Source organism: Oryctolagus cuniculus, chromosome 10 (genome assembly GCF_964237555.1).
Source record: "Oryctolagus cuniculus chromosome 10, mOryCun1.1, whole genome shotgun sequence".
NCBI lineage: Eukaryota > Metazoa > Chordata > Mammalia > Lagomorpha > Leporidae > Oryctolagus > Oryctolagus cuniculus.
The window spans coordinates 15,980,983-16,125,161 of NC_091441.1; the positions used below are offsets into that span (position 1 = coordinate 15,980,983).

The 144,179-nt window shown below is 46.0% G+C and overlaps 1 protein-coding gene and 1 long non-coding RNA gene across 3 annotated transcripts; one reads left to right on the plus strand and one right to left on the minus strand.

Annotated features, from left to right (window-relative positions):
• Window positions 1-11,096: 11,096 nt before the first annotated feature.
• Window positions 11,097-72,605, minus strand: ZCCHC2 (zinc finger CCHC-type containing 2). 2 transcript variants are annotated; one of them, XM_070050074.1, is made up of 14 exons: window positions 71,512-72,604; window positions 51,875-51,986; window positions 49,085-49,161; window positions 46,882-46,953; window positions 43,009-43,121; window positions 34,407-34,501; window positions 30,201-30,284; window positions 28,941-28,998; window positions 26,601-26,736; window positions 25,220-25,284; window positions 24,749-24,843; window positions 19,016-19,144; window positions 14,023-15,516; window positions 11,097-13,110 (listed from the first exon to the last, which is right to left on the minus strand). In XM_070050074.1, the coding sequence occupies exons 1-14, from the start codon at window positions 72,481-72,483 to the stop codon at window positions 13,043-13,045; spliced, it is 3,570 nt and encodes a 1,189-aa protein (XP_069906175.1). In that variant the 5' UTR covers window positions 72,484-72,604; the 3' UTR covers window positions 11,097-13,042. The 2 variants fall into 2 exon arrangements, with proteins under 2 accessions (XP_069906175.1, XP_069906176.1); XM_070050075.1 differs by lacking the exons at window positions 46,882-46,953; window positions 49,085-49,161; window positions 51,875-51,986 and having other exon boundaries at window positions 71,512-72,605.
• A 30,972-nt stretch (window positions 72,606-103,577) lies between these two features.
• Window positions 103,578-111,625, plus strand: LOC103349394 (uncharacterized). The gene is made up of 2 exons (XR_007921780.2): window positions 103,578-103,716; window positions 111,542-111,625. It is a non-coding gene; the product is annotated as an uncharacterized lncRNA (long non-coding RNA).
• Window positions 111,626-144,179: the final 32,554 nt, after the last annotated feature.

Here is a 144,179-nt window from a genome sequence, read left to right on the forward strand (position 1 = left end):
TTTACTTAGACATTTGTATAATTTCTTTGGTGAAGTGTTTAGATCTTTTGACTTTTTTTTTTTATTGTAGTTTTCTTCCTGGTTTTTGAGGGTTCTTCCCACATTCTAGATAGAGATCCCTTATCAAATATGTTTGTAAACATTTTCTCCAAGTCTGTGACTTGTGCTTTTTTTAATCCATTTTCTTGAAAGTGTGACAGAGGGAGAGACAGATCTTTCATCCACTGTTTCACTCCCAGATGACCACAACTGCTGGGGCTAGACCAGGCTGGAGCCAGGAACTCCACCTACATCTCCCACATGGGTGGCAGGGACCAAACACCTGCGCTATGATCTGCTGCCTTCGCAGGTGCATCAGTAGGGAGCTGGATCAGAAGCAGAGTATCTGGGGCTGAAATCAGTGCTTGGTTACAGGATACCGGTGTCCCGGACCAGCAAACTAGCCCGCCATGTCATAAGGCCAGCTCCTCTTATTTCCTTAACACTATTTTTTAAAGAGTAAGCTTTAATTCTGATGGCCTCTTACAGATCACTCTTTCAGTGCAGCATCTAAGTAGTCTGCCCAGCTCAAGGTCACAGAAGGTTTTCCTAAATTTTCTTCTATAAAGTTTATAATTTTTCATATTTAGATCCATCAGTCATTTTGCTTTAACTTTGCAGGCAGGAACTTGGGAAAGTTTGTGGAGAAATGGAATTACAAGGTAAGTTTATTTTGGTGCAAAAACTTCTGAATTCCATGTGCATGAAAGGTCTTCAAAGGCGTCGCAGAAAAATGCATGTTATGAAGAAAAAACGATGCACGGAATTCAATTTTATTGCACCAAAATAAACTTCCAGTTCCATTTTTCCACGAACATTTTGAAGTACCCTTGTGTCCGGTGCAAGGTATGGACTGCTGTTTGCGTTCCTGCACAGCCCTGCTATAGCTTCCACTCTGCAGAGTGAAAGTATTTTCGTACTTTCCCAAAGGTGGCAAAATAAAAATCTCAACCCGGGTTTCTGGGCGGCAGTCGTCTATGATTGTGACCCCGTGATCTCCGAGTGGCCTGGGCAATCTGGGTGATGGAGATGGCTCTGCGGGGCTGTATCTAACTTCCTGGGTTGGGGAGGGGGTCCAGGGAAGCTCGGGGAAGTTTTCGGAGGCTGTGCCCCACCACTTCTCTCTGGACTCTAAAGGGCTCTTCCGGGGCTGGCACTGTGGCTTAGTGGGTAAAGCCTCCGCCTGCAGTGCAGGCATCCCATATGGGCGCAGGTTCATGTCTCGGCTGCTCCACTTCCGATCCAGCTCTCTGCTATGGCCTGGGAAAGCGGTAGAAGATGACCTAGGTCCTTGGGCTCCTGCACCCACATGGGAGACCTAGAAGAAGCCCTTGCAGCCATGTGGGGAGTGAGCCAGCAGATAGAAGACCTCTCTCTGCCTCTGCTTCTCTATAACTCTGCCTTTCAAATAAATAAATCTTAAAGACTTGGAAGAGGCTTTTTTTTTTTTTTTAACCAAGCAAATCGCCACTGCCACATTGCCAGAGTTGACCACCCCCACCTTCCCTCCGCATCAAGGTCTGACCAGAGGAAACAGGATTCGGAACCGGCTCGGCACAGTGAAGCATTCTCCCTGGGGTCATGCCCCCCTCCCCCTCCGCAGCCTGGTCCTGAACTCCTGACCTTGAGTGCTGGGGTGGGAGGAGTGCACTTCCTTCCAATGCCCCCATCCTCTGGGAAGCGGGCAGCGTTGACAGTCCACGACTGTTGTCCGCTACTCTGCCCTGGGCGCCGGGTCTGTGCTGCCACGTCACGTGCTCCTCTCTGAACACAGCCAGGAGGCCTCCATGTTGTGTCACTTGTTAAACTGGTAGGCAGTCACACGAGAGTCACACGAGGGAAGTCCCTTCGGTGAGCCCTGGCCCAGCCCCCAGAGAGCACCTGGCCCTCCCGGGATGCGGCAGCCTCTGATGACCCAGCCACGCAGCTCTGGCTGCAGACTCGGCCTCCAGGGGGTACCCCACTTCCTGTGCATTGCTGAATGCATGAGTACCCCTGGAGACGGGTTAAGAAAAAAGGACACCCTCTTGGCTGGCTTCTGTCCCTTGGTAGCCCCATGTTTCTGTCTCAATGCCATATGAGAACAAAGCTTGAGAGAATGAGGAGGCAAACCACAGACTGGGAGAAAATTTGTGAAATACACATCCGACAAAGGACTGGTATCCAAAATGGGCTAAGAATTCTTAAAACTCAACAGTAAGAAAACAGCCCGAGAACTGGAGCCCTCATCGGAGAAGATGGCTGACACACATGAGAAGAGGTGAGTTCAACGTCACAGCTCATCAGGGAGTCCCAAATGAAGACACAGCGCAATGGCACCACGCACCTAACAGGTGCCGAAACCCCCAAAGGCTGCCGAGGACGGGCGGCAGCAGGAACTCAGCCACTGCTGGTGGGAATGTGTGCAGCACTCGGCCACTTCAGAGGACAGATTTTTTTTTCACATTTTTATTTATTTGAAAGGCAGAGTAAGAGTGACAGATCTTCCCATCCACTGGTTCACTCCCCAAATGGCTCCAATGCCTGGAACCATGAGCCTGGAACTCCATCCGGGTCTCCCACGTGGGAGTCAGAGACCCAGGCACTTGGGCCATCATTGCTGCTCTCTCGGTGCGGGAGCAGAGTTGGATCAGAAGTGGAGCAGCTGGGACTCAAACAAGGGTCCAAAATGGGATGCTGGCATCACAGGTGAGCGCTTAACCCAGTGGCCCCCCTTAGCTAGTTTCTTACAAAACGACACAGACTCTTGCTGGTCAGTCCAGCAATTGCACTGCTTGCTATTTACCCAAAGGAGTTAAACTTCTGTCTACTCCAAAACCTACCTATGAATATTCATAACTGCTTCATTCATAGTTCGTTGCTTTGAAGTTTTGTCAAGATGCTCTTCAGTAGGTGAATGGATACAGCAATGGGTACACCCATGTAATGGAATAGTATTCGGCCAGAAGAAATAAACGATCAAGCTATGAAAAGACATGGGGGAGTCTTAAAAGCATACTGTTGAGAGAAACTGGAGGAGGCTACACATTGTATGATTCCAACTACACCTGGTCCCCAGCTTGGGGTTGCTTGAGTTACTGGTTTTCCTGCCTCATGGCGGCAGGAAAGGGATGTACCTTAAGCAGAACCCATACTTGGAATTTAGAACGTGGCTCTTGATGGGCTAGCAATGTGCAGTTCGGTCCTCTCCGCCCAGTGCTGGGTTGGCCAGGGATCGCTGTGACGTTCAGTGGGCTGTGTGTATGGAGTGCATTTTAAGATGTTCTTGGCTTGCAGTGGGTTTACCATAGATGGAACCATCCTAAGTTGAGGGGAATCTGTACATGACATGCTGGAAAAGGTAACACCATGGAGACAAAAAAAAGTGTTTGCCATGGAGGTGGGAGGGAGGAACAGGTGGGTTTTTAGGCAATGAAACTCTTCTGTAGGACACTGATCTGGGCCGTGTCATTACACATTTCAGCTGTACAGCAGGGTGAACCCTAATGTAACCATGGATTTTCCTACTGAAGTATCAAGGTTGGCACATCAGTTGGGAGGCCTTGCTAATGCTGACCGGTTCTAAAGTAGGGCAGTAGATGACGTTCTTAATGGAAGTACAACACGTCGGTGCTCCCTGCATGCGGGTGCAACATGTAAATGTCATGTTAACCTTCACCCATCTGTGGGTGCCGCCACTGCCTTCACCTGCATGGGAGAGGGAGTGCAGACTCTGGGCAGCTCTTCCGAGGCAACCTTGGCATTCAAACCCAGCCCACACCGAACTTGCCTCACCCCAAGCTGCCAGTGGTTTGGTATTTGAGTCAATGAAATCAACTGAAAATGGACAGGTTAACCGGAGAAAAGGCAGACACGTTTATTGTACGCAAGCACGCGGGAGCCACGCAATCTGAAGGCTTTATTATTCAGAAATGGGTGCTTGGGCTGCTGGAGGGTGTTGGCGACACTCGTGGGAAGAGACGGGACGGCCGTGCACTGTGCACCAAGGCCGTTATTACACAGGTGCGTCTCCTGGGGGAAGGGCTCACACAGGAAGACGGAGCGTGACGTCCTACACAGGTGGTCTCTGGAAGCAGGGGGCGCCAGGTCTTCCCTCACCCCAGCTCAGGCCCTCTGAGAAGCCGTGTTGGCTTCCCATTTACTTCACTATTGTAATTTCCTTTAGATGTAAAATTAACTTACAGAAGAACAGTTTCCTGAGCTATTCCCGTGTCCACAAGGTTCCCTGAATACTCCTCTCCAAATTGCCACTGGACGGATATGCTGGGGTGCACGGTTCAGTCTCCCACAGACGGATATGCTGGGGTGCACGGTTCAGTCTCCCACAGACGGATATGCTGGCGTGCACGGTTGAGTCTCCCACAGACGGATATGCTGGGGTGCACGGTTCAGTCTCCCACAGACGGATATGCTGGGGTGCACGGTTCAGTCTCCCACAGACGGATATGCTGGGGTGCACGGTTCAGTCTCCCACAGCACCCACCTGCATACTGCATTGCTATCCCAACATCCAACTACTGGACTGAGGCTACTGTAGAACTGTAATATCTCCTGTTAATGGATGACTTTCTAACAGCTGACTCGGGAGGCAGAGTTAGATCTTCCATTCACTGGTCCAGTCACCCAAATGACCGCCACAGCTAGGGCTGGGCCAGGCCAAAGCCAGGAGCCTGGACCTTCATCCAGGCCTCCCACGTGGGGCCCAGGCGCTTGCGTCATCTGCCACTGCATTTGCAGGCTCATTAGAGTGGATCTGGACCAGACAGGGAGCAGCCAGGACTTGAACCAGCAATCTGGTAGGGGATGCCAGTGTTGCAGGCAGAGGCTCAACTCGCTGTGCCACAAGCTGAGGCCCGGTGTCGTGGCCGGGAGCGGGCGTACAGGATGCAGCTTCTGACTGTGGGCAGCATGGTGGGGACCCTTTGCCGAGACACACGGCCTGGCAGGAGGACCAGAAGTGGGCTTGTTGGGAGAGGGGCAGAAAAGAAAGTCCCCAAGAGGAAGCTGAACCAGTGAGGGCGGCAAAGTCGGCACAGCGTCTCGGCAAGCAATGCATGGGGCCCTCTTTCTCTGCTCTGCCTCCTCCATCGAATGGAAATGAAGCAACCCCTAAACCAGGCTGTGCGGCTGGCCACACCTCACACGTGGTTCCACCCTCTGTTGACCTCGGGTGCTGGGAGTTGTGCTCGCGGCCCTTTCTGATCCACGCAGCAGTTCCACACCTTGGCCCCCAGTCCTCCGGCCCTGCATCCCACTGAGAGAAAGAGGAAGCCATCGGTCCCCTCCTCCGCCTTCCCACTGACCGCTGCGATGCCACTCTCTCTCGCCAGCCTTAGGCCCGTCTGTCTGGCATCTCCTGCCCGCCCTTTCTCCCCTGTGACTGTCTTCCTGGTCGCCGGTCATGACCTCATGTGACGATTCTTTCTCTCCACTGCACGTGTTGGCAGCAGCACTTCACTGGCGAGGTCTCTGCTCTTCAGGGCAGGTTCTCTCTTTTTTAATAGATTTGAGAGGCAGAGACAAAGGTCTTCCATCTGCTGGTTCCCTCCCCAAATGGCCATAAAGGCTGGAGTTGAGCCGATCCAAAGCCAAGAGTCAGGAGCTTCTTCCGGGCCTCCCACGTGGGTGCAGGGGCTCTAGCACTTGGGCCATCTTCTGCCGCTTTCCTGGGCCATAGCAGAGCTGATTTGGAAAAGGAGCAGCCGGGACAAGAACGGGTGTCCACGTGGGATGCCAGCGCCGCAGGGCAGGCGGAGGCTTAGCTGCACCGCAGCGCCGCCCCGGGGCGCATTCCCGTGATCTTTTCCGACATCTCTGAATTTTCATTCCCAATCTGATGGACCGCTCGGCTCTCTCTGCAAACTCCATCCTAGGTGAATGTGTCTGGCAGGAGGAATGGTTGAGGAGTCTGTTCTACTTACACCCTTCAGGTGGCCCAGCGGCCAGACTGAGAAAGACTGGCTTTGCCAGATGTCACTCTAACTGCCAAGTCCGCCCCTGCAGCAGCTTGTGTTCCCTTCCCACCTGCTGCTCCTCCTGGCTCCCTGCCTCAACTAAGGACCCCTTCATCGCCCTCCTCCCAAACCCGCTGGTGGCCTTTCTGAAATGCAGCTTTGGTGATGTTTCCTTTGCCATCTCCCTTCGTGGCCTGACCAAGATGTGTCTGTCCTCGGACCGTCTTTCCCCACTTCTGCACAGGCGGAATTCGGCTCCCCGCTCTGCGATCCCAAGACCTGCTGCTTTGTGGGAGTTGCGTGTGCCCCAGACTGAGCCGAGTGACTGAATGTAGGCAAGTACCACTGCCAGGTGCGAAGAAAAGGGCATGGCCAGGAGGTGGCAAATTCCTACTCGTGGGGCAGCAGGACAGAGCTTAGGGCCTTGACGGTAACTGCAAGAGCAGGTGCGGTATACACAGGGAGGCCACGCGCTCCTTGGAGTCTGTACAGTAGGAGTTGAGGGCCACGTCTGTTGTGACCATTGACCATTCCACTGTGCTACAGATGATATGTAAATGATAAGTAGGTTCCCCAAACTTTACTTGTAGACACCGAAATTTGAATCTTGCGCTTTCCCTGCCTGTGTCATTAGGGCATTAGGGCTGTTTTTTTTTTTTTTTTTTTTTTTTTTTTATTTGTCTCAGTCCCAGAAAACGAAAACTTCATGGATCCCACTGGGGAAAAGCCTAGGAACTTTGCGGGAGGGGCGTGGCCCCGCTCAGCGCTGGCCATGTTTATGCTGCCACCTAGTGGCCGGATGGCCTGAGAGCCGAGCCTTTTCTCTGCTCTTCCTCCAGCACCTGGAGACGCCCCCATCCCACAGCCAGGGTGTGTGACAGGTGGGGTGTAGGTTCCCGACCGCACCAAAGAAGGACTTGAGATCAAACCAAAATGAAGCGTAAGGGTAAGGAGTAGCCACCTTGAGAAACTGCACAAAGCGACAAAGCAAGCTTCGAGCCGCAGGATTGTGGAACTGGGCGGAACTTGGGAGACGGCATTCGCCAGCCCTCGGGTGAGAGAAAGGGTCTGAAGAGGGCAGTGAGACGGTGGGGTTGAAGGCACACAGCGCTGGCGGCTGGTGCCGGACGCGAAGGAGCCGTGCAGCAGCGCCCCTGCGGCCACCCCGCCAGGCTCGCCGCCGCTCGGTCGCTCTTGGCTCGTGGACACGAATTCAGTCCCTGTGCCTCGATTTCCCTGCCTGCAAAATGGCGCCCAGCCCCTCCCCTGCCTCACCGGGCTGTGGTGAGGCCGACGCTTGAGCTGCGTCTGGTCTCCAGTGGGCACACAACCCCCCCAGTCAGAGTCCACTGCGCGCCACGTTACAGCGCTGTGTGCACGAGGCCACATGGAAGCCCTGCAGCCAGTCTACACCGCCCGTCAGCCCGAGGCGCCGGCGCGTACGTGGGCAGGTGCTGGGGCCTGTGCCTGGGGCTGCACTCCAGCGACCGCCGGGCAACCTGCTGGCGTCCTTGGCGCTCAGCAGGGCCCTGGGGGTGGGCGGCCGCGGTTTCCCTGCGGGGGCTGCTTGGCTGCCCTCGTCTTTACTCGCGTGCTCTGCGGCTGTGTCTGGGCGACGGGGCGGCCTGGGGCAGCGTCTGGGTCCACGTCGCAGCTCCCGTCCTCTCCTCGTGCTTCTCACACAGGGAGCAAGCCCAGCCATCTGTGTTTCAGCCTCCGGCCAGGCCCGCACCGAGGCCCGTGTCTACAACCGGGCTAGACGGCGCTTTCCTACTGCGGCGGCTTTGCCATCCCGTGGCCACCAACCGCAAGGAGGCACACGACAGAGGCCGCCCGCCGCCGGCGCGTGGCCGGGCCCGGCCTCCCGTGGAAATCCAGAGGCCGCGTGGTCGGGACATCCGTGGGTTCCCTTCGCTTTATTTGGACAGTTTTCCAAAGCCGCTGCGTTTAGCTCAGCGTGGAGATGCTGACTGGGGACAGGAAGGGGGTGTCCGCAGCACGTCACGGCTCCAAACCCCCGTTCCTGACCTGGGGAGCGGGGAGGAAGATCCCAGCCCGTTCGTGGACAGGAGCCCGTGAGGGCCGTCGGGGCGCGCACAGATCCCGGTGCTGGAGGCGGCGGCGGCCTGCAGCCTTTGAAAGCACCGGGCACAGGCTTCCGGTCAGTGTCCCTACACTAGGCCAGCCGGAAGTTACATCTGCTTGCTTGCACTGCCCTCGTCCCCCACCAGGTGGCACTGCTTCCCAAGGAGCGATTTCTTCTGGGGCAAGGCTGGCTCTGCCCTCTACAGAGAGCAGGTGAGAGCGGCAAGAGGAAAAAGAGTGAAGAACCCCCACCCCGCTCAACGCCCGCCCCCACCAACCCCGCCACGCCCCAGGTTCCAGGAGCTAAACAGGATCTTGGGATTCAGGGTCCCTGGTGATTGTGGGACGGGTCTGAGGCCCCCACGCGTGTCACATGCTCAGCTCTAGGATGGGAAAGAGCAGGCCTAAAGGCTCCCAGGCGTGACACAGGTCTGCGTGCACCACGTTCCGACAGAGGGCATCTGTCTGTCCAACGAGCACAGCGCTTAAGAATCCGGAAGTTCATTTGCCGGCGCCGTGGCTCAATAGGCTAATCCTCTGCCTAGCGGCGCCGGCACACCGGGTTCTAGTCCCGGTCGGGGCGCCGGATTCTGTCCCCGTTGCCCCTCTTCCAGGCCAGCTCTCTGCTATGGCCAGGGAGTGCAGTGGAGGATGGCCCAGGTGCTTGGGCCCTGCACCCACATGGGAGACCAGGAAAAGCACCTGGATCCTGGCTCCTCCACATCGGAGGAGGTGCGCCGGCTGCAGCGGCGGCCATTGGAGGGTGAACCAACGGCAAAGGAAGACCTTTCTGTCTCTCTCTCTCACTGTCCACTCTGCCTGTCAAAAAAAAAAAAAAAAGAATCCGGAAGTTCTGAGCTGCGGCCAAGGGAAGCTATTTGTGCGTGCACAGGTGCGGCACTGCGCCCTAGGCAGTGACGAGGACGTCAGACTTTAACATTAGGATGACCATCAGGAATCCAAAGTGAGCACGCGCATGCTCCCGGCAAACGACACGCCCTTTCTGCAAGGGCCCCGGCGACACCCGCAGAGGACGACCCAGTCGGCAGTGACCCGTGTGCCTCACTCCGTGCCCCCATACCTCCAAACTCCTGTCTGAAAACAGCCAAGCCCTCCAGGGAGGGAGGCTGGGCGGGCAGGGGCAGCACTGCCCTCTACCTCGAGATGGAGCGGCGGAAGGGTTCTCGGGGAACTGTGCCACAGCGTGGCTCCCTCCACGCGGCTCCTGCCTCAGCCGCAGCAAGCTCTGGGACCAGTGTGCCACTGGAAAAAAGGCTCCTAACAAACTTATCAACCCTATACCTCTTACTATCCTCCTTTCTTTCCCCTTCCCATCCATTATCTCCTCCATCGCATGGTGCAGCCATCTCTGCGCACTGCTAGCACCTCTTTCAAGCGGCTCTGCTATATCACCCTTCTTCCCCATACTCCCCTCTTTCTCTCTAACCATTTCCCCTATCCTATCCTCCCTCTTCTCTTCCCTTCACCATAACCCCCCCTCCTCCCACTTCTTTCCCCTTTTACACAGCGCTCAACCCCCCACAGGGCTTCCTGTCACCAAAGCCGAACTCCGCGGGCACCAGGGCGTCCTCTGCCTCAGCCCTTCCCACACTCCTCCCGCCGCACCCCAAGTACCCTTCCCTTCATCAACCCCTCCAGGTCCGCCTGCGTCTGCCTCCCCCCATACCCTATACACCCAATAGCCAAGCCAGTGCTGCCAGCACCTTGGTCCAGGCCCGCTGCCTCCTAACCCGCCTCTGAAACCCCCAGGCGCTCTCCTCAACTCTCCCATGTCCCCACGTGTCATCCAATCTGTCCTCCTCTCTACAGCTCGCACCCCCTCTCATACGTACCATCCCCACCACTTCCTCCGCCTGACACTTTACCTGCCTTACCTACACCGAGTGAATGTGCCCGCCACCTTCACTCCCGAGTGGGGGCGTGCGTGTCTCCCCTCCCCGCCAGCAACCCCACACCTCTGCTGTCGCTCCCCTGCCCCACATACCAGAGACCATCACCCTGCCCGTATCCATGACCCAGGGCTTTCTTCCCCCCCCTCCCCCCTCACCCCCCCAGTGTCGGTACCCAGGCAGACATCTTGCAACCAACAGTGAATCCTTGCTACATACGACATGGCAAATCTTGCAAATGATTTGCACATCCCCAATCCGGGATTATACCCTGAGAACTCGGATCCACAACCAGAAGACCAGCACAAAACTGTTCTTAGTAGCCCTGACAAGATGAGGAAGCAGTCAACTGCTCGTTGACAGAGTACAGAAAACTACTGTCCATTACGGGGGCCGCAAGAAGTTCATGAAAACGCGCATTGAAAACTGCGTAGATCGACAACTTCTTCATGAGAATGGCGTGCCAGATGCAGAGCCGCAGGGAAACCCCCGGCGGGGAACCTCGGGACCGCAACGCCAGAGGGCAGGGCCAGCCCTGCACGGTCGGCTGCAGGCCGCCTGGCCCAGGAGACGCAGACACAGGCTGTGCGCTGTGGCGGCTGTGAGATGTGTGAAGACAGAACAGCGGCGACCTTGATGCGCTGGGAGACCGAGAAGGGGCAGGCAAGACGCAAGGTTACCCCGGAGGCGGGCTCCCGACCAACACGCACTGTGGGGGCGTGTCTTGTCAGTTACCGTTTCACAGCATCGCTCAGGACACAACAGAAGAGAGAAGCAATGGAATCGGAACACCAGGATCGCCGGCTGGCTGACGCTGACGGCCTAGTATCAAGGTTAAGGCCATCCGTCCGGCCCTCCGCACCTGCAGCAGCGGCTGCCGAGGCCTCTACTGCTCACCGCCCTAAGTCTTGGGGCCTGGTACGTGCTCGGTACACGCAGAAGTGCAGGCCCCTCCTCCCGGCAGTCCCCCAGACAACCTACCCAGCGAGGTCATTTTGGGGAACACTGAGGAACCCCGAGTGGGTAACTGGGATTCACCGCTGACCTTAACCACCATATAGCACACCCTATCTTTCACAAGATTTGCAATAAGGCACGATTCTTAAGCTGTTTTTCATTTTTTTTATTGCTGTTAATTCAAGGAAAAAAGGTTGCATAAAATCCAATCTGTTCTAGAAATATAAGTGGCCTTTCCAGTACATAACATTTCAAATATCAAAGTATATGGTAAACATACAAATAAGGAGGAGGTGACACACCTCCTGTGTACAGTACAGTATTTTAAATCATAAAATAAGCTCCATAAAGTACAACCGGCAGGTGATTCACAACGCGCCCCATACGTGGCTTATCAGCACTCTCACTAACAACTCAACTGCAGCTTAACAATTAATTTAATGTGGTCCAAAAATACCCAGATCAAATAAAATATATTTACTCAAAATAATTTCCTTTACTCAAACTTTTTCTTTCTAAATTAAAGCTTTCATCTACCCCGTCACACCCCCCCCTTCCCCATGATCCCCACCCCTGAAAGTTTCAAACTGTACATTGGTGCTATAAATATAAATGCTACTTAGGAAGCATTCAATTAAGCTTCTTTTTCAAGTTTTTGCTTTTGTCTAGCGATCTGTTAGGCTTCTGAACCCAGACCAGATACTTGAGTTCCTCTGCTGCATACCAAGGTTACTCCACACAACAAGGGTCTAGCATTTCTGCTCTCTACTGAACGGGAAAACAAAACCCCTAACCCCTAAGCTAGGACTCTACCGCGTGCTTGTTCATCGCTGTGGAATGCAGCAGTCACCAAAAATACACCCCATCTTCCAGATAACCTCAGTGCACTTCAGGAAATCAAAAATTACCTGGAAGCAATTTAGTACATAGATTGGCTTTTAAAAAAAGTTTGTTTTTAAACAGCAGCATTAAACTTAGTGACATGACACTGACATGATTAATACCATCTTCACACACTCAGAATTCAGTCTTTCACATTATGATCAAGCAGAGTGGTAAACTGTTATAAAAGTGACTTTGCTACAAGAGACAGGTTAGGGAACAAATCCCTGACTTTTTGTAGAGACCCACAGCGCTGTTCGGATTGCGATAAACCACACACATTTGGAACACAACGTTAACACTGTAACAGTTGGTGTAGGAAAAGAAGAAATCTTTACTTGAGTAGTGTCTGCGAGCATGACTTGGTGGTAGGCGACAAGTACGATTGGCTGCCGACTTCACTACACACACAAGCACACGGAGACCAGACTCGCGCCAGTGTTCACTTGGCTCTCTCTGAAGCAACAGGCTAGGGAGGGACGATGGAAGTAAAAAGGGTTGCTTTTTTTATTCCTTTTTTTTTTTTTAAGAAAAAGCTTTTTGTCTATTTCATATGTCCTATCTTTTCGCTTCATATGGTTTTTCTTCCTCTTCCACTTATTTTCATTTGTGTTGCTGCATGTATGCATTTACGGGATGCTGTTCGTTGCATATATACACACGGTTTGGGGAATTTGATTTGTCCCATCGATGAAGGTGGAACCTTTGCCCTTGTTTGTAGCAGAGCGTTTATAAAGTGGGAGCCGGGGACACTGCCGGGGACTCCTGGGCAGCAGGCAGCGTGAGGGGAGGGGAGGGGAGAAACGTGTAGTTCAGGGTCAAAGTGAAAAAGCTGGGGAAGAAGCAAAGTTTCTTTTTTTTCGAAACCATATGACTGTCACCAGTGTTGTAAAAAAAAAGTCAAATACACAGTTTTAAAGATTCAGTAAACATTGCACACAGCAAGTATTCAGTGTAATAAAAGAGCCCGCGTCCACGTCCTCCCTCTGACCGCGTGGCTGCATGTCTGGAGGCTGCCCGCCGTGAGCCACGAAACCACAGGCTCAGGGCACGGCGTCCGCTCGTTTTGGACATTGGTACAAGAGAAAGGAAAATCCCCAACTGCATAGAAATCTAGGAAATGTATAGACAAAGAAACAAATACCTTTCCTTTCCTCCCCTCCACACCCCTGACTTCCCACACTCGAGGGTATTAAGTAGGAAGCTTTACTCGGTTCAGTCTGCAGAATCCAACGTATCATTAGGAGGGGGGAGGGGAGGTGCGTATCTCAGTCTGTAAGTGCCTAAAACGGGAAAGACAGAACTGCTAAGTGACCGCTCACAAGACTCGCGTCGCAAACCACAAGACAGCAAACAGGCATGCTCCTCGGAAGGCACCCGCCGCACTCGTGCCGCTCCGGAAGGGCAAGTTCAATTCCTTGCACAGAGTCGTCAAGTTTGTGCTTGGACTTCAACCTAAAGCTATCAAACCAGCTCTTCCTTCAAAAATGCCGAGTGTATGCACTCCCAACTCGAGACTTTTCTTCCTAAGCAAGGTCTGACAAAATTTCCAAGGCCAATGCGAGTGAAAGCTGACAGTTTGAGGTCAGTGCTGAACTGAGCCTTTTACTCATACTTTTTTCAGAGCACTTTTTTCTGGTGGGAATATTAGACTGGAGATTCCCTGACTCCCAACCAGCGCCTAGCTACTTTACGCAGGTAAAATGCAATAGCATCTGGATTTCTTTAACATTTGCAAGGAGGAGAGAACGCCAGCTGCGGACGCACAGGGACTAAACCCTTCGGAGTCGGATGGCCGGGTGACTTCCTAGTTGTTCAGTATTTTAAAATTTTGCTTATTCTGTGAAACAAATAGGAGTGTAACTTTAAAAAGTGCTGCAAGCAAGAGATTTAACACTCTACATGCAAATTTCCATTACACTCCTTGAAAAGTGCCATCTGCTCCTTAACTAGAAACAATTCCTCTAAACTTCCTTGTGCTCTGTGTGACCTGGGTCTACGTTAGGTTTTTCTCATTGCATTTTATGATTTGTCATTGAAGATACAACATCCATAAACACACACATGCGCGTGCACACACACACACACACACGCACGCACAATCTCTCAGTGACAACGGAATCACATGATCAATAAGGAAAGGAGAAGAACCGGGTGAACTCAAAAACAAGTCCTCTGCGAGTTACTGGGATTACCTTGCTGGCTGGCCTCCATGGACGACTGCTTACAGTCCTGCGCATAGTGGCCACTTACGCCGCAATTGTAACATGACACGCTGCCGTTCTTCTTGGGCCCCGAACCACTGGCGTTGGCAACGACATTAGGTGCTGCGTACACGGGATAGAACCTCCCGAATCCTGCCATCTGCTGCATGCCATAGTTGGCTTGGCTCCCCATGACTGGGTCATGCACCAGTCCATTTGCATATGGAGTCTGAGGCAGAAAAAAAGGAAGTTGGTTTCCATTGCTCTGATGTGCTTGGTTGAGGTAGCTGCCATTGCAGAGGGATGGCAGGGTGAAGAACGACGGGACTCGGTACATGGGGCCGGGCACTGGGTTAGGGTAGTAGTAACTGTTTAGCTGAAGGTTTCCATTGGTCCCACAGCTGCACCTTCGCCCGCAAGAACCACAAGGACCCGAGCCCATCTGCTGTGGTGGCACCACTGTCCCGTTAGCGCTCGTGCTGCCCACGGCACTGATGTAAGATGTGCTGTCACTCTGCGCGGTGCTGTGTGTCAGAGCTGGACTGGGGCTCGGGGCAGGGCCCGGGGTGTGGGTGGGAACAGCGGGAGGCCCCGTCGACGGGGCCTGACTGATGCCGGCACTCACTGGCTGGGCAGCGGTGGCTGCCGTGTTGAGCACACTGGAACTTGGGGTGGGTAACACGCTGGCAGCGAGGGGAGAGCCTGGTAAGGTGTAGGGAGCTGGTGGCTGAGCAGCTGAGAGGCCAGCTGCTGGAAGAACTACCTTCACATTGGTAGGCTGAGGGACTGTCCCTGTGTTTCCCTCAATTTGAGGCACCATTTGAGTTAGTCCTCCCACTTGGGATGCAGACTTTGTGATGGGGTCTGCGGTAGCAACAGGAGATCCTGGGAAACCACCCGGGCTGTGGACAGGAATAAAGGCAGTGTTTGGTGATCCGATGCTCAGGCTTGCAGTGGGCTGCTGCGGGAGATTCACTGTGCAACTCTCGGCAGAGCCCGGTGGCGGTGGCGATTTCAGCCCCTGAAATGTTGCATGCAACGTGGGAGTGCTCCCGTGTGGAAGGAAGGCGGACGGGGTGGGTAGAGGGGGAGCCAGTAATTCGCGGTGCTTCTCTGCTTCTCCAGTGGGGGCTGTGGGCCCTAGGATTCCCACAGGGGCTGAGCTTGTGGGCTCCCTGATTGCAGAAATAGCAACAGGACTAGGAACGAGCATCCCAATTGTCTTGCCATCAGCAGATTTGGAGGGAGGAATGACAACATCGGCCTTCTGGGCACCATTGTGCAGGACACAGTGTAGAGTTGGCATAAAAGGAATTGGTGGATACTTGGGTGAGTTTAAGGGATCCTCTAGAAGACTTCCATTCTCGTTTCCTAGTGAAGCAATCGTAACAGGTGGCTTGACTGTGACAGTCTGGTTGACAGAACCGTAACCTGTAAACCTGGTTGTTGATGGATTCCCAGAATCCTCAGAATTGCTGTCCGTGTCTGAAGGCAACAAATACAAACAAGTATTATTAGCACCAGCATAACTCCCATCTTCCCTGCCAGGTAAGAATTTCAAGTTAGTCCAAAATTCACTAGTGCTTGCAGTGTGCTCCTCTATCGCATTTCCTGATGTTCAAATGAATTTCTTTTAATTTGTGGCTTCCTACGGGTCACCATTACATACACGATTTAGGTAATATAGGTGAGGGCGTGCAGTGTTTAGTGTGTAGCCTGGCAATTAAGACACTGGCCCCAGCTTCCTGCAAACGCAGATCCTGGGAGGCAGAGGCGATGCCTCGAGGACTTGGGTCCCTGCCATCCAGGCAGGAGACCTGGGCTGAGCTCCTGGCTCCCAGCTTTAGCCTGGCTTCGCCTGAGGTGCTTGCAGGCACATGGACAGTGAAGCAATGCGTGGGTGCTTTCCCTCTCTTCCTCTCGGATTCTATCCTTTCACATTTAAACAGTAACAACAACAAACCGAGTTAGCTGGAGATCGAACAAAGTGCAGGATAAATGTGTTTAACAACCTTATTAGTGAGGAAAGTGTTAGATTCTTCTAACAATCAATTTTAGCCAATCCACCTTAGATTCAAATTCTGCACTGCCAAAGCCAGGTATTCTATTTTTAAAAGCAGCTCAATCAAGATAATACTTAACTCAAACTATAAAGATAGTGACTAGAAGTGTCTTTCTTAAGAATCGAATATTCTTACTACTTTAGTATTTCAATAGAGGAAAGAAAATTTAAAGCCATCGAGTATAAATCCAAACAGTACAATGGCAGATATAAAATCGCATTGTATTTATTTTTACTACTGTCTCTCACTTAACACTTCTACAGCAGTGACTCAGCCAAGACTTCCTAGGTTTTTAGGCCGTGGTGTAAAGGGGGCGATGGAGAAACCTGGATTCACAGTGTTTAACCACAAACTGATGCTGCACGTATGTGGACGCAGACGATAATTCAATGTAGTCAAAAAAAACAAACACAATGTAGTGACTCTTCTAAAATCGTTCTCCTCATACATGTAAGTTGATCACACTAGGTATTTTATATATATGAACTATATTCAATCCATTAAAAGTAATTAAAAATTTTAAGGTTTACATTTAGTAAGGTAAGAACTGGCTATACTCAACTTAAGATGTTTAGGCCAGTTTTGAAACAATAATAACAAAGACTAGGCTTCCTGGAGAAAGGATAAATGGAAAGTATTTACTGTCACCAAACGTTTCAGGTGTTATCAACTGAAGGGCTGTGTAGCGGAGGTTCTATGAGTGGCTCCAGCATAATAACTCGGCTGTTTCTTACAAAACTTTGCAAAACAAAATCAACGGCTTATTTAAGGCACCGCATCACACCAACACGCCATGCTGAGTTAAAGGATGTACGGCCAAAAGAAGCTGGAACATTTTCCTATGGTCAGTTAAATTCCTCCAGGAACCAGACCTAAAGCCTTAAGTTGTAGCAATGGCCCCATGATTTTGAATGCTCCCACAAGGCTTTCTGAGCACCATGCCGCCTCTGGGTATTTCGAGGGAGGTCCTGTCCCTTTTTAATACTGATTTCAGAAAGCAGAGTCTCAACACACCACTATGACTCACAACAAGCCGCGCGCCTCTCAAAGCGACCTTTTTAAATTCTAAACAACCAAAGCTCTCTCCCATGATGTATGTCCTCTGCGGATTTCGGGAGCCCTACGTGAGTCTTTCATGTAGGGAAGTCATTTTCTCACATTTAACCATAGCCAACTTGAAAATGGGCAAATTCCCCGCCTAAGCCCACCTGATGACAGGTATGGGGTGCTGCAGAGTTACCCAACTGACAAGGATGTCAAACTACAGTGTAAGATGAGGAGCCACTGAATGATTTGTGTTTCTTACAGAATCTTGTATATCCTACAGAAAGCTAGCCTGACTGCCTAAGGCATAACGACTCTCTCATTTAAGCTTCTTACTAGCTCTGTGAGAGGTGGTTGTCACTTTCTTTCATGAGCCAGCTGCAGGCCAGAAGGGTAGTATAACATCAGATCGGTAGAACTAGGGGTAGAGCCACCACATGCTACAGGCTACGTCTGATGTGACGAGAAATAACCACAAAGAAAAGGTGGACTTCAATCGTGGTGATGGAACAACACACACACAGCTCCCTGAAACACAACCTGGTGCCCCTGAGCTCCTGGACAGCTGCAGGCTGCCCATGCTTGGCTCAAACAGTGTGGCAGGCAGATCCCTGGGTGACCTGAGACAGATCACTTGGTATTGTCTGCTACGGTGGGGAACACCTTATGACCACCAGGTGGTGCCATGACATCTAAAGGAGGATCTTCAGAGCGATTGCACTTCCAGCCCAGAATGGCACAGTAAGGACCGCCAAAGAGCGACTTCTCCCAGAAGCACAATGGGAACACTGGGGAAATTAGCTAAAGGCTTGCGGCAGTCTGAAAAGTGTGTGTTCAGGCAAACAGAGCCTCGAGGAATTTGCCTGATGCCATCCTCCCTTTCTCCAGCTCTGCAGCAGCCTGTAAACTAACAGTCTCTCACCTGCAGCAGCTATGACAACAAACAGCCAGAAGGTCCCCCAAAGCCCATCACCAGTGGCCTGGCACTGTGTGACCTGTCTGGAAGCCTGAGCTCACTCTTCCTTCACAGCTGTTACTCACAGGACATCTGTCGAAACAACACAGACGCCTGACGCAGCACTGCCACTGGGGCTCAAGGAGCTCATCAGAAAACTAAAAAAAAAAAAAAAAAAAAAAAAAAAACTGGGAGATAAGAAGCCCGCAGAAGGTTTTGAAATATTTCTGGCAATCTAGAAGGCTACGCTCCTGCCTACACCTAGCCTCGCACTGCTGGCTGACACCAAGGAGGAACTGAAGGATTAATACATACAAAAAACAAATTCATGAGGGCAGATGTAAATCCTACCTTACCAATAATTACATTTAAGTGTAAATGAACCAAACACTCAGGAAAAAAATGGCAGACTGGCAAAATAGGTTTTTAAAAAAGCATGATCTAGCAATATGCTGTCTATAAGACATACACTTTAAAGACACAAATAGGGTTTAAAGTAAAAGGAAAGAATGCAAGTACGCACAGGAAGGACCCAGAAGAGAGCTGGAGTGGCTTTACTATCGGGTAAGGTAGACTTTAAGACAAGAACTGTTAGCAGAGACAAAGAAGGACGTCTTCCGATGACAAAGAGCCAGCCAGGAAAACAAAGTACAAACATGTGCACCTTTCAGCACACCTGGTTTTGATCTTTTGCTTTGTTATGATTCTTTCCTATTTAACTTCACATACAGTGAAATGCGCTTAGAGGACCAACCTAGGTAATCCAACAGTCTCTGAGATACCCTCTGTAACAGTTAGATTTAAACCCAGCAACAGCACTTAAAGAAACAGAAAATTCTTTGACTTTGAGAGAGAACCCATCTTTCCCTTCACCCCAGCCCTACCTCTCCCTACCCTGCCCCCTTCCTTGGCCAAAGCAAACCTCTGTCTTTTTCTTCTTCACTTTCAAAACTTTCTCTTCCATCACGTCGTGGACTAGACGGAGAACTGTAACTCTCTGAAGATGTCTCTCCACATGTGTCGTGTCCAGATCCAATATCCAAATTCACATCTAAAAATAACAACTCTAGTTTAAAGACCCATGCTAAGTAGTCGAATTAATTTGCAAATTTAACCATTAGGAAATTAACTGTAGAAATTTTTTCTGTTTTCCTACAATCCACCTAAAAAGTTTGTCTTCATACAGGTGAAAATTCATTAAGTTAATAATTTTAATTGAAAATAACTGATATTCCTTTTTAAAAAAATTATTTATTGAAAGGCAGTTACAGAGAGGCAGAGGCAGAGAGAAGCCTTCCATCCATTCGTTCACTCCCCAAATGGCCGGAGCTGCACCCATCCAGAGCCAGGAGCTCCTTCTAGATCTCCCAGATCTTCTAGATCATCTTCTAGATCTTGGGTGCAGGGACCCAAGGACTTGGGCCACCTTCCACTGCTTTCCCAGGCCATAGCAGAGAGCTGGATTGGAAGTGGGGCAGCCAGGACTCAAACCAGCGCTCACATGGGATGCCAGCACCGCAGGCTGCGGTGGCATCTACACACCACAGCACTAGCTCCTAAATAATTCTTAAAGGCACAGAACAGGCCAGTCTTTCTGACTTCAAAAAATACAACTAGAGTTAAGACTCTTTGCAGGGTCTGTCTGATAATATCACTTGAGCCGCTTTCTAAGTTTAGATATTTTAACTTCAGAGATTGTTGGAAAATCCATTCTTCAAGAAAAACTCAACAGAAGAACTGTCCAAATGCCTACTCAGTTAAAACTACTAGGTCAGAGTACTTAAACTAAAAGTGAAATCTAGCTTTCTGTCTTGTAGACTAAGAAGCCCTCTGAGTTCTGCCCAAAGCCAAGCCCACACTGAGGTGGGAAGGGGGTGGAGTGCAATACCTGCTGTGACCAGCCAGGAGGAAATTCCTGGCGTACCTAGTACTGGACGTCCCTACAGCGGCCCAGACTTGGGGAGCTGTCCTGCCCTTTCTGTAAGCCCCAGCAGCCAGCCTAACTTCTACCATGCAGCGAACATCTAACACATGTTTAGTGTAGACAGCCCCATCTAAGGCATTCTAGAGGGTTCTTAAGAACGATAGTTAAGTGGATTGTTTCCATGGCAACCTGGCAGAACCAACAAAAGGTTTACCTGGGTAAAATATTATGCCAGAGAAAAGACATGATTTGTATAATGAGCAATTTAGTTGACTACACTTTATTTTATGAAGTGGATAAATTTGTAGGTATTAAGATTGTTAAAAACCTACCCTAGTCCAACCAAACACTGGATCAAGTTGAAGAAAAAGTTCATTAAGAATGATTCCTTTTGGCAATCAATCAGATGCCCAGCTGCCCAGGGAAAACACACAATCTAATGTGGTTAGAAGGAAAGCAGTAGCAGAGTATGTGGGCAAGTATTTTCACAGAGAAGTAACCTGGTGTGTACTTATACACAGTAATAGGCTTGTGATTGCCAGCATCGTGGGACGAAGGAAAAGGATTCAAGTCAACACCAAGGGCTTTTTGAAGACAATCTAATGTGCCCTGGTAGCTAAATAACCTGGCACTGAATTGGAATAATAAAAATGAAACAAATTATACACACTAATAATACTGATATTTCAACCAACATATGACAAAATGAAAAGCCAGGGATTAAGATAATCAGATATTTCCAAACTAGAAATGATGGACTAAAAGGGGACTGTATCAGAGTAGCATTTACATAAAATCAAGATAGTAAAACTATAGCGGAGTCTTTGAAACATTAAAGAACAAGTGTCAGGTTTGTTTGTTTGTTTGTTTTTCCCTTAAAAGCAGCTCTGGGGCACAGCAGGTTGGGCCACATCCATGTTAGAATGCTGGTCTGAGTCCTGGATGTTTCATTTCTGATCCAGCTCCCTGCTAATGCGCCTGGAAAATCAGAAGAGGGTCCCAGTGCCTGGGCCCCTGCTACTCACATGGGAGAACTGGATGGAGTTCTGGGATCCTGGCTTTGGCCTGGGCTGGCCTAGCCCTTTGCCATTGTTGCCACTGGGGAATGAACCAGTGGATGGAAGACCTCTTTTGGTCTCCGGCTCTCCCTCTCTGTCACTCTGCCTTTCAAATAAATAAATCTTAAAAACAAAAAACAAAAGCTCTTTTTCCAAATGTTATGAACTACAGGACAATTTTTACATTGTGCTATTGGGTATTCTAATCAAATTAACATACTAAATTGCATTTTAAAGAACTATATATAAGTCTACACTAAATGTAATTTTCTCTTTAATAATTCAAAAGTGTTTCAGAATTATGTAGAGCCTTGTAACAAATTATGTGATCATCTAGACATTTTAAAAGGTGTGAAAGAAACAATTATGGCAAAAAAGACACCATAAATTCCCCTTATTTTAAACAGATATAAGCTTTTTAAATTTTTTTTAAGATTTTATTTATTTGAGAGGTAGAGCTATGGCGGGGGGTTGAGGAGGGGAGTCTTCCATCTGCTGGTTCACTCCCCAAAAGTCCACCACAGCTGGACCTGGGCTGATCCGAAGCCAGGAGCTTCCTCCAGGTCTCCCACCTGGGTACAGGGGCCCAAGGACTTGCGCCATCTTGTACTGCTTTCCCAGGCCATAGCAGAGAGCTGGATCGGAAGTGGGGCAGCCGGCACTGGAACTGGCAACCATATGGGATGCCAGCAACATAGGTGGAAGCTTAGCCTACTACGCCACAGCACCGGCCCCAGCTTTCTATAAATTTTTGTCATGTCCCAAATAACATCTTACACATGATTAAGCTGACAAAAAGTGAAAACCTTACAGCATAAGTCACTATTCTAACAGTAAGCATTTTGGTTACTGGTAATTATGAACAGCAGAAGTTGGTTAGAGTGAAGAACTAGCAGACAAATCACAAGTGACAGAACTACACTTCATATCTGGGTTAGACTTCTGGATGATTTGCCACTCTTTAAACATAATGGAGAAGTCAACCACCTCACCTTCCCCAGTCTTTCTGAGGTCTCAACCAGCAACAGAAGAGAGGGGTGGGAGAAAGACCGTGGAGAGGGCCAGAGCAGGGGGGTTTCTGGTGGTCTCCATGAGGCTGGGGAGAGACACGAGGTCTGGACTTCGCGGAACAGTGCCAAGAGTGTGGACTGCATTCTTGGACGAGGAAAGTGAGGGGTCTTTATTTTACTCCCTTTTGTACTTCTGAGCCAAATGAACGTACTATTTCTTGAAACAGAAATTTTAAAATGTTCAGATCTTAAGCTAGATTACAGTGTTTGAATATCTTAACAAGCTACTAATCAGAGGGACCTAATATTTTCAGCTTCAGTACAGTATCTACATTTTACACGCTACTGTTCTACCTTAAAATGTATCTTGAGTTTACTGAATGCTTAAAGGCAGTGCCTCCTTAGTGCCTTAATATTTCAAAGGGAAACTAACAGAGGCATTTTTAAAGTTGGAGTTAGCATACAGCTGACCCTCACTTGGCATCAATGATACAAGCTATCTAGAGTATGCCTTATTCATTGTTATAATCCATAAATGTAAATGTAAACAAAGAATAAGCTAAATCTTACTCTATTTTAATCAAAAATTCCTGAGATTCCTTTTTGTATAATACTTGAAAATTTAAGACATCAAGGGGGAAAAAAGAATTAGAGCTTGGGATATTGTTGTGAAGTTTGCTTTCTGTCTAACTTTTTAGAACAGGGAAAAGGAACTAAATAATTGAACAGCAGGTGCATGGTACTAGCTAAATGCTTTTCACATGTTATTACATTTAATTCTCTGGTGGGGCAGATGGGTAGATACACACCGTGAAGAAAGATGCAGGCCCACAGTGTGTCTGACCACAGTCCCTGTGCTTCTGCTGTGGAGCGTGGAACGGAAGGGAAGGGAACTCCGCCTTCTCTGGCACACAGTGGTTCTCAAATGCTGTGAAACCAGACAGTGACCTTGCGGAGGGTGGTACACACCTGCGGGGGGTTCATCAGGAGAACACCCCAACTAAGAATGTACCTTAGGAGCAGCAGTAGGCAGCCCTCGGGGAAAATGAACCAGGAGGACCCGGCACAGGCCACCTGTGACCTTCCACCAACATAGACCTTTGGTTTTCCTCGCTGGCCTTTCCCTTATCTTTTCAGCTGCCATCACCATGGGAAATCTCAGTGGTGTCACAGTGCTCACCTAGAACGAAGTCTCCATACAAACAAGACGGGGTTTTCCCAGGTCATCCTCCTGCTCCTCAAACCCCTCTTCAGGTGACTCAATCAGCTGGCCAGACCACCTTAAATTTAAGGAGACTACTGGACTAGCGCTGAGGCACAGTGGTCTAAGCCTCTGCCTGGGGCGCCCGCATCCCATGTGGATGCTGGTTTGTGTCCTGGCTGCTGCTCTTCCAATCCAGCTCTCTGCGGATGGCCTGAGTAGGCAGTGGAGGATGCCGTAGGAGACCCAGAGGAAACTCCTGGCTTTGGATCTGCTCAGCTCTGGCCATTGTGGCCTTTTGGGGAGTGAACCAGCAGATGCGGGACCTTTGTCTCTGTCTCTCAAATCTTAAAAAAAAAAAAAACAAAACACAATTTCTCTCCCATTGCTATTCTGCTTCTCCACACACACTAGTTAAAAATATACTCCATTTAAGAAGGATACATGGTTATTTACATTACATTACAATGCACTAATGGTAATACAATTTAAATAAAAAACCTTATTTGTGGGATGTCAGTAATGACAGGTTCACATGAGGACAAAACACTCTCCTAGAGACCTGTGAGCAATTCTGTATTTATTAAAACAACCTTTACTACTGATGCTAAATGTAAAAACCAAAAAGTCGGAGCTTAAGAGGCCCTTCTCAATGAAAGGAACCTGGCAGTTAAAAGTAAAAGGACTGGGGCCGGCACTGTGGCACAGCAGGTTAAAGCCCCAGTCTGAGTGCCAGTATTCCATATGGGCGCCGGTTCTAGTCCCAATTGCTCTTCTTCCGATCCAGCTCTCTGCTATGGCCTGGGAAAGCAGTAGAAAATGGCCCAAATCCTTGGGCCCCTACACCCACATGGGAGACCCAGAAGAAGCTCCTGGCTCTTGACTTCAGATCAGCTCAGCTCCAGCCATTGTGGCCATCTGGGGAGTGAACCAGCAGATGGAAGACCTCTATCTCTCTAATTCTGTATTTCAAATAAATCTTTTTTTTTTTTTTTTTAAAGTAAAAGGACTTTAAAATAATGGTGGTTAGATGAAAGCCACACTAATCTAGTATAACAAAAATTTCAGGCTTGGAATCCTCCTAAAGCCCCATAAAGGCATTTATTAAATCATGAAAAGGTCAACAACATTCTAGAAACTAACTTTACATAAGAACATGTCCAGACTTCGATGACAGTGACTGCGAAGCCATGACCTGACGTGAGCCATCCCTCTGCCCTGGAGCAGGGACTCACTTGAGAAGGAAAGCTGGGAGCTGCAGGAGGGAGGGTGGGTAGAGCTGAGGCAATGCAACGCTGACCCCCTGTGGCAGACGCACACTCCCTCAGCTGACTTAACAATTGCTTACTTTGCAAACTGCCATATGCGTCAATATCCGGATCTGACGTGATAACGTAACACTTAGATAGTAAGCATCATGCTGAGTATATGCAGGTGATGAGTATTCCAAAGAGAAACTTACCTTTCACAGTCCCACCATGGGCATTCTGAGGAGTGGAGAGTCTAATCCCATTTATCCTGCTATTCAATCTGCTGTCACTTTTCTTCATTTTCTCCCTAAACCAAACACAGGCATTACCATTCTCTATAAAGCTTTCTACCAAACATCTTCAGTACAGTATTACTGAAAATCTCCCTCAAGCTTTTTTTAAACTATAACTTGTAGAAAGGAAAAAACTAAATACAACTAAGATTTCCCCTTTGGTGCACAGCTTTGAGAGTTTTGCCTCTCCACACCAAATAAAGTATTTGGCTACAGCTTTATTTTTATCACCTACCTATGTTGATATTTTGAACTAAAAAAATTAAGCCCAAAACTAAAATTTTTAAGAAAAGGAAAACCCTCTGTGTTCTATCAACATGCTCACAATCACATGCTGCATGCTGTCCTTCCTAACCAACTCTATGACTGGAAGCATTAACTGGAACCTACTTGTCTGCTTGTGGCTTTCCTTTCTTCTTATTTATTGAAGATAAGCTCCGTTTTTCAGCAGAATGCTAGTAGAAAGAATTAAAAACACAAAAGATAAAAGGTAAATCATACTGATGCAGGTACCGTTTATTCTGCTATCAAACGTTAAAATGACTATTTCCAGTTGTACGTCCTTTTTAAAAAACAATTATTTGGGAGCAAGACAGAGACACGCAGGACAGAGCTCCCATCTGCTGGTCCACTCCCCAGACGTCTGCAATGGTTGGGACTGGGCTAAGCCAAAGCTGGGGGGGGGCCAGAAACTCCATCCGGGTCCCTCACATGAGTGGGTGAGACCCAGCTGTTTGAGCTGTCACCGCTGCCTCCCCGGGTCTGCAAGTGGAAGGACTCAGACACCGTGATATGGAATGCGCGTGTCCCAACCAGCGTCTTCACTGCTAGATCAAATTACTCCTGCCCAACTGCATATTCTAACACATTTTCATTCCTATTTTTAAAGTCACTTACCTGAACCACTAAGATTTATATATTCTGTGACAAATTTAATCATGAGAAAGATTAAGTTAAAAATAGTACCTCTTATCAAACTGTAAGATAAAACACTGTAACTGGTGTTTATTAATATTCTTATTAGAATTTTTATTATAATTATTTTAGTATTCTCTTAAGTTCAGTTTGATAAAATTGAACAACACAATTTTGTCAACTCTGAGAAGGTGTAGGTATTGCAGTGGAGGGATTATAATCAACTGACAGTTTCTCAAAACAGGTGTTAGTGCTTCAGCTGATGAAAACACTATCCAAAAGAGTTAATATTTGGATCTAAGTGTTGGCTGGGACTAAAACCAGGTGAAGGAATCACATTTCTGGAGAGAAGGTTATGCCACACTTGTGCCACGAGTCCTTCCCCGCCCTGCAGGCCTGTATCACATGCTGAGAGTGCTCCACGCTCTCATCACTCCCAGTCCCTAAGAAAGCATGTGCTCCTTAACCACATTCCTCGGGGCCATCAGAAACTGGCCCCACTACGCACAACAGTCAGTCTGAAACTGTGTATTACCAATAGCAAGACAGTGATTGAGATGTGAAGACTTCTTTTAAGGCCAGAAAGTCTTAGCAGAACAATATACTCCTAGTTGGAATAAGCATTTTAGGCATCATATTTAAAGTGTAGCAATTTTACATGAGCAACAGAAATTATTCAAGTGTTTTTTCGGGTCTCACAAGAGCTTAGATTACATGAAGTACAGTTAAGCATGAAGTGTAACACGTCAACATTCTCTCTCTTTTTGCCAGACTGACTATCTGACTCCATGTTTACAGAACCCTACAGGGTAGCAATGCTTTAACTACATGGCACCAACACCAGAGCCTCACATACTTGGTCAGCTAAGGTCCCACAGTGCTCTGGGTGCTGAATGGTGGTGCAGCTTTGCTTCCTCCAGTCCACGATTCCATTCTGTTCAGAATATTGCATGGTAAGCCCATCCAATGGAGAACAATTCGTACCAATGTTGCTGTCAAGAGAAAAGTTTATGAAAGTGTGAAAATGTCCTCAGTAAACTACCCTGCTCTATAACATTTCAGTGAAGATGCTACAGTGACCCCTTCCTCAGTATATTAATATTTTAAACAGTGCCTAGTGAGAACTCTAAGGGAAAAATTATACAATGAGAAATATTATAGTACACATCTATTTTATCATTAATACTGGCCACTAAATATAGCAGTAACACATGCATAGCCTGCCATTGAGACTCCAAGCAATGGTGGCTATCTTGCAGCACTCACAGCTGGGAAGAGAGAGGCTCATGTAACCACATATCTCAACATAAGTACCACGTATAGCTGGAATTATGAAAGGGCAGGCAACAGAAACAGGTGCAAAGAGAATCCAGGTAAAGAAGTTGTTGCCTGTGGGCTTTAAGAATTTTGGAAGATTACTGGGAAATATAAAAAAAAAAAAAAAGAAATTTAAGATTTAGAACTATAAAACACAGTTATATTAAGAACTCAAAGTTGGGAAATAGATGAAAAAAAACAGTAAAGAGGAAACTTGGTGTGAGAAAAATACACTGAAATGCTGAAAGGAAAAAATTATGAAAACCAACAAAAATGTTTAAAAGGGTAAAAAGTCCAATACAAGAACTCAAAGAGTTTTACAAGGTGGAGCAAGAGAACAGGGCAGAAGCAGCATTTGGAGAATAAGAGCTAGAAGTTTTCTAAACTCAAGGGTTTGAACTATAGATTAAAGAAGCAGAAACCATGCAAAGAATGCTACAAAATGCCATGGTAGGAAAACTGAAGCCAGATTGTGAGAACTTCAAAGCAATCAGAAGAAAACAGCACATTACCTTCCAGAGAGCAACACCAACGTTGACAGAAATGATGGATGCCAGATATCTAAACTGCGAGCTCTCTCAAAAGCAGAATTTGGAGTGATGCAGTTTATTACAGAGGTGATCCCAGAGAGCAGAAGTAAGGGAAGAGAGAGAGAAACAGCCAAAGACCCAATGAAGGATCCATTACTGAGTGTGCCATGAGACACAATCAGGGATTCAAAGCTGCTGGGACCTCCCCAAACTGCCTGCCTCCAAACAGAAGCAGGCAGCCACAGACTCGGCAAAGGCTCTGGACACAAAGTGCCCAGTCTGAAACCCGACACGTGATTCCATGAGTTCAGGAGAAATCTGAAGTGGGCAGACAAGATGTGACACAAGGGAGCAAGGGCCCGAGGCGAGAAGACAGTGAGGCTATGCTTTCCAAGAGCCAGCAGAGAAGACCTGCCGGCCCACAGTTCCAGGTCCAGCAACAGATCTTTCAAAAATGAAGGCAAAATAAAACTTTTTCAGATTAAAAGCCACATGCATTCACCATTGACATATGTGACCATAGGAAACATTCACAGAGTTCTTCAGTTAGAAGGAAAATGATCATAGGTGGATGATTAGACACAGGACACAAAGAGCAACAGAAGGGTGAAATCTAAATGAATACTGAAAAGAACTTTCAGGTGTTTAAAACCTGAGAGAATTAAAATATATGTTCTAAGGAAAAGATAAAGGAGGTACAGTGATCTGAAGCCCTCAGATTATTAGGGAACAAGGACAAGCACAATTGACACCAAACTTCAGTAAGTCAAAGATGTACAGTATCATCCACAGGAAGAATTTAAAAACACCACCACCACCACCAAATACTGCATAACTATCAAGGCCACAGAAGAGAAAAACAGAACAAAAACACACAAAAGAAGGCAAGAAAGGAGAAAAGGAAACACAGAAAAGTTGGGACAAATAAAAAGCAAATTGCATAATGGCAAAATTATAGTCAAGTGCATCAGTAATTAAATGTTATTCCCATTTATTTTATTTATTTGAAAGAGTTAGAAAATGTGTGTTAGAGAGAAGAGAGACTTCCATCCACTGGTTCACTCCCCAAATGGTCGCAATGGCCAGAGCTGGGCCGATCCAAAGCCAGGAACCAGGAGCCTCCTCTGAGTCTCCCAGGCAGGTGCAGGAGCTCAAGCACTTGGGCCATCCTCCACCGCTCTCACAGGCAGCTAGATCAGGAGTGGAGCCTCTGAGACTAGAACCAGCATTCATATGGGATGCCAGTGCTGTAGAATGGGGCTTTAACCCGCTGTGCCACAGTGCCAGCCCCTGCTATACCCACTTAGAGAGGTACAAAACCATCTATGTTTTAGAAGTGAGATACCTACTTCACAATGGGACTTTTCCCGGTATGTTTCTTGTGGATTAGGGTGTGCTGTAACACATCTAGAGTAGAGGAAAACATATTTTACTAAATGCTGCAGCAAAAAATCAAAAGGATAATGTTACCAATTTATGAGATCCTATCCATGTTGACAGACTGCTGGAGCAAGCTCTAAGCATTTCTCAGCACAGAAAATATCTTAAACACATAACAAGCTACCAAATTACCTTAAATCTCCTCTCCAACGTGTTCCACCTGAAAGCAAGTCAGTCTTGGCCAAAACCATGAGTGTCTAATATGAGCAAGCCACTGCAAAATTACAATGTTGAATTTCAGGTAGAACTCCTTTTTAACCATTAAAAAATAAAGCATCCATCAGTATAATAAACAGCCATGTACATCCACCTCCCAGACTTCTCTATATTTGCCTCATTTTTGTTGAGAAACCATATATGACAGGACCTGAAAGTCTCTCTCCATTCCATTCACCTGCCATCCTTAGAGAAGCTAACTACTTCTAACTTGCTGAAACACTCAAGTGCAAGTTTTTATTTTAACTCCAACTATATGGGCTCATAAACAAAGTGGTGTTGCATGTTTGAACATATTACAAATATCCCTTATTTTAACTGCTACCTGGTTCAATTATACCACAATTTATAACTTTGGTTACCTCTGAAACACTCAGACAATTTACTGGTATTTGTTATACAATGATGCTGTGAGTACCTGTCTACATGCCCTTGGGCACATGTGTAACTTTCACAGGTACAGAATCACTGAACAGCAGCATAAAATCATCTCTAACTCTACAACACAGTGCCAAATTTTTGCCCAACACGGCTGTGTCAGTTCCTACTGCTTCATATCCTTAATAATGTCTGACTTGAAAATATTCTGCCAATCTGATTAATGTGAGATGATTATCTCACTGTTTCCCAGACTACCAGTGAGGCCACACACTGCTGGATGGCTGCTCAAGTCTCTTCCCTCATGGATCTCCTATTCATGGATTTTGCCCATATTTCTGTTGAGCTAACATTCTTGGTATTTTCCCAGATGGACATTTAGAAGTTTCAATGTTGCATGAAGTTGTTATTCACTTGCAACTCCTAAGTGCAGGTCTAATTAGACATTTTTATATGGAAAGCCACTTAACTCTGTCACATTCCAGTTCCTATACGTCTGCTTCCCAACTCCCCAGTCTGTTCTACCCCCGGGCAGCATCGGGCGGAATGACTTACTCTACAGAATCAACATTTACCTTCTTCTTGACTTGAAGCTTCTGAGCTGTCTTCCTTCAAGTGTTCTAGTATCTTAGAAGTCTTCAGAGAGGACTGTAAATTATCTGCAGGAAGTATTCAATACTGTTAGCTCTCCAGCAAAATTAAAGAAAGAAAGAAAACAGTGATTACTTTACTCCCAGGAAGAGGAGAGTGGCGGGCTAGCGGTGCAGAGAACAAGGCACTGCACTGTGAGGGGCCCTGAATCATGGAGTCAGGTTCCCCTGGGCAAGCTGCTCCACCTCGTCAGCCTCAGTGTGCTGATGAGCAACACGGGAAATACACCAGGGGCGCTCCTGAAACATCCACGGTGTGGTAAGGAATTTTAAAAACTTTTTAAGTTACTTCCTTATTTGAAAGGTAGTGAGAGCAAGCAAGCTAGCTCCTATCAACTGGTTTACTCTCCAGATGTCTGCAACAGCCAGACTGGGACAGGCTGAAGCCAGGAGGCAGAAACTTATTCCAAGCCTCCCAGGTGGGTGGCAGGAACGCAAATACTTGCATACTGCCTCCCAGGGTGCACATTTATTTATCTGAGGGGCCGGCGCTGTGGCATGGTGGGTGAAGCTGACATTTGCAGTGCCGGCAGCCCATATGGGCACCAGTTCGAATCCCAGTTGCCCCACTTCCAATCCAGCTCTCTGCTATGGCCTGGGAAGGCAGTGGAAGATGGCCCAAGTCCTTGGGCCCCTGCACCCACATGAAATTGCCAAAGAATCTCCTGGCTCCTGGCTTCGGATCGGCCCAGCTCTGGCTGTTGTGGCCAACTGGGGAGTGGACGAGTGGATAGAAGACCTCCCTCCCTCTCTCTCTCTCTCCCTCCCTCTCTCTCTCTGCCTTTCCTTCTCTTTCAGACTTTCAAATTAAATAAATAACCTTTAAAAAAAGAAATGAAAGGCAGAGTTACAGAGAGAAGGAGAGGAAGGGGTGGGGGGAGCTGCTGGTTCACTCCCACAAATGACCACAAGAGCCAGGGCTGGGCCAGGTCAAAGCCAGGATCCAGGAGCTTCACCAGGTGCAGGGACCCAAGCACTTGGGCTATCCTCTCCTGCTTTCCCAGGCATGCTAGCAGGGAGCTGGATGGGAAGTGGAACAGCCGGGACTAGAACTGGTGTCCATATGGGATGCGGGCGTCTCAGGCAGCAGCACACAATGCTGGCCCCTCTCACAAAATTTTAAAAACCTTAATTTTTAGTTATAATTAATTTTAAAATATTTGAGGCATAAATGAATGAACATTTAGAGATACTTCATAAGTTAGCCTGAGTGTTATAACACCCAATCACATTACTTTTTTCTCCTCCTTTCCTCTCACCTCAAATTGAGGAATTATATATTTCCCTTCTCCTTTAGGTACAGGAAACATTTTAAGAAAACAAACAAACAAAAAACCCTGTTCCTTGTTATAGTGGCTTTGCTTGAAGTTAGCAGAAGTTTTTCAAAGCACACATAAATGCTACTGGCAAATACGCTGAAAAGGCAGGCTGAGGTCAGAGTGTAAATTAAGCAGTGATTTCATGAAGACAGTGGGGCAGGAAATGGCAGGAGGGACTGAGAAACACGGAGCCTGGGAGCAGCTGGAGCTCAAGAGACCGGAGAGCACACGCACGGAGGGGCCTGAACCTCACATCAAAGTTGTGAAACTTTAGTAGGGGATTAATACTCAAATTTATCCTTCGGAGGTGAGCAAGCATTTGGCTCAGCGGTTAAGACACTGCTTCGGCTGGGACCGGAACTGTGGCGTAGTGGGTTAAACCTCTGCATGCAGTGACGGCATCCCAGGCATCCCATACGGCTGCTGGTTTGAGTCCTGGCTGCTCTGCTTCTGATCCAGCTCCCTGCTATTGCAGCAGGAAAGCAGGGGAAGACAGCCCAAGATGGCTCCTGGCTTCAGCCTGGCCCAGCCCCAGTTGTTGTGGCTGCCTGGGAAAGTAAACCAGTGGATGGAAGACCTCTGTCTCTGTTTCTCCTTCCCTCTCTCTCTGTAACTCTGCCTTTCAAATAAATAAAATAAATCTTAAAAAAGACACCACTTTGGATACCCAGGTCCTATATCAGAGAGCCGGATTTTAGTCCGTGCTCCATGTGTAACCCAGCGTCTCGCTAATGTCCATCCTGAGAGCCCTGCGACTGCATGGCGTGGGAGAGCTGCACTAAGTTGTGAGCTCCCGGCTTTGACCTGATCCAGTCTCAGCTGCTGCAGGCATTTGGAGAATGAACCGATGGCTGGAATCAATCTCTCAACCCCTGCCTTTCAAGCAAAGTGGGAAAAAAAAAAAAAAAGTGTCCTTGTGAAAATCCTGGAATATATTACTGTAAGAACCAGATAGTGAGAGAGGAGCAAGGCTTTCCTGGTAAATTCCCTATGTGTGAAAGACAGACCTGATTGAAGAAAACAATGGGATAGTTACCAGGGCCAAACAGGAAGACATCCCTGTCTACATGGGCTGGCCTTTAAGTGACTGAAGCACAGGAGGGAAAGTGAGAAGACCCAAGCTCGTGCTTTCTATGAGCAAGCTGGGAAGGTCACTATGGAAACAGGGGACAAGGAGGAAGGACAACTACACGCTGAACGTCACGCACCAGCATCATCACAGCTCTGAAGACTGCAGGCCAGCTCTGCCAAGGGCCTGGGGGACTGACCATGTCCCAGAGCCTTAAAGATCTTCCACCTTCACTTGGACTCAGTCTGTTTTGTTACAGTAGCAACAAATATTTAAATATATCTTTCCATTCCATATTCTACACATCTTTTTTTCCCTTTTTAATTTTCATTTTATTTGAAAGGCAAAGAGAGGCAAAGAACTTCCTTTGGCTAATTCACTCCCCAAATGCCCAGAACAGCCTGGGCTAGGCCAGGCCACAATCAGGAGCTGGAAATCATTTGGGCCTTCCTTGTGGGTGGCACAAGTACTTGCGCCATCACCTGCTGCCTCCCCCGGTGTACATTAGTAGGAAGCAGGATTTGAAGCAGAGTTGGGACTTGAATCCAGGCACTCTGATACAGATGTAGGTGCCTCCACGCAGTGCGTTAATTGCTATGCCAAACACCTGCCCCTACAAACTTTAAAAAAATTTTATTTCACTTATTTGAGGCAGAGGGAGAGCAAGTAAGAGTGCACGTGCACAAACATACCCTTAATGCACTGGTTCATTCCCCAAAAGTCCACTACAGCCAGGGCTGGGCCAGGTCAGAGCCAGGAGCTAGAACCACAAACTGGATCTCCCCTGTGGTTGTCAGAGACCCAACTACTTGCGTGATCATTGCTGCCTCCGAAGGCCCCCAGTAGCAGAAAGCTGGAAGGATGAGTGGAGCTGGAACAGAACCCAGACACTCTAATTGCCATCTTAACCACCAGGCCAAGTGCCCACCCCACAGCAGCTTTTCAATACATTACGTTCTTTTAAATTGCAGTGCAAAATTTATTTAAAAATACCAAATGGTTGTTTGGTAGCAGTGAGACAGTGTTTGGGACACCTGCATCCCATACTGGAGTGCCTGGGTTTGGGTTCCAGCTGTGCTTCCGATTCCAGATTCCTGCTCATGAATACACTGGGAGGCAGCAAGTGACAGCTCAAGTACTTGAACCTCTGCCACCCACGCAGGAGACCCAGACTGAGTTCTAGGCTCCTGGCTTTGGCCCAACACTGGCTATGTAGATACTTGGTGAATGAACCAGTGGATGGGAGATCTCTCTCTGTCCTGTCTCTCTGCCTTTCAAATAAATACGCCCAAACGCCTTTTAATAAGAGACAACTGGGGCCTGCGCTGTGGCGCAGTGGGTTAACGCCCTGGCCTGAAGCGCTGGCATCCCATACGGGTGCTGGTTCTAGTCCTGGCTGCTCCTCTTCTGATCCAGCTCTCTGCTATGGCCTGGGAAAAGCAGCAGAAGATGGCCTAAGTCCTCGGGCCCCTGCACCCACGTGGGAGACCCGGAAGAAGCTCCTCGCTCCTGGCTTCAGACAAGCGCAGCTCTGGCCATTGCAGCCATCTGAGGAGTGAGCCAGCGGATGGAAGACCTCTCTCTCCGTAACTCTTTCAAATGAGTTTAAAAAGAGAATTATTTCTTAATTTTACATCACTATTCCTTAACTTTGACTACAGTGACAAACTCATACAAGGTGACATAGCAAAACCAGAAACCAAGCAGCAAACACAGTCGGTTTGGAGGAGACAAGCTGCTTACTGAGGCTGGGCCGGGAGTCTGGCGACAGGGACTGGAAAAAGCTGCGCACTTTCTGACTCTGCAGAAAAGCTTGTGACGAAGTCGACAACAGCTGCCTGCACGTGCAAAGAAGAGATCGTTAGCTTCAGGGGTACACGCCCACAAGAATCTGCTTAGATCATGACACGCACTTCCGTGGCTGTTTAGTTCAGGCATAGAAAGGTATTTTTTTTCTTTTTTAGGAGTATTTGTAATGTGTTTCCTGTAGGAGAAAGTGAAGTAAAATTCAACAAGATTTAAGAATCTACAAAGCAGAATTTTAATTTTTAGACGTAAAATTTTACACTCTCTAGTGGTTAGGTTTAAATTTTGGCAAACAAACGTATTATTTCGGCCTTTTGCCTAAGTGGCACCACTGCCTTTCTGCTTTATTCCTCCTCAAAGGTGTGTAGCTTTTAATCGTCTGATACACAACTGCAGGGGCTTCCCCCACTCAGGACACACGAGGCAGGAAGGGTGGGATGCCAAGACTGCTGGAGAGCATCACAGCGAGCCCCGCGGCAAACCGCACACGCTGCTGCCACATTCTGAGGCTTGGCTAAGTGCTGACGCACGTGCGTGCCACACCAGGATTCTAAGCTACCTGAAAGCCAGCTTTCCTCTTCCCTTACTAATGTGATAAAAGATCCCAACCGGTAGTCTTTGGTAAGTGGCACCTGTGAAAAGAGTGTTGCGCATTTGCTCAGTGTTAACTCTGGAGCTAAACACCAGTTCCACCACTCACAAGCTCTGTCACCCCAAGCAAGTTACTGAGCCTTTCAGCTTGCACTTCCTCCCAGGGAATTCTACCAGGTCCCTATGGCCATGAGACCTCGTCAGCACAAAGAAACTGTCGCCCTACTTACCACATAGGAGCTCATGGCACACATCCCTTCTCTCTCTCCTGAACATTTTAATACCCATTTTAAGTGTTTGTTCCTAATTTCCCCAAAAGGTTCTCACCTATCAGATTAATCACATGATAATTAAGTACCACACCAACAAGAGATGCCTCTGATGGACCAAAGCTGCCTTGTCTACAGGTGCAGCTGCTTCATGATACACTAACGTGAAGTAAGTGGGCAACAAGGGGGAACTGAAGTTGAGAGTAGAAAAACCACGATCTTGAAATATGGGTGAATCTAAGTTTCCAGGTTGAACATATTACGGCTGGGATTAAAATCCAAAGGCAGGGGCCAGCAGGTAAAGGCTTAGCAGGTAAAGCCATTGCCTGCGGTGCCAGCATCCCATATGGGAGCCAGTTCAATTCCTGGCTGCTCCACTCTCTGCCATGGCCTGGGAAAGCAGAAGTTGGCCCAAGTCCTTGGGCTCCTGCACCTGCGTGGAAGACCCAGAAGAAGCCCCTGGCTTTGGATTGGCCCAGCTCTGGCCATTGCAGCCATTTGTGGAGTGAACCAGCAGCTGGAAGACCTCTCTTTCTCTCTCTAACTCTGCCTTTAAATAAGTCTTTTTTAAAACTACACTGGTCTAAATTTAAAAAAAAAATCCAAGGCAGAGATGATTGCTGAGACGCAGCGGGTTAAGCTGCCACTGTGATGCTGGCATCTCATCACAAGGCTGCTCCACCTCCAATCCAGCTCCTTGCTAATGCACCTGGGAAAAGCCAGGAAGATGGCCCAAGTGCCTGAAGTCCTGCCACCCATGTGGGAGACCCAGTTGGATTTCCAGCTTTGGGCTGGCCCAGACATGGTTATTGCAGGCATTTGGGAAGTGAACTAGAGGATGGAAGCTCTCTTTCCCTCTGTCACTCTGCCTTTTCAAATCAACACATCTTGATAATAAATAAAATCCAAAGGCAGTGGTGGAATCCCTCCCCAGTTACATACACAAAACAGCTGGTCAAAAGCACAGGCATACCTTCAACTTGGGGCCCTAGCCTACCTACAGCCCAGACATGACTCAAACACCAAGAGAATACCCACTTACAGGAGCACTGAGATACACATTTAGAGCATCCAAGAGATCAAGGCATGGAACTGAGTCTGTACAGACCACAGTCAAATAAAAATAAGCATAAAACTGTATAAATTTATCTAATGTACTCAAATATATTACCATATACCTAGACACTATAGTATTGTGGTTTGAAAATATTTACAAACAACTACAGTGGCAATAATGTCAATTAATTGAATTATGGTTCAGCTAAAAATGGAACACTACATAGCAAACCAAAAACATAGCAACAATCTCTTCACAGGTACTGATGAGTTCCCAAGTTCTCAGACACATAATGAAAGAGCAAATGACCAGGAGGTATATATACGATATTTTCATTTGGGAAAAATATATACAAGGGGTCGTATAAAAGCTTGTGGACCACATGTGTTATAAAAAAAACTTTCCTTGGAGCCGGGGCGGTGGTGTAGCAGGTAAAGCCGCCACCTGCAGTGCTGGCATTCCATATGGGTGCCAGTCAAGTCCTGGCTGCTCCACTTCCAATTCGGCTCTCTGCTGTGGCCTGGGAAAGCAGCAGAAGATGGCCCAAGTCCTTGGGCCTCTGCACCCACGTGGGAGACCCAGCAGAAGCTCCTGACTCCTGGCTCTTTGGATCAGCACAGCTCCAGCCATTGCGGCCAATTGGGGAGTGAACCAGCAGATGGAAGACCTCTCTCTCTCTTTCTTTCTCTCTGCCTCTCCTTCTCTCTCTGTATAACTCTTTCAAATAAATAAATCTTTAAAAGAAAAAGAAAAAACTATGCAGTGTGCAGAGGTCTGGCTCCAGTGCTGGGCTGCACGGGATCTGCACGAGTCTGCCCTCCTGCCCCAAGCTGGGCTCTGACATGCGTCAAGCCTTCCCCAAAGGAGAGAAGGGCTTCCTCACTCCACCTAGGTGCTTTCTCCAGCCTGTGAGCTCCCCCGCCCCAAGCTGATGCTGGTGTCTACCTTACTCTGTCCCATGGACTGACTTTAGGACATAATTATCAGCAGGGAGAGGGGTTAAAGAAGATAGGAATCAACAACGACTTTTTACAAATTGCAAGTATGGGGCCAGTGTTGTGGTACAGAGGATTAAGCCAACATTTGTGATGCCTCGCATCCCATATCAGAGCACCGGTTTGAATCTTGGCTGCTTTGCTTCCGATCCAGCTCCCTGCTAATGTGCCTGGGAAGCACCAGATGACAGCCTAGGTACTTGGTGGAGACCCTACTGCCCACATAGGAGACCTGGATGGAGTTTTTGGCTCTTGGCTTTGGCCTGACCCAGCCTTGGCCACTGGAGAGTGACCCCATGGATAGGTGTCAGTCTCTCTCTGTCTCTCTCATTCTGCCTTCAAGTGAATAAATCAATTTTAACATAATAAATACAAATGATAAGTATTACTAAGACTTGAACCTCATGGTTCAACTCATCTCCTAGAACATGCATACATCAAGTTTTAAAATAGCTAAGCTACAGATTAAACATCTAAGAATGAGTATTTTAAGGGGCAGGAAAAACCAGATCTACCAGCTGTTAATAAAGTACAAATCATGGAAATGTGATCCAAGAACAAAAATAAGAGGTGATGTTAACGTATCTAGGAACCTATAACCAGGAGCCCTGTGAAGGGGCTTTAAAGCATTCGTGAAAAAATGGAATGAAAAGGTAAATTTTAGTGTGAAACACTGAAATCCATACATTTGGTTTTTTATAACATGTTTTCCATGGACTTTCTGAAGCCCTCTCGTGTAAGGTAGCACTAATAAAGAATTCATTCAGTGTTTGGAAAGAGAAGTCAGTTTACATATGGCTTTATTTGGTGTTAACACAATGAATTCCAAAATTATTAAAGAAAACAGTAAATTATCACACAGAAAGTAAACTGAGTTTCTAAAGAGAGACAGCTTTAAAAGCTTTCTTAATAATACAGGGGAGGGCGTTAAGCTCAGCAGTTAAGACGCCTGGATTCCTGGGGCCGGTCCTGTGGTGCAGTAGCTTAAGCAGCTTTAGCACGGGCATCCTATAGGTATGCAGGTTGGAATCCTGGCTGCTCCACTTCTGATCCAGCTCCCTGCTAATGCACCTGAGAAAGCAGCAGAGATTGGCCCAAGACCTTGGTCCCCTGTACCCACATAGGAGACCCGGAAGAAGCTCCTAGCTTTGGCCTGGTGCACCCTTGGCCATTGCAGCCATTTGGGAAGTGAACCAGTGGATGGAGGATCTCTCTCTCTTTCTCTCTCATTCTGTGTAACTCTTTCACCTAATCAATCTTAAAAAATAAAAATTAAAAAAGCCTAGAGTCCATACAGGAAGGCTGGGGTCGAATCCCAGCCCCGCTCCCCATTCTAGCTTCCTGCTAAAGTGCACTCTGGGAAGCAGCAGTGATGGCCCAAGAGTCAAGTCCCTGACACGCACATGGCAGCCCTGGACTCAGCGCCCAGCCTTCGCTGTTACAGGCATCTTGGGAGCCAACCAAAAGATGAGAACTCTCTGTGTCTCCGCATTCTCAAATAAATAAGAAACAACTTTTCAACTACATGGTGTGCAAATATATATGGCCAAAAGTCAGTCTTACTCCTATTCTCAGGCCATTCTTTTCCCCTACATACAACCCCTTTTAGTATATTACCGTATAAAATAAACGCTTTTATTTTCCTGAAACAAGCTCTCCCTACTTTATGGTAACCAAGTCAACATCGTAATTTATTTTGTCTTTTTTAGTCAAAAACACTACAATAAACATCCCTGCACATTCATCTTTGCATGTAAGAGGGAATGAATCCGTGAGATTAATAACTAGAAATGTTTAGTATTCAAAGGTCATTCTTTTCTTAAAAAGGATTTATTTATTCATTTCAAAGTCAGAGTTAGGGAAAGAGAGAGAGAGAGAGAATCAATCTTCCATCCGCTGGCTCACTCCCCAGAGGGCTACAAGGGCCATGGCTGGGCCAGGCTGAAGCCAGGAGCCAAGAGCTTCTTCCAGGTCTCCCATGTGGGTGGCAGGGGCCCTATCATTTGGGCCATCTTTTGCTGCTTTCCCAGGTGCAGTCCCAGGGAGCTGGATCAGAAATGGAGCAGCCAGGACAGGAAAGGATGCCAATATGAGATGCTGGTGTCTGGTATAGGTGCAGGCAGCCACTTCACCTGCTGCCCTGGTTATTCATATTTAAATTTTCTATTGTCAAATAACAGCAATTTATGTTCCTCATCACCAAAAAGCACTTGCAAACTTCCTGATCTTTGCATATTCCATAGGTTAAACAAAAACTCAGGGTTCTCTTTTAGTTTCAGATTATGAGCATCTTTTCATGTTTAAATGCCACTTACAATTTCAGCTGCTCTATGCTGTCTGTTCATAACTCTCCCATTCCCCCGCCCACTGCTTCATTCAGACTATTAGTTTCTAATATCTTACCGATTCTTACGAGTTCATTTTTATATGAGAGGAATTGCTGCAAAAGAAACATTGCACTAAATTTTAGATGTCTTCACTTTGTTTTAGAGTGCAGAAATCTGATTTTTCAGAATTTGAATCTGATTCTCTTTAACAGTTTCTAGTGTTGTGTGTGACACTTAGAAAAATCTACCACACACATATCTAAGTTTCATGTTTTCTTTCTTGGTTTACCTGAGTCGTCATAATTTTTATGTGAAGAATGACACATGGCTGTAACTTAAATTTTTTCTACCTGGCTACTCAGATGTACCTAATATTTCACAACAACCTGGGAATGACTTTCTAATCTTGAGAAAGATTAACGTGAACACCAAAACAAAGCCTGAGAAATCATGCATTTCAAATTTTAACAATCATAGCTGACTGAAGAATACTGTAACATGAAAGACCTATTAATACACATTGCAAAAGAACTCTACCAAAACCATAAAGATCCAAAAAGATAAACTGATAAAGGACAGTTGATCCCACAAAATACACTACCGGCTAAACTTACAAAAAGATCTTGAGTTTCACTGATTAAGCCAATGGGATAACCATTCACCCATCAAACTAACAAATGTTCTTAATGATGATACTCGGAGCTAGCCAAGCTGTGGTGAGCAGCTAAATTCAAACCCGAGTGTGTGCCGCTCCTTCCGTGACTTCTCATGAGAACAACCTGTCAGGATCCTCACAGGATCTTTTTTTTCCAACAGACTGATTTCAAAGAACCTCTCCTCAGTAGGTAATCATAAATCTAGAAAATGTTTTGGGGCACAAAATTGATCAGATTTATTTTTAATCAAAGCAAAACAAACAGAAAATTATGAATATTCCCAACAACAGGGAGATAGTCAAAGGACTACAGAGCCAGGTGGGATATAGTTTGTGGCTATTCAAAATGCTTCTGAAGAATTAAATAGAAAATGCTTATCATTTGAGGGGAAAAGCAGAATATAAAACTACAAAATCAAGTGCTAGAGGCAAAAAAAATAATAAAAGGAAAAAAAAATAAAAGTGTCAATAATAGTTATTTGGATAATTGTCAAAAGTACTTTTCTGTTTTCCCCCAATATTCTTTATTGAGCTTCTGTTAGATTTACCAAGAAAGCCCCCAAGCTATTCAAAATAAACTGAATGGTTCTGTACCAAGCCCTGTGTACAAACACATAGTAAATAAAGTGTGTTATATCTTATCACTCTCAATTGGAACAATCAGTAGAGCCATGTGACCTCAGTCAAGTTCATGATGTTCATCTGACCCTGAAGCCTAGTAGTACACAGGACCCAGCTGGGATCAAAGCACACACTGAAGCCAGCATGGACAGGGTGACAATGAGCATCAACAGGCTGGCCCCAAGAGTCACATTCTGCTGCTGGACACACACCAGAGGCTGCCACTTGGAGCCCTCATTACTTCCCGCCCAGTGTGGTGCACGGCGTCCCGCTGCTGGACTCCCAGCCGGCACTGCAGCAGCAGCACTTCCTCCTGAGCTGCTTCTCTGTATGACGACCTGAGTGCTTGCCAGCTGCTGGCCTTACTACGCAACATGGCCTCTGTGGCCTCCCAGCATGTGCTCTGCTACCGCCATTTCTCTTCCTCCTTCTCTGAACCCTCGCACTATGTCCCCTGAGATTCCCCACATATTTAGACCTTCAGAAAACGTAGCTTGTACTTCCTTATACCAACCAGAAAACAAGCTCTAGCTCTCCCAGCAGCCGTGCAGGTGGAAGGCGCAAGTCCCCACACCCTCCCAGCATGCATCTGCGCGCACTGCCTGAACCCGAATCCAGCCACTCTCTTCCAGTTTCACCGAGTACATGACATGTGCCAACCTAGGTCAATCTCCCACATTCCTATTCAACGTTGGCATCGGTCTGTCTCCTCCACTCCAAATCCTCTATCCCACTGCTGGCCTTCATGACCATGTGGGTGATCCATCCGACACTGCAGGCTCTTTGCTTCCCCAATGACCTTCTCTGGCTGTCTTATCCTAGTCATTTACTCCCACAGTCGTGCCCTGGATCTCGCCATACAACAAGAATACCCTCCCCTCAGATTTCTACTCATCTGCACTAAGAGGCAGATTTTCACCCTCCTTCGTGGCTCCAGCCATCCTGAGAATACTCACTGGGCCCAGTTCCCTTCCGGGGTAGAGGGCACTAGTACAGCGAAAGACACACACCTCTGCACTCTCTCATTCGGGGCGTCTGCTTCCAAAACTGGGGCCCCTTCGGTCACAGGGCAAGAGCAAGTCTCATTTAAAGTCTCACTGAAGCCTCGCTAAACCACACAGGGCCCAGCACTGCTTCTACTTAACTCACTAAGAGGCAGACAGTGAGTTGCCACCTGCTGCTTCATCCCCATGGTGTGCTCAGCAGGCACAGCTGCACCAGGGAGCAGGCAACTCAATCCAGGTCTCCCACATGGTAGCAGTGACCCAACTACTTGAGTCATCACCTGCTCCCTCCCAGGGCAACTGGTGGGCAGCTGGAGCTGAGAATTGAACCCAGGTACTCCCATGTTGGGTGCTGGTATCTTACAAGCACCAGGCTAAAGCCTGCTCCCACCTCCTTCCTAAGTAAAACTCTTCTTTAGAGAGAACCTAAGCCATTACATGCAAAAGATCCTTCAACTTCTCATCACAAAACATGTAAATTTACCTATAATTCACATAAATCCTGCCTTTGCAGGGACCTCATGCCACCAGCTACCCTCTCCCCTGTATCTTCAATTTCTTCCTCTCTCTGCAGACACAAAGGAGGCTCTGGGAGTTAACCTGAGATATAGTATCTGTGTCTCTGACAGTATACTTAATGCTCTTCTCATCTATACCTGTTTTTCCAAAGGCCCAACAACCTGACAGTGACAAAGGCCTTGATGATAGCACTGGGCTCCAGAAGAACCGGGGTCTTAAAAGAGAACCTATCTCAAAGTCACACTCTTGGACAAAGGCCTCTTTCAATTAACATTTTAAGGAGAAAACAAGCAGTTTTACCAGTAATTACCAACTTTAGAAACAACTGAATTTTATGAAACGAAAGAACTGTAAGAGTACAATAATAAAATTAGTTGAGTATCGTTCATCATGAGCGTAGGCCTGAATAGCTTATGATAAAATGTGCATTTTAGGAAGCATCTCTGTGGTGTCTCTAACAAGTCACTCCAAGCAGCTGGTTACCTCATCAGTAACGCTCACCTTAGGATGGGCTCCAGGTCAGGGTGTCGCCGCTCTTCCCTTTTCAAGGAACCCTGATTCAGGGCTCTTAAGATGGTCTTATCAAAAGTCTCTGAAGATAATTCCTTTGGAAGCTAGAAAAGAAAATCATGTCCAGTGTTAAGTTTCTCATTTCTGGCAAATATATTACAGATCAGATACACAAAACCAGGAACCTTTTCCAAATCTTCAGGACACAGGAGCCCACCCTGAAGCACCACAGAGCTTCCCACTCAACTCTCCTGTGCACACCTTGGGGCTCGCCACGGCACACCATGAGCCACGGCATCAATGTGCATCCAGACACACTCAGGCCACCCTGGAGTGACACCCACACTGGGCTTCTCTAGTGAAAATCGACACTTTGCACAGCACAATTAATGTTATTTTTATCCTGGAACAGTATTCTGAAAGCGTTACCTTTGTCGTTAGAGTTACCACTTTTTACGCCTTCTGCTTTACATTTTAATCTCAGGTAGTGTCAGACTACCAACGAATGCTATGTACTAAATAAAGAACTGAGCACAAACGCAAGGAGAAAGCTCTCAATTTTCCCGCACTAGAAACACAAGTTAGAGGTTTGTAACCTTTTCCTCAGTGCAACAGAAGTGTTTGCAGCACAACGGGCTGGAGACCATGAGAAATCATTTCATTTTAGTTAGCTACCTTAACTTTAAAAGATCCGCAGTAAACTTATTCTTTGTAAAATAAATGTTCCATGTCTTTCTTTCAAGAATTCAATCTTAAATCTGACTTTTGATAACTAATCTTTCCTACTAACTCCTGAATTATTGGCACTTTCACTAAAATTAAGGAAGCAACGCAGTGTCTAAGGAGCCACAGAAATGTAAAAACAAATATAGATTGTTGTTTTACATATTGAGCTCCAATTTGAGAAATCCAAAGTAATTTTTTCTTTTGAAAAAATAAGCATTCTGAGTCTGTGCTTCAGAAATGGAAAAGTTAACAAAGGCATAGTGGACTCCCTGATGTCAGGCACAGCAGACTGTGCCATGTGTCGGAACAGGGCTCCTGCTGGGACTCTGCTCAGCCTGGTTAGGACGGACAGCTCTGCTGGCATTCCACACAGGGATCATGTCCTCTGACCACTAACAGGAAGAACATTCTCCAAACAAAGAAATCCCATTCTTTCCAATATTTATGCTTTGATATTAACATTTCAATAGATTCCTGACAGTAGACATGTGTGATATTACCAATTTATTAAAACATGACTTCTACTAAATATCTGTACACAGCCAAAGAAAACCAGCTTCAGTGGAGAAGTTACTTTCAACTACTCAATCACCAACGGTTCCTGTCAACATTGACAGAGTCTGGCTCAGCCTTAGCACAAGCTCAGAGTAAGGAAATGCTTCTGCACCTGGCTACCACAAACCTGTCTGTAGGAACTACGCCCAGTGGACAGCAACCCATAAAACTCACTACTGCTGAATTTTCCAAGCACTGCTCACTTACTCAATCTCTCAGTACGTAAGCATTCCAACATCTACCTTGTCCTGGGCACCAGTTTAGGCTCTAGGACACGGCAGCAAGGGAAGCAGCTCCAACCCACTGCGAGGAGCTGACACTTTAAGACGACAAAGCAGGTAGGGGGGCCAGGTTCTTAAACAGAAAAGGGACCCTGCCTGGAACTCGTTTTGCACAGCACAGCCCGCAAGAACACAGCTCCACACGCAGCACCAGTGCTGTCAAGGGTAGGTACAGGCAGCTCTTGAGTGTGTAAATGGCTTTAGGAGGACAGTACACTTCAAAGGGTGTCTTACCACAGGTAGTTCACTGCTCCAAGAACACAATGTCGCCCACTGGTTCATGTAACTAACATTTTAGAAAAATACTATAATCTATCACTGGCCAAACAGGGAGGTCAATAAATACCACGATTCTGAAGTGTGAACTTATTTGGGGAATTTTTTTGGGGGGGCACTTAAGCTTTTGGAAAATTGTGACTGAAAAAATGAACTCTGTCAAGACACACAACGGCTTCAGCTTAATGCAAGAAATCCAGGGTAAGAAGGAGATGCTGTTATCAGTGCTCCTAGGGTGAGGGACAGGCAACTGGCACACACCCTGCCCCACAAATCAGCATCCAGCAACTTGGCCTGGGAAGGCAGCTGCACTAGATCCCCCTGCGAGACTCCTCAGCTTCAGATCTGCACCCCTGCAATGTCTCCAGGAGTCTTGTCACAGAAAGGACAGCAGAGGGAGGAAGCGACATGAATGCAGGCTGCTCCCAAACCCAAGTTAAGCCCAGTCATGCTGACTTGCCGCACCTTTTGATAAAGTATTCTTTCAAGAGACAGGAACAGTGTTTGTGGAGGGGCGAGTGAGTGTGAGCGTGTGAGTATTGAGTGTGTGTGTGTGTGTGTGTGAGAAGGGGGGGCAGTCTTGCCTAATCCCCCCAACATGCCAGCCAGGAGTTCACTTTCATCAGCAGGGATGCTGCCACTCTGGCATTTCTGACTGGGGCCATGACTGAGCAGAGCAGAGGGGAGCTGGTGTGCACAAACTCACTGTCCACCATTTCCTCCTCACCCACCGTCCAGAGCTGACAGGGCAAAGGGACGTGGCCTGCAGTGACCGAAAATGAACACCACCAACAGCCAACCTACTCCCATATTCAAAAGCATGCATGTTACCAACTTGATTAAGTGAAGGAATACCAGCCCTTTACAGAGAGAACCTGGTTGAAAATAGGGCCCAGGAAAATGGGACCACCCAACTCATCCCTGGGAGTCACCTCATCCAGAGGGAAATCCAGCGGAACCAACACTTGGTCATTGAGAAGCAGCATCATTCACACCACTCAAAACTCTGCTAGCCGAGCAGAAACCAGCTCTGAGCTCCAAGAAAAGACAGAACCACACATGATGAAAAGACAACTCAAAAACCAGACCTGACCTGAAAATTTCAGATGCTACAGGTTCAATAATTAATTTGTCCCAACTCAGTAACTGAGTTGGGGATGTTTCCTATTTCTGGGGATTTTTGTTTGTCTCTCAATTAATGATAAATTTTAAAATATCTGCTGAGAAACAGTCATTGATCATTTAAAACTATTCTTTCCTTTTCACATTTCACCCACATACTTTTTCAATAAAATCAAACTGGGATATAAGCAGCAAGAGAGAGGCCAGCGTTGCAGCACAGCAGGTTAAGCTTGCAACACCAGCCTCTCAACAGATGTGCTGCTTTGAGTCCCAGATGCTCCACTTCTGATCCAGCTCCCTGCTCATGTGCCTGGGAAAGCAGCAGGTGATGGCCCAAGTGACAGGGCCTCTGCCACCCATGTGGGAGACCTGCCTCCTGGTTTTGACACCGTTGAGGCCATTCTGGAAATGAACTAGCAAATGAGGGTTCTCCCTCTCTCCAACTCTGCCTTTCAAATAAAAAAATAAATCTTTAAAAACAAAACAAAAAAGCAGGCGAGGATCAAAACAAAATGATCTAAGATACCTCTCACCTCTGCAAGTGCGTGTAAGATGTTCCCATTCTCTTCTTAGTCCCAATATTTTAGACAGCCTAATTCATGGCAGGGATGGGGTGGGGGTGGAGGAAGCTGGAACTCAAGAGGAAGGAATGGAGAAATATTTAAGGGGAGCTGAAGAGCTGCAGGGTCTGAGTACGTGGAAACCCCTTCACCATTTCCTCCACTGCTATCACAAGATAAGAAGACTTGGTTTAGACGATATGATGTTTTCTTCAGACTCAGGTTTGCTGAGTTCTGAACCAGCTGGGACCTAAGCTTCATAACTCATGTTCATTTGGACACTAAGGTGTTGGATTCTGTATATTATGTAAAAATCATTTTAACAATAAAATCTATACTTTTACCTTCAGTAGAAATTCCTGCAGTTCTTGATGGGTTTTTGTTACTGTTGTGACTGAAAGATCAGACCAATTTACCTGATTTAAGAAAAAACACACATATTATATGGTTATTCCTTAGGCAGGATCTAGCTAGAAAAAAGTCTGGTGTCAAACAAATGGCCTTACCTAAATTTTATTAAGATTAATAATCAAAAATATAGTTAATCTGACATTGTCATAATTTCTCCAAAATTTTTAAAAATAACTGTACATTGCCATATTTTACTAAAGAAATTTTCTAATAACGCCTTTCAAATTGCATGTTTCTTAAGCTCTCTTACAATGTGATTATATTTCAGTAATTTTTCAGAAAGGAAAATGTCTAACACGTCTTTTTGTGACATTATAGAATGTAGAATTCTACCTGCACAGGTCTATGTCCCCCAAAAGATAACAGCTCTGTCTTCTGACACAGGTTAAATGTAACAAAAGTAACAGAGTTTACCACCCCTCTTTGGTCACATGGCTTCACATCTGTATGGGATAGACGTTCCATCTTTACCCCAGATCTTTACAATCTAATTAAGAGTCTACAAGGCAGTTATTGTTCCCTTCATTTTCCAGGAACAGAAACTAAAGCTCAAAAGGGTTCAGCTTCCTGAGGTGTGGCCCTAAGCAAGCACAGGAGCTGGAACTGACGTTTATCATGCAGTGCAAGGCACTCAAGTGCGGCCCTCTAGCAATTTCTATCCTATAATTATTTGAGCTAGGTGAGTATTTGGGTTATGCTAATACTGAGGCCTTGCCAACTAATCATATAAAGAATCAGACACCTGAAAATGCACAGCAAGTTTGATCTAGCAACCCTCAGGCAAAGCTCTCACTAACTGACTCACTGCTTAAAATGATCTTCAAAGCCCTCACTCCCTGCACAGCTACCTGTGCCAGGCCCTCTTCTGACTCTCATGTCAGGGGACACAGGAACGGACAAGACAGCTGAAACCTCCACTGGTTGAGTTCAGCCTAGTTCAGGAGACAGATAAAGCAACAGACATTTAAGAGTTTCCATCAGCGATCACTGCTCCTGAGAAAATGAACAGGGCACGGTACAAGAGGAGGGCAGAGGCGGAGTAACGGAGGTGCCAAGAAGGCCCTCAGAGGAGGCAGCGTCTGAGCAGGATGCCAGCTGCGCCTCCCTCTAGGGGAAGAGCATCTCTTGTGAGGGACTGCGAAGCCAGGGAGGGAACCCGCTGTGAGCTCCAGCGACACAGGGAGAGCGGGCAAGGCTGAGTACAGAGAGCACAGCGAACACGCGCAGCAAGGGAGGCACGTGCAGATGAGGTCTCCAAGTCTACACTCTGAGGACATGTTCCCCTCGGAGCAGAAGGCAGAGTTCTGAAGTGCACCCAACAACTGTACTGAGCAGGTCGGACACGAGATGGCAGAGGATGAAGACTCCTGCTCTTCGCCAGGTGATCGCCGCCGGAAGACCTGTGAGAGCCATGAGGGTGCTATCCTGAGATGAAGGAGGAAGGGAGGGACTCCAGGAGAGAGAGATGCAGCTACCCCGTGGTAGCAATGCCTCTGGGGAGGAACAGCACTGAGGAAGCAGGGACACGGTGGCATCCACGTGGCTCCAGGGTGCATGCCCTCCAAACTCAGGAGAAAGGCTCGTCAGTGAAGCCCCAGCACAGAGCAACAAGGAAGATGTGAACAAAGAATCCAGCTGGCAGGCTAAGAGGAGACCTGCAGAGTCTTATCCTGGGAGTAACAGCACGAGGGCTGAGCGGAGCTGGGCGGTGAGTCAGACCCTGACTGACTGAGGGACGGACGACAGACAGCAATGACAGTTAAGGCAACAAACCAAGAGTGAAAATGTCCAGGAGAAAGGAGAGAAGGAGAAAAAGGGAAGACAACACCCACGACCTGTATTTTTAAAATAATGGTGAAAATGTTTACTTTTTAAAGACACATCTTACCACTTAACTGTCTCCCTAAATCTAAGGTTTATTTCTTTTTAAATAAATTGCCAGAGTAATTTTAATGTGATACAATTTTAAAAAGAAAGACTTGGCAAATCATGCAGTATCTACTAAACAATACATTTCCCTAATTAAAAACAAATAAATACACAATTTTTCTCCTTGAATTAGCAAACCTGCCATAAGTTTTTCCAAAGGTTATTTAACATGGTAATGGAGTATCTTTTCCAAGTGATTTAGCTTACTTTGAAAGTGTACTCCCAATATTTGTCAGCCCTTTTTCTCTGGACTCCTTTCAACATTATCTTCTCAATGTGTACAGCTGAAAGAAAAAAAAAAAATACGCTGACTGGTTCTACAGAGACCTGATAAACATTTCAGTTACCTAAATAACCCTATAATTTGACAGGTGCTTAACAAGTCACTTTCTTCTTTACTACTGGCCTTAAGTCTTAAAATGAACAACAGAAGCATAGCAGTGGTCCCGTCCCTCCACGAAGTAATGTGTTCTAATTCCACTCACCCCTAAGTCTGCTGACACCAATGATAAAAAGACACAAAGAATAAAGATGCCTGGAGATAGTTTTCTAAATGATAATCTTAAACACTTATTCATATTACCACGAATAAAGTACTTTATTCATGGTTCAATTACTTATACTTAATAAGTATAAAGTAGAAAATACCTAGTTTTATTTTTAATTAAAGTATTAGAAGTAATATAACAAGCTGACAATTTCTGCCTAATTAAAATGCTTTTCTCAAACATGGCCCTTAAAATCATATAATGATAAGTTATAATAAAACCTGAACAATATAATGAACTGTGCAGGATTATCGTAGCAAAATTTTTTGCAATTTTAGAGATCAAATAGTGGACATGAATGACATTAAACTTAAAAGCAGTTAGTGTAACTTGAACTAGATAACCGTAAAGTAAGCAAAGGGACAAACGCTCCAACCACTTCTGTTATATCTTCTTTAGTAAAAGTATTTTAGTAAAAGTGCTACATATTAGGAAATAAATCACGTTAAAAAAGCCAACCTACTGAATACACTACAAGGACCTAAGAAAAAAGATCGCTGCTCAGGGTGTAACAGAGGAAACAGTCCTTGCTGGATACCAGGCGGAGTCAGATCAGAGGCTGATGATAATGAAAATGATAAAGGCCGCAGGGAAGAAGGAAGGAAAATTACTGCAGTGGGGCTCAGGCGAGCAGGAGATGAGAAAGAGGAGAAGCTGTAGTTCTGCCTGAGTTGAGAAGAAACTCCAATGGATGAAGTACATTATATAGAGTGACAGAAGTACAGAGGAGGAAATAAGATCGTCATAGGCCATGGGAGGTGGGCAATGAGAAGGCAGTACGCACAAGACACAGGAAGATGCAGAGAAGCAGCTGCTCATATAAACAAAGGAGGCATCACTACTAGTATTCTGTGGGGCAGCTCTCCAAACAGAGTGTGTGGTGTGGCTTTCTGGGACAAGTTCCCTTTGTGGGCCAGAAATGTTGAGGGTGCAGACAAAAGAAAATCTTAAAAAGTCAGGTGAAAAGCCCGTCTCTCCTCAGACCTGTGCAATGTTACAAAGGCCACAGCGCAGGTGGGAGGCTCTGCTGGTTCCAAAAGCTACTGCAGGTAAATTAAGTACTGAAAAGTGGGGCTTCTGGGGCCCACTTTTGGCATAATGATTGGAGTTACGGCTTGGGATGCCTGCAGCCTATACTGGAGTGCCTGGTTTGTCCCAGCTCCTACGTTTCTGATCCACTTTCCTGTAATGAACACCCTAGGAGGGAGCACATGGTGGCTTGAATCCCTGACACCACGTGAGGGAGGCCTGGATTGCATTCCAGGCTCCTGGCTCTGACCTGTGTGTAAACCACTAGGCTTAGGATGGGGGACCTTGAGGTTTTTTTGGTCAGATCTCAGACTTAGCAAAGAAGTCACTATGACATTACATGATATGGAAATCAGGCAATAGCTCCAGCCTCAATTTCAAGCTACACTTGCTGTTATCTATCAGAATGAAGGTAAGCCAAGACAGGAGAGGAATGGTGAGGAATGGTTGATAATGAGAGCCTCCACACATTTTTTTTTTAATTTACAATATAAGAAAATACCACCTTACAGTATTGCTAGCATTTTTATATAATCTTTATGTTTTTCTAAAATCTATGTATTTAAAAATAAGGACAACCTTCACTGTAAAACCAGATTCTGCTTTAGGTTACTCGTGCATTCAACGGGCTTAGATGGAGTAGTCTATGATTCAAACAGTTTACCTGGAGAGATGGGGGTACTATGATCGTCTTGAGTGGAAGTGGTAATTAAGTCCATGGCTTTTAACATTAAACTTCCAGCCCTATTTTGCCTATGTGAGAAAAAACGAATTCTACAGAAAAGATTATTACTGGGACAAAAAGGAGACATACTGATGTAAATCCAAAATTGTTGTAACTGGGTGTAATGTTCACTGCATCTCCTTGGCTCTTCCAAAGCTCAGATAACAAGCAACATCTTCCATTTCCATTTTTCTCCAAGTACATGTTAATGGACTCTCCAAATGCACAGAGAATATCTGAATTTGTGTCTTTTTAGAAGGCAATGTCCTCTCACTCCTCCATCCCAGATGCATTATTGCAGGAAGAATAGATTCATAGGACATTTCTTCACTTCTGTAAAACTTATTTTTTTTTCTCAGCAGACACTGAGCACATTCTACAGATAAACTACCACACTGAATACTTTGGGAAAATGATAAAGTCCTTGTCCTCTAGAAGTACACAGGTTTTAAGATACAGCCAAAAAGACAACTGAGCAGAAGAAGTCACCGTGTGCTAGGACAAGCCAAGGGCTATGGAGCACGAGGAGCCCAGGATGCAGACAGAAGTGGGAGGACTGGCTTTAGAGCGACACTTAGCAGTGGCAGGACCTCTCTGCTCCAAAGGAGACTGAGGAGTTAAGAGCTGATCAGCATCAACAGCACCCTGCAATCTTCCCACAGTGGGGGCTTGAAGTTTGCAAAAGCTACAGCATACCTTCTCGCTGAGCTCTGTGAGGCGCCATGGGAAGTCCATCCTGAGGTACTGGGGCTTGTTCTATTAAATTGGTCTCATTACTTTGCATGTAATCACCACGAGCAGAGTCGTTCTAAATGAGAAAGAGGGGGACATTTTAATCCATATCACAGACCTAAGAGTAATAGCAAGTGCCCTAAAAGTAAACCAGAGTCGAGTTCAGGACTTTAATAACCATGTTAATAGTAGTTTTTAGAGATCAAGTGGGTGATTACAAGCTACTAGCAGAAAGGCAAAGTGTCGGAGCAACAAGTAAAAGGAGTATCACAGTGTTAACCTTCATTTAGCTGCAATAGTTTATGAATTTTTTACTACCCCCACTATCTTGGGACATAAAAAATTGCATATTGCTAAGAGAAAACAAGCAAAATTGCATATGACTATCCAGAGCTGCCAGTGATGTCAACTCTCTTCTACAGTGAATCAGATTCAAAGGAGTACTCATAGCAGAAGTTACCCTTGACACAAGCCTCCCTTACATAAGGGCGCTGTTCTTCTTGTATCATCATTATACAATTTTAGTGCATTGCTTGGTTTTAGTGCCTGTCTAACAAGATGCTCTGTTAGGAAAAAATTGTATAAAAGGTATCAACAATATAGGCTAAATCTTTCTCAACAAGAATATGTATGGACAGTGAGTTTACCATTAAAGGGACGTCAACTAACAGCAGCTAGCTGTTCTATCCCTGAGTTTGCTCAAACATTAGTAACTGCACTAAATTTTCCTCCCAGGAGATCTGGGCTGGGAGAAATAAAAAGCATGGCAACCTTACACACAGCTCTCCAGAGCTCAAGCACTGCCATGAACCTATTATTGCTAAAATACACTGGGTAAGCCAAAAGATCAAATAGCCGTCTTCCATCACAACTCACACCTTACCTCCTTTCATGCTCAGAATCTTAAAACACTACTCATCAAAATCTCCTCAAGGCCAGCGCCGTGGCTCAATAGGCTAATCCTCTGCCTGCGGTGCCAGCACACGGGGTTCTAGTCCCAGTCGGGGTGCCAGATTCTGTCCCGGTTGCCCCTCTTCCAGGCCAACTCTCTGCTATTGCCCAGGAAGGCAGTGGAGGATGGCCCAAGTCCTTGGGCCCTGCACCCCATGGGAGACCAGGAGAAGCACCTGGCTCCTGGCTTCGGATAAGTGCAGTGCGCCGGCTGCAGCGCACTGGCGGCGGTGGCCATTGGAGGGTGAACCAACGGCAAAGGAAGACCTTTCTCTCTGTCTCTCTCTCTCACTGTCCATTCTGCCTGTCAAAAAAAAAAAAACAAAACAAAACAAAACAAAAAAAAACAAAAAAAAACTCCTCAAGTTTCAAGAACCAATTACACCTTTATAAATCTGCAGTGTACATAGAATGGCAGATGTCCTAAACAGCACTCTGGCCTCAGAATCAGCCCTTAAGGCATTCGGATCTGGCTGAAGAGCCCATGAGAGTATTACAGGCATGGAAAGCCAAGACACTCTGGCAATCAATCAATCAATCAATCAATCAATAAAAACTAAATGAAAGATCTCTGTGAGTGAGATTCCAGTGGAAAGAACGGGCCACCAAAGAAGGAGGTATCTTTCTCTGAAGGGAGGCGAGAACTTCCACTTTGACTATGACCTTATCTAAATAAGATCGGAGTCGGCAAACTCAAAAGGCTCCCATAGCCTTGGCAACTCATGACAAGAGCCTAGGGAGATTAATGACGCCATAAACAAGAGTGTCAATTTGTTAAGTCAACAACAGGAGTCACTGTGCACTTACTCTTCATGTAGGATCTCTGTCCTTAATGTGTTGCTCAATGTGAATTAATGCTATAACTAGTACTCAAACAGTATTTTACACTATGTTTCTGGGTGGGTGCAAACTGTTGAAATCTTAATATATACTAAGTTGATCTTCTGTATATAAAGATAATTGAAAATGAATCTTGATGCAAATGGAATGGGAGGGATCGGGAGATGGGAGGGTTGTGGGTGGGAGGGAAGTTATGGGGGAGGGGGAACCATGTAATCCATAAGCTGTACTTTGGAAATTTATATTTATTAAATAAAAGTTAAAAAAAAATCAGCAGTGTAAAACATACACTGATTTTTTTCTTTATTGTGTAAAGGAAATGAAGCAAAATAAAAGTCCCAAAGCTTCCCCAAGAATCTCAACTTGAAATGTCTTGTCCTGCTGTCTGTCATGCATCCTGGCCTCCAATGGGTGGGGGTTGCCAGCCACCAGCTCTGTGTCTGGGAATAAAGCCCCAGATCAGATCCTCTCGGGCACTAGGCTCCAGGCTCAGGGGCCATGTCCTCTAGCTGCCTGGGAAGCACAGCGTAGCACTGCCTGAGCAGGAGGGAACAGCCTCTGCAACCCATAGCCACCTTCTCAATCACTTAGGCTGGCCATTTCCCAACCTTCACAGCACTGTTTTTTAAAAACATGGATGTGAATTCTTTAACAAAATAATAAATTATATATATTCAGACCATATAATCTTTCATTACAATAGTTTTGACAGGGAAATGCAAATCAGAACTACATGTAGATACCACTTTATATCCATTAATATGTCTATTAATAAAAAAAAAAAAAAAAAAAAAACAGAAAGTACCTGTGAGGATGTGGAGACACTACAGCCTTTGTGTGCTAACAAAGAGAATGCATAATGGAGCAACTACTATGAGAAAGTCTGATGGTTCCCTAAAAGTTTTTAATTTTTCCCCTAAAATTTTAAACATAGAATTACCACATGATCCAGCAATTCTACTTCTAGGCATATATCCCAAAGAACTGAAAGCAGAGACTGACACATACTTTGTGCAGCCAAGTTCACTCATAGGATTATTTAAAACAGTCACATGGTGGAAACACCTCAAACGTCCATCAACAAATCAATACATGTGATATACATACGAATATATATATATATATGACTGTATTAGGCAATACAAAGGAATCAAATTCTGATACTTGCTCTGACATGAATGAATTTTGAAGACAGTATGCTAAGTGCAGAAAGCCAGACACAACAAAAGAAATATTATACAACTCAACTTTGGTGAGCTACTGAATCAAATTCATAAAGAAAGTAAAACAGTGCCCATCGAGGGCTGCAGGGAGAGGGGGAAAGGGAAGTATTTAGTGATTGCGGAGTTTCTGTTTGGAATGACAAGTTCCAGAGATGGACATGGTGATAGCTACACAATAGCATGAGTGTGTCTGACACCACCAAATTATACATGCAAGAGGGATAAAATAGCAACCTTTGTTGTGTACAAGAGGACTTCAAAAAGTTTATGGAAAATTCAATGAAAAGATAAGTTTATATTGGCGCAAAAAATATTTTGAGGGCCAGAGGTGTGGCACAGCAGGTTAAACCACCACCTACAGAGCCAGGATCACATACGGATGCCAGTTAAGTCCTCGCTGCTCCACTTGTGATCCAGCTCCCTGCTAACACGCCTGGGAAAGCAGCAGAAGATGGCCCAAATACCTGGACCCTTACCACCCATGTGGGAGACCCAGACGAAGCTCCTGGCTCCTGGCTTCAGCCTTGCCCAGCACTGGCCATTGCAGCCATGTGAGAACAGAAGATCTATCTCTGTAACTCTGCCTTTCAAGTAAACAAATCTTTACAAAAAATTTTTAAACTCCACGAGTATAAGTCTTCAAAAAGATCATGGAAAATGAGTATTATTGAGGGCAGCACTGTTGCATTGCAGTAAAGCCATGGCCTACAGTGCCAGCATCCCATGTGGTCGCCGGTTTGAGTCCCAGCTGCTCCACTTCTGATCCAGCTCTCTGCTACGGCCTGGGAAAGCAGTACAAGATGGCCCAATGGCCGGCACCGCGGCTCAATAGGCTAATCCTCCACCTAGTGGCGCCGGCACACTGGGTTCTAGTCCCGGTCGGGGCACTGGATTCTGTCCCGGTTGCCCCTCTTTCAGGCCAGCTCTCTGCTGTGGCCTGGGAGTGCAGTGGAGGATGGCCCAAGTGCATGGGCCCTGCACCCCATGGGAGACCAGGAGAAGCACCTGGCGCCTGGCTCCTGCCTTCGGATAGGCGCGGTGCGCCGGCTGCAGCGTGCTGGCCGCGGCGGCCATTGGAGGGTAAACCAACGGCAAAAGGAAGACCTTTCTCTCTGTCTCTCTCACTGTCCACTCTGCCTGTTAAAAAAAAAAAAAAAAAAGATGGCCCAAGTCCTTGGGTCCCTGCACCCACGTGAGAGACCCAGAAGAAGTTCCTGGCTCCTTGCTGTGATCGGCGTGGCTCCAGCTGTTACGGCCAACTGAGGAGTGAACCAGCGGATGGAAGACCTCTCTCTGTCTGCCTTTCCTTCTTTCTCTGTGTAACTCCAACTTTCAAATAAATAAATAAAATCTTTTAAAATAAATAAAAAATAAAAATGAGTATTATGAAAAAATTACTCATGCATTTTGAAAAAAATTTTGTACCAAAATAGACATATTTTCATTCTACTATCAAAAACTTAAGTTTCTTTGGATATTATACATTAAAAAAAATCAAAGTATTTATGCTGCCTCCACAAACATTATATTGAAGCAACCATGAAAAAGTACTTTGCTTCACAATCAAAATCATATTTTCAGAGTTTGAAGTTAACTTTGAGAATACAACTTGCGGAGGCCAGTGCTATGGCACAGTAGTCTACGCCTCTGCCTGTGGTACCAGTTCATGTACCAGCTGCTCCTCTTCTGATCCAACTCTTTGCTTATGGCCTGAGAAAGCAGTAGAAGATGGCCCAAGTGCTTGGGTCTCTGCACCTGTGTGGGAGACTCGGAAGAAGCTCCTGGCTCCTGGATTCAAACTGGCCCAGTTCTGGCCGTTGCAGGCACTTGAGGAGTGACCCAGTGAATGTAAGACCTCTCTCTCTGGCCAGCGCCACGCCACGATTCAATAGGCTAATCCTCCACCTGTGGCGCCAGCACCCCAGGTTCTAGTCCCAGTCAGGGCACTGGCTTCTGTCCCAGTTGCTCCTCTTCCAATCCAGCTGTCTGCTGTGACCCAGGAGTGCAGTGGAGGATGGCCCAAGTCCTTGGGCCCTGCACCCCATGGGAGACCAGGAGAAGCACCTGGCTCCTGGCTTCGGATCAGTGCAGTGCGCCGGCCGCAGTGTGCCGGCCGCAGCAGCCATTGGAGGGTGAACCAACGGCAAAAGGAAGACCTTTCTCTCTGTCTCTCTCTCACTGTCCACTCTGCCTGTCAAAACAAAACAAAAACAAAAAGACCTCTCTATATATAACTCTGCCTCTAAAGTAATTAAATAAAATCTAAAAAAAAAAAAAACAAACAAACAAATTGGTACCAGCATTGTGGCATAGCAGGTGAAGCCACCACTTGCATCCCATATGGGTGCTGGTTCATGTCCTGGCTGCTCCAATTCTGATCCAGCTCCCTGCTAATGTGCTGGGGAAAATGGCGGAATATGGCCTGAGTGTTTGGGCTCCCGCCACCCGTGTAGGAGACCAGGGATGAAACTCCTGGCCCCAGCCCAACCCAGCCTTTGCTGTTGTGGCCCTCTGGGGAGTGAACCAGTGGATGGAAGATCAACTCTTTGTGTCTCTTCCTTTCTGTAATTCTTTCAAATAAACAAATGAATCTAAAAAATGTTTTAAAAAACCCCACAATTTACTAAACAAGGAAAGGCCTCCTGTTTAATAACCTGGTAAGAAAAAGAGAGTTTGAGTTTCTATTCGAAGACTTAAGTTCACCATCCCAGGAAAAATCTACTAATTGTTTTTCCTTCCACTCTCAGCATGAATCAATACTACAAAACCACCTAGGATGGTTCAGAAGCTTTATCAAATCCACACAGACCTGGTCTCCCGAGACACAGAGATCACAGCTGCGGCGTTCACTGGCCCCAGCAGCTACTGGCTGTCTACCTGTCACTTGTCACACAGGCCTCCCCTTTCAGTGGGGGGTGGGGCATTAACTGTACAGAAAGGAATCACACCCACTTTGCCTAGTAAATTCAGTCGCCTGAACACTCAATATGGATGATACACCAGGAACAGCATTTTACAAAGACTAGGTCGAAGTGTCAGGACCATGGTATTTTTCTCTGCTTGGATTAAGAAGTCAGAGTTTTAAAATTCTAAGCCTGCCAAAGCATGCAGTGTCACACAAAGCCCCTAGCACGTGTGGTGTTCTCCCTTCTTCGCCCAAGGGTGGCAGTTCCTGCACCACAGCAGGCCTCCTCCAGCAGCACAGCACGGGGTAGTACCAATGAGCCACACGTCATGTGACTCGGGGGAAGTGTCACATCACTCAGATCTAACTTTTACACAGCTACAGTCATCACAATTGCACACTTGAAATTTCTTAAATGCGGCTAAATGACCCTAAAAACAAAAACAAAAGCTCTTCTCTGAAAACACACAATTAGAATGAAAGTTACACTTGCCTCATTTTGTTAGCAAAGGCCAAACTGTATCCAGAATTTATATTAGCTCATCTATCGATATTCTACATGTAGTACTTTCATGTGGAATATAAATATTTAAAGTACCAACACGTGTCCAACACCAAAAAACAACAAGCAGAAGGGCCAGCGCTGTGGCATGTGCTAAGCCTCCGCCAGCAGTGGCCCCATATGGGGGCCAGTTAAGTCCTGGTTGCTCCACTTCCAATCCAGCTCCCTGCTAGTGAGCCTGGAAAAGCAGAGGAGGGCCCAAAGGCCAGGGCCCTGCACCCAAGTGGGAGACCTGGAGGAAGCTCCTGGCTCCTGGCTTTGGATCAACTCAGCTCCAGCTGTTGCAGAGCTGGAGTTGGAGCTGGGAGTGAACCAGCGGATGGAAGATCTCTTTCCTTCTCTCTCAATATCTCTGCTTTTCAAATAAATAAAATATTAAAAAAAAAAACTAAACTAAAACTAAAGCAGAAATATTTTTTTTAGTTGTTAAAAACAAACAAAAAAAAAGCTTTGGCTTACTTGGCTAATCCTCCGCCTGCGGTGCTGGCATCCCATATGGGTACCAGGTTCCAGTCCCGGTTGTTTCTCTTCCAGTCCAGCTCTCTGCTATGGCCCGGGAGGGCAGTGGAGGATGGCCCAAGTGCTTGGGCCCTGCACCCACATGGAAGAACAGGAGGGAGCGCCTGGCTCCTGGCTTTGGATCGGTGCAGTGCAGGCCGCAGCGGCCATTTGGGGGGTGAACCAATGGAAGGAAGACCTTTCTCTCTGTCTCTTTCTCTCACTGTCTGTAACTCTACCTGTCAAATAAATAAATAAATAAATCTTTGAAAAAAAAAAACTAAACTAAATTTGCTATCATCTGAACTTTTCGCACTCAGCAAACAAACTTAGAAAGTTAACATTATCATATGCGGGGCTGATGTTGTGGTGCAGGGAGTGAAGCAGCCACCTGCCCCTGCTGCTCCACTCTAATCCACATCCCTAATCTACCTGGGAAAGCAGTGGAGGATGGCCCAAGTGCCTGGGCCCCTGCCACCCATGTAGGAGACCTGGATGAAGCTCCTGGATCCTGGCTAGGACCTGGCCTAGCCCTTGCTGTTGCAGCTGTTTGGGGAGTAAACCAGTGGTTGGAAGCACGCTCTCTCTGTCCCCCTCTCTAACTCTGCCTCTCAAATAAATAAATCTTCAAAAAAAAAAGTTAACACTGGCATATAACAATGTTCTATTAATCTTCTGTGGCAGATAAAAGATAGCCAAAAATTGTTTGAACATCCTCCCAGTGAAAGGTGGGAACTAGTTCCCCATCCAGTGGCTCTGGGTTGGGTTAGACTTGTGTGGCAAACAGACTGCAATGGCAGCAACATTTGGATAAGCTGAGGTACTCACAGCCTCTTGGATTCTTGAACCTTTGGGTGAATGAAGAGAGAGGACAAGAGACACCATCCAGGCGCCAACTCCATCTCCAGACACGCAGAGCACAGACATGCCCCTGATGTTAGTTACTGATCTAAATTCACGACCCATAAAACTGTTAAGAGATGGTAATAATATACTTGTCTTCTAAAATTTTCACTATTTTTGTTTAACTGAAAAGTAGAGTAATAGAGGGAAAACGGAGAGAGAAATCCTCCATCTGTGTGCTAGTTCACTCCCCAAATGCCCACAAACACTGGGGCTGGGCCAGGCTAAAGCCAGGACCCCAGAACTCCATCTGGGTCTCTCACGTGGGTGGCAGGGACCCACGTACTTGAACTAACACCTACGGCCTCCCAGGCTGCGCCTCAGCAGGAAGCTGGAATGGGGAGTAGAACTGGGACTTGATCCCAGGCACACCAATGCGAGATGCAAGCATCCCAAGCAATGGCTTGACACTGCATCACGATGTTTGCTCCAAATACTGTGCTTTAAGTCATTAAGTTTTGGGGTTATTTGTTACATTATGCATCTTAAATTCTCTTTAAATAACCAAAGTTACAACCAAAGCATATGCCATTATATAACCAAGATTCATAGAAAATCTTACTTTGAATGTTACAAAATGATTATTAGAAACATTGTTGATATGTCAAATTTAATCTGTTTTTGTGGAAGACGACCAAGGAAAACAAGAATTTAAGAATTAACTTATCACCTGCCTCTAACTGCAAAGCTATAAAAGAGGTAAAAGTTTCGTTACTCAATGAAATGGCAAACCCAACTCACAGAAATGCCCTGAATCACCTATAGCACCCGATGGAAAGCAAGCTCTGGGGTGAAGTGATACAGCTGTGCTGAGAGGTGCAAGACCAATCCACCACAAGACCAATCCACCAACGGCTCAGAAACAGCATCACAGGGGTTTCTACACAATCACAGGCTCATGCTCCATGTAACTCACCTATTGTTTGGCTGAATTAGGAATCTGGGCATAAGGTGATTCAGCAGGAAAAATGCAACCGAATTAGCTATCTTAACCCTGAGCAATGTATACCAGCTACTGAGCCGCAGCGGGGTACCAGGTAGGAGTCACGACTTACTGAACCCATGTACACTTTTTGCAGTCACAGCCCACAAAACAGACCTGGCTGCTCCAGCAGCGGCTGTGCAAGTTCTTCTCTTAATACATTTGTGAACTAATCGTGGCTGCCTGTGCAAAGTGAGTGGAGCACAACAAGAATGCGGGGTGAGCTGAACAAGCTAGGCAGGGAAACTCCTCCCCATCCTTCTCTATATATTTCTGGGGAACACCACGCATTTATTACAAACTGGAAATTTAAATTGTTGATGCCATTGTCCTTTTTTTTCAGACACCTTAACTTGTAGGTTGCATCGTTTGGGAAGATGTGGCAAAAGAATGCCAACACAAAAGCCTACTGGAGAGGAGCAAAGCAGAAAATAAAAGTAAAGGCAGCAGTTTTTGCCCAAGAATTGGCCTTGTTGTTTACCTGGTAAAGCTTCCTTCGTCCTTCTGCTATTTCAGACAATGCCACCTGTTAGCTGATAGGTGGACTGGGGAATATTACCAACCCTGCTTTGGATCACAAAACAACAAAGGTATGGGATCCAGACAAGGATAGAGGAATGGCTTTCCAGTGTGACCAGTGTTGGGGATGGGGGTGGGGAGGCCTCTTCAGCTCCAGCATCTGTGTCTCTTTCTGCTCTCAGTACAAAAGGGAAAGCATCTCTTCTTTCACCCTGGGAACCTGGAGGCTGAACCAGGAACTGCTGCCCCAGGATACTTCCAGTGTGTCAGAAGCTAGAGAGGTCAACGGGCTTTTCTCCTCTCCAGCCTATCTCTGACTGTTGCTACCTTCACCTTTACAACCTTACCCACTGGAGAAGACAGCAAGGCAGAGCAAGGGATCCTCAGGCAGGAAGTGAGCCCCGGCCAGAGCAGGAGAGCCACAGCGCTTGGCCTTGGAGCAAGAACACTCTTGGAACCACGCGTGAAGGTAAGCTTACAGAGTTGAAGAAGGATCTTTGGCAACAAATGACTTGAAAGTTGGTAAATACAGTGCTGGGAAACACAGCATAGAATTTGTGTTTAATGCCACCTGTTCGAATAGGCATTTTCCCCAAATTAAAAAAAAAAAAAACCTCAAAACTCAATGCCATTAGGCAACCTCTTCATGAAAACCTCTTTCTAAAGAAGCAAGTACTCTCAAACACTGTAGTATTTATGTCACACGCGACCAAGCTGTCCCTCCCCCTAGGATGGCTAGTGAATTTCAATTATTTGATACCCAAACAAAAACCAATTATACTGCAGAAAAATATTCCAACTTAAACATTCCTAACAAGAAACATAAAAATTCCACAACATTTTCATTATAAAGTGCTCACTTCAGTAGCCAAAGTTAGTTTCTGACTTTTTTTTTTTTTTTTTTTTTTTTTTTCTGACAGGCAGAGTGGACAGTGAGAGAGAGAGACAAAGAGAAAGGTCTTCCTTTGCCGTTGATTCACCCTCCAATGGCCGCCACGGCCGGTGCGCTGTGGCCGGCGCACCGCGCTGATCCAATAGCAGAAGCCTGGTACTTCTCCTGGTCTCCCATGGGGTGCAGGGCCCAAGCACTTGGGCCATCCTCCACTGCACTCCCTGGCCACAGCAGAGAGCTAGCCTGGATGAGGGGCAACCGGGACAGAATCCGGCGCCCCGACAGGGACTAGAACCCGGTGTGCCAGCGCCGCAAGGCGGAGGATTAGCCTAGTGAGCCGCGGCGCCGGCTTAGCTTCTGACTTTCTAATCATGGGTGAGGTACTTACTGTCTGAATCTAACTCCCATCACCCCTCAAACAGATCATAAACTGCACAGCAAACACTAGAGGCTCCCGACAGTCACTGTCCAAACAATGAGAAGGCAATGATTTATGACTTGTCCACCCTATCAAAATGTACCACCACCAGGTTTGCACCAATTTATGTGCCTCATATACAAAAATTTAGTGAATTCAGGCACTGCAAATGGTTTCACTTTGAAAGAGCAGTTAATAAGCACAACTACTCAGTACTCACCCCACTGCAGATTCAGTTTAAATTTATAGTTTTATGCTTTCTAAGAAATAATTCCTTTATTATTTCAAAACAATTTGCTAAGTATAATTCAAAATAAGAAAAAAACAAAAAGAAAGGATTCCTCCCTGATACACTTCGTCTTAAAGCAATTTACCACATGGGTATTTTTTGGAGCTACCTGTGAGAAGCCTAAGCATAACAAATTATGGCTGAGCACTTATGACATATGCGATGCTGATGAGAAATAAGATATGATGCCCAAGGGTCAATTTTATTCATTGAAAATAATACAAAGAATCATAGAAATACCCAAATTCTACCAGAATATATGTGCTACCAAAGTTAAAAGGCAGCAGGAATTTTACTGGATTGTCCCCGTGATTATTCCAGAGAACATCATGCAAGAGGTGACAGCTAGTGAAAAGCACACGTCAGACCTACGGGACAGAGGGATTTTTGAGTCCCAGGACTTATTAGAGGCAGGGTCCATCAGGCACTGAAAGAAAAATGTAACAGGATTTAATGTACTGCTTCAGAAAGATACAGCTGGTGACAGAACCCAAAAGATAAACAGGCAGAAACACAGAAAGCAGGGGAACCCAGTAAGGAGGCTGTCAAAGTCCAGGCAAAGTCTACCACAAGACTGTCGGCAAAAACGAGGAAAGGGCACATTCGGATCCCCGGGGAGATTAAGCTGCGAGGTTACTGAGCAAGTCAGGGTGACTGGAAGTGAGAAGGCACCCTAAATAACTGCATGTGTCTGGAAGATCTTTTAAGTCAATGATGTATTTTTTATATATTAGAAGTTTAAACTGACAGCTGACACAGCACAGGCACTGGCACACACAAATGCTCGCAGCTGTCACACGACCTGTCTGCCACCCATTTTTTTTCATCCCACCTCCAAGCCCCCTGTAACCCAAGCCCTACTGTCTCCTCAGCTCTACATTTCTGTGCATCCCCTGCCACCAACCCCTGCTGATGAGGTTATCTCACTCTGTCTACCCAGCATTTTCACATGTATCATCACATACACCTTCGTAAGAGATGATCTCCCTGACGGTTGGAAAGACTCAATAACTTGTCAAAGCGGCCTTTTCAAAACTGAAATCTGACCTCAAATAAACTAAACCTCGAATGAGCGTCAATTCTAAAGGGCTCAGACATTTAGAAGGGAGGTAAAGGCCAAATGCACTCTGAAGTACAGGAAAAACACAAGGAAATGGACTGGGTCTGCCTCCACCACCTGTAACTTAAAACACCACAAAGCCCTTCCCTTCCAGGTCGGCTGTGTATACAGACAGGACCAAAAAGCTCTGGTACACACAGTACTCCACAGTGAAAAATGAAGTCAGTAAAATTGAATTTGTCTATTTTGACAACAGCGAAAGATTTGCTTCTCGTTTAAATAACTATTTAAATAAACATTTCTCAAGGAAAGACAAAGATATTAAATAAGCTTAAAAATAACCAATTTAATAACTTCTGTAAAAATGGCATTAAAATCTTCCTTAATTATCCATGAATTCCACTGTGTACTCAGAACAAAGAAATATGTAACTTAGCTAAAACAGGTTTAAATTATAAAACAGTTTCCTGGTTATTTTTAAAAACTGGATAGATTTAAGATGATGACAGTTGGACGGAAACTGATAACCCAATCTAAATCACCTATTTTCTCCATTCCCATCCCCAAATCCAATATGGGGAGAGCATATCTTGATTTGTGACTTAGAGAACTGCTTACTCTCAGCTCATCTGTGGCATCCCAGCACCTTACAACAAAAAGACTAACAAAAATAACTGCCCCAACTAAATGTGTCTCAAACACCATCTTTTCAATTACCTGTCTTCCTGAACATCAGTCTATTCAGAGGGAAAGTAATAATAAATAATATACAAAGTACTCCAGCGTACAGACTATTGTTAAGTGGAAAAAGAGAAACACTGTGGCCGGTGCTGTGGTGTAAAATACTAAGCCTCCCCTTGCAATGCCAGCATCCCATATGGGGACTGGTTCTAGTCCTGGCTGCTCCGAGTCCAATCCATCTCCCTGCTAAATGCGCCTGGGAAAGCAGCTGCAGCAGATGGCCCAAGTACCTGGGCCCCGGAAACCACATGAGAGACATGGAAGAAGCTCCTGGCTCTTGGCTGTGGTCATTTGGGGAGTAAACCAGCAGATGTAGGATCTTTCTCCTTCTCTCTCTGTATCTCTGCTTTCCAAATAAACAAATAAATCTTAAAAAGAAAAAACACACACATTCCTGAAAACAATCTGGAGATTGTGTCTTAGTGGATAAGAAATACCACTGAGCACTCATTTCAGTAGTCAATTCCTATTCAAGACAGTCTATGAATTATTTTGCAGCCTATCTCACTAAATCACTAGGACCTCAAAAGAAGCTTATCTTCCATTTTAGAGATCAGCAGCCTGGTTAATGTCACAAAATTAGTGGCAGAGCTGGAATTTAAACCTTGATTCTAGTTCTCTACTAAACATGGATGTTCCTCTCAAGGCTTTTGGATAGCCTCTGCAACACACTTCCTGTCCCCTCCCCACGGAGAAAATACGAAATGGGAGTTTTTTGTTTGTTTGTTTGTTTTGGTTTTTTTTTTTTTTTTTTTTTTGACAGGCAGAGTGGACAGTGAGAGAGAGAGACAGAGAGAAAGGTCTTCCTTTTGCCGTTGGTTCACCCTCCAATGGCCACCGCGGCCGGCGCGCTGCAGCCGGCACACCACGCTGATCCGATGGCAGGAGCCAGGAGCCAGGTGCTTTTCCTGGTCTCCCATGGGGTGCAGGGCCCAAGCACCTGGGCCATCCTCCACTGCACTCCCTGGCCACAGCAGAGAGCTGGCCTGGAAGAGGGGCAACCGGGACAGAATCCGGCGCCCCGACCAGGACTAGAACCCGGTGTGCCAGCGCCGCTAGGCGGAGGATTAGCCTAGTGAGCCGCGGCGCCGGCCCAAAATGGGAGTTTTTAAAAAATGGAGAGACTTTTCACTTCAACAAGATTCCCCTTTGGTGCTCAGTTAGTTGTCGCTGAAGTGAATGGACACTATGAGAAACAGTGACTTGATCAGCTCTTGTCCTGACAGTTGATGTACAATGTAATACTTTATCCTTTTTAGTATTTTTTTTTTGTTCTAGTACCATTGGTTGAACTCTATAATTAACACACAATTATTCTTAGGTGTTTAAATTTTAAATGAAAAGTGATCCCTGTTAGGAATTTGGAAAACATTATGCTGAGTGAAATAAGCCAATCCCAAAGGGACAAATACCACTTGTTCTCCCTGATAGGTGACAACTAATTGAGGACCAAAAAGGAAACCTGTTAAAGTGAAATGAGCACTATGAGAAATGGTGACTTGATCAGCCCTCACCCTGACTGTTGATGAGCAACTTAATATGTTATCCCTCTTAGTATTTTTTTTTGTTTGTTCTACTTAATACTTTTGGTTGAATACTGTAATCAATACACAATTCTTCTTAAGTGCTGAAACTTAACTGAAAAGTGATCACTGTTAAATATAAGAGTGGGAATAAGAGAGGGAAGAGATGTGCAATTCGGGACATGCTCAAGCTGACTTACCTCAAATGGTAGAGTTAGAAACATACCAGGGGATTCCAATTCAATCCCATCAAGGTGGCATGTACCAATGCCATCTCACTAGTCCCAGTGATCAATTTCTGTTCACAATTGATCATAATGATAGGACTAAGAACCAAAGGGATCACAGAAACAAGAATAGTGTCTGCAAATACTAGCTGATAGAATCAAAAAGGGAGAGAACGATCCAACATGGGAAGTGAGATACACAGCAGACCCATAGAATGGCAGATGTCCTAAACAGCACTCTGGCCTCATAATCAGCCCTTAAGGCATGCGGATCTGGCTGAAAAGCCCATGAGAGTATTTCAGGCATGCAAAGCCAAGACACTCTGGGGGAAAAAAAAAAAAAACTAAATGAAAGATCTCCGCGAGTGAGATCCCAGTGGAAAGAACGGGTCATCAAAGGAGGTACCTTTCTCTGAAGGGAGGAGAAAACTTCCACTTTGACCATGGCCTTGTCTAAATATGATCAGAGTCGGTGAACTCAGGGGGCTTCCATAGCCTTGGCAGCTCATAACAAGAGCCTAGGGTGATTACTGATGCCATAAACAAGAGTGTCAATTTGTAAAGTCAACAACAGGAGTCACTGTGCACTTACTCCTCATGTAGGATCTCTGTCCTTAGTGTGCTGTACATTGAGATTTAATGCTATAACTAGTACTCAAACAGTATTTTTCACTTTGTGTTTCTATGTGGGTGCAAACTGTTGAAATCTTTACTTAATGTATGCTAACCTGATCTTCTGTATATAAAGAGAATCAAAAATGAATCTTGATGTGAATGGAAGGGGAGAGGGAGTGGGAAAGGGGAGGGTTGTGGGTGGGAGGGACGTTATGGGGGGGAAGCCATTGTAATCCATAAGTCGTACTTTGGAAATTTATATTCATTAAATAAAAGTTTAAAAAAAATGGAGAGACTTGCTAAGCCAAGCAATTGAGCTGTGAAGATCCTGAAACACAATCTCGAGAACAGCCATTCCAATTGTATTAACCACTAATCATGACTATAACAGTGTACACATTTCATCTTTCTTACATTTTTGTGTTGCTAGTTGGGGGACAGATGCACAAAATTGGAACATTAATCTTCATGATGAAAAAAAGTACCTTTAAGAAGCAAAACAGAAAGCTATCATGTCTTGTTTCATGTCTTTTCAACAAAACTAGCATCTTTTAAAATATTTCTCCTTTTGTGTGTGTGTGTGTGTTCCTAACACACATTAGTTTGGCTTCCTGACAACCAGTGTTGGGCTGGTGTTGTGGTACAGGGGTTAGCCACCATCCACAATGCCAGTTCCACATCACAGCAAAGGTTTGAGTCCCTGCTGCTCTGCTTCCATCCAGTTTCCTGCTAATGCACCTGGGAAGGCGATGGAAGATAGCCCAAATACTAGGACCTCTGTCATCCATGTGGGAGACCACAATGGAGTTCCTGGCTTCTGGCTTCAGCCTGGCCCAGAATAGCTGTTGCAGCATTTGAGAAGTGAACCAACAAATGGAAGATGGATCAATTGATTGATCTGTGTGTCTCTGTGTGTGAGTGTTCCCCTCTCTGTTGCTCTAGCAAATAAATAAATTTTTTAAAAAGATTGCAGGGGTGAGGGGTAAGGGTGAGTGTTTGGTCTGGTGGTTAAGCTGCTGCTGGTTGGGATGCTCACCACCCATATTAGAGTGCCAGGATTCAAGTCCCAGCTGCACTACAAATTCCAGCTTCCTGCTGACACAGACCCTGGGAAGCAGTGTGATGGCTAACTGGGCTCCTGCCAACCAAGTGGGCTATATGGACTGAGTTCCAGCTTCATAGTGTCAGCATGGCCCTGCCTCAGCTACTAGCATTTAACCACAGATGGGATCCCTCTGACCCGTGCTTCTCTAATAAAGTAAATAGCAATTTATAAAACCAATGTTTTCAGCTATGCACTACATGCAGCCCGTAACTGTATAACACAGACCCACATCAACCATCCATGTTTCCAAACACACTGCTGATGAATGTTCTCCCCAGTGCTCGGGACCTATTTGTTGAATCTCAAGCAAGTTACTAGCAGTGCGTGGCAGCTCTGAAGAACATGAAGCTCACTTACAGTTCTCCTAAGAGGAATGCCAACATTTAAGCTGTAGTCTAAGGTAACGACACAAAATAACCCACATCACACAGGAAAACTCTTGAAACCTAATTTTTCAAAGCCAAAACATATTTGTTCAATCTGCCTCCGTTTTCACATTCCATACCAGTATTACAGTGGTGATCTGTGGACTTGTCACTCAACTATCAACACTGAAATTATGACAAGTCACTAACCAGGTGCTGGCCCTGAGCAACTCCAAAGCATACATTCTACCTATTCATATTCCTTTTTTCTTTTTTTAAGAAAGGCTGACTCATATTACTTACTGATACAAACCCCGGGGGAGCAAGGAACACTATTCCAGGCTGTTTTACTTAAAATTTAAAGAGAAAATTAGTTTTGCATTATCCAATTGGTAGAGAAAAAGGCACGCTGTTTGGAGCACCAAAGACCTTCACTCAGCATGACGAAAATGAATGACTTGCAGGCAATAAATAAAGGCGCATACTTGCGCCTGAAAGGTTACTTCCGGGGCAATAAATCGCCGCCACACGCGTTTCCCACTCCCGGGGTCGCTATCACTGCCAGCGGCCCCAGAGCACGGCACTCTCGGCTCTGGTCCGGTTACCGTCCGCGACGGCCCGCAACCCGGCCTCCGGCCGCACTGCCCGGGGACTCTCGAGGGCTCCCGGGGGCCCGGCCGCTCAGCCCGCCCACCCGGGGGCGGGGCCGGGCGCCAGTCACGTGGGCCGCGCTGCGGCCGCCATTTTGCAGGGCGGGGGAGGAAGATGCCCGCGGACTGGCTCAGGTCGCCGTCTGCCTCTCGCGACGGCGGTCACGCGGGGGACGCGAGAGCCCGGGACTCCTCCCTGCAGGCGCAGAGGTGGGCCCCCCGCCCCGGGTGCGCCTCGGCGGCGGAAGCCCGGCAATGGCTGGGCTGGGCTGCGGCCAGTCGGGATTTCAATCAGCCCACCCGCATCTGGAGTGACAGGCCGGGAGCAACAAGGTCCGCTAAAATGCCTTTCAGGCCAGCGCGAGCCACAGCCGGGGAACTCGGAGGCCACTCTAATAAGAGAAAAAAACAATGGGCCGGAACGATCTAAGGAGACACAGACGGTCCGCTGCGGAACCCCGAGCTGCCCTAGAGTCCAGAAGCAGCCTCGGCCGCACCTGCAGTAGGCGTGCCCCCACGGCTGCACCCCCACCTCAGCGCAGGGCCAGGGCCAGGGCCGCAGCACAGGCCACGTCCTGGGAAGTTAAGATGTGCTGGAATGAATGGCAGGAGGCCTGGCCTCGCCTCGTCCACTCCTCCTGGCACTCAGTGGCCGCCAGTAAAGGCCACGCACTGCAGTCCAGATAAAAACCTCATTACTCTGGCTCGCACGCACGTCTCCCCTTCATCTAGCCGCCTCACAGCGCCGGCATTAACATCGAAATCTACAGGGAAAGAAATCGGAAATAGTGGGGTATGCTTGCAGGAGTGGTGCGCGTGGGCCACACAAGCTGTGCCACGGTGGGGCACTCCTCAGCCCTACAACCGAAGGCTAGCTTTGCCAGGCACACGCCACTGCAAGGAAAAACTTAAACTACTGAAGCACTGTCCCCCAGCCATGCTTCTCCTCTGAATGTAATGGTGTGCGGCACGTATCTTTTTGGATGTGTTTTAGTGAGTAGGCTAGGCTTTTAGCTGCATGACACACGTGTGTATGCCAGTAGTAAACGGGCCCTGAGACAAATCTTTCAATCTCTCCAAGAAAACCCTCAGTGACTGCACCTGAGTCTGATAAAATACGTCCTCAAACACCTCACTCACTCCGCTGACGCGTCATCCCGCACCCAGGGGCTCCGTCTGTATTATCCCAGCCCCCGAACACACCGACCCCATGGGTTTTGAGCCCACACAGCCGTTAGTGACACGCACGGCTCAACGTCCGTTCTCGCGTACTGCAGACGAAGAGGCGCCGCACGAGGAAGGGGAGAATCCCTCTCCCACTGCAGCATCCCGGCATCACCTAGGTGGAAAGCGAGGCATCCGAATCGGCACCTTTCAACACCACCGGGCCACGACAAGGAACCCGCTCAAACAGGCTGCCCGCTTCTCCGCTCAGCTGTCGCCTCCCAAGGGCCTTCAGGGCCTCGGCCATTTATTACTCGTTTGCTTTCGTGACTATAAAAATTCATCGCCTCTATTTAATGTCTGCGACAAGTGGCTCGTCTGGATTCTACCGCGTTCCGGGGTGTCCGAAGCCCTTGGAGAGAGCATCACTGCCTACAGCAGCAGGGCCCAACAGACACCCCCACCCCCATCTGCAGGCATACACCAAACCCCACAGCCAGCGCAGGAGGGCGCGACCAGGCCGCCCTGAAGGGCTTTCCTCACCCAGACTGCCCGCTTCACCACTCCCCTCAACTCGATTCCCGGGTCTGCACGGCAGATTTCTCCAGGGAGCACAAGTTCTCCGAACACGACCCCCTCGGCTCGGCACACGTGGGGGACCAGGGCGAGGCAGAGCCGGTGCGCCGCAAGGCCAAGGCTCTGCCGGGGCGAGGCTGCGCCTTGCCCAGAGCCTCCTGGGCGTCCGCACCTGGTGCCAAGAGATGCTCAGAGCCCAGCACGTCCCGAGACCCTTCCTCCGAGAGGGGCCCCCGAGCTGGGAGCCCCCAGTCCTCCATGGCAACTCCGGCCCGGAAGACTTCTAGAGCCTTCTGTGATGGCGGGTGGCGGTGTGTGCACCGCCGGGGCGGGGGGGGGGGGGGGGGGGAGAACTGGGTGGCCCAGCAAACCCGAGAGGAGTACTCCGGGGCCAGGGATTCCGAGCCACCTGTGCGGGGCTGCAGCTCGGCCCGGGGGCGTCCGAGAGCGAGGCCGCCGAGGCACGGCCCGCACCACGAGTCGCTGGGGAAACCAGCAAGGCGGCGGAGGCGAAGCCATGGTGAAGAGCAGCACGGGTCGTCCAGGGCCCCGAAGCCGGGCCGAGCCCGCCGCCCGGCCCGGAGCGCGCTTACCTGGGTCCTGGAGCCGGCAAAGTTGCACGGCTCCACCTCCGCCTCGTCCGGGCCGCCGCGGAGCGCGGTGCGGAGTCTCTCCAGGTGCTCCCGCAGGGTGACCCGCTGGTGGAAGGAGAAAGCCGGGTGCAGCGAAGCCATGGTAAAGAGCAGCAGCAGTTCCTCCTGGGCCCTGAGGCCGAGCCCGCCACCGGACCGGGACTCGGCGCCGCCGCCGCCTTCCGGGCCAGAGCCGTCCTTGTCGGCGTCCTGCTCCCCGTCGCCGTCCGCCCCGCGGGGCTCGTCCTCCGCGCCGCCCCGCGAGCCCTCGCCCCGGGCGGTGCGCAGGCTCTTGAGCACCGAGTCCACTTGGGGCAGCAGGCGGTGCAGACGGCCGGCGGCCTCCCGGTTCTCCGAGCCCAGCAGCGCCAGGTAGACGATGAGGCGCGAGCGCACGGCGGGCTCTCGGAAGTCGGCCAGCGGCCCCGGGTCCGAGAGGCCGTTGGCCTTGGCCTCCGAGTCGCGCAGGTAGTGGTAGTCCTTGCGCGCCAGGTCCTCCAGGCACGAGCCGAGGAAGCGCAGCTCCAGCGGGTTGCACAGGTCCAGCAGCCCGCACATGAACTCCAGGCGCTGCGCCGAGCCCAGCACCAGCCCGAACCACTCGTACACCCGCTCCTGCTCGCGCAGCGCCGCCGCCGGCCCCCCGCCGCCGCCCGGCATGCCCGTCCCCGCCACCGCCGAGCCGCCAGCAACAGGCGGCCCGAGCCCCCGGGGCGGCGGCGGCGGCGGCGGTGGCGGTGGCGGCGGCGGCGGTGGCGGCGGCGGGGGGCCCCGCGGTGGGCCCGCGGCAGGCGGCGGCGGCGGCGGGCGGCAGTCGCGGCGGCGGCGCGGCGGTGCCTTCGCGCCCGGCCGCGCGTCCGCCTCAGGCTCCTCCGCCCCGGGCGGCGGCTCCGTTGGGTGCGTCGGCTTCAGCGGCAGCTTCATCCTCAGCATCCTCGGCTAGGGCGGCGCGGACATGCGAGCGGGGGCGGGCGGGAGGGGCCGAGGCGGCGGCGCGGCCGTCAGGAGCGGGGCCCCTCCATGCCGCCGGGGGAGGGCCGGGGCCGGGGCCGGGGGTGGGTCTCGGCCGGCGAGGGGGGCGGCGGCCGGCCGGCGGGGTCGCTGGCGTCGTCTTCCCGGGCCGGAGGCGGGGCGTGCCCGCGGCGGCTCCTCCCCCTGGGCTCCGCGCCGGCTCCGGGAGCTCGGGTGCGGGTGAGAGCGAGTGAGCGAGCGAGTCCTCCTTCCGCCTCCCTCTCTCAGTCGTCCGCACCGGGCTGGGGCGGCGGCTCCTGAGCGGTTTCCTCACGAGCCGGTGAGGACCGAGCGGCTGCGAGAGGAGGAGGAGGAGCGGCCCGGCGGGGCGGAGAGGCTGGCGGTTCCGCGCACCGCGCCTCAGCCTATCAGCGCCCGGAGCTGACGGTTACGTAGCCCTCCCCGCCCCCAGGGACCGCCTCTCGCAGGGAGGCCACGCCCAACTGCTGCCCGGCCGCCTCCCTCTGTGGGGCTTCCTCGCGGTCCTAGAGGTCTGGGCTCCCTCACGAGCTGGGAGGACGCGCGGGCTGGGCTCGTGGGGTGGCGGCGGCGAGGTGAGCGGGCCCCCGGGGAGAGGCGGGAAGCCGGCGAGGTGGCCTTTCGCCGGGCGCCGGCTGGGCTCTGACTGCTGGCCTCCTCTGCTCTGCCGGTCGTGGCGTGGGCCGCCGCACCTGGGCCCGCGCCGTCCTGGCCGCCTGCGCGACGGTGTCGGGGAGCGGCGACGTCGCCGAAGTGCGGGCCCTGACCTCGGGCTGCGCTCCTTCAGGTCCCGCGCCGCGGGTGGGCCTTCCGGAGGTCCGCCAGGCGGCTCCTACCCGGTAAAACTTCGGAAGGTCGCCCGGAGGAGCGCGCGCCCGGGGCAGCGGTCGCGGCTGTGGGGGCGCAGGTGGGCACGCGGCCCGCAGGTGCGGCGAGAACGCGCGGACGGCGGGTCCCGGCCTAACGGTTCGCTCTTGGAAAACTACCCGCGAGTGTTTCGGGAAAAGCCCCCCTAACGCCTTCATCTTTGGGGGATCATCTCTGCGAAATAACGAACGTTTGGAATCCTTGTTCCGGTTGCAAATTGCCTGTTACTTCAGGTTTAATAAGCTACCACCTTGACAGGCTTCAAACTTTTTTTTTTTAAGTTGTTTAAAGACCCCCCAAAAAATGTCTGGCTCTTGCACTGTTGCTTTTATATATATATATATATATATATATATATATATATTTTTTTTTTTTTAAAACAAAGCGGGGTTTTTTGAAGGTTAACAGAAAAGGTGGGTTTTTAAAAATTAATGTAAGTTAAGTCCTACAGTAATAGAGTGGGAGTGCATAGGAAAACAGGACTCTTTCCCAGGGTGTTCAGACATGTGTTCAGCACGTGCTGAACCTTCTATGTATCTCACAATTTGATGCCCGCAGAGAATTATAATTCGGAAAAAAAAAAAAAACCTGAAGTGAATCCTAAATCCGTATCAGCAATAAAAAGGGCAGATGGAGAATTCTGTTCACATTTTGGTTTGGTAAAATACACGAATGCCATGTTGCATGTGACTGGTCACTCCCCTGTATTCTTTGGGTGTAATTTACCATTGAGAAGGCATTGGAAGACTTACTCATGATGCTGCCCCTTCCTGCTGTCAACCTCCACGGCCCTAAACTCTTTTGCTGTGGTCTTCCCATTTCTACATTTCTAAAGCTTTAGGTGGACTACTTTGGGCAACCAGTAAGCACACCTACCATGCTCGGTGTGCACAGGTCCAGGTAGCCGCCTGTCTACACAGGGGTGCTTTGTTTTGTGGAGCCAATGCTTTACCTCTCTTTCTTTTTCCCCATTTTCCTTGGCAACAAGAAGCCATTTGGTATGAACATTCCACAATACTCAACCCATGAATTTTATATCAAAAGCAGATTTGCAATCAATAATGATGACTTTTGTCCTTTTAACTTTGGCCAACATTCAAAATGCAGTGATTGCAGCAGGCACTTGGCACACCAGTTCAAAGGCCTGCGGGCCATGCTGGAATGCCTGAGCTCAAGTCCTAGCTGCGCTCCTGGTTCCAGCTTCCTGCCGGTGTGCACCCTGGGAGGCAGCAGATGGCTGCTCAAGTAGTTGGGTCCCTGCCACCCACTTGAGACTGGGTTTCGGCTCTTGGCTTTGGCTTTTGGGGAAGCAACCAGTAGAGGGAGGATCTCTCTCTCTCTCTCCATCTTTCAAACAAAAATAAATTTTAAATGCAATAATAAAAACTTGTACACATAAATAATATGTACAGTGGTTTAATGATTCGGGTTCTCATCAGTTGGGCAGTTTGCTCTCTATCCCCTCCGTGGGTTGTTTCAGGACTTTCTGTCTTCGAGGCAGCTCTTTAACCAGGCTTCAGTGTTTCTTCCGCCCTATCAAAAGTGAGAGTGATGCATTTCTGCCTAAGACAAGGGCCATTGGAAATTCCAGGGTGAGGTGTATGTGTTAGAAAAACTGCCCTGATACTTCTTCTTAGTCATTTACCTTTTTATATTTTATTAACTTTTTCTTGAGAGTCAAGAGAGAGAGAGAGAGCTGCCATCCACTGGTTCACTCCCCCAAACGCCCACAACAGCTGGGCTGGGTCGGGTCAGACCAAATGCAGGAGCCAGGAACTCAGTCCAGGTCTTCCACATGGGTGGCAGGGACCCCATGTGGTGCTTCCCAAGGCATGCATTCACAGGAAGCTGAGATTGAGAGAGCAGCTGGGATGTAGGTGTCCTTACAATATCTTAACCATGATCCCAAATAGCTGCCCCTCATAATTCCAATTAAGACTGCCTAGACAGGTATTCTCCTCCAGCCTATCTGTTGAGAATGCCTTCTTCAGATCCCCTGTATTGAGGTATTCCCTGTGTGATCAAATCAGACGAGCCTCAAAGGGTTAAACTGTGGTAATTGTGAGTGTGTGGATAGTGTGAAAAACATCTTTGTCCCTGGATGGTATTTAATGCACATTCAATATACTGTTTTAATTAAAAATGAAATTTTATTTAATGAAAGATGGTATTGATACAACTGTCTACATATGTAAAATATAACCAGAACACTGGTTTCAAGTTAAAGTTTTCCTTTGGATTACCACATTAGCCAGTGACTAGTGCAGCCTGCTCTTTGGCAACTGAGTTATGGCAAGAAATTTCACTCAAACCACAGATAATTCGATGGTTCAGGACAGACTGATAATACCAGCTCCATAAAAGGGATACTCAGATCATTGGATTCTACCTCAGGTGATATCCTGAGGCCGCAACCCATGCTATCCCAAGAATTCGTTCGGTTAGTCTTTGTGAACGTTGGCAAGTTTCTCTCTCTACCATTATACCTCCCTGTCTGCTTCCCCCTTTAGAATATAAAAATCTCAATGTCAGCCACCGTGTCTTAGTTAATTTCATATTCTCCCATCTGGCACACAGTAGATGTTCATAAATGTTTGTTTAATAATAAATGAATGAATAATGCCCCAGAAGCCAGAAGCAAAGGCCAGAAGTTAGGAGTCCTTGTTCGTGCTAGAAGAGAGAAGACGTGTGTCCCAGCATTGCCAGCCCTGAGATTCACTCCAGCTGAATGGGTGAGGGTTACATGCCCCTTCCTGATGAGCCTCTGAGGTCAGAGACTCGGAGTCAGCTTCCTCTGAACCACGTTTATCTTGTGATTTTGATCATTTAAGCTGTCATGGGTGGCTGTGTTAGATTCCTGAACTGGATAAGGTTAGCCACTTGCCTGGACAGAGGTCCCTAACTCATACCCTTTCTGGGCGGGACTTCTGCAAACAGGTCTCTTACCCAACTGTTTAAAAAGGCAAGGGCCATCACCCCTAGAGGTCAGCACTCACTTGGAGGGCCCTGGGCAGAGGTAGAGTTGAATTTCCTGAAGGCTAGCTTGCTAGATAGGAAAATAACCATTGATATTTCCAGCATATCACTCTCAGGAATGGAATCTACTGGATTCATGTACTTCTTGAAAGACACTGTTAAGTCAAATTATTGATGAGCTGTTGATCGTCAACTCAGCCTCAACCCACCTTCTCTTCCCCTTTGGCTTTCATGAAGAAAGGGTGATTTTGCTCAAGTGTCCAGCCTCCCCCCCTACCCAGACCCTATGTGGCTCGGGGGATACCTCTGCCAATGCCCCAGGTAGATCTTGATCAGTAAACCAGTCAGGAAGCCCCATACTCTTTGCCAGTTGTTTCCAGGTGGGTCACGTGAGCCAGCCTGGGGGGCCTCCCACTGGCCAGATCTGGCACAGTTTGATTAGATAGTACTACTGCAAGTACATAAGGATTCTAGGAGAAAAAGGCGTGGAGGCGGGTACTGGGACAGCCCTTCTTTAACGGGACTCCAGCTAGAAAATGCAGAAGGGAAGTTTCATTTTGAAATGTCCAAATAGTAATAATTGATTCAGGCATTTTTACCATTGGGCACAAAAATAGTTGGGAAAACAAACAGTGACATGTTCTCAAAGTATCACCTCTCTAATTCAAAAGGAGAAAAGACACTTGTACATGGATGAATGTGAGAATAATTCCTGTGGTTTGGATACAGCTGAAGTGTGCCCTCCAGAGGTTTATGTGGCAGGAGCTTGATCCTCAGTGTGGAACTACTAAGTGGTAATGCCTAGTGGGAAGTGATTCGGGCATGGAGGGCTCTGCCCTAGGAAGGAATTGGTCTGATTTTCATGGGACCGTGTTTAGTTCTCAACAGTGTTGTTCTAAAAAAGTGACCTTGACCCTGGAGTTGCTCTCTAGCCTCCTGTGCTTCTTGTCACCCATGGTCCTACCATGGCATTCACCTTGAGGCTTTCCAAGAGCCCCATGGACTTGTCCTCTAAAACTGTGAACTAAACAAACCAATTTTCTTTAGAAAGTACCCAGCCGTGGGAAATAGATGAATACATGTGCTAACCATGTCACCAATAATGGGACAGTTTAATATTGCATTCTGCCCCATGTCATGGATGCCTTTGGAAGTACACGCTATTTGTAGTATTGTTTCCAAAATATTTAAATTGAATCCTGAGGAAAGAAGACCAGTCTGGATTGTGGGACATTATATGAGACATTGTCATGAAAGCAAGTACAGACTGTTCTAGGTTAAAGAAAACTAGAGGGGACGGCGCTATGGCGTAGTGGGTAAAGCTGCCGCCTGCAGTGCCGGTATCCCATATTGGCACCGGTTCGAGTCCTGGCTGCTCCACTTCCTATCTAGCTCTCTGCTGTGGCGTGGGAAAGCAGTGGAAGATGGCCTAAGCCCTTAGGCCCCTGCACCCACATGGGAGACCTGGAAGAGGCTCCTGGCTTCAGATAGGCACAGCTCCAGCTACTGCAGCCAACTGGGGAGTGAATCAGCGGATGGAAGATCTCTCTCTCTCTCTCTCTCTCTCTCTCTCTGCCTCTCCTTCTCTCTGTGTAAACCTGACTTTCAAGTAAAATAAATAAATATTTTTAAAAAAAAGAAAAAACTAGAAACATCACAACCAAATGCAATTTATGACCTGATTGGATCTTGGATTTAAAACATTTTCTAGAAGACACTTTGGAAATAAGTAGTGAATTTGAATATTTACTTCTTAGTGCATACTCACTATATCTGCTAACTTTTTTGAGTGAGGTAATGATGTTATGGTTGTACACGAAGACGGACTTTCCAAGAGGTACATGCTGAAGCATTGACAGTGGAAATGTCCTGGGATCTACAACTCATTGACACATAGCTCAAAAAAAAAAAGGCAAATGTTGCAAAATATTAATAAATGAATCTAGACAGACATTGCATTATTTTGCCTTTTTGTAGGTGTGATTTTTTGTTTGTTTTGAGGTTTATTTATCTTAAAGGCAGAGTTACAGAGAGAAGGATATACCTAGAAAGAAAGATATTTTCCATCTGCTGGTTTCACTCCCCAAATGGTCATAAGGCCAGGACTGGGCCAGGCCAGAGCCAGGAACTTCATCCGGGTCTGCCACATGTGTATCAGGGGCCCAGACTCGAGCCATCCCCTACTGCCTCCCCAGGCACATTAGCAGGAGATGGGACGTGGTTCAGCCAAGACTCGAACCAGTACGCATATGGGATGCCAGTGCTGTAGGTGCCAACTTAACCTGCTATGCTGTAACGCTGGCCCTTGATTTTTTTTTCCCAAATAAAATGTAAAAAATGAAGATGCCAGATACATAACCAGGGGATGATTAAAAACAACAATAGGCAGTCATGCACAAAACATTTACCACAGTGGCCCCATTAGACTGTAATGGGACTGGAAAATCCCTGTTGTCCAGTGACATCATAACATTGTAGCCCAACATATTCCTCACATGTCTGGGCTGATGCCTGCTGTGCTGCCAGTCATGTGAAAGTATCACCATACAATTGTGTGCATAAGAATGCTTGACAGTGATAACAAATGACTGATACTAGGTTTTGCATTTACTGTACTGTATATTGTTATTTTTTGAATGTCCTTCATTTAAACAAGCTTACTGTGAAGCAGTGTGCGCTATGACACCAGCAGCCATCTCCTACATCTTATGTTGATCACGTCCCTTGCCTGTAACGAGAGGCTGCATTGAGTGGCTGCCACACTCACGGTTGTGTGAGTGCACTCTGCGATACTCACACAACAAAAACACCCAGCGACACGGTCCGCAGAACATGTCCCTGGGGTTAAGCAGTGCATGACTGCATTAAATATGTGAGTGCAGCTTAACACATTTAAAGGTGCTTAGTTGATTTTGTAAATAGGACAAAATATGCACTGAATCCCCCTTAAAACTTTATCTCCAATAGAATAGTAAGGTTTATAAAGGGAACGCAAAAGAGTGATGGAGAAGTGGCTTTTGACTGTTACCTCAGTATATCAGAATTTTTTAAAAACAAGAGCATGACCCTGGTTAGAATCGACTTGTAACGGCTTGCAGAGTCGAAAGGTGTTCCAAGAGTCAGTTCATCAATGTGTTAAGAAGGACAGAAGACATGGCCAAGTCCAAACCAGTTCATCCTCAGAAGCTTTGCTAAAGAAGGCTGCAGAATAATCATACCGGAAGGGAATGACATCAAATCTTGTCGGAGTACATTCTAATTAAGTTCTCTTAATTAAATAATTGTATTTATTACCTGCCTTCTTTCAAAAGAGATTTAAGGAGGCTGCTTATCTGAGGTGGTAGAGATACCGTCTGCCTCCGTCAAGGCTGACGCAGTGTTTTTCAGCACGGCCCAGCTATGGTGTCTGGTGGACATGACTTTTCCATCAGAAAAATGACCTCCTCTGTCCTGCAGAGGAACTAGTTTCCTGGGCTTTCCTCTCATCCTCATGAAAAATGTCCGGAACCACCAAATTTCCACACTGTGGTTCTTATTGAAAACCTCACAACCCTTTGATTATCAACTCAGTTTCCCTAAGACTGAGGAATGCTGGGGAATGGGGCTATGCAACCCACTCCCAAGAAAAGGACACCCCCACAGAGTAAATAAGTGGCTGGATTACTAGTCCCATCTTCATTTTAGTAAGGGGGCCACACTCCTCCCCCCTGGTCGTCACTTTGGGATAAACCAGATCCCCTATGGATGGTGACTTGAACAGCCTATTGTTCTTGCTCCTGGCCATGATTTTAATTGACACATTGGATAAAACACTATTTAGATCCCAAGCAATACCATTTTAAGAATAATATTCTTGGGGCCAGCACTGTGGCGTAGTAGGTTAAGCCTCTAACCAGGGTGCCAGCATCCCATATGGGCACTGGTTCGTGTCCCGGCTGCTCCTCTTCCAATCCAGTTCTCTGATACAGCCTGGGAAAGCAATAGAAGATGGTCCAAGTGCTTGTGCTCCTGCACCCACGTGGAAGACCCGGAAGAAGCTTCTGGCTCCTGGCCTTGGATCAGCTCAGCTCTGGCCATTGCAGCCATTTGGGGAGTGAATCAGCAGATGGAAGACCTCTCTTTGTGTCTCTCCCTTTCTCTGTCTGTAACTCTGCCTCTCAAATAAATAAATCTATTAAAAAAATTCTTTCTTGTAAAAAAAATCCACTTGGAAGAATTAAAGAAAAATAAACTCTACAGTTTTAGAGGTCATTTATTACCTTTAGGAGGCTGGTTAAAAACCTTTATGTGAGGAGGGGAATACCAGCTAAGACTCTTACTTAGGCCCCATAGGCAACAGATTGCTTTCTCAACATGTACATTTAAAACAAAAATGATGGTTAAATTATGCTAACATAAATGGTGAATTTCTTTACTCAGTTTAAGAACTATTCAATTTGTTTATTATATAGAAATATATTTTACTTCTTCACTTTTACAGCTGATTATGATGGAGCTATTCTGATACCAATAAAGCAAATATAATCTAAATTAAACCATGGACAGGTTTCTCTCAGAGCTCACCCACACATCAGAACATTGGTTCTTATAGCCTAATGATTCTTGGAATATTAAAAAAGTATTCTGCTACTAAACCTCAAGTCAAAATTTATTTGTCATGCATGCAATCTTTGTATTTAAAATGTCCATCAGCATGCACAATTTTTAAAGGATTTTCATTGCCACTTAGGACACCTGCTCCCCAAATAGGAGTGCCTGTATTCCAAGTTCCAGCTGCCATTCCTATCCAGCTTCCTGCTAATGCCCGCACTGGGAAGCAGCAGGTGATGGCTCAAGTACTTGGGTCCCTGTTACCCACATGGGAGACCTGGATTGAGGTCCAGGCTCCTGGCTTTGACATGGCCTAGCCCTGGCTATTGAGGGCATGTGGGAATATACCAGCAGATGGAAGATCAATCTGTGTGTGTACACGTGTGCGCTCTGGCTTTCAAGTAGGTAAAGCAAAAAAATTTTTTTTCTTTACAAAGATATACAGATATCACAGTGCTGGGGTAAGATTAGGGAGCTTGTGGTATATGTCAGTGTTGCTACTCAGATTTGGATGCCCTGACGAACCATTTAGTTTTCTCAGAAGGTTTTGAGTGATTATGCTACAAGGTTTAGAAGTGACCAGAGAAATTTGACTAGACTGTTGCTACCTGCCTCTGAAGAATCTGGGCTTCATTCGGTGACTTGGGCAGGCAGGAGAGGTTGAATGTACAATGCCAAATTAACACTCAGGTGAATCATCAGTTTCCCCTCCCCCAGCACCCTTTCTTACACACCTACACCTCTGGCTGTAAGTTTGCATATTTTGTCAAACGGCAAGAAGGGAAATCATTCTGTGGGACCCTCCTGGCCTCTGATCCCTAGTTGAGACAGCTCTGTGATGGCTGCATCAGAGCTCACCTCCAGCATGCCCTGCCTGTGAGCTGGAGCAGTGATTCTCAGAGGTGATCCCAGGCAGTGATCTGTGGCTCCAACGCAGAGTGGCTGTCATGATGCTATCTCCATGTCCACCTAATCCTCAATGGCCAGGCCTTCCTACACTGAAGACTTGAAGAAGTCACAGGAAGGAAGTGATGGCCCAGAGAAAAGAATCATTTCCCCATAGCAAAGCATGAGTCTCCCTAAACTGCAACAGCAACGGTATCAATCACCATTTGTTGAATACTCAGTTGTGTGCTGCCATTGTACTAAGCATCTCATGCACCATTTCCTTTAATGTTCATAACATTTTTTCATATATATATATATATATATATATATAACATTGTATAGATGAGGAAACTCAGATTGAGAGATTGAGGCATTTCCCCAAGTTCTGTTACCAGAATATAACTGGGATATGATTCAAACTCTTCTTGGCCACCACAAAGCCGTGTTGCAACCAATACGCCAGCTAGATATTGTGAAATACCTTCAATTAAAGGACCCAAAGAATTGGCAATTTGTTTCCTAACAATAAAAATCACACATGTTCACTCTTAGAAATTTGGCTAATAAAGAAAAGTTTTAAGTTAACCCTAATTCTGCTGCCTATATGGGTAACTACTGTACAATTCATTTCTAATATTTCCCTGTGATTTGAAGTGTGTGTATTTTGTAGAATGTATATTACACTATCTTTTTGGAAAGTGCTACATTTTTCAATTAATATATTTCTTAATTTTATTTTTGGATTATTTCATTATTTATATATATATAATTTGTGTATATATGTATACACATACGATTGATTTTTAAATAACTGGTTCTTACATGTTGAGCTTTTATCCTGCAACATTAATAGCTCAGTTATTGGTTCTAATACTGGTGTGTGTGTGTGTGTATGTGAATACACATTTATTCTTTAAGGTGTTCTACATACAGGATCATGAAGTTTTATATAAAGACAGGTTTTTTTGCTTTCTGATTAGCATGTCTTTTCTTCTTCCTCCCTGATTGTGCTGACAAGAAGTTTTAGAACAATATCAAACATGAGTGGTAAGAGCTGACATCTTTTCTTTATTCCCAGTATTGGTAGGAAAAACAATTCAGTATTTCAACACTAAGAATGATGTTAGCAGTACATATTTCATAGGTGTTCATTATTAGATTGTGGAAGTTTTATTCTGTACATAGTTTGCTGAAAGGCGTTTTTAAATCATAAATGAGTGCTAGATTTTGTCCAATGCCTTTTCTGGGTGTGTTGAAATCACCATGGGCTTTTTGTGCCTTATTGTATTATAAGGTATATTATATTAAAACAATATTCAGATGTCAAACCAAACTTGCATTCTTGGAATAATCCCATGTTATAATGTAGAATCCTTTTTACATGTTGCTGGATTCAGTTTACGAATATTTTGCTTCGTATTTTTGTATCTATTTTCATGCGAGATGTTAGTCTACAGTTTTCTTTTGGTGTCTTTAGTTTTAGTATCAGGTTAATGCTGGTCTCATAGAATGAGTCCAAACAATGCCCTTCTGCCTCTTTTCTGGAAGAAAAGTCTCTATGTGACTCATACAATCTGCCAGTGAAAAATAACTGGTCCTGGCATTTTAATTGTGGGAAGATTTAAAATGATAAATTTAAGTTCTTTATTTGTTATACATCTATTCAGATTTCCTATTTAACTATAAATAGTATTGCTGATTTTAATTTTTCTACTGATTTATCCATTTTATCTATGTTAGTATAATGTTCTCCATAGTATTCCCTTACGATCCTTTTAATTACTGTAAGTTCATAGTGATGTCCCTTTTATTTTTCTTGCTTGTGGTAATTTATGTCGTCTCAATTTTTTTCTTCATCAGTATAGCTAAAGCTGTGCTAATATTTTGATCTTTTCAAAGAATCATCTGTTTAACTGGTTCTCTCCTGCCCTTTTTTTTTTTTTTTTGCTTTTTTCCCTTTATTTATTTAAAAGAGTTACACAGAGAAAGGAGAAGGAGAGGGAGAGGGAGAGAGGGGGAGAGAGAGAGAGAGAGAGATTTTTCCATCCAGTGGTTCACTCCCCAATTGGCCGCAATGGCCAGAGTTGTACTGATCCAAAGCCAGGTGCCAGGAGCTTCCTCCAGGTCTCCCACGCGGGTGTGGGGGCCCAAGGTCTTGGACCATCCTCCACCGCTTTCCCAGGCCACAGCAGGGAGCTGGATCAGAAGTGGAGCAGCCAGGTCTTGTACAGGCGCCCATATGGGATGCCAGCGCTACAGGCCAATGGCGTTAACCTACTGTGCCACAGCGCCGGCCCCTTCTTTTTTCTTATGGTATTGATTTTATTTTCTTTTTTCTAGTTGCCATGAGTTTAATTTACTTTTTTCTAGTTTATTTAGTTTTCTAGTTCATTAAAGTAGAAGTTTAAGTTATTGATTTGAGATTATTATTCTTTTGTATTGTAGATATGTTTAAAGGTATAAGTTTTCCTATATGTATAGCATTAGCTGCATCCTAGATAATGATCCTTTTTTCTTCATTCCGTTCAAAATATTAAACATTTTTCCTTGTGCTTTCTTCTTTGACCAACTGGGTTATTTTAAACTGTGGTATTTAATTTCCAAGTACTTATACAGTTCCCAAATTTCCTTTGGTTTTTTAATTTCTAATTTAATTGCATGTGGTCACAAAACATTTTTATAATATTTCAATCCTATTTTTTTTTTTTTTTTTTGGACAGGCAGAGTGGACAGTGAGAGAGAGAGAGAGAGAGAGAGAGAGAGAGAGACAGAAAGGTCTTCCTTTACCGTTGGTTCACCCTCCAATGGCCACCGCGGAGATCCGAAGCCAGGAGCCAGGTACTTCTCCTGGTCTCCCATGGGGTGCAGGGCCCAAGGACTTGGGCCATCCTCCACTGTACTCCCAGGCCACAGCAGAGAGCTGGCCTGGAAGAGGGGCAACCGGGACAGGATCCGGTGCCCCGACCAGGACTAGAACCCTGGGTGCCTGTGCCGCAGGCAGAGGATTAGCCTATTGAGCCACGGCGACGGCCTTGAGGAAATTTTGATGAGTAGTGTTTTAAGATTCTGAGCATGAAGGGAGGTAAGGTGTGAGTTGCAATGGAAGAAGGCTATTTGATCTTTCAGCTTACCCAGTGTATTTTAGCAATAATAGGTTCATGGCCTCAATCCTTTACTTTTAAAAATTCATTGAGATTTACTTTGTCGTCTACCATATGGCCTATCCTGTAAAACGGTCTACATGTGCTTGAAAAGAATTCTGCTGCTGTTGGACAGAGTGTTCTATACTTATCACTGAGACCAAGCTGGCTGATAGTATTGCTCAACTCTTCGTTGTCCTTGCTGTGTTGAGAGTGAGGGATTTAAATCCTTACTACTTACCATCTTTGGTGCTCTTCATTTCTTCCTGTGGGTTAGTTATTGCTTGGAACATTTCCTTGCTCCAGTAGCTTTCATCTCCTCCCTGCTCTTTTACACTGTCTCTACATCTTTTACGATGTTCTCTATCTTGACGTCTTTATCATTCATAAGCCCAACAACTCAGTTTCCTAATTATTGCTTTATACAATTGTATTTCTTATTAAGAAAATTTAAAAATGTAGTTATGTTGTCTTTTAGATTTACATTTCTTTTATATTAACATAGACTACCTTTGGAGGTATTCTGTTTCTTTGTGTGGGTTAGCATGACCATTTGCTGCCATTTCCTCTTCTTTTTTAAATATTTACTTATTTGAAAGGCAGAGTTAGAGAGAAGAGGGGGAGAGACAGAGAGAGAGAAAGAGCTCTTCCATGTGCTGATTCACTCCTCAAATGGCTGCAATGGCCAGGGCTGGGCCAGGAGTTTTGTCCGGGTCTCTCAAGTGAGTACAGGGGCCCAAGCACTTGGATCATCTTCTGCTGCTCTTCCAGATGCATTAGCAGGGAGATGAATTGTCAGTGGAGCAGCTGGGACTTGAACCAGTGGCCCTTTGAAATGCCAGCATTGCAGGCAGTGGCTTCACCCACCCCATGCCAGGACTCCAGTCCCAGCTATACTTTCCTTTTGTCCCCACACATTCCTCTGTTTCTTGTAAGCCAGGTCAGGTAGCAACAAATTCCCTAAGACTTTATTTTTTAGGGAATGTTTTTATTTTGCTTCTATTTCCAGATAGCTTACTGAATATGGAATTATGGATCAACAGGTTGGTTTTTCCTGCATTTCTTTGAATATGTCTGGCCTCCATCCTGATGAGTTGTTTGTTAATATTTTCAAGAATTTCAACATGGTAACAACAAAGCCAGCCCTGCTTTTTGGCTTTCAACAATTTGACTGAAACTCTGTTCATTTTTTTGTTATTCTTTCTTCTGTTCTTCAGATTGAATAATCTCTTTTGCAGTATCCTCAAATCCACTGATTCTTTCTCAGCCATCTCAAATCAGCTATTAAGCCCCCCACCCCACCTGGCCAATGAATTTTTCATTTCAATCATTGTACTTTTCAATTTTAAAATTTAATTTGGCTCTTTTCAATAACTTCTGCCTTTATGAATATTCTGTATTCAGTGAGATATGTTGTCATCCTTTTAATTCTTTGGGCATTGTTTCCTTTTATTCTTTGAACATATTTAGTTTTTGCTACATTCAAAATCTGAGTCCTCTCCAAGGTAGTTTCTTTTGCTTTCACTCCCTCTACACAGGACACACTTAGTGTTGTTTGTGCTGCTCATAACTTTTTGTTGAAACTGAACATTTTAGATAGTATATTATAGCAACTGCGGATTCTAAAACCCCTCAATGAAGGCGGTTACTGTTACCATGTTGCTCACTGGATGAATGACTTCCCTGGACCAACTGGAGAGTGACTTCCTTGCAACATGCAGCTGCTGATGTTTCTGCTCATATTTCTTATTATTGTTGTCGCTGTTTTTCTTGTTGTAACTTTAAGCCTCATTTCCTAGGGGTTGTCTCTGGGTAGGCGTAGTTCAGTGTCAGATCTGAAGTTATGCTTAACTACCTTGGTCTAACAAAGCTTCCACTCTCGATTGCTGGAATTGTGTCTCAGTTGAAGATCACATGCAGCATGCGAGGAGTTTGCTCGTCAACCTTTGCCCTAACTGTGTCACAAAGCTTCACATTCAGCCAGCAAGCCACACAGCTAAGTTCTCTCTGCTGTCCTCTGAATCTGGGTGCAACCATCAGATTCCGGCAGCCTTCCAGTCCCCTAGGGATCTGTGGGAGTGTAAGGGCGTGCTGGGGCCGACTCCATTTCCAGGTCACACTTAAATTTTTGGCCGGTCTGCTGGTGTTGCTTGCTCCAACCAGTGTTGCAAACCTCAGCCTGGCTGCAATGCTGGATTTCCTTGATTGTGGGCCACTGAGATCCCCAATTTTTGACAATGCCTCTGGGCATAGTGTTTTTTTTTTTTTTTTTTCAAGTTCTGCTCCAAATGAAATCTGTCCCCTCTGGCAGCTCAGCTACCTCTCCTGACCTGCTCTGCCCTGGTGGAACTGCCTCACCAGAGACCTGGGGGAAGAGGGACAAGAGAGCAGCTCGGGGCAAAAACACCAGAGACTCCCACGGAGCTTATTGAAGTTCATTCGGTTTCTTCTCGGTTTGCCACAGTTTACAGAGTATTGAAATGGTAGTTTTGGATAATTTTCTGCTATTTTACTTCTGTTGTCATCTTTTAAAAAATATTTTCTGTAGGGAACTAGTATGCATCCTCGTTTCATAGTCTACTTAGTTAAGGTCGTGTCTTCATAAAAAAGTAGAAAACTTGTTCATGATAAACACTCCCCCACCTCTTGCTCTTTATGCTATAGTTATCATATATCTATATACATTTACAAATATCAGGGTTTGGATTAAACAGCAAGACTTTTTATTTTAAAAAACAGAAATGCTTTTAAAGGGTAAGAAAATTATAACAAAAAATATTCACATGTGTTTTGCATATGTGACTAGTACATGACTTTTCTTATAGTTTAAAATCCTTAAAACAGAAAAGAAAGCTTTTGTATTTTAGGGACTAGTACCTGGACTAATGGCTCTCATTCTTTCACTGTCTAAAGGGTTTGGGACAAAGGTGTTGTGTGCAGATTGAGTGATCAGTGAGTGCTTGCAACACCTTGGCCACTGTGCGGTCACACAGGACAGAACTTACATTCCTTTCACACAGGGACAGACGCGGCCCCAGCAATATTTTGCAACTGTGTGATCAGTAGTCATGAACACCTCCTGGAAATGTCAGGAAATGCTCTATTTTCCATCTCTGGCTGTTTTTGTCTTCAGTAATATAGTTGGGGGAAGTTTTCAGGTTGTGGTTCTTGTTTAGTTTTGTCTAGCTTTTTGGTGGATAAATAACTTTTCAATGCTATTTCTTGGGATTTTTTTTCTCTTGCTCTAAAATTATCTTTTGGTAAGGGAAACCTATTGTTAATTTTATGTTGTGTGTGTATGTTAATATGCTGTGTGCCTGGTTATGCCACACTCATCTGTTGTGGAAAGCTACACACTTGTGCACTGTGGGCTCTCCAGGCTCTGGTTTTACTTCCTGTCTGGGATGTTTCTCATCTCCTCCCAAGTCTCCTAAATCTTACCCATCCTCGGGGCCTGTATCAAGAAGCCCTTCTTTTAGGGACTCTGCTGGGCTATTTTACCTGGAAGTGGTCTTTTCATCTTTCTTTCCTTTCCTCATTTAGCGAATGTGTACCGAGTGCCCATTCTTTGTAAGACACTGATCAGGTAATAGAAGGTATGCAGAAGGTGTCTGCATACCTGCAAATATTTTGCACTTGTAGATATGTGCTTCTGTATCTTACTTCATCTTTTCCATTGTCAGTTACGTGGTGGCATGTCCTCCAGCTCACTTTTTGTTGCACACTTTATAATGTTTAGCAGGATGGTTTCCATGGAGTAAAGGCTCCAGGAAAAGTTTAATTTTATGATGATTACATTTGTCAATTTTCTTTAAATATACTGAAGTATAAAGACCATAAATACTTCCAATAGTTTGTTAGATTATTTAATCATTGTCATAAAGTAACCTAATAGAGGCATGGAACTAAACTTTCAAGCTATTCAAAACTCAGATACTTCTTCAAATCGACATGATCATTCCTACTTGGCATCACCCACCCCCATTATTTTCCCTGGCTTTGTAACAATTCCGTGTATTGTGTATGCATATGTTTGTTGTGGGGGGAGAAAGTGAGGGGGAAACATATAAAAATACCACCAGAGAAAGTATTAGATAATCTTCCCATAGGAGGTATCAGAGTGTATAGTATTAATATTAAGGGACCAAGAGGAAGAACATTGTCCTAGAAATAAGGTCACAAAACTTCTAATCTTTCATTAATGCCCACTTCCTCCTTTACAAAATGCCAAGTATGCAAAACGTAGGATATGGGAGGTATTGTGCTGAGTGGTGGCTGAGGTCTCTCATAGCTCTAAGATTATATGAGTTTATGTAAACTGATTCCTTTGAATACAAATCAGGAAATGGCACAGTGGAATTTAGTGCATAAGTACAGTCTAAATCACATGCAAGTTTTAGCCTGGGTCTCCTTCTCTTCCAATATCAGTATGAACAATCTCTGTGCATGCTAGAAGGGCTGGGATTCTTCTATATTTATCTGAGTCCTGCCGTTCTTCAATGCCAGGTCCCACCACTTCCAGAGGAAACAACCAGTCTCCCCCAACCATCCTAGTCCATGTGGGTCTCACTCCACTCTGAACTGCTGTAGCATTTACAGCCCAGGCCCATGACCCTAATTTTGCCCCAATTATTTCTGTGTCTGAATCTTGTCAATACTATGGGACACAGATCACTAATGTATACATCTCTTTATGGCTCTGTGTCAAATAAATACACTGATCAAAGCTCAATTTTTAAATTGAAACATGGTCACATTAGTACATTGTTAAAAAATTCCCAGAGGCATCAGCAAAATACAGGGCCTTTTTGTACAAATGAGACAAGTACAACTGCCTCTAACACAAGCTTTGCTTCAGACAACTGTAAGCAGCCGATTTTTATCAGGAACAGTCATGGTAAACAGGCTGCTTTAGAGTGTGAACTACTGAAGCCATTTAGTTAAGAAAAGACAATCAGAAAAAAAAAAAAAGAAAAGAAAAGACAATCAGTACCAAGAATATTGCAAGTTTTTGTACATTTTAGTACATCTTCTCCTGAGAATGTGTCCTAAGGAAACAATCCTAAATCAGAAAAAGAAAAAAGAAAACTTTATATGCAAATGTATTCATAACAGGAGAATTTATAGCATTAGTGTTCAAAAATAAGTGAATGGGCAAATAAATTATACAAAGGTATTTTGAAAAGTTTATGGACAGTGTACTGGGTTAGCAATGCTGGCATCCCGTATCAGAAAACTGGCTCAAATCCCAGTTGTTCTGCTGCCAATCCAGCTGAGCCTGGGAAAGCAACAGAAAATGGCCCAAGTGCTTGGTCTTCTGTCACCTACATGGGAGACTGCAATGGAGTTCTAGGCACCTGGCTTTGACCTGACCCAGCTCTGGCTATTGCAGCCATTTGGGGAGTGAACCAGCAGATAGAATCTCTCTCTTTGTGTCTCTCCCTGTCTGTCTATTGCTCTACCTTTAATAAATCTTTAAAAAAAAAAAAAACAAACAGTGAAAATCCTTGCTACTCAAAGTGCATTCTATAAACCAGCTGCACATCCATGGAGCTTGTGAGAAAGGCAGAATCTGGGGCCAAAAATATTTATATATATTCATATACACATATGAATAGAAAAGGTAAAAGAAAGTCCCTATATCAAAAGGCTAAGATACCTTTTTTAAAAAAGAAAAAAATATTTTTTATTAATTTGAAAGGCAGAGTTACAGAGAGGCAGAGGCAGAGAGAGAAGTCTTCCTTCCATTCTCTGGTTCACTCCCCAAACAGTCGCAATGATTGGAGCTGGGCCAAACCAAAGCCAGGAGCCAGGAGCTTCCTCTGGGTCTCCCACATGGGTGCAGGGGCCCAAGAACTTGGGTCATCCTCTCCTACTTTCCCAGGCCACAGCAGAGACCTGTATTGGAAGTGGAGCAACTGGGACTCAAACCAGCGCCCATGTGGGATGCCAGCACTAGCAAGTGGCAGCTTTACCCACCACGCCACAGTACCAGCCCTGATAAATTATCTTTTAATGGCAAGGTTGCCATTTAAAGTTTTTTTCTTTTTCTTTCTACCTTTTTCTGTTTCCCAAATCATAAAAATTGAGTATTGTTGATTTTGGAATGGAAACCAATGTCATTTTGAATATGGGGGCACCAAAGATTTAAGTTTCAGGCAGAAACGTCTGGCATTTAAATGTCTCAGTGACTTGCTGAGGGGAGTGTGTATCATTGTCTAACTAGTGCAGTCACTGTCCTCCAAGGGTTGTCAAGGCTGAGGTGTGGTCTAACCACTCAGGCCCTGCTGGAGTCCTGTCCAGGGACTTCCTGGTTTGTGCTGTCCTGTGAAGCTCTGGGGTAGTGGTGCCTCCACAGTGCTGAAAAGCAGCTGTGAATAAAGAGGAAGAAGAGGTGGACTGGCTGCCTTCCCCCACCACATGGCCAGAGCACAGGAGGGGTTAGCACAGGGCTGTTTGAATGTAACCTTTCTTCAGGCAAAGACATGAGTTGGGGTCCTCAAGGTAGGCTGATCAGAGAGCCAGCCTTCTCGTGTCAAGGAATAATTGAGGAGGTAAATCCAGCTGTGGACACATAGGTACCAAGGCAGCTGTTAGGAAAATTTATGATCTAATAAAGTAGCTGCATTTTGCTCAGTGCTGGAATAAATCAGCAAGGTCTAAAGCTTTAAAGCTCTTTAAAATTCCTGTTTGGGAACATCTGCCTTAGAATAACTGGTTTATTTTTAATCAGGTTAAAGAAAAGAACAATGATAACAAACAGGGGCAGATAATATCACTAAAAAGGGAAAGAGAATGCCGTGAGAAACAGAACTGAAACTAAAGTGAGAGAAAATGAAATGAAACTGAAAGTTAGGCAGATGTTTTAAAAGTCCTGATCTTAACGGAGACCCGGCAGGTCTAGGAGCCAGTTTTTACCGAAAGTGAAGCAAATGCATGTTGCAAGTTTTCCTAAGTGATATTCCTACTCAAAACTTTTCATCAATGATGTGACCTTGTTAGAAAGAAAACCCTGGGCCCATTCAGCAGCCACCCCCATGCTCCCCGCCCCCACCCCATCCCGGGTCTCTTGGGTTTTACCTATTCTGGATGTAGCCTATAAAGGGACTCCTACAGGAAGTGACGTCTTCCGCCCGCCCCGGCTCTTGCACTTAGCCTGCTGCCTTTGAGCTCCCTACTCCTTGCAAAACAAAGCCACAGGCCCTGGAGCGTGGCCGGCTTGTGTTCCATTGCGTGCCCGCACCGCCTCGTGTCTACCCAGTGACGCTGATGGACGCGTGGGTTGTTCCTAACCATTCAGTACAGCTCAGGGACTTGTTTTCAGTTCCTTTCTGCATCCTTGCATGCTGGATCATGTGCTCGTTCTATATTTACCTTCTTAAGGAAGCACCACATGGTTTTGCATAGTGGCTGCATCATTTTACACCCCACCCCCGACCCCCCAATGTCTAAGAGTTCCAGTTTTCTACATATCCCTAACATCATTTGTCATTTTCCACCCCTCCCCCAAATTGTTGTCATCTTAATGGATGTGAAGTATATTTTATTGTGGTTTTGATTTGCATTTCCCTAATGGCTAACAGTACTGAGGTTTTTTTTTTTTTTTCATATTCTTGTTGGTCATTTAGGGATCTTTGGGAAAATGTCCATTCAAGTCCTTTGCCTATATTTTGAACTTAATTGCCTTTTTGTCATTGAGTTCTTTGTATATTCCAGTTACAACTACCTTATCAGATATATGATTTACAGTATTTCCTCCCATTGTGTTAGGTGTCTTTTCACCTTCCTGACAATGTCCTTTCGTGTACAAAAGTTTTAAACTTGGGGCCAGCATTGTGGCGTAGCAGGTAAAGCCGCTGCCTGTGACACTGGCATCCCATATGGGCACCAGTTCAAGTCCCACCTGCTCTGCTTCCAATCCAACTCCCTGCTAATGTGCCTGGGAAAGCAGCAGAAGATGGCCCAAGACCTTGGGCCCCTGAACCCATGTGGGAGACCTAAATGAAGTTCCTGGCTCCTGGCTTCAGCCTGGCCCAGCACAGGCCATTGTGGCCATTTGGGGAGTGAACCTGTGGATAGAAGACTTCTCTCTCTCTTTGCCTTTGCCTTTGCTTCTCTGTAACGCCACCTTTCAAATAAATAAATCAATCTTTAAAAAAAAAAGTTTTAGCTTTTTGTGTTCAATTTATTTTTTCTTTTGTTGCTTGCACTTATCCTTTTTAAGAATTCATTGCCAAATCTGAGGTCATGAAGAGTTACTCTATATTTCCTTCTGAGAATTTTATAGTTATTGCTTCTAGATTTAGATCTTTGATCCATTTTCAGTTAATTTTTGTATGTGCTGTGAAATCTGGTGGAAGACACTTAATTCCCTTACATATGGGTGTCTGGTTGTCCCATCACTCTTTGTTGAAAAACTATTATTCGTCTGGAGGTTGCAAAGTTCATGGTCACAGGGCCACATCTGGTGAGGGAATGCTTACTGCTTCAACTCATGGTAGAAAGTAAAACGGATTGGGGATGGCACTGTGGAGTAGTAGGCTTAACCTCAGTCTGTGGCACCAGCATCCCTTATGGGCACCGGTTCACGTCCCAGCTGTTCCTCTTCTGATCCAGCTTTCTGTTTATGGCCTGGGAAAGCAGTGGAAGATGACCAAGTGCTTGGGCCCCTGCACCCACCTGGGAGGCCCAGAAGAAGCTCCTGGTTCCTGGTTTCAAATTGGCCCAGCTTCAGCTGTTGCAGCCATTTGGGGAGTGAACCAGCAGATGGAAAACCTTTCTCTCTGTCTCTCCCTCTCTCTGTCTGTAACTCAGTCTCTCAAATAAATAAATAAATAAAATCGTAAAAAGAAAGTGGAAGGGGTCACACAGTTTGAGAGGAAGCAAGAGGAAACCAAGAAAGCTGAACTTGCTTTGCTAACAACCTGCTCTGCTCTAGTCCTGTAAGAAAGCGTTAATCTATTCACAAGGCCTCTGCCCCCATGACCCAGACATCTCCCAAAAGATCACATCTGCCAGTGCTGCTGCAGTGAGGAGTTAAGGTTCCAACACGTGAACTTTTGGGGAACACAGTCAAACCACAGCAGTAGTGTCTGGTAACTCTGACGAAAGGCCAGAGCTGTTCACACTAAGCACCAATGCTGCAAACGCATGTACTGAGACAACAGTCCTGGGACTTTTCAAAGAACTTGAAATAAATATATAAATAGAGACAACCTATGCAACCTTACTTGGCAGACCTGTCTTAGAAGCAGTGGCTTTTATTATCTCTGTGGAAGAACTCCTACAAATACAAGATAAACATCTTGAGGAAGGGCAGATCCATCAAGTACACTGTAAACAATTCAGAGCGCCGTGCTGCCCTTGCGAGAACAAGGAAGTAGCTGGATGTACTTGCTTGAAGCTACTTGAAATCACCTCCCCTGCTTCCAGTTTCTGCAAGGTAGCAATTTGTTCTTCTTTCTCTTCAGACAAAGTGATCCAACTTCCTGAGTAAATCCAGTTTCAATCTAATTGATAAAGTTATTTAAAGAATTTAATCTTTTCATGAATAATTTAATATTTTCATTATATAAGCAAGTTGCTATTATTTTTCGTATAGGTTTATAGTTTTAATTATAGAACATTGATCATATTTATATTACTAATTAATTCTTTATGAATAATTATCAAGCCACTGAGTGTTTATTATTTTGTGCATCATGCTGGATGATGACACGAACATTCATTCAATGAACACCCAATGAGCACCTCCTGGGTGCCACAAACACCCTGGGCACTAGGGTAGGACAAGTGCAATCTCCACCTTCCTGAAGCTGCTGGGTCCTTGGCCTATCCTGTATAGGGACACTGTGGCAGAGATTGAAAACTGTGTCCATGGATCCACCTGCTCTGGCCTTACAGGCACCGTCCCAAGTCCCAAGGACCCTGGGCGCCTCAGCAAGTCAAGCCCAGCGGCCCACACTACAGCAAGACATACAGAGGTTCTTCACATGGAATATCACCAGGATGCCAAGGGAAACCCCACAAGAGCAAGAACAAAGAAAACAGCAAAGCAGAGAGACAGGTTTGTCAAAGAGATTGCTTATCCCAAGGGAGCAGGCATTCCTCCTTCAGTCTCAGGAAGGAAATCTTTCCCAAGCCCCAGTCTTCCACTCACCGTCTCCAGTACTCCTGGAATTCTCCTTTCTTTGATTCCAGAGCCTTTAGAACAGCTCCCCGGGGGAACTCATTTGTGATTAAAGCGACCTCCAGTCTGAGGCTCACCTCTGGTCCTTGCAGAGGTGTGGGGAAAGGTACAGAGGAGGCCCCCAGGCCACATGTCTAGACATAAGGCTATAAATCAAGCTACCAAGCCACTGGATAACATGGGACGTCATCCTTCCTTGGCCAGTGCAGCTCCACAGGGAAAGAATAAGGGAGGACAGGTGCCCGCCTGGGCTCTCCTGCCCTGGTGTGGCACACACACCCTCTCGCCCTTCTGGTCTGAGTCCGCCCCGCCTGTGACTGTGTGCTCGCCAGCCAGCATGGCCAAGTTCTACATTATTTCTTACAACTTTATAGGGATCTACATTGATCTCTGTAAGAAGGTCTCAAAGAAGAGGAGAGAAGGAGGAAGGGAGAAAGAGTAGGGGACAGAATGCGTGTTTGTGTAGTTGTGTAATGTGACCCAAAGTACAGGTGCCCCAAGCCTGGTCTCCCTGCTCTAGAAGCCTCCCTTTGTCCCTCCAGGCCTGGCTTCTCCTCCCAGCTGGTCCGTTCTGTGCTGGGTAACAGAATGTCCAAGATGAGGAGCTTAGAAGGGAACCAGGTTCATTTTGGCTCATGGTTTTGGAGGCTGAGAAGTCCTCACTCAGGTGGCCTCACCGGGCGAGGGCCTCGCGCTGTGTCACTACACAGCCAATGTCATGTGGTGGATGGCATCACGTGGTAGGGGCTCTGGGGAGAGCCGTGAGCTGTGCCAGGGTGGCTTCCCTGCTAGCAACCTGTCCAGTCCCGCCAGAGCCAGCGAGAAGCAGTGATCCCCCCCGAAAGTCCCGACCCCTCAACACTGCTGCGCTGGGGACAAAGCCTCGGCACGGGTTCTGTTCTCAGGCCACAGCGCAGGGCAATGAGCCCACAGATCTGGGGTTGTGCCAAACATATGCCCGGATCACGGTCCTGGGTTCCCCGCTGCTCATCCTGCCAAGTGGGTCGGGCTGTCCTGCTGGTGTGTGCATCTCCAGGCCCAAAGGCAACCAGCGCTGCTGCTTGCAGGGGACCAAGATGGTGGTGGCCTCACACGGCAGTGGTGTGGAGCAGGAGGGTAGGGAAGTGTTGTTCCACTTGCTTTTAGCCACAGAGTTTTACCCATAAACCTCTGGAAAGGGGAGGCAGAGGAAGGTGGGCCAGTCCTCAGCACACTCATTGAACTATGGTGAAAGGGAACAGGTTCATGAAACACGAGAGGCAAAATCAAGTGCTCTGCTCCCATCAATAACGTGCAGTGGTGACATCAAACAAAAAGGCGCCAATCCAAAGATGCGATACACAAATCAGAAATACAGTGGGGTAAGCCTCATTATTCGGCTTTTCAAACCTGCAAGCTGGAAAGAAGGGCCATCAACTTTGGCACCTGACACCCCGCAGTTCAAAGCACAGTCACATGTTCTGCCTTGGCCCAGCCAGGCCATCTGCGTGGAAGCCAGGTGGAGGGCAAAGCTCTCCGATAGGAGTGTGCAACAGCCACACTCTCAGCAGACAAAGGGACCCTCAGCCCCGTCTGTTATGGAGGAAGTGGGGCAGAGGTAGAGCGATCTCAAGAGTACCAGACAGAAGACAGAATCATTTATTGATTCTGAAGGTGTTGAAGATGTTAGAGTTTTAAACATGTCTTTTTTTACCCCAGGCTAAGGTTACGTTTCACAGTGAACTTTCGGAGGCACTGTCTCAGGTATTTATTTAGGCACTGCCCAGTTCCCATCCCAGAAGGATCAGAAGCTTATCTCCCTTTAAGGTTAGGGTCTTAGAGCCCTACAACTCTTCCAAATATACTGGGTTTTGTGTTAGCCAAAATTCCTCTTGGGAACTTGTCAGAGGAAATACGTGAGCAGGGAGAGGCCTGGTGGAGCTGGAGCACACTTGTGACCAAGAGCCCTGGAAACATGCTGCAGGGCTGTTTGGCTACAGCCAGGGACAGGCACAGCCCTTTAAAAATAGCTCTAGGGGATTGTGCTGGAGAACAGGGTGCGGCATCCAGAAAGTGCTGAGTAAGCATTTCAGCCCTGTGACAGGGAAGGGTGGCAGGTGCCCTCAGGCGAGGTGCTGGCTACACACACCATGTTCCTGAGAGAGAGAGAGAGAGAGAGAGAGAGAGAGATCCTCCATCCGCTGGCTCACTCCCCAAATGTCCACAATGACTGGGGCTGGGCCAGGCAGAAGCCAGGAGACAGGAGCTTCTTCCAGGTCTCTCTTGTGGGTGCAGGGGCCCAAGGACTTGGGCCATCTTCTGTGGCTTTCCTAGGTGCATTAGCAGGGAGCTGGATCAGAAGTAGAGCAGCCAGGACTCAAACAGGCATCCATGTGGGATGCCAGTGCTGCAGACGATTGTTTTAACCTGCTGCACTCACCCCAAATTTTTAGTTTTACAGAATATTTCTAAATTTTCAACTATGGCATATGATATAATAACTAACAAAGTGAAGATTGTTGAAAATGAGCTTGGCTGGCTATTGAAACTTTGGGCTTTCTGCTCCCCAGAGCCCACCAGGGACCACCTCGTTTCTTGGCTGAATGCTGTGGAGGAGGCTGGAGTAGAAAAGGCTATGATTCCATGAAGGAAGATGGTGACATTGGAAGTGGTACCAAAGACCCTTGCATGCTGGGTCAGGTAAACAGGATTTTTCAGGAAATAATATTTTGAAATTCTTTGCAAGGGGTTTTTGTTATTGATGATGAAAATGTCTTTTAAAATCAGAAATTATGGGACTGGCATTGTGGTGCAGCTTTAAGTCACTGTTTGCAATGCCAGCATTTCATACTGGAGCTGCTCTGCTTTTGATCCAGATCCCACCTAGTGTGCCTGGGAATACAGTGGACGATGGTTCAAGTATTTGGGCCCCTGCTTCTCGTGTATGAGACTCAGATGGAGTTGCTCCAGCTTTATCCTGGCCTAGACCTGGCTATTACAGCCATGTATGGAGTGAAGCAGTGGATGGAAGATTTATCTCTCTCTGTATGTCTCTCCCTCTGACTCTGTCAGTACTTTTCAATAAATAAATACATCTTTTAAGGAAACAGAAATTATATTCTTACTATTTCCCACTTTTATGACCTCTTAAGGAGCAACAACCTAAGAAATGGAATATTCTCATTTTGTTCCTCACTTCAGCACGTGACAGCTTTGTATCTGGCCCTAGAAACAGAACTAATATTTGCCTCTCACCCCACTGGGTGCAGTGTAAGCTCCATGAGGCCAGAAATTTTTATTTGCTATGTGTCAGAACCCTGAATAGCTAGCTATTAGACCAATAAATGAATGCTAACAGAGTAAAATTATAACTTAGAAGAAAGCTGCTATGCAAATAAATACTTTTTTTGTGAACATGTTAATTATTTTAGAAACATTAATTTATGGGGTTGGCACATTTGGCCTACTGGTTAACATGCTGGTTGGCTTCCTCCTTTATAATTTGTATCTCTTTGAGTTTTTTTTCTTATCTAATGGCTCTGCCTAAAACTTCCATGACTATACTGAATAGCAGTGGTTAAAGTGGACATCCTTGTCTGGTTCTGGATCTTAGTGGAAATGTTTTTAACTTTTCCCCATTCAATATAATGGTGGACATGGGTTTGTAATAAATTGCCTTGATTGTGTTGAGGAATGTTCCTTCCTTAACCAATTAGCTTAAGGGTTTCATCATGAAAGGATGTTGTATTTTATCAAATTCTTCCTTTGCATTTATTGAAGTAATCATTTGGTTTTTATTATTCAATTTGTTAATGTGATTTATCACATATTGATTTTTGAATGCTAAACCATTCCTGCATACCAAGGATAAATCCTACTTGCTTTAGGTGAATGATCATTCTCATATGTTGTTGGATTATATTAGCTAGTATTTTGTTGAGGATTTTTGCATCTATGTTCATGAGTGGTATCAGTCTATTGATATCAGTTATCTTTCTTTGATGAGTATTTTACTGATTTTGGAATTAAGGTGATGCAAGCTTCATAGAAGGAGTTTGAGAGGATTCCATCCCTTTAATTGTTTTGAATAGTTTGAGAAGAATTGGAATTAGTTCTTCTTTAAAAGTTTGGAAGAATTAGCAATGAAGCCATCCGGTTGTGGGCTTTCCTTTGTTGGGAAGGTCTTTATTACTGATTCAATATCCATCTTGGTTATTGGTCTGTTTAGATTTTCTATGTCTTCATGATTCAATTTAGATAGGTTGGATGTGTCCAGGAATGTATCCATTTCTTCAAGGTTTCCCAATTTGTTGTCATACAGTTCTTTGTGGTGATTCCTGATGATTTTTTTAATTTCTGTGGTATATGTTTTTACATTTCCTTTTTCATCTCTGATTCTATTGATTTGGGTCTTCTACATCTTTTTTGGTTACTTGGGCCAATGGTGTATCAGTTTTGCTTGTTTCTTCAGAAAAATCAGCTCTTCATTGCACTGATCTTTTGTATTTTTTGTTTCAATTTTTGCTAATTTCTTCTCTAATTTTAGTTGTTACTTTCCTCCTACTCTTTTTGGTTTGGTTTGTTGTTGTTTTTCTATGTCTGTGAGATTCATTGAAACTCATTTATTTGATGCCTTTCCAATTTCTTGATGTAGGGACTAATTGCTATAAACTTCCCTCTTAACACTGCTTTTGCTGTATCTCATAAGTTTTTTTTTTTTTTTTTGATAGTTTGTATTGTCATCTTCACTCATTTCCAGGCATTTTTTAAAAAAAATTTACTTATTTTTATTTGGAAGGCAGAGTTACAGAGAAGCAGAGGCAGAAAGAGAGAAAAAGAGAAAAAGAGAAAGAGAGAGACAGAGAGAATCTTCCATCCACAGGTTCACTCCCCAAACGGTTGCAACAGCCAGAGCTAGGCTGATCTGAAGCCAGGAGCCAGGAGCCTCCTCTGGGTCTCCCAAGTGGGTGCAGGGGCCCAAGGACTTGGGTTATCCTCTTCTACATTCCCAGGCCACAGCAGACAGCTGGGTCAGAAGTGGGACAGCTGGGTCTCAAACCAGTACCCATATGGGATGCTGGCACTGCAGGCAGTTTTACTGGCTATGCCACAGTGCCCCTCCCACCAGGAATTTTTTTATTTCTCTTTTGATATCTTCTGTAACCCACTATTCATTTAGGAGCATGTTGTTCAGTCTGCATGTATTAAAACATTAAAGAAAGTAGTAGAAGACACACACACTAAAGAAGGAAAAATTTTCCATGTTCCTGGATTGGAAGAATTAATATCACCAAAATGTCCATACTAACAAAAGCAATTTACAGATTCAGTGCAATCCCAATACCAATGATATTCTTCTCATATCTAGAAAAATTATGTTAAAATTCCTATGGAAACACAAAGGACCCTGAGTAGCTAAAGCAATCTTAACAAATACGAAGCTGGAGACATCAAAATACCAGATCTCAAGACATACTACAGGGCAGTTATAATCAAAACAGCCTGGTACAGAAACATAAACAGACATGTAAACCAATGGAACAGAATAGAAATTCCAGAAATCAATCCACGCATCTGCAACCAACTAATCTTTGACAAAGGAGCTAAAATCAACCCCTGGAGAAAGAGCAGTCTCTTCACCAAATGATGTTGGAAAAATTGGATCTCTGCATGCAAAAGTATGAAACAAGACCCCTACCTTATACCTTATACAAAAATCAACTGAAAATGGATCAAAGATATAAATCTATGAGCTGATTCCATCAAATTACTAGAGGAGAACATTAGGGAAACTCTGCAAGACATTGGCAAAGGCAAATACTTCTTGGAAAAGACCCTACTAGCACAGGCAATCACAGCAAAAATAGACAAATGGGATTACATCAAGCCAAGAAGCTTCTGCACTGCAAAAGAAGCACTCAGTAAAGTGAAGAGAAACTGACAAGAGTGGGAGAAAATACTTGCAAACTATGCAACTGAAAAAGAATTAATACCCAGAATCTTTAAAGAGCTAAAGAAAATCAACAACAAATAAACAGAGCAATCCAGTTAAGAAGTAGACAAAGGACTTGAATGGGCATTTTTTAAAAGAGGAAATTCAAATGGCCTACAGACCCGTGAAAAAGTGCTCAGGATCAGGAAAACGCAAATCAAAACCACAATGAGGTTTCATCTCACTGCAGTTAGATGGCTCTCGTACAGAAATCAACAAACAGTAAATGCTGGTGAGGACGTAGAGAAAAAAGTGCCCTAGTCCAGTTGGTGGGAATGTAGCCACTGTGGAAGACAGTTTGGAGATACCTGAGAAATCTCAAAATGGATCTATCATATGACCCAGCCATCCCTCACCTGGAAATTTACCCAAACAAAATGAAATCAACATATGAAAATCAACATATGAAAGAGTTAGCTGCACTCACATGTTTATTGTAGCTCAGTTCACAACATCTAAGATACGGAATAAACCTAGATGTCCATCAACTGATGACTGGATAACACAGATGTGATATATATATACACTATGGAATATTGCTCAGCCATAAAAAATAATGAAATCCTGTCTTTTGCAACAAAATGTATGCAACTAGAAAACATTACATTTATTGAAATAAGTCAGTCCCAAAAAGACAAATACTATTTTCTCTGATACATGGTAACTAATAGAATACAAAAAGAGTATTGTATATGAGTGAAATTGATGTTGAGATTCAATGATTTTTTTCTTTTTCCCAAAGATTCATGTATTTATTTGAAAGGCAGAGCCACAGAGAGGCGGGTGGGGGTGGGGGTCTTCCATCTACTGGTTCATTCTCCAAATGGCCACAATGGCCAGCACTGAGCCGATTGGAATCCAGGAGCCAGGAGCTTTTTCCGGGTCCCCCATGCAGGCACAGGGCCCAAGCACTTGAGCCATCTTCCACTGCTTTCGCAGGCCACAGCAGAGAGCTGAATTGGAAGTGGAGCAGCTGGGACTCGAACTGGCGCCCATAGGGGATGCTGGCACTGCAGGTGGCAAGCTTTACCCACCACACCACAGCACCGGCCCCTCGATGATTATTCACAGCCTAGCCCTTGTCTCAACTGTTGAGGAACTGTTTTTTCTATTATTATTTGTTGAAATCTTTACTTAATATAGGGTTAATCTTAGGAGTATGAAATAAACTGAGGGTAGATCATTGTAAAAAATTAAAGGAAAATAGGAAAGGAGGGAGGGGGGAGTGTGGAGCCTAGGCAGATGGGAAGGTAGTGTGGGCAGTATCACTATGCTCCTAAATCTGTGTATATGAAATACATGAAATTGTTCACCTTAAAGCATAAAATAAAAAAAGATGCTGTTTGGAATGCTTATGTCCCATATCAAGTACCTGGGTTCAGGTCAGCGCTGCCTCTGATTCCAGCTTCCTGCTAATGCACACCTCAGGAGACAGCAGTGATGGCTCGAGTCGTTGGATTCCTGCCATCCACGTGGGAGACTGGATTAAGTTCCTGGCTCCTGGCTTTGGCCTGATCCAGCCCATGGGCATGTGAGCTATAAACTAGCAGATGAGAACTCTCTCTCTGTTGGTCTCTCCTCTGTCTGTATCTCTGCCTCTGAAATAAAAACAAAACAAAAAAACCCATGAATTTGTAAACAGAATTCTAAAACAAGAACTCATTTTTCATGTGACTGATTTTTCAAATTATTGACATTCTTTAAAAGTCAGAGTTGATCTTTATTCAGGCTTTTATTTCTTTTTTGGCCGAATATTCTAAAAACAAAAATACAAATGATGTTCTAGGTGACCTCTGTTCAATAGATGTTTCTTTAACAATAGAAATATTCTGTATCTGTACTGCTGAAGGTGGTTGCCACTAGCCAGGTGTGGCTCTTGAGCATTTGAAACATGGCTGGTGAGAATGAGGAGTTGAATTTTTAAATTGTATTTAATTTTAATCAATCAATATTTAGATTTAAATAGCCACAGAGGCTGGTGGCTACTATATCATACAGTACAGTTTCAGATCAAACCTAGACATGACAAAGCAGAAAACCTGTGTTTACCAAGATACCATATATAAACATGAAACCATAATTACCATCCAGATTAAATGTTGTACTGAGAGGAGACAGAAATAAACCCAACGACTGGATGTTGCGGCATGTATGACAGCAGAGTGACTTCATACAGCCTTCTACTCTCCAGTAGTCCTGCTAAGCTCTGGTCACTCCACAGACTTATTTGTATACAAAATAAGGCTTATGAAAGTTACAAAATCCAAAGCAATTATCTGCACAGTGCCTGCTGTCAGCATTAGAATGAAAAGTGCTGTTGGCATGGAAACAATTATTACTGCTGTTCTAGAGTGCCCTTTCCATTAGCTGACTGTTGTACTAGACTGCTTTGGTAATGTTAGTTACAAATAAATGTTTTTGCTGAAAGAGCTCCCTTGATGTTGCTTGTAAAACAGAAGGCAGCGTAAAGGAACCAAGTAGGTGGAGAATACATCAGTCCTCAGAAGAGCCTCCCACTGCTGGCCTCGAAAGCCTGCCTTTAACCTCCATGCAAGGTATTCTTGAAATTGACAGTGTTTCTCTGAATTCTTCATCTCATTGATGCGTAACAGTCCTGTGGCCATTCTTAGTGATTTAGACATCAGCACAAAGAACAAAAAGTAATTTAGGAGGAAAAATAAAAACAGAGGGAGATTAAGGCTAAATGCATGTATTTTTGTGGAGTTCACTATATTGTTTATTAAGAATAAGCAATTGTAAAGAAGGTGCAATCAGAAAATAGTTTAGCTGGTTTAGCCACTGTGGACAACCACATCCCATATAGGAGTCCCTGAGTTTGAGTCTCTGCTTTGCTTCCGATCCAGTTCCTTGCTAATACACACCATGGAAGGCAGTGGTGATGGCTCAAGTACTTGGGTCCCTGCCATCTAGATGGAAGACACGATGGTTCCTTGCTTCCTGCTTACCCAGCCCTAGCTGTTGTGGGTATTTGGGGAGTGAAACAGCAGATAGAAGATGTTCTCTCTCTCTCTCTCTCTCTCTCTCTCTCCCCTCCCTCCCTCCCCCCCTTTCAAACAAATGAAAATTTAAAAAAGAAGGAAAAATGGAGATGATTTATCTGCTTTCCAATCCCACTGCCGTCACCAGAATCCGAGAGCTTCAACCTTGGATTATGGATATTCTCTGTCTTCCTTGCCTCAACAGTCTTTCTGCAGAAGCAACGCTTCATGTAATCATCCAGCAATTAATAGGAGGGAACTTCAAAAGTTTCATGAGAAATTGAAATGAAAAGGAACACTCGTTGTCCACAAGCTTTCTGAAGACCCTTCACAGATGTGGAGCGAATGCCACTCTGCCCCATGCTCCTTTATGGATTCCACTGCTTTTGGCAACAGGTCCCAGTTTGACCTCAGCAATGTGATAATAAGAATGAATGAAAGATTGTCTTTCCTGGGAATTGAAGAGTCTCATCACCCACATTGACATGTGTCCCCTTATGCATGTCACCAGATCCCTGGGCCTGACTTTCCTCAAGTCTAAAATATGAAACAACACTGAAGCTCGAAGTCTTAAAGTCACGTTTGGTTCAATAACCTAATGTTTAAGTTCTTTCACAGCTGCATTCTATCCTCGCTAATCAGAAGTGTCTCCCTGGGGCAGGTGTTGTGGCAGAGCGTTAAGCCCTGTGTCTCACATAGAGGAGTGCCTGTTTGAGTCCCAGCATCTCTACTTCCAGTCCATCTCACTGCTCTAATGCATCCTTGCTGGCAGCAGATGATGGTTCAAGTACTTGGAACCCTGCCATCCATGTGTGAGACCCAAATGGAGCTCCCAGCCCTGGCTTCAGCCTGGCCACCCTGGAATGTTCCTGGCATTTGTGGAGTGAACCAGTAGATGGAAGATCTCTTTCTCCCTCTGTCTCTCTTTTTCTCTCTTTCTTTCTCTCTCTATTGCTCTGCTTTTTTTTAAAGATTTTTATTTTATCTATTTGAAAGGCAGAGTTACAGAGAGGCAGAGGCAGAGGCACAGAGAGAGAGATAGAGGGAGAGAGAGAGAGTTTTTCCATCCTCTGGTTCACTCCCCAAATGCTGCAATGGCCGGAGCTGGGCTGACCCAAAGCCAGGAGCCAGGAGCTTCCTCCTAGTCTCTCACATGCGTGTAGGGGCCCAAGCACTTGGGCCATCTTCTACAGCTTCCCCAGGCCATAGCAGAGAGCTAGATTGGAAGTGGAGTAGCCGGGACTCAAACCAGTGCCCATATGAGATGCCAGCACCTGCAGGCAGCAGCTTTACCTGCTACGCAACAGCATCCGCCCCCGTTGCTCTGCCTTTATAGTAGGCCATAAAAAAAAAAAAAAACTTTCTTTAAAAATTATCTCCTACTTCTCTTTAACATGTAGGTTTTAGACCACTGTTTACTTTTTCTTTTCTCATCAGCTTAAATCCTAGCTCCTTGATCACCCTGAATGTGTTTAAATAGCCTTTCTTATCACCCAGTGATCCTCTGTGTCTAACCATAAACTTTGATAACAGAGGTCATATCATTTATAGGCCAGTTTTGATCACTGGGAGCTGTGCAGTAAATACCTGATGTCTCTTCTTTATCATGGAGTATAAAAGGGAGCATGACATTCATTTACTGTTTATGCCATAAACGAGAACCAGTCATGACTTAAGCATTGTCACAGGTGTAAGGAGATGTCGGTGAACAAGACACATCTGGTCTCCTGTCCCATGTGAGGGCCACTTACTCCTATCCATGTGATCCCAGTAATGTACAGTTGGCCCACTGTAACAATGGGTTTTGAATCTGTGCATTCAACCAACCATGGATGGAACATATTCAGGAAAAAGACTGCATCTATATTAAACATATGCAAACATTTTTCTCACTATTTTATAAAAAATATAGTATAACAATTATTTAAATAGCATTTACATTGCATGGGGGTAATACAGATTATCTAGAGACAATTTAAATTACATAGGAGATTGTGCATAGGTTGTATGTAAATGCTTGTATGCACCATTGTAATAAGGGACTTGGACACATCTGCAGGTTTTGATATGGGGGCCCTGGAAGAAATTTCCCAAAGATATTGAGGAATGACTGTGTCATGTCTCCAGGTTCCGCAGTACAGTCCATAAACCCTACAACTGCAAATGCATTGGAATAGGCCCATGCAGCACAGTGCGGTTACTGGGGCATTGATGTCCCCGTGGCAGGCTGGTGGGTATCTCTGCTCAATTAACATCTTATAATTTCAGTTAATCTTCCGTGCCTATTTCCTTATGTTCCACAATGCATCTTAGTGGTGAAAGTTGTGTCTTTATAGCACTTGTTCTCAACTTTTTTGGCCTCCAGAATGCTTTGTGCTCTTAAACATTATTATAAAAACTGCAAAAAACCGTGGCTTGTGTAAGTTAAAGCTCTATAGTTCTTTAGTTATTTATCATACAGATTTTAAAGTACTTCCTGAAGCATTTAAAAGCAATAATACTTACATTGTATCTTAATGTAAATAACATATTTTATGAAAAAGTATATTTTCCAAAGCAAAAATTTAATGAGAAAATTGACATTGTTTTACAATTTTTTCAGAGTCTTAATATCAAGCTTGGGGTTAAGATACCATTTGGGACTGCTGTATCCCATATCAGAGTGCCTGGTTCATATCTCAGCTCCTCTGATTCCGGCTAACGTGTTTCCTGGGAGGCAGCAGATGATGGCTCAAGTACTTGGGTCCATGTCACCTGTGTGCAAGACTTTGACTGAGTTCCAAGCTCCTGGCTTTATCCCAGCCTACTTTTGGCTGTGGTAGGTGTTTGGGGGAAGAACTAGAGGATGGACGATTTCTGCCTGTCTTTTTCCTCTCTCTCTCTCTCTCTCTCTCTCTCTCTGCCTTTCAAGTAATGTGAAAATAAACTGAAAATTTTAAGGCCAAATTTGATAATTCTTTAACAGTAGGTGGATTCTTACAGCTATATTGGCATCCAATCTACTGAATATGTTTAGTTTAAGTGTGTGAAAAAAAAAATATGGCCTGTTCAGATATGGGCTTGAAAACTAGAGAATTTCATAGCATTTTCATACAGTTGTGAGTATTATTTGAAACTTCACCAGACACAGACAAGTAGTAATTTCCTAAGTTTAGTGGTGATATGGAATATGAAGTTACAGAAGTGAACTTTCCTTAATCAGTTACATTAATCTGTTTGCTCTATCTTGTAATTTGAAGGGGTCTTTCATCATTACCCATGCATTGTTTTATAACATAATGCACTGATTCACCAATTTGTGAAGATATTTTAATTTGTGAAGATATTTTAAATATTTACCTGATTCATTATTTAATAGCAAAAATCTGCATTCATTCTTACCACTAGGATTATCTGAAAATCTTTGAGTATTCTTTTTAAAGATTTATTTATTTATTTGAAAGGCAAAGTTACAGAGGGGCAGACAGAGACAGAGAGAGAAGTCTTCCATACGCTTCCAAATGGCCACAATGGCTGCAGCTGGGCCGATCTGAAGCCAGGAGCCAGGAGCCAGGAGCTTCTTCCAGGTCTCCCATGTGGATGCAGGAGCCCAAGGACTTGGGCCATCTTTCACTGCTTTCCCAGCCCATAGCAGAGAGCTGAATTGGAAGTGGAGCAACTGGGACTCGTACAAGCACTCATATGGGATGCCGGCACTGCAGGTGGCAGCTTTACCTGCTATGCCACAGCACTGACCCCAGACATCTTTGAGTATTATGAAAGCATCAAACTCTGGATGCCTGCTAGAAGACTTTCAAAAATCTGATTTTTGCTTAAAAGCTCAAAAGAAACAAAAACTATCTGTTGTTTTTCCTTGAGTGACCAACTCACTTGATTCATTATTAAGAAAATGATTTTCAAACAATGAAATCTGAATAACCATTTGCCAGTCATTCTCTCAGGTAGAAAGAATGTTCCATAAAGGAAGCAGCTAGCTTAGCTCACAACCCGAACTGTACATGTGCTGTTCCTTGAAACAGCCATGTTTTCTTTATCTTTTTTTTTTTAAAGATTTATTTATTTATTTGAAAGTCAGAGTTACACACACAGAGAGAGGGAGAGGCAGAGAGAGAGAGAGAGGTCTTCCGTCTGCTGATTCACTCCCCAATTGGCCACAACAGCAGGAGCTGTGCTGATCCAAAGCCAGGAGCCAGGAGCTTCTTCAGGGTCTCCCATGCGGGTGCAGGGGCCCAAAAACTTGGGTCATCTGCTGCTTTCCCAGGCTGTAGCAGAGAGCTGGATTGGAAGTGGAGCAGCCAGGACTCGAACCGGCACCCATATGGGATGCCAGCACTGCAGACAGAGGCTTTACCTCCTATGCCACAGCACCAGCCCCCAGTCATGATGTTTTCATAAGCACCTGCTATGGTTTGACTATGATTTGTCTCCCCAATCTCATGTAGGAATTCAAACCGCAAAGTCATAGTTAGCGTCATCAATCGGGTGGAAACATAATCTGACTATGATATTTAGAGGCTGGACTTTTGCAAAGTGATTAGCAGATCAGATCATTTGGGGGACACCCCATGATTGTATCCCAGTGGCTTTGTAGAGTGGGACAGAGACCAATGAAGCACAGAGAGAGAGAGAGACCCATATACTTTTTTTTTTTTATAGGCAGAGTGGACAGTGAGAGAGAGAGACAGAGAGACAGAGAGAAAGGTCTTCCTTTGCCGTTGGTTCACCCTCCAATGGCCGCCGCAGCCGGAGCATGGCGGCCGGTGCACCGCACTGATCCGAAGGCAGGAGCAGACCCACATACTTCTGCCACAAGCCAAAGCATCCATGGATGGCCCTTCCTTGTCAAAGCCTGTGTTAAGCCCTTGGGAATTTGGGTCTCCAGAGACATGAGCCAAAGTAAACCTCTTTTCTTCATAAACTATGCTGCCTAATGCATTTCATTATAGTAATGAAAAGCTGTCTAATACAGTAACAGAAGTGTTTTCCTTTCTGTCACAGAATATTCAGACATGTGCTCAAAGATCAACATTTAATCAAATTACGATTTCATACCGCCTTTTCAGGGCTGTTCAGTACATGAATTGCGATGAAGAATACCATGAGTACTGGTAACCATTGGGTACCATTACCATGGTGTATGCTGAGACGTGAGTAGTTGTAACCCCACTGCTTGGGCAGCATCAGGGCAAGTATCCACACAGTGAAAAAGGCAAATAATGTCTTAATATTACTAGGATAATAATGCTGACTTTTCTGACCTCTTGGAGGCATTTTGAAAACCCCCAGGGGTCTACATCCTCACACTTTGAGAATTGCTGCTACAGAGTCTGGTTTGGGTGAATTGTGGTCCTGCAAAATTCCGATGTTGTAGACCTAACACCCAGTACTTCAGAATGCAACTGAGTTTGGAGACAGGTGATTCAATTAAAACAAGGGCTGTGAATGCTAATCCAACTTAACTGGTCTCCTTATAGGAAGAGGAGATTTGAACTCAGAGAGATACCAGGGTGGGGTACAGAGAAAGAACCATGAGAAGAGGCAAGCGGACAGCCACGTGGAAGCCAGGGAGAGATGCCTCAGAGTACACAAATCCAGTAGGCACTATGATCTTGAAGCTCCAGTATCCTGACAGTAAGGGAGTAAGTTTCTGCTGCTTAAAACACCTGGTCTATGCTCCTTCGATTTGGCAATCCTAGGAAATGAGTATGGAGACTTCACTGCTTGTCCTCCCTGTCAGATGGCCACTGCACCACGTGCCCCTAGAAACCAGTCCCTTCCTGTCCTGTCTGGCAGATCTGCTTATATGCTGTGTGTGTGTGTGTGTGTGTGTGTGAGAGAGAGTGAGTTTATATTGTGTGATTGGTGTTTATGTATGTGTGTGTGAGTGAGTGAGTTTATATTGTGTGATTGGTGTTTATGTATGTGTGTCTGTGTGTGTGTGTGCACACATGCCCATGGCCTACCTATGCCAGCCCTCCTTTCTGCTTGTCTTGCCGCAGGTGCACATGTTCATTACAGCTAGGGCTGGCATTTACCCACCCACAAATCCGTCTCTTTGCTTGATTATGAGATCTTTGAGTCTGTGGAGCAATTCCTTTTTCCTCCACATCCTCAGGATGCAGGGCCACGCTCAGTGCATGGATACAGAAATGATGGACAAATGGACGTAGCCTGGTGACTGCCATCCACCCTTTCCTCGTGCTCGGCAGCTCTGAGGCAAAACATTTTCCGCTCTGATGGATTTGTGTCCCAGTCTTGGCTCTCAGCCATAACTTCTTGTACAATATTAGTTTGGATGCCATTTTAGCAACTTAAAAAATAATCACATTATATGAGTGAAACTGCTTTAATCCAGCAAAAGTATAAATTAAACATTAAGCAACAATCAAGCTTTAGTTTGAAAGAAAATTTAAAAATTTCACTTCTCATAAACACTTCAATTTTCATTCTTTTTTTTCTAACTACAGTGTGTCTCCTGTTCAGTTCTTCTAATGATGTTTTCCTTTGTTCCCCAGGTATATTTATAGTTCTGTGTATCAATGGTAATACTTTGGCTTTCCATCCTCTATAAATTCATTCATTAATTTTGTACTCACTAAGTGCCTTCTCTGTGCCAGAAACAATTTTAGGTGTCAGGATACAGCAATGAACTAAAGAAAATTATACCACCATTGGGTTTATGGGCTAATCAACAAATTGTGACTTATGAAACTACTTTGGTATAAAACTCAAGGGTACATCTTTTGTCTTTCAATTGTGGGTTCTGAAATCTTCTTTTTGAATCTTTAGCAGTAAGCAAGCAATTGGCAAAGATAACATTTTGTCACTATCTTATAGAGATGCCATGGATTCAACCATTATACGTGCTGTCCATAAGAAAAATCTGAAAGGAGCCATAGCTTAACAGTAATTTAATCTTTCTAAAATCTAACTACTACCTTGAGAAATACAGACTGGGCAGCATTGGCAGAGTTTATGAAAGACTGCACATGTTTCCCCAGAACTCCACTCCAGTCACTGAAAATGAATTCAGGACGATTTGGGACAAGCTCAAAAAACATCAATGTTTTTATCTAATGGGACATTTCAAATCTAGATGTAGTAATTTTAAAGGGAGTGATTTTTTAAACTGAGCAAATACCTAAGAAAATAACTACAAGAAGAAAAGCAGCCTTCTTATATTTTCCTCAAATAATCATAAATCAATTCTAGAGGACCAGATAAAGCACATAATAGAGAAATATAATTAGTATCATCAAATTGCCTTTTTGAAAGTAATGGAAAGAGAAAGAAGAATTTGAAGTACATGATCCATCTCCCTCTAATTTTTCCAGCAAATTCACAACTACCATCCTAATTTTCCCATTTCTTTTCTTTGTAGGCCAGAATTTAGGCCATTTCCAGGTGATGAACCCCAGCTAATCCTCAATACACGTGGCAGTAAACTTAAACCATCCTGTTGTAAGAAGATTTACCATGGTTCACTCCTTTGATGATTGACATCTTACCGATGTGTGAGTTGAGAGGGTGGGGAAAGGTAGATGGAGAGAATCGATGGATAATAAGGGTCTATGACAGTTTTGAATGAGAATGGAGCCAATATCGCCCAAGTTCCTGACACACATGAGTTGTGAATGGGTTGCCCAGCAGGCCACTACCACAAAATTGCAGCACCTCTCATCTTCAAAGTAAGTGCCTGCACCGTCCTAGTGCATGAGAAACTCCACTGGGGAACTGCAGGAAAGTATTAAAACTTCCTCTGACACTTTATTTTTATCCTATAGTGTTGTAATTTCTATTTCCATATAGGCTTTCTAACATGCATACCATACGGGAAATTAGGTCTGTAATGGGAGTACATGCTCAAATACTTTTATCGATGAGATGTACAAACAAGCTTGGAGACATGGTTCTGAACTGCCGAGGTGGCAGTAAGACAGGTGGGACAAAGCCCTGTAGATGCCAAGCACAGGGCTGTCTGGCACCTGCAGCAGACACTTTGCCTATCTTGCCTTGAAAAAATGTGAAATAGGATGGTCCAGGGAGAAAATGTTGCCAACACCATCCTCAGGGACCATCTGTGAGGTCTACAAGGCTGGTGCTCTCCTTTTAGTGCAGTTACAGGAAACTCCTCGTGGGAAGCGCTGGCTGACGCATCCAAGGACTCCCTGGTGCTAGGCATCCACCTGAAATAGACACCCTCGGCTCTAGCCTGTCCTCATGTATCTGCCCGCTGTTTCCCTTGCTTGGCAACCTCTTAAACTTGCAGCCCTCCCCACCTCCCAGCCCCAAGCCAGCCAGGCCAGGCTTTGAAGCCACGGCACCCTGCCTTGGGCTTGCCAGTGTGTGGCTTCAAATGGAGCCACAAATCAAAGACTCCCCTCATTGGCTTGTGCCTTGGTCACATGGGGCCTCCACTCCTGCTAGGGACTCCTGGGGGGCTGGGGGAGGTGAGGCTGCTGAGCACCTTGGACTGAATGGCCACGAGTGCCCCTACTGCTGCCCTCTGCCCCTCCCAGTCCCTAGTGAGCATCCCCAAGTTGGAGTGAAACACAGGTCAGGTTGGAAAGAAATTCTCCTCCTTTGGGTTTCCACTTCAGTGACAACAGCTCTGTGGACAGAGAGCATGCTGAGTTCAGACCCACCTTCACCTCATTAACTTAAAAAAGTAGTTAACTTTATTGAGTCTTCCCCCAGAGGCATGTCACCAATTGGTTTGTGATAGCCAGGTGTGCAAGGAATCCTTCTCGAGCTAAATCTCCATCCAGGTATGGTGGAGAGAACAAAACTCCACATCGCGACCAAAGAATGGATCATTTTGTTGGTTTAGCCAAGACCTTACATGCTTCCCAGAACATTCTTTCTAGTATTCCTTTCACTTTTTTTTTTAAGTTGTTAATTACTCCTCTTACACAAGAATATGACTACCTCTTCAAGATAAGAAGAGATGTTGTGTCTTGTGATCTCTCCTAGGTAACTGTATCTCTCTATTTCATTGTCTTTCTCCCTCCTCTGGCCCCCAGAAAATGCACTGATAACAATTTGTGCACTTTTAGCTCTACCATATTTGTTTTAGCTTCCCTAAGGGCTTAGGGTCCTAAGCATGAGTGAATCTCATTCGTTGAAGTTGGCAGTTGTTAAAAATGCCTCTGTCTGCAGTGATGCAAATGGAGAGCTGTGTCTGTGGGTGCCTCTCTCATTCTCCTGCAAGACACATCAAGAAAACCTGTCTGCCCCCAGGCTTTCTCTCCTCCTCCGCCTCAGGGCTGCATGGTGCTTTCCCCCACCTTGCTCTTTCAGACTCACTGTGTTGTCTCTTTCTTCCACGAGTCTGTGCATCTTTGCCATAACCACCATGTGTGTCTGTTCTTGGTAAACTCTACACAATTTTTAAAAAGTAGTCAGATGGAGGCTGGTGCTGTGGTGCAGCAGGTTAAAGCCCTGGCCTGCAGCACCAGCATCCCATATGGGCACTGGTTTAAGTCCTGGCTGCTCCACTTCCAATCCAGCTCCCTGCTAATGAGCCTGGGAAAGCAGCAGAGGATGGCCACAGCCCTTGGGTCCTGTACCCGTGTGGGTGACCCAAAAGAAACTCTTGGCTCCTGGCTTTGGATCCACCCAGCTCCAGCCATTGCAGCCATTTGGGGAGTGAAGCAGCAGATGGAAGACCTCTCTCTCTCTCTCCCTCTCCCTCTCACTCTCTGTGTAACTCTGTTTCAAAGAATTGAAATAAATCTTTCAAAAAAAAGTAGTCAGATGCCACATTACCGCACACTCCAAATCTCATTTCCATATCACAACCAACACCAACAGGCACCATGAAAGGTCATATTTATCTGTGAGACCCCCAAAAGGTAGAATGTGATCATCAAAGATGAAAAACATGCCTTGATCATAAGAAGCCCCCCCATCGAATACTAGAAAGTCATGCATGTAGAAGAGAGAAATGCAATTTCATACTTAATGAATCATTTCTCCTCTACACCACATAACTTTTTTAAGGATTTATTTTATTTATTTTAAAGACAAAGTTGGGGGTGGTAGACAGAGAGAGAGCGGTCTTCCATCTGCTGGTTCACTCTCCAGATGACCACAACAGCCAGGCCTGGGCCAGACTGAAGCCAGGAGCTTCTTCCGGGTCTCCCTGGGTGCAGGGGCCCAAGGACTTGGGCCATCTTCTACTGCTTTCCCAGGTGCACTAGCAGGGAGCTGGATTGGAAGAAGAGCAGCTGGTACTGGAACCAGAACCCACATAGGGTGCTGGTGTCGCAGGCGGCAGCTTTACCTGCTGTGCCACAATGCTGGCCCCAATAACTTTCTCGTGAAGCTCTTGTTTCATTGGGTTTCATGCCTTTTTTTTTTTTTTACATGCCTTGTTCTCTGTTAGATTCTATTACTATGAGATAAACATTGCATTTTGCTGGTGGGTATTCGGCACCGTAGCTAAGACCCCATGTGAGATACCCACACCTCATATCAGACTGCCTGGATTTTAGTCCTAGCTTCGCTCAAGTTCAGTTTCATAGCAACATGCACCCTGGGAGGGCAGCAGATGATGGCTGAAGTGGTTGGGTCCCTGACACCCGCCTGGGAGACTCAAGTTGAGTTCCTAGCTCTTGGGTTTGGCCAGGCCCAGACTGGACTGTTGTGGGCATTTTAGAGAGTGGACCAGTGGATTAAATATCTTTCTCTCTCTCTCCCTCTCTCCCTCTCTCCCTCTCTCTCTCTCTCCCTCTCTCTCTCCCCCCACCATGTGTGTGTCTGTGTCTCTCTAACATTCAAATAAATTAAAATAAATTTTATAAATTGAGTCCTATTTAACTCTGCATCTCCGTTAGCACAGAGTGCACAGGAAATGGTGTTCAATAAAAACATATATCAGTTGGAGGTTGGGGAGAGGAACTGTTTTTGAGAGAAGAGAGATAAAGGCTACTGAGAGGGGCCAGTGCTGTGGTGTAGCAGGTAAAGCCGCCGCCTGCACTGCTGGCATCCCATATGGGCACCCGTTTGAGTCCCGGCTGCTCCACTTCTGATCCAGCTCTCTGCTATGGCCTGGGAAAGCAGTGGAAGATGGCCCAAGTCCTTGGGCCCCTGCACCCATGTGGGAGACCCGGAAGAAGTTCCTGACTCCTCACTTTGGATCCATGCAGCTCCAGCCATTGCAGCCATCTGGGGAGTGAACCAGCGAATGGAAGACCTCTCTTTCTCTCTCTCTCTCTCTCTCTCTCTCTCTTTTTGCTTCTGCCTCTCTGTAACTCTAACTTTCAAATAAATAAATCTTTTTTTTCTTAAAAAAAGACTACTAAGAAAGGAAATTGGAGTCTAAAGCATGAACCCAAAGGAGCACAGTGTTCCTCTGGGTGGCAAGAAGTGGCAAGGTCATGGCTGCCTCCAGCTGACAGGGAAGACACTGAGGATTCCACGCTGAATTAAGGGGGGAGGGCGACAGAGTAAGGAGGAGGTTAAGACCCATGGCAGATAGTGAATTTTGGAGTGGTGTTTGTGACACCCACCCCACCCTACAGGCTATAAAAATGAAAGCAGATTAAATTAATCACCAAGTGTGAAAGGCCTCTGAATGCTGGAATAATTTGGGGATATTTTTGAGAATGAAAGAGGAGCAAAAAAAAAAAAAAAGAGTCAAAATAAGTCATTTATAGTCTCTAATAAGAATTGGAAGAGAGCTTTTACCATCATCACCATCCTCCTCAATACTTTGATCAAACAAGCAGAAAACATAGTGTGAGTGTCACTACGACAGTGCAAGATGCATCTCTGAGAGAGGAGGCTGCCGGGGCAGACAGGGACCGAGCTGTGACTTGATGGTGGCTCCACACTGTGACGTTGCTCCACCTCTCACTGCACACCTCCACCACTGCAAGTTCCCCAGAGGGCTAGAGCCGGTTAACGTGGAAGGAGATGGAATTCAGGATTTTTATATCCTCTGAAACAGATGGTTACAATTTAAACTTCATGAAATACAGGAAAGAAGAAATGCAATCAAACCCTCAAAGTCCTAGTTTTGTATTTTCCAGGCCAAAGCCTGCAGGATAATTGTATAAATAGTTCTGAGACTCTGCTATTTTTCTTCCTTCCTGGAGATAATCTGCACGGTGAATGTCTGGACACATCTAACGGTTGGCCAGATGGCATTCCAAGAAGCGCTTTTCTGAAAGTTTGAGATCTCAGGCTGGTGGAGAGGAAGAAGCATTAAGCACAGAGGCTGTGGAATGGAAGGGAGAGAAGAGTAGAATAGAGGCTGCAGGAGAAATATTTAGTGAAGAATGGGAGCAACAGTGGAGGGTTAGTTAGCAAAGCCTTATCCACGCTGAGTCTGTCAGGAGCTTCCTGATGCAGCGCTGCCCAGAGCTAGTCTCACAACTAGCAACATTTCTCAACAGCAGAGTAAATGCTATCTTGGGGATTAGAAGTGTTTCATAACCAGGCTTCTGAACTGCATGATTTTCCCAACAGGGTTGAAAGCAGATTCTACTGACTTTAAGCAAAGCTGATGAACCATTCCTCCAGAGACAACCAAATGCTGTTCCAGGAGACCCCAACCCTCACCTCAGGCCCGGGCTGATGCGGGAAGCTTACCAGAACTTCAGTACTTCTGTATCTGCTCTACTCCCAGATAGACTGCATCCTACCTGATGCCACTTCTTCATTCACACTCTCCTAGAGAGAGCAGTCAAAGCAGGCTGGATGTTGGTCATGTTGGGGTTAATGGATAAGCTTCAGTGTTGGTACTGAATATAGTAACTTATGGGCACAATTCTTTTTTTTTAAATATTTATTTATTTGAAAAGCAGAGTTACAGAGAAGCAGAGGCACACACACACACACACAGAGAGAGAGAGAGAGAGAGAGAGATCTTCTATCTGCTGGTTCACTCCCCAGATGGAAGCAATGGCTGGAGCAAGGCAGATCCGAAGCAAGGAGCCAGGAGCTTCCTCTGGGTCTCCCACATGGGTACAGGGGCCCAAGGACTTGAGCTATCTTCTACCATTATCCCAGGTCATAGCAGGGAACTGGATTGGAAGTGGAGCAGCCAGGACTTGAACCAGTGCCCATATGGGGTGCTGGCACTGCAGGCGGTGTCTTTACCTGCAACGCCTGCAGCGCCTGGGCCCCTGTGCACAATTTAGTGTTTCTTTTTTTTTAAGATTTTATTTATTTGAGAGTTAGAGTTACAGACACTGAGAGGAAGAGACAGAGAGAAAGGTTAATCGGTGCCCTTTTGGCATGCTGGCGCTGCAGGCGGAGGATTAATCCACTGCACCACAGCGCTGGCCCCACAATTTAGTGTTTCTAAAACATTTACAGGGGCCGGCGCTGTGGCACAGGTTAAAGCCCTGGCCTGAAGCACCGGCATCCCACATGGGTGCTGGTTCTAGTCCTGGCTGCTCCTCCTCTTCTGATCCAGCTCTCTGCTATGGCCTGGGAAAGCAGTAGAAGATGGCCCAAGTCCTCGGGCCCCTGCACCCACGTGGGAGACCCGGAAGAAGCTCCTGGCTTCAGATCGGCACCACTCTGGCCGTTGAGGCCATCTGGGGAGTGAACCAGTGGATGGAAGACCTCTCTTTATCTCTCTTCTTTCAAATAAATAAAATAAATCTTTAAAAAAACACATTTACATAATTGCCCAACCACAACTCTTTTAAAGGCTGAATAGTATTCCATTGTGTGGACACCACATTTTGTTTATCCCTTTATCTGCTGATGAACACTTCTGTTGTCCCCAACTGTGGTTGCAGTGACGAATGCTCGCTGGACTCTAGCATGCAAGTCTCTGCGTAAGTCCCTGTCTTAAACTCTTTGGATTCCATACCTAACAGCCATGATGTAATTCAGCTTTTTTTGAGGAACCCTTAAACTGTTTCTACTTCTTGTCAATTATACTTCCAAAACATGTTGCAGTAGAATTGCTGGATTACATGATAATTGTAAGTTTACTTTCTTAAGTAACTGCCAAGTTGTTTTCCATAGGGCTGCACTATTTTACATTTCCAGCAGGGTTCCAACTGTTCTACATTCTCACCAACACTGTTATTTTCCACTTTGAAGTAAACATTGGAGTGGGTATGAAGCTTCCTCATGTGGGTTTGATTTGCATTTCCATAATAACTAGTGATGTATCTTTTCATGTGCTTGTTGGCCACTTGTATGTCTTCTTTTTGGAGTCCTTGCCTACTTTTTAATTGAGTTATTTGTCTTTTAAGTTGTAAGAGTTCTTAATAGAAGAGTTTGGAGGCTCCAAATCTAAAGAAATGACATTGAAAATACTGATCACTGTGGTTTGATCCATATATGCTATATGTCTTGAAGTATCACACTATACCTATATACATATATAATTATCGCATATTAATAAAAATATATAAAATCCTTATAGAATGCAGAAAACAATAATTTTTAAAAGAAATCTTTATGCATTTGTTCCTCAGAATCTACAGAGGATAGGTGCCAGGACTCCCCGTGGATGCCAAAATCCAATGATATACAAGTTCCTTACAGAAAATGGCATAGTATTTACTAACCTACTCATATCCTTAACTTCAAACTATCTTTAATCACTTATAATAATTCATATAATGTAAGTCCTATGTAAACATGGATATTGTTTAGGAAATAATGATAAAAAGTCTATATATGTTCAACACAGATGCAATTATTTTTTGTAAATATTTTCAACCTGTGGTTGGTTGAACTGATGGACAAAGAGCCCACGTACTGAGTGCCAACTGTATTCTGGATTCCAGACTCTTAACACATACATCATATACAAGTATTGCCTCTGACTCTGTAGACTGTATTTTCACTTTCTTGATAGTACTCTTTTAACACAAAAGCTTTTAGTTTTGTTGAGTCTCACTTCTGCTTGTGTCATGGTGTCATTTCTAAGGATTCATTGACAGGCTCGAGGTCACAAAGATTTACCTCTATGTCTTCTCCTAAGAGTTTTACAGTGTTAGTTCTTCTAGTAGGTCTTATGGTCAATTTTGAGTTAATTTTTGCCTATAGGGTGAGTTGGAATTTTATGCTTTTGCCTGTAAATATGTATTGTCCTAGCACCATTTATTGAAAAGACTATTCTTTTCATGCTGATTGTTCTCAGCATCATTGCCAAAAACTGACTCATTGCCAATGTATGGGTTTGTACTCTCCAGTCTATTGCCTATCCTTACACAAACATAACGAGGCCTTATAAATAAAAAGTAAAGTAATATCCAGCTTGTTATCTATCATTCTTCACATGACTTTAAAGTATTGACTATCCTTTCATCAGACCTGAAGAACTCTGTCTAGCATTTCTTACAGGGCAGGCCTGCTCGTGATGGACTCTGTCAGCTTTTGTTTATCTGGACATGTTTTCTTTCTCTATTTTTAAAGGTCAAGTTTTCCATATGCAGGATTCTTGATTCTGTTTTTCTTTCAGCTCTACTTCTGGTCTCCATGTTTCTGATGGCAAACAGGGTACTGCCTTATTGAGGACATTTATATGACAATTGACTCTCTCTTCCTGCTTTCAAGGTTCTCTTCATCTTTGCTTTTTGACATTTTGATTATGTGCCTCAGTGGGGATCTCTCTCCTTTGTCTTAGCTGGAGTTACTGGAACTTCTTGGATACAGAGATTCAAGTTGGTTTGTTTATTTTAAACCACATTTGGGAAGTTTTGGCTCTCCTGATTTCTTTCTCTTTTTTTACTTTGGTATTTCCACAACGCATGTCGGTACCCTTGAAGTTCTCCAACAGATATTTAATCTCTGTTCACTTTTCTCTTTCTGTTCCACAATTTAAATTCATCTGTCTTCAAGTTCACTGTTAATTTTTTCCATTTCCACAAATATGCTATTGGAATTCTCTATTTTCTTTCCAGTTTTTGTCTGTTCAACTCTAGAATTTGCATTTGCTTCTGCCTCCTTTATGTAAGTTCTATCTCTTTTGATATCTGTTGAGGCTTCATTTTCCTCTAATTTTCATTTTCTTCTGATTCTTTGTCCTTGGTTGCCTTTAGCTACTTGAGAATTTTTAAGACAGTTGATTTAAAGTCTTTGTCTAGTAAGACCAATGTCTGTGCATCTTCACGAATAGTTTCTTTTTTTCTCTGAAAACAGACCATATGACGAGTCTTCAAAAAGTTCACAGAAATGTATATTTGAAAAAAACTGCATGGATTTCAAAGTTTTTGCAACAAACTAAACATTTTAATTTCATTTTTCCATGAACTTAATTGTTTTAATTTAAGAGGCAGGGAGACAAAAGGAGAGGAAAAGGAGGGGTGGACCTGGGGGTGAAGAGAGAGAGAGAGAGAGAGCACATGCTACTCCCATTTGTGACTCCCTCACCAAATGACTACAATGGGTAGAGCCAGCACCAGGAGCAGAGTCAATCCAGGTCTCCCATGTGAGTGTCACAAAGCCGACAACTTGAGCTATTACCTGCTGCCTCCTGGGGTCTGTGTGGGTGGGGATCTGGAAGGAGCAAACCCAGGAATCAAACTCAGGCATCCTGATGTGGGACAGTGTCTTAACTGGTGTCTTAATTGCTAGGCCAACATCCATCCCCTCTACAAACTGTCTGACGTACTCTCATATTTCTGTATGTCACCTGGATTTTTGCTAAACACTGGACATGCTGGATATTTTAATGAAGTAAGTCTGGAAGTCAGATTCTTCACTCTTCTCAGAGTTTATTGTTGATTGATGTTGACGGTCTCGGAACTCCTTGCTCTTTTAGGATTTTGGTCAGCTAATGATTTGGTAGATTTCTTTATGCTCATAAAGTCAAAACCAAATCCAATCCTCTATCTTTGCAGTTTGGCTTTCAGTTGGAGACATTCCTTGAACACTTACACAGACTATTTACAACTCTGCTTTAGCCTCTACTTCCTGCTCACACTGAGCCCAAAGGCCAGAGATGAGACCTAAGGGTTTTCTTGGGTATTTTCCGAGTGTGTGTCCTGCCCTGGGTATGCACATGTCTCTCTAGGTTTCCTGTTACACGCACGAGACTAACAAAGTCCTTACTCCCCACATAACTCTGTCCATAGTTCTTCCTCTTAGGAACTGGCACTGTTTGACCCAACTTTGGTTTTTAGCTCCAGGCAGCAGTAAATCATTTATTTGCCTACTGATGTTTTCAAAGAACCATCTCTCCTAAACCACTTCTCTGCACTCAGAGAGTTCTAAGTTAGACGCAACAACAGCAAAGACCTTGCATCAGTCCTTCAAGGAACCCCCAGACAAACACAGTTCCTTGGGACAAGGTCTTCTTGCTCCCTCTAGAACTGAGCAGCCACATCAGAGTGCCTGCTGTGTCTCAAAACTGCCACCATGCTGGGGAGGGGAGGCTAAGTTAAATCCCCACAACGCTGTCCTACCATGCTTGTCTCACTTTTCTTGATTCAGCATTTTCTTGGCTGCTGGAGACCAGCACTGTGAATACTGCTGCTGACTGCTTTCCAGAGTTCTGACCAAGTTGACAGTAACCATTTTTGGTTGTTTATTTGATGTTTCTGTGGAGGGATGGGCCCTTAAAATTCCCTACTCTTCACAGTTTTGCTGACATAAACTCTGCTATTCTTTACATTTGAAATGTTTTACAATCTTAAGCAAGAAGTGTTTTCTAGCTTTGCACTATATCCTTTGCAATATTTCTAGCCAGATATCATGGAGGAGAAGGTTTGGCAAAAGGGGGTTAATGTAAAGGTGCATATGGGGTGGTGAAGAGGATCATAGAACTTCAAAGAACGTCACAGTTTGTAAGGATGGAGTTTGCAGACTTCACGCTAGTGGTCTCAGGTGTGCCTCCTGGGGTCTCAACACCCGAAGTCACTGACTACTGAGCTGACATTTTCTTCTTCATATAATGCAATAGAAAACACACAAGGCGTAATACCACCTTGTGACAAACCTTGTCAAAAATTTAAATGGTAACTATTTAAGCTCCTAGGTTTTCAGAAAATGTAGCAAGCGTAAGAACATATTAAATAATATCACAAGGATGCAAAATGCACAATCCAGAAGTCAGGAAATGCTACAGGACAAATATCTTGGTTCCTCTAACAAATGGCAAGGCCAAGAAAAAAGGGTGGGGCTGAGGCACCTGAAACCAGAAGCAGTTTGAGAGATATAACCACCAAATCCAGTACACAGACCTTCATTTTTAACCTCACATTAACTCATTAAGGGACAGCTTGGGACTGGAAATTTGATTATCTCAAATAATTGAGTTTTTAGCAGTGACACTGGTATTTTGATTAAGTTTTAAAAAGAGTCCACATATTTTAGAGTTAAATGCAAAGTATTTATTGATAAACTAATACAGTATCTGGGATTTGATACAAAATAACCCACTGGGGACAGATGAAGCAAGACCGGCCATGTGCTCAAAATTAACGGAGCTGAGAGATGAACATGGGGAACTTAATATTATTCTATTTTTAATATGTTCAATGCTTTCCATAAAATATTTTTGGAATAGCACATACTAGATATGCTATGTGGATGAACTCCAATAATTTGAGCACTGAAACTATTTTACCAAGCATCAAGCTTAATAATTTCTTCTAAAAAAAAAGCTTTTTTTGAAAAGAAAACTTCCAAAATTAATTCTGGGATTCATTTGGAATTCAATATATCCAAATTACCTATATTACTTTTGCTAATCTGTTTGAAAAATAATCACCTTATATAGAGAAATGTGACCTGAGACATAAAAATAACTTTCCTTATCTATGCATTTTATCTGGAAGAAAACTTTCTACTTCTGAAGTGAAGTTTTCTGAGATGATACAAAATTTATCATCAAATAAGTTAATTTTACTATTTATTTATTTTTATAGATTTATTAGGCAGATGACACACAGACACAGAAGGAGACATAGATTGTGATTTTCTATCCACTGGTTCATTCCCCAAATGACTGCAACAGCTAGGGCTGAGCTGGGCTGAAGCCAGGAACCAGGAATTCCATCCGGGTCTTCCATGTAGGAGTTAGTGACCCAAGTCACTGAGCCATCATCCATTGCCTTCCCAGGTGCATCAGCAGGAAGCTGGACTGGAAGCAAGGCAGCTGGGACTTGAAAAGGCACTTTGATATGGCATGCTGGTGTTGCAAGCAGCGTCTTAACCCACTGTGCTAAAATGCTGGCCCCTATTTTTAAAAAGATTTATTGATTGACTTACTTGGAAGGCAGAGTGAGAGAGAGGAGAGAGAGAGCGAGTGAGCGAGCGAGCTTCCACTCACTGGTTTAATCCCCATCTACTGCTGCCTTCCCAGTTGTATTAGCTGGAGGCAGGATGGGAAACAGAGTAGCCAGGACTTGACTAGTACTGTGAATTGAGATGCTGATGTCACAAGTGGAGACTTGCTGCTGCACAACACCAGCCTAAAATAAGTTAGTTTTAATTTGATTTATTTAAACTAAAATATTTATCATGGTTAATTTTATTCAGGAAAAATCCCAAGCTAAGATTTACAAGGGGAATGAATCATCAGATGGTCTAATAAGTTTTATCACCTTATGATGTTTGATGGTGAGTGAGAGCAGAGTATCTTACCATGGTTTAAGGTTACTCTAAAATCCCATTCTTATCAGCTTCCATTTCAAAAATTGTCAGCTCATGGTTAGTCCTGCTTCACATAATCCTAACCACTCTGCCCTAACACAGATAATTTTAAGAATTACAGGAAAAAAAAGGAAACTTAACGGGAGCTACTAGTCTGTCTGTGCTGCTATAACAAAACACCATCGCCTGAGTAGTTTACAAACCACAGAAATCTATTTCTTATAGTTCTGCAGGCTGGGGAGTCCAAGACTGAGGCAGGGGCAGGTTGGTGTTGGCTGGAAGTTCCTTCATGCTCATGGCTACTGTGTCCTCACTCAACTGAAGCATAGAAGAGCAAACCCATGTTCTCAATCCTTTTTGTCTGGGCCCTAGCTAAAGATTTTGGAGGTTCACAGTCTAAGATCAGGTAGTACCTTTGGTTGGGCCATTTGGTGAAACCAGAGCATAGCAATAGCAGAAAAACAATCACATAACAACCTTGGGGGCAGAGAGGGTGACTACAACTATCTCAGCTTTTATAGCAACCCCTCTTACGAGATCTGCTTTCCAAGGACCCAATGACCTAAGGACCTCCTGAACATCATAACTGGATTAAGTTTCCACCTTCTTAGCAACATTAATTTGTGAGTTTGGGGTTAAATATTTGCATAAGTTAGGGAGGTGTATCCTATTTAACCCATATATCTATTAAGGAAACTAAATTGAAAGCTTTCATTCAAAGAAAACTCTAGAAAGGCCATATTGGTGAAGTATTCTATGTATTTAAGAAACAAATAATATCAGTTTCACATGAACCATTCCCAAGAACAACAACAAAAAAACCCAAATCATTTTATACAGTTGATATAATCTTGATACCAAAAGCAAACAAGAGTAGTCTTTCTCAAAATCATGAATGCAAAATTCCTTAAAAAGTGTAGGAGGGAAGGACATTGAAATCCAACAAGACATAGAAAGGATAAGACAACACAATCAAGCTGGGCTTATTCCAGGACTGCAAGATTGGGCCAGCATTTGAAAGCCAATTAATATAACTCATGACATCAACAGAATAAAGAAGAAAAATCATATGTAAAATAATAGATGGAGAAAAATTGACAAAGTCCAATACTCATATATTTAAAAATTCTTAGCAAATTAAGCATGGACCAGTTTTCTTAAAGAGAGTATAATAGGTTGAACTGTGGCTCCAAGAAGGATATATCCCAGAACTTATGAATGTAATCTTACTTGGCAAAAAGGATCTCTGCAGATGTAATTAAGTTAAGAACTTTGAGATGGAATCCTCCTGGATTTAGGCAATATCCCAAATCCAAAGAAGTGGAGAAGACCCTGAGAGACTGCAAGGGAAGAAGTCATCTAAAGGTAGAGGCAAAGATGGGGGTGATGCTTCTCGAAGCTACAGAATACCAAGGATGGCTGACAGTCACCAGAACCAGCAGAGCTGCATGGGACACGTTCTCCCTCAGAGCCTTAGAGGGGATCCTCACACCTGCCTACGTCGTGGTTTCAGACTCTGGCATTCACAACAGTGAGAGGATACATTTCTATTGTCTTAACCCACCAACTTGTGGTAATGTGTTATGCCAACCTCAGGAACTTAGTACAGAGTACATCTACAAATAACCTCAAAAATCACACTCAGTGGAAAAATACAGAATCACCGCCTGCTGAAATTGGGATGGAAAAAAACATAAGCACTATCACCGTTCTTGTGGAAGGGGAGGTCTAGCCAGTACACTAAGAAAAAAAAAAGTCATTAAGTATTGAAAAGAAAGAGTTTTTTTAGAAAAGTCCTTATTTTCGGATGATTTGACTGTATATTAAAAACCCCAGAAGGACTTACTACTATTTTTTTTTTGACAGGCAGAGTTAGACAGTGAGAGAGGCAGAGACAGAGAGAAAAGTCTTCCTTTTTCCGTTGGTTCACCCCGCAAACAGCCGCCACAGCCGGTGCACTGAGGCCGGTGTGCTGCACCGATCCAAAGCCAGGAGCCAGGTGCTTCCTCCTGGTCTCCCATGGGGTGCAGGGCCCAAGGGCCTGGGCCATCCTCCACTGCCTTCCTGGGCCACAGCAGAGAGCTGGCCTGGAAGAGGGGCAACCGGGACAGAATCCAGAGCCCCAACCAGGACTAGAACCCGGTGTGCTGGTACCGCAGGCGGAGGATTAGCCAAGTGAGCCGCAGCACCGGCCAGGACTTACTACTATTATCATAAGATTTCCATGCTGTCATAAACAAGAAAAAATATGTAATAACTTAGCATAATATTTGCCATAAATTAAAGTTCTCCACAAACAGCAGTTGATATTGTCAGTAAAGACACATGGTTGCTTTCCTTCATACCATCGAGGGTAGATCATATGGTAAATGCACAAACGACGATAATACAAGACACTTTGAGTGTTAAGGGTGTCAGTGACATGAAGTTTTCAGGACAGAGGGCTACTTTTGGTTCTTGTCATCAAACGCTCACTCAGCAGGTGGTAATGAAACCTGAACCATGAACTATGGCACATTGTAGATTTGAAGTGGTCCCAGATTACGGAATTTAAAGTGACTCTAGGCCGGCGCCGCGGCTCACTAGGCTAATCCTCCACCTAGCGGCGCCGGCACACCGGGTTCTAGTCCCGGTCGGGGCGCCGGATTCTGTACCGGTTGCCCCTCTTCCTGGCCAGCTCTCTGCTGTGGCCAGGGAGTGCAGTGGAGGATGGCCCAGGTCCTTGGGCCCTGCACCCCATGGGAGACCAGGAAAAGCACCTGGCTCCTGGCTCCTGCCATCGGATCAGCGCGGTGCGCCGGCCGCAGCGCGCCGGCCGCGGCGGCCATTGGAGGGTGAACCAACGGCAAAGGAAGACCTTTCTCTCTGTCTCTCTCTCTCACTGTCCACTCTGCCTGTCAAAAAATAAAAAAAAAAATAAAATAAAATAAAGTGACTCTAAATCCTGTTCATATCTCCCCTAAATTGACATTGAAACCTAAACCTCAATGGGATGGAATTGGGAGGTGGTGAAGGTGGGGCCTTACTGACTGGGCTCAGTGTCCTTTCAAAAGGAGCCCTGGAGAGCCCTTGTACAACGTGATTACAGACACTGCCGTCCTCAGAATCAGCCGTAAGGCACTCAGATCTGGCTAAAAAGCCCATGAGAGCATTTCAGGCATGGAAAGCCAAGACACTGGCAAAAAATGACCTACATGAAAGATCTCTGTGAGTGAGATCCCAGTGGAAAGAAGGGGCCATCAAAGGAGGAGGTACCTTTCTCTGAAGGGAGGAGAGAACCTCCACTTTGAATATGGCCTTGTCTAAATAATGTTGGAGTTTGTGGACTCAGGAGGCTTCCATAGCTTTGGCAGCTCATGACAAGAGCCTTGGGTGATCACTGACGTCATAAATAAGAGTGTCAGTTGTTAAATCAACAACAGGAGTCACTGTGCACTTGCTCCCCATGTAGGACCTCTTTCCTTAATGTGTTGAACTATCAAATTAACGGTAAAACTAGTCTTCAAACAGAACTTTATACTTTGTGTGTCTGTGTGGGTGCAAACTGTTACTTAATATAGAGTTGATCTTCTGTATATAAAGATAATTAAAAATGAATCTTAATGAAGAATGGGATAGCCGGCGCCGTGGCTCAATAGGCTAATCCTCCACCTTGCGGCGCCGGCACACCGGGTTCTAGTCCCGGTTGGGGCGCCGGATTCTGTACCGGTTGCCCCTCTTCCAGGCCAGCTCTCTGCTATGGCCAGGGAGTGCAGTGGAGGATGGCCCAGGTCCTTGGGCCCTGCACCCCATGGGAGACCAGGAAAAGCACCTGGATCCTGGCTCCTGCCATCGGATCAGTGCGGTGCGCCGGCTGCAGCGGCGGCCATTGGAGGGTGAACCAACGGCAAAGGAAGACCTTTCCCTCTCTGTCTCTCTCTCTCACTGTCCACTCTGCCTGTCAAAAAAAAAAAAAAAAAAAAAGAAGAAGAATGGGATAGGAGAGGGAGTAGGAGATGGGATGGTTTGGGGGTGGGTATGGGGAAGAACCGCTATAATCCAAAAGTTGTACTTATGAAATTTATATTTATAACAAAAGCTTTCTATAAAATTCTGTTGTTTGGAAGCCACCTAATCTCTGGTACTCTTGTTACAGTAGTTTGACGAGACTAAGACGTGAAAGAACAAGATAAGCGGAGAAAGTAGCCTGAGCCCCAGCACGAAGATGGGAAAACAGGACTTTGCACAGGGAGTAGCAAGGGACCATTTGAAGGGGAAGAGGAGTAGGTAGAAGAGCCGGGAGATGAGCATGGCTCCCCAGGCTGGGCCCAGGAGCCTGGACTGTATTTCACATCCGTGAGGGTGCTATTGAAGAGATCTTAGCAGAGCCATGACAAGATGAGGAGACTCCAAAGATTATAGAAAGGAGCAAAAGGGAGCTTGTCAAGTGGCTGGGATGGGGGAGGAGCATTGAATTTGGCTCTTTCCATGTTATTATGCCCCTGCTTAAAACTGTTTGATGATGGAGTGGCGCTGTGGTATAGCGAGTAAAGCCACTGCCTGCAGAGCCCACTGGTTTGGTCCCAGCTGCTCCACTTCTGGTCCAGCTCTCTGCTATGGCCTGGGAGAGCAGTAGAGGGATGGCTCAGGTTCTTGGCCCCTGCACCTGTGTGGAGGACCTGGAAGAAGCTCATGGCTTCTGGCTTCACATCGACCCAGCTCCAGCCATTGAGTCCATTTGGGCAGTGGACCTGCAGATAGAGGACCTCTCTCTCTCTCTGCCTTTGTCTCTCTTTAACTCTCCCTTTCAAATAAATAAATAAAAATATTTTTTAAAAAATCTATTTGATAATTTCCACTGCCCAGAGCACCACTTGCTGACTGAGGAACATGGTAGATGGTAAGAAGACCCTTCGGTTGGGATGATGGCAGTGGAAAAGACCAGAAAGCCTGGGGAAATATGATTTTGTAAGCACATGCTTGCCCCTATCCAAGCTGAACATTCTGGAACAAGGATCAGCAAAACTACGGACAGGGCCAAGTCAGCTGCTCACTTTTGTAAATGCAGATTTATTGGGACAGAGCCACATCCACTCCAGCTTTCTGCCACTGTGCATCGTGGGAGGCAGAAGATGATGGCTCAAGAACTTGGGTCCCTGGCACCACGTCGGGGACCTAGATAGAGTTGCCAGCCCCGGCTTCAGCCCGGCCCAGCTCTAGCTGTTGGGAACATCTGGGGAGTGAACGAGTGCGTAGAAGATCTGCCTCTGCCTTTCAAATAAATAAACAAATACTGGAAACAAACAGCAGAGTTTGTCTTTATATGGCAGGATTACAGATGAGCTTTCTATTGTTAATTTCATGCATTATTTGTACATCCTCCAAAGAACATATTTTATCTTTACAGGCAGTAAAACAATAAAATGTTATTAGAAAACCAGATTGAATGTCCCACTAATTCTTTCTAGTTTTTAATTTCTGAGATTTTTTTTTAATGTTTTTTCATTCCTCGTTACTCAGAGCTGTTTTCCTGTTTTCTTTGCCTGCTTTGGAGAACACAGTAAGACAGTCCAATGGAGATCTCTGCTCCCCAGTCCCTGCCCCAGTGGGACGATTCCTTTCTGCTACTTGGAATCTGACTTTCAATTCTGAGTTCAAAGAAGGAAGCTGAATGCGTCTATGAAATGTGGATTCCAGTACATGTGCACCTGTCACGTGTTGTACCTGGTCACCGTCACCTTCAGTGGATACGTGAGAACACTAACATCCAGAAGTATTCTGCCTGGAACCGGTCTTCTAGATTTTAGTAACCATTATTAGCCTAAAAGTACAAAGCAAAGATACAACTCTAAACTTAACTGCAGATTTTTTAAAAAGTATTAGCCATGACCTTCATGAAAATAGAAAATGAATAAGCCAAAATGTTAAGCAGCTGGTAAAAGAATAAGGTCAAATTTCTCATTAAAAAAAAAAATCATTTAGATACCTTGCTCCTTTCTTTCCTCTTCAAAAGTCTCAAAAGTAAATAACTATTGTAGAATTTTCGGCGTATCGTTTTGCATCATAATGCCACTCTGGGAGAAGGCATTCGGTTGTCTGTCTGTCTTGTGCATGGCTGTGCCCCCGCATACAGACCCACTAGGAGCACATGGTAGGTACTCTTCAGTGCATACTTGTTGAATGCATGGCAATCAAAGGAGAAAACCAGTCCCCTAGAAAAATGGTCTTCTACAAAGTATTTTTATTTATTATACAAGAATGTGCACGCTTTAAAAACAGAAACATTTAAAAAGTAGAAAGAGGCCTGTGTTGTGGCATAGTGGGTTAAGACACTGTCTTCAGTGCCAGTATCCCATAAAGGCACCAGTTTGAGTCCCAGCTGCTCCACTTAGGATCCAGCTCCCTGCTAATGTGCCTGGGAAAGCGGCAGAGGATGGCGCAAGTGCTCAGGCCCCTGTACCCATTTGGGAGACCCAGAAGAAAAAGCTCCTGGTCCCTGGCTTCCACGTGCTCAGCTCTGGCTGTTGCAGCCATCTTGGGAGTGAACCAATGGATGGAAGATCTCCCTCTCTTTCTGTAACTCTGCCTTTCAAATAAATACATAAATCTTCTAAAAAAATTTTAAAGTGGAAAGGAGAATAATAAAATTTGAGGGTTCTGCTTTCTGAAATTCAAAGTTGGCATCATTGTTATTTTGTTGCATTTCTCTTTTTCTACACCCATAGCTTCTTAAATGTAATAATAACTGTGCATAGATATAACTTAGTCTTTTTAAAAAATTTATGACAGTATAAGAATATTCCGTGTAATGACAAGGTCTTTGCAAGAATTCATTCTGATGATTATACAGTGTATCTAGTAGAATTGCAATACTTGCTTAATTCCAAGAGGAGAATGTTTGTTTTGTAGTGTTCATAATGTTGTAACAAATACCTTTGTGCATTTGGTCATTTCTCAAGGAAAGCACTTGACAAGTAGTCTGTCAGCCTAGCAAGTCTAGGTTATGCTTCAGTAACAAACAACCCCCGAATCTCGGTGGTGACAGAATGGATTTTTCTTGCTCATGCTGCATCCCCACTGTGAAACTGGCAAAATGGAAAGAAGTCTTGAAGTTTCAGTGCCCTGCAGTCCAACTCAACAAATATTGCTGAGTGCCTCCAAGGTCTGTGCTCGCTCCGACAGAGTGGAAAAGAGATTCTGATGAGCCACAACGCGTGAAAACTGGGAACTCCATCTTCATAACTAACTGTACAGCACCAGAAAAAAAATCAGTGGAGGCCGAAGATCATTTTTTTTTCTTTTTAAAGATTTATTTATTTATTTGCAAGTCAGAGTTACACAAAGAGAGAAGGAGAGGTGTCACTCCCCCTCTTCGTGGCGGAACGACACTAAACCCTGCCTAGGCTTCATATCCGAGTCACGGCACCATTATGTCGCTCCCCCTCTTCGCGGAGGAACGACACAGGACCCTGCGTTGTTCTTTCGTCTGCTCGGCCCTCCCCGGGTTTGCTGCTGGTTCTTCCCGGGTTGGCTGCCGTCCCTCCACCTCCGTGGAGGGGCGGGCCCCCCTGCCACTTTCCCCACTTCCGCGGGGGACCGCCGGCCGGCTCTCTCGGGGGCTGCTCAGGTGTTCCCTTTAGATAGATGTTCCTGGTGCATGTTGGCTCTCTCCTCCTTTATAGTCCTCTTCCACCAATCCCAACTCTGCTACCCACACGCCGAGTACGCTGCTCTCCTCCAATCAGGAGCAGGATCAGCTCCTGCAGGTCATCACTCAAGTTGGCGAGAGGCAGCTGCGTAGAAGTTGTTACTCCCTTCTCAGCGCCATATTGTGGGAGAGCAGATGCATAGAATAAGTCTTAATTCCAGTAACAGTCTAGTCCGAGTTGCTCCCCACAGAGAGGCAGAGAGAGAGAAGTCTTCCATCTGATGGTTCACTCCCCAATTGGCCGCAACAGCCGGAGCTGCACCAATCCGAAGCTAGGAGTCAGGAGCTTCTTCCAGGTCTCCCATGCAGGTGCAGGGGCCCAAGTACTTGGGTCATCTTCTACTGCTTTCCCAGGCCATAACAGAGAGCTGGATTGGAAGAGGAGCAGCCGGGTCTCAAACCGGTGTCCTTATGGGATGCCGGCGCTTCAGGTTAGGGCTTTAACCCTGTGGCATAGTGCCGGCCCCCAAAGATCCTTTTTCTAGTCTAGTCACTTGTGTGCCAGGCATGTATGGTCTGTTTGCCACTTTGGGCACAGGAGTCGGCCCGATGCACTGCTAGTCAGAGACAGGACTTGCGCAGCCTCAACACCAGGCCTTAGCATCAGCAGCCTCGGCTTTGCAAAACCCCTGTGCCCTCATCCTGAGCTCCAGTGCTATGGTGAAATTTCTCCAGCAAAACTAAAAACAGATAAGAAAATAAAAAATATCTTGGAGACCAATAATCCTAATTCTAGGAAATTTCCCGAAGAAATTTGCCCCCCCATAAAAAATATACATGAAGATCCTTACTGTAGACATCTGTAATCAGAAATGATGGCAGAAAGATTGTAGTATATTTACTGGATTGAATATAAAGCATCTAGACATTGATAAGTATGACACTGACATAAATACAAATGCTTATTGTGGGGAGCAACTCGGACTAGACTAAGTTACTGGAATTAAGACTTATTCTATGCATCTGCTCTCCCACAATATGGCGCTGAGAAGGGAAACAGCTTCTACACAGCTGCCTCCAGTTCAACCAATAAACTGTAGGACCTACTCCTGATTGGAGGAGAGCAGCGTACTTGGCGTGTGGGTAGCAGAGTTGGGATTGGTGGAAGAGGACTATAAAGGAGGAGAGAGACAACATGCACCAGGAACATCTGAGGGAACACCTGTGCAGCCCCCGAGAGAGCCGGCGGGCAGTGTGCCGCTCCCCCGCGGAAATGGGGAAAGTGGCCAGGGGGAACCAACCCGGGAAGAACCAGCAGCAAACCCGGGGAGGGCCGAGCAGACAAAAGAACAGCACAGGGTCCTGTGTCGTTCCTCCACGAAGACGGGGAGCGACAGCTTATGACTGAAGGAAAAGTGGAAAATGAAATTCTATCTATGTTGTGCAGTTATGTGCAAAAACACAAACACATTTAGAAAAGACCAGAAAGAATTCAGCAAATGAAATGGTTGATATGTTGGGGGATGGGAAGTTTGCATTATTTTCAAACACTTAATAATCCTGTTATTCTTAATATTCAATACATTAAAGCAGTTCTTAAAAATACAATGAAACCCATTTCTGGGAGGACTCTGAGGCCAATCAGTGTTTGAAGAGGTGGACATTTGGCATAACATTTATGATCCCACTTGGGGCACCTGCATCCCATATCGGAGTCCTGGGTTCAAGTCCCAGCCCTGCTTCTAAATTTCCACTAATGTGTGCCAGATGGTGACTCAGATACTTGGGTCTCTGCCACCCATGTGGAAACCCAGGTTGTGTTCACAGCTCCTGGCTTCAGCCCGGCCCAGCCCCGGCTGCTGCACGCATTCGGGTTGTGAACCAGAGGGTGCACAATCTGTCTGTTTCCGTCTCCATATCTTTCAAATAAAATGAAAAGAAATACATTTTTAAAAAATGTTAAATGTTAGAAGTAAGGACGTAGGCAGATAGTTAGTATTACGTTGGGATGCCGGCTTGTTCTCCTCCGGAAGCGTCTTATCAAGTTCTGCTTCGTCTGATATGCCCCTCTTCTTTATTACTCAGGAGCTGCATCACCCAGATCAAATTGTTCAAAATAGGAATGTTTTGGAGAAAAGTGTATGCACCGCTATATCTTGCTATCACTTTGCAAAACTCAGGAAATGAATAGGATTGGCCCCCAAGGCATGCTTCTCTGTGGGATATGTGAATCCGGGTGACAAAGGCATCCTTCCGAACTGTGACCAAATCTTCCATTTTGCTGGGCACACAGCAGACTCCCCAATAAATTCTTGAGAGGATGGAAAGGAAGGGAGGTCTGTGTCCTCCAGGTCACAGGCATCCCAAAGCGGGGAGCAGGGTGGGCACCTGGAGGAGGCACAGGAGCTTGGTGGAGAGCGCACCTCACCCTGTGCCATCTCTGCAGAGGTCTTTAAGGAGAAGGGAGCAAACATAAGTTCTGGTACCTTCCGAGGGTCGATAAGAAGGGGCAGGAAGTGGCTGCTGAAAACCACGAAGGAGCTGTGGGATCCACGTCCCAGGTCAAGACATCACATTGTATAAGGGAATCTCTTTCAGGCTCCAAGACTGTGGGGACAGATGCAGATCTGAAACCCTTTGGGCTTTGCCATCTGAATCCCTAACACGCGCTCAAGGCCAGAGACTGTTTTGTAATGCTTTTTCTTCAGCGGCTTTTGGGGTGTTATTGTTGTTAGTGTTGGTATTTTGAGTCTGCCTGGAGCAGATCCCATTGTAAGCTTGGTGACGCGCACAGCCCAGCAGCAGGCGCTTTCCAAAAGTATGAGTGGCATCAGTCGCAGCAGCCAGCGGCCACATGCTACAATGTCACCTTGGCCGCACTCCTGCTGACACATGGTGGCTGCTGACAGCAGTGTCTGTTTGGGCGGGGCTGTGCCTGAGCAGGGACCAGGAAGACATTGGTGAAAAAAGCCCAAACAAGTTTGAAGAAGTAATTAGCATACTCCAGGGTGGTGGTGGCTGATTTTAGACACAGGGCCCCGCAGGGAGCCACTGTGGTCTGATTGCCCAAGCTGCGCTGCAAGGGGTGGCACAGGATCAAGAGCCCAGCCAATCTGGGTGCCCCAACTGGTCCTCTGGGCCCTGGGTGTCTTTTCTTGCTCTACTTTGTTTGCAAATTTAGGTAAAATGTCTATGCCTTGGGTCCTTGTAAAATTAATTCCCTTTGCAAAATAGTTTGAGATTCTCAGTACTGAGTTACACTTGATCCATCTCTACTAGAACCACCATCTACTCGGGCAGCCAGCAGCAATTTGTTCTCTTTTTGCAAGCAGCGGGATCCCAGAATCCTCACATCTGCACGACACCACCCTTACCTGCATTCCCAGGGCCCCCGCTGGCTTCTTAGGACTTTCTTTCATGAAGAAGCTTAAGAAGAAAAGAAAGCCTGCTATTTAAATTATCTGATGCTTCCTTTGCCAAAGATTTCAGAAAACTGTGGGAAACGAGCCTTCGGGTGCCAAGTTTCGGAGTGAGGAGAACACTCTTTCTGAGTGGTTTCAATTGTCTGCCGTAATAAATGATGAATTTCCCCATTACGTTACATTAAAGGGATTAAAATGATACCACCTTCCTTTTATATCCAATTTTATGAGTCACTTGCATGATGGGGTGTCATGAGTAGTAAAATGGACCAGGCCGTTTAAATAAACCACGCCCCTGCTGCGGGCTCCTGTGTGATGGGAGATCCTGTTAGGATCCTGTTAGCCTTTCCTCTTCACTGGGGGGTGGGCTGCCTGCTAAAACAGGGACCCTGGGGCTAGCACTGTGGCATAGCAGGCTAAGCCTAGGCATGAGGTGCCGGCATCCCATATGGGCACCAGTTTGAGACTCGGCTGCTCCCCTTCCGATCCAGCTCTCTGCTGTGGCCTGGGAGAGCAGTGGAAGATGCCCAAGTCCTTGGGCCCCTGCACCCATGTGGGAGACCCGGAAGTTCCTGGCTCCTGGCTGAGGCCTGGCCCAGCCCTAGCCTTTGCAGCCATTTGGGGAGTGAACCAGTGAATGGAAGATCTCTCTCTCTCTTTCTCTTTGTCTCTCTCTGTCTCTCCTCCTTTCTCTATAACACTGCCTCTGTGCCTTTAAAAACAAATAAAAAATAAATCTTCAAAAAACCAGGGACCTCAGCACCCCTGAAGGGGCCATGGGCAGCTGGGGAGCTGTGTTTTGCTTGCTGGGGGTGGTGAAGAACGAGCCGTCATCTCACAGCCGCAGGTTACTGTTCCTTGTGCTGCTGGAACAAACTGGGTGGCTTGGGACAACAGCAATGAACGCTCTCACAGCTCCAGAGGTCAAAGTCTGAAATCCAGATGGCAGGAAGGCCCTGAGCCCTTCAATTGCCAGGGGCCATCTGTTTCAGGCCTCTCCCAGCTGCTGTAGACCCTTGGCCTGTGGCAGCATCACTTTTTTTTTTTTAAGATTTATTCATTTATTTGAAAGAGTTACAGAAAGAAGTAGAGACAGAGAGGAAGAGAGGTCTTCCATCTGCTGATTCACTCCCGAGATGGCCTCAATGACCAGGGCTGGGCCAGGCTGAAGCCAGGAGCCAGGAGATTCTTCCGGGTCTATCACACGGGTGCAGGGGCCCAAGGACTTGGACCATCCTCTGCTGCTTTCCCAGGTGCATTAGCAGGGAGCTGGATCAGAAGAGGAGCAGCTGGGTCTCGAACCAACGCCCATATGGGATGCCGGCGCTGCAGGCCAGGGCTTTAACCCACTGCGCCACAGCACCGGCCCTGGCAGCATCACTTCAGTCTTCGTGTGGTGCTCCCCTGTGTGCACGCCTATGTCTAAGTTCCTCCAGGGTGCTAGAAGAGCAATCATACTCGACGGGGGCCCAGCCCAGCACAGCAGGACCTCATCACACCCCAAGAACCCTATCCGCAAGCAAGGCCACATTCTGAGGTGCGCTTTTAATCACTGGACTCCATTACCCAGAGATTATTACTGCTGGTTTGCTTCTGTATATTTCATTTCTGTTTTTTCCCTGTGCGTCTGTAGATTGATAGGTGGTAGAGAAATTTACAGAAAATCACTGATATTAACACTACAGTTTCATATCCTGCTGCTCCCAGTTAAGGTGCTGTATGCATATTTCTCTGTGTCATTTAAAATTCTTATACATGTTGTATTCAACCGCTGCCCAATAGCGCATGGTTTGGATTTTTAAAATACTTTTATGAACTAGTATGAACCAGCCCCTTATGGGAATCTTAGGTTTGTTTTGCAATTAGGAAAACATAAATATTTGGTTACTTTTGGTTAGGATTTTACAAGTGGGATTACGGGGTTAAAGGGCGTGGGCATTTGGAAGGATTTTTTTTTCTTTTTTTTTTTTTTTTTTTTTTTTGACAGGCAGAGTTAGACAGTGAGAGAGAGAGAGAGAGAGAGAAAGGTCTCCCTTTTCCATTGGTTCACTCCCCAAATGGCCGCCAATCCACAACCAGGAGCCAGGAGCTTCTTCCTGGTCTCCCATGCGGGTGCAGGGCCCAAGCACTTGGGCCATCCTCCACTGCCCTCCCGGGCCACAGCAGAGAGCTGGACTGGAAGAGGAGCAACCGGAACAGACTCTGATGCCCCGACCGGGACTAGAACCCAGGGTGATGGCGCCGCAGGCAGAGAATTAGTCAAGTGAGCCGCGGCGCCGGCCAAGGAAGGATCTTAATAAATACTGCTAATCACCTGCAAATCTTTCAGCATCCCAGTGAGGGCTCCTGTGTGTCCCACAGCTGCCCAGTGTACAGATGCCCTGGTTTGGAGGGGATATAGCACCAACCGTCCCGTATTTTTTACATCACTATGCCCACAATAGCTGAATCCCCCTTTTATTCAAATGTTTTTGTTCTTTTCTTACTGCTGCTGGAGAAGCCAGTGAATTTAAGGTCAAGAACCCAGAAGAGAGAAAGCACTGCCAGAACTTAACTATCTTTTTTTTTTCCCCTAAATAAACGCAACCCCTAACAGGAAGGGGATGAAATGAACAAAGCTGAGAACGGCTCACACGTCCTCCCAGCAGACCATGAATAAAAGCTTCAGGACACAGGCACTTAGCGTCACAGGATCATTATTTCACGAGCCAGGAAACTGGGCCGTGTCGGTGGAAATGCGGACCGAATCAGAGTCCAGGTTGATCTCGAGGCCACTTCTGGAAAAGCCAGCGTTCGCAGGATCCAGACTCCCCTGAGCGACCTGGCAAACTTCTCCAGCTGACTCGCTCTATGAATTCGTTGCATTCATTTTTTACTCTAAAAAAGATTTTTTACAATGCAAAAAAGGTGCATCCACAACCCAGCTCGTGAAATAAAACCTTCCCATGTGCGGGTCCTGTGCTCTCTCTGTACATGCTCCTCTTCCACCTTCACGCCCCTGGCCTCGGAAACAATTGTTCTACCTTACAGTTCATCGTTCCCATGTAGAACAGTACTTCAAAAAGCTTAAGGAAAACAGAATTAGAAGATAATTTTATTTTGTGCAAAAAAATCATTCTTGAACTCCATGCATAGTTTTTTCCCAAGATGCATCTCCCATGAACTTTTTGCAGACCTCATATGCATAGATTCCAAATGTTCTTGCACCAAAATAAACTTACCTTTAATGCCCACCCCCCATGAACTTGATGAAGCAGCCTGCATTTCTGTATGCTTTGCCGCGTATGTATGTAGCCCTAAGCAACACACCACATTGCATTTCAGGAGTTTTAACTCCTGTAAGCATACTTCGGTCATCCTTCTGCAATCTGCAGAACCCAAACCCGCCGTTTGTTCTCCCTACACCAGTGAAACCACTGTCACTGTCCTCAGTAAGGTCACCAGTGCCAATCAGTGGGGGTGTCCTGGGTGGCACTGGCCACTGGTTTCTGCATCAGGCCAATTCAGTGAGGTGCTTTTGGGTCTCTTCCCTGTTCCAGGAGCTCTTGTCCAGGTTATTTGGGGCCAGCACCGTGGCTCACTTGGCTAATCCTCTGCCTGAGGTGCCATATGGGCGCCAGATTCTGTCCTGGTTGCCCCTCTTCCAATCCAGCTCTCTGCTGTGGCCCAGGAGTGCAGTGGAGGATGGCCCAAGTGCTTGGGCCCTGCACCCGCATGGGAGACCAGGAGGAAGCACCTGGCTTCTGGCTCAGATCAGCACAGCGCGCCGGCCGTAGTGGACATTTGGGGCGGTGAACCAGCAGAAGGAAGACCTTTCTCTCTGTCTCTCTCTCTCACTAACTCTGCCTGTCAAAAAAAAAAAAAATAAAAAAGAGGGTTGTTTATTTATTGGAAAGGCAGAGCTACAGAGAGGGAGAGGAGGAGAGGAGGAGAGAGAGAATCTTCCATCCGCTAGTTCACTCCCTACATGCTCGTAACACCCAGAGTGGGGCAGGCTGAAACCAGGAGCCAAGAACTCCATTCAGGGCTCCCCATTGGGTGGCAGGGACCCAAGTACTTGAGCCATGACCTCTGCCTCCCAGAGGCCCATTAGCAGGAAGCTGGACTGCAAGTGCAGTCAGGACTTGGCTGCGGGCACTCTGACAAGGGATGCCGGTGCCCCGCGTAGTGGTGTTTAAGGAGGGAAATCTGACGGCATGGTTGTACACTCACGGGAGTCGCCCAGTGCAGAGGAGAGAGCAGATAATCACAGGAGCCGTGTTTCCCAGGAGGGTGGGAGCGGGCAGGACGTGTGTGTGGAGGGGAAGCAGTCCTGCGTGGGGGAAGCGCAAGGATGGGGGATGGGACTGCCAAGAAGTTCCGATGCCTTCTATTTTCTTGTCTAGGAAAGAGGAAGCAAGGTCAATGGCCGGTCACTGAGAAGAGAAGTGGGGCATCGAAAGCTTGAGCACAAGAAACAGGAATGACAGATTGCAAAGGTTTTGACTTGTTAAAAATGTCTGATTTTTAATATCATAATAAAAAATCAAATAAACATGTGCCTTCAAATGTTGACCTGTGAAGAAAAGCAGGCTCCACGCGAGGGATCCCGCTTGCTCCGGGGCAGGAGCTGCTGCTCTCCCAGGACCATTTCTCTGCGGAGTCTGAGAAGCTCCCAGACTGCTTCCTGTCTTACCGTCCTCAGAAACAGAGATAGCACCACAGCCAGCGTGTGCAGTATTGCTTCCGACGGGCCTCGGGGCAGTGAGACAGGAGCCTTCTGCAGCCAAGGGAAGCCCTTCCCCCACCACAAGACACTGGCAGGTGCTGCATTTAGGCGAAAGCCACCGTCGGCAGCAGCGCTCTTAGGGGTCGGCCGCGGGATAACTCCGGATGTACGGAGAGCACTGATTAGCCTTCCATCTTCAGGGCCTGGAATCCAGGCACCGTGGGTGTTTCAAAACCACGGTTCTGCAACTTGCCGCCCACGCTGGCCACCTCACTTCACCCAGTGCCTTTGCACACTGGCCGGGGAGTGCAATGTTGATATTCCCCTGGCTGAAGCTGCTGCTACAGGATGGGGAGAGGCTTCAGACTTCCGGCAGCCGCTGCTCTGCCCAGTCATTTGATAGTGCAATGAATAAGTAAATTTGATTTGCAAACTTATTTTCAGCACAAAATTGGCCAGGGGAGCCGCCAATTTTCTCTTTGGCCCCTTTTCCCAAATCACGCGTCTGATGCTCTCGTAGCAAGCCCCGACAAGAGGATAAACGTGCCAATAATTTGTTCGATTTCATATAAGACGATTATCGACCCTCTCCCAGCCCAGCCGGAGTTCCCCCGGAGCTGGTCTCATTTCTTGACGGACCCCTGTGCCTGCTGATTTGTTAACTGAGTTACACCGGGGCCAGAACACCAGAACCCAGCCGTATGGAGTGAGAAAGTGAGAGCCGTGAAGGATAACCCAAAGGCGACCCTGATGACAGGAAGTCACTCCGAGGGGGCGACGCCACATCAGCCTGCGAGCTGCAGCGCTCACGGAGCCGCCGGCAGCGGGACCGCGGGTCACTTCCGAGCAGTGACCCCGCGCCCTGGCTCTTCTCCCGGCAGTCCCTCCTCTGTCGCCCAGCACGGCCATCGAGACGCAGGGCTCTGTGACTCAGCTGTCACGACCTCTCCGGGCAAGGTCCCCTGCGTGTTTTGCGGGCCAGGGCAGCCAATCTGCATGCACAGTCCTTATCAGCCAAGCAGAGGGCCAGCAGCTGCCACTTCCCAGGGAAGCCAGGAGTCCCCGGGTCAGCAGGGAAGGGCTTCCTGCGAGGACACCACGTGTAAAGTCCTCTGGGACGACAGGCATTCGGAGGATGTGAGTTATCACGGCAAAGCTCTCCCGGGCTTCTCCGACTTGATATAAATAACCGTGTCCTGGCGGCAGCTGGAGGAGAGCCAATCGGTAATGAATACTAGCACAAACAAACAGGCCTCCGGGACGCCGGCCCAGCCACGGCAAACCGCGGCTGGCACCGGCTCCGAGGTGCTGGGTGGGCGAGGCTGCGCCCACAGCACTGCATTCATCGCGGGAGGCAACGGGGGAGGGGCGCGGGAGTGGAGAATCCCGCCCCCGGCTGGGACAGCCTCCTCTGGTCCTCAGCCTAAGCAAACCCAAGTCCTCGCTGGACAAAAGCTTCCTGCTCTGAGGCCCTCGAGGTCCCCACAAATTCAGATCAATGAAATGAGTTCAGAATCAAGGAACATGGAAAAGCTGCAAGCCATGATGGGTGAGACTCGGCAAGAAAATGAACAACAAAATTAGTCCCCGCTCCCTCCGGTAATACCTAGACTCAAAATGTAAAGCAATGGGGCTGGCGTTGTGGTGTAGCCGGTAAAGCCATCGCCCGTGACACCAGCATCCCATACGGGCGCTGGGTTGAGTCCTGGCTGCTCCACTTTGATCTGGCTCCCTGTTTATGTGCTTGGAAGAGCAGCAGAAGATGGCCCATGTTCTTGGGCCCCTGCCACCCACCTGGGAAGACCCAGAGGAAGCTCCTGGCTCCTGGCTTCAGACCTGTGCGACTCTGGCCGTTGCGGCCAATTGGAGAGTGAACCAGAGGATGGAATATCTCTTTATCTCTCTGCATCTCCTTCTCTGTGTAACTCTGACTTTCAAATAAATAAATCAATCTTTGTTTTAAAAAAGTTCATAGTGAAGCAAGCATTTGGCTTATCATTTTTTTTAAGATTTATTTATTTATTTGAAAGTCAGAGTTACACAGAGAGAGGAGAGGGAGAGAGAGAAAGAGAAAGAGGTCTTCCATCTGCTAGTTCACTCCCCAGTTAGCTGCAACGGCCGGTAATGTGCTGATCTGAAGCCAGGAGCCAGGAGCTTCTTCCAGGTCTCCCATGTGGGTGCAGGGGCCCAAAGATTTGGGCCATCCTCCACTGCTTTCCTAGGCCATTAGCAGAGAGCTGGATTGGAATCAGAGCAGCCGGGACCCAAACTGGCGCCCATAAGGGATGCCGGCACGGCAGGCGGTGGCTTTATCCATTATGCCACAGCGCTGGCCCCTTGGCTTATCATTGAAGACGTGGTTTGAGATGCTCACATCCCGTATCGGAGGGCTTAGGTCTGAGTCCTGACTCCACTTCCTGATTCCAGCTGCCTGCTAACGTGCATCCTGGGAAGCGCAGGTACTGGTTCCCACCCACTTGGGAGACGTGGACTGAGTTTCCGCTCCCAGCTCCAACCTGGCCCAGCCCTGGCCACTGCAGGCATTTGGAGAATGAATCAGTGGTAGGAGCACTGTCACACAGTGCTCACCATCTCTTTCTACTTCTTGCTCTCTGCAACTCTGCCTTTCAAATAAATAAAATAAATCTTAAAAAAAAAAAAAAAAAAAGACCTGGGGGACCGGCGCTATGGTGCAGTGGGTGCCCTGGCCTGAGGCACCAACATCCCATATGGGCACCAGTTGGAGAGGCTCTGTAGGGTCACAGAAGATGAACAAGAGCTCAGTCACCCTGGAGGAGCTCACCTGCACCCGGTGGCTGCGGATTCAACTTAGAATTTACTTGTAAAATGCATCTCGCAAGCACCCTCACAGCTCCTGTACCTACCTGGCTCTCCACTCATGGTGTACTAGGCTATTCTTTCATGCCTTCGCCAGGAGCTCCTGGAGGTCACTGGCCAAGCCACAATCAAACAATGTGATGCTCAATGCATTGAACTTCCTACTAAATCCCGCCCTCTTATTGCAGGACCATGCTAAACAGTGACAGCAGTGAGTCTTCTGCGGCTGTTATCAGGTTTCGCTGCTGAGTGTGCAATCGATATTTTAGTAATTATGTGCAAATAGTCCCCATTATCCATCAAAGTTGTTACAACTGTCTCGAGCTTGGGCGCTGGTGACAAAGCCCTCCTTCAGATGCTGTGCTGTGGCCCAGAGTTGGCCGCCTTGGTCAGCGCTCAGCACCCTTCTCAGAGGAAGCTGCCCACTGGGTGCAGTGGCACTTTCTCACTAAGAAGGGCAGATGCGACCCCACCCCCAGCACAGCTGGGCTAAACCTTAAGTGCATGGTTCATCAGTGGGTGAATGAGGCCTCCATCCCTAAATGCCATGAGAGGCTGTGATATTTTTTCTAGGTCACACCACCTCTTCCGCAAAAGTCTCCAAGGAGTTACTGGGACCTAAGGTTGCTCAACTTAAAGAAAATCCCTCTTTCTTCAAGGTTCAAGGGCATCACAGCAAAGCCAGCGCTGAAGCCGGAGCAGCCACCCATGCACCTGCAGCACCATCACAGGCATCACAGTTCTCGTTAGACTAATGATGGCCTCAGGTGGCGGGGGGGGGGGGCACTCTGTGAACCTCAGTTACTAAGGAGGCAGTGCCCTGGGAAGGAGAGTGTGGAGACAGCGGAGCCAGGATGCAGTCTTGTAGCCTCGGCTGGAGACTGACCAGAGCCCCGAACACAGACTGCACCCGGGAGTGGTCCCAACTTGCCACAGGGGCCTGCGCTGCTGTAGCCCTGGCATTTGCCCCCAGCCAGCAGCCTGCAGGGACAGACTGTTTCCAAGGGTGGGTGGAACCCCCAGCAGGGCACTCCTGTCCACCAGGGCAGTTCTCCAGCATAGTGGTTCTAAGTCTATGGCAGCCAGCACTCACAGCAGTGGGGGGACCTGGCCGGGCGCCCACGGCAGTCAGCTCACACCCTGGGAGATCCAGGCTAAGTCAAGACAGCTTAGCCGACAAGGAAGAAGGAGGCGCAACACCTACCTACTTCCCTCCTTTCCCACGGGGAGTAGGCTCACTTCACTGCACACCGAGATAAAGCAGTTCTTTGTGTATGACAAGGAATTCTACAGCCTAAAATCGCAGTGAAGTCCTGTCCTGTCTCAACCAGGTGGCTCAGCCAAGCTTGCTCAAAGCCTGCCAATAGACATCAGGGGCCCCGTCTCTGGTGAGGGCCCCACCTCCAGGAGCCCCTGGCATCTCTCTGCCAGAGGCTCCATCCCCACCGGGTGGAAGACAGCTCTGTTACTTAGCCCGGAGTTCCCATAATCACCTTTCTTTTCCTGCCAAAGCAATTTCAACTCACGGAACCTGTACCACGTAGGCAAGAGAATCCAGACATAGTCAAGAGCAAAGAGAGATTCTGTGATGGGAAACCCAAGGCCAGGAGCCAGCCCCTGCAAGAAGCCTGTTTTCTAATTAGAGAGAATTGTCACCATTGGCCCAGCAGACAAGCAAGGCTTTGATCTGACTTCTTAAAATGAAAAGAGAAAATATTACTCACCCCTGCATCTCATCTTAACTTGGCATCTGCTAATACCTTCCACAAGGCCTTTGCTTTCAACTGAGCCCAGATGTTATCAGAGGCTTAGTAACTGCTCTTTGTTTTTATATAAAATTTCATTTATT

Coding starts and splice junctions, on each gene's coding strand:
- ZCCHC2 (XM_070050074.1), bottom strand. CDS start 72,483: ATGCTGAGGATGAAGCTGCCGCTGAAGCCGACGCACCCAACGGAGCCG. Junction 46,954..49,084: donor ATTGGGAGTACACTTTCAAA/GTAAGCTAAATC, acceptor TTCTTAAATCAG/GTAAATTGGTCTGATCTTTC. Junction 34,502..43,008: donor GACCTGGAGCCCATCCTAAG/GTGAGCGTTACT, acceptor TTGCACGTGCAG/GCAGCTGTTGTCGACTTCGT.